Source organism: Periplaneta americana, chromosome 16 (assembly GCF_040183065.1).
Source record: "Periplaneta americana isolate PAMFEO1 chromosome 16, P.americana_PAMFEO1_priV1, whole genome shotgun sequence".
NCBI classification, from domain to species: domain Eukaryota; kingdom Metazoa; phylum Arthropoda; class Insecta; order Blattodea; family Blattidae; genus Periplaneta; species Periplaneta americana.
This window is the reverse complement of record NC_091132.1, coordinates 110,807,242-110,951,420: the sequence shown is the minus strand read 5'-3', so window position 1 is coordinate 110,951,420 and position 144,179 is coordinate 110,807,242. Positions and strand designations below refer to the sequence as shown.

At 35.9% G+C, this 144,179-nt stretch overlaps 1 protein-coding gene across 8 annotated transcripts; it reads left to right on the top strand.

Moving 5' to 3' along the window:
- Positions 1-32,975: 32,975 nt before the first annotated feature.
- On the top strand, positions 32,976-120,195 carry Mmp1 (Matrix metalloproteinase 1). 8 transcript variants are annotated; one of them, XM_069812751.1, is made up of 9 exons: positions 32,976-33,298; positions 81,416-81,545; positions 86,372-86,479; positions 93,959-94,264; positions 96,023-96,346; positions 100,293-100,571; positions 103,356-103,537; positions 105,671-105,749; positions 116,307-120,195. In XM_069812751.1, the coding sequence occupies exons 1-9, from the start codon at positions 33,176-33,178 to the stop codon at positions 116,432-116,434; spliced, it is 1,659 nt and encodes a 552-aa protein (XP_069668852.1). In that variant the 5' UTR covers positions 32,976-33,175; the 3' UTR covers positions 116,435-120,195. The 8 variants fall into 8 exon arrangements, with proteins under 8 accessions (XP_069668852.1, XP_069668854.1, XP_069668855.1 ...); XM_069812753.1 differs by having other exon boundaries at positions 116,114-120,195; XM_069812754.1 differs by having other exon boundaries at positions 116,005-120,195.
- The last annotated feature ends 23,984 nt before the right edge of the window (positions 120,196-144,179 follow it).

Genomic DNA, 144,179 nt, shown 5'->3' with positions numbered 1-144,179 from the left:
ACCATCGGAGGAGGTTACTTTGCAGTCGCTCAAAATGTACATAACTCTTCACCGCAATGCACATATTCAAGGATGATGTGAGCATCTCACATTAAATTTTAAGAGTTAATATATCTCACTGTAAAGTAATTGTGTATTTACATGTTTAGACATTTCCTACTTCAATGATCATTCATTATAATATTTCTTGAATGCAGGATACAGGTTTTATTGTAATCGCAGTATACTGCTCAGTGTTTACATTAGAGGCATAATCTATCCTTTGCACGCCCCCTTTCTCATACAGTCTATACCGCGTGCGCAGTAAACCTTGCGATTCTCGTGGCAATTCCACGAAGTCTAGATATTATCTATGATATTATTATATCATAACTAAGGGATATTAAATATAATGAATAATGTAATAACTGAATAGTGCAGTATATACTCTTTCCTTTTTCAAATTCAGTTTATTATCCGTATTTGTAAGAGTGTAAGAACTATGCTAAGGGCGGTGCTGCAAAGTAGTTGCGGAGCCCAGTCCGTACACAGTGTGTGTTATGCAGTGCAGCATCATCCGTGTAATCGGGGCTTTTACAATTTTGAGCATACCTGATCTAGAGGAACTACACTTTCCAATTACGAAACAGCTATCCAACTCGATTAAATACTCTCTGAAACTGCTTCACAAACACTATCTCTTTATATTACACTTAGTATAAACACATGAATATCATCCGTATAAAAAGGGTTGTTAAATGAATATTTCCCGATTCTTGTGCAAGACTTCCTTAAATAAATACAGAGTCATTTGTTTTATCTTTGTTACTCGTATGTTAGTCTGGCTGAGACGGCATTGACACAAAAAGCATTGTTGTTTTAAAACTCATATCTCGTTAAATATCAGTGCTATCAAAATTTTGCATGGAACAAAACTTGTCGGAAACATTTTAAAGCAACTTTTGTTATGTAACATTCTGCTAACAATCAATGATAAGCGAGATATTTCAATTTATCTACTCCAGGACCTTTATAATTCCCCTGTCATGCAGCCTAAAATCTAAATTAGAACTAATTTATCTTACCTACCAATTTTCATAGAAAACAGTTTAACAATTTTCCAGTGAAAAGGTAACAAACATACAGACAGACATACATACAAATAAAAATTTAAAAAATACGATTTTCGGTCTCTTGATAGCTAATTATACATGCTTATACAAATTAATTTACAAAAGCGAAAATTACCAGAAAAATTTAGATTACAGTTTTATTATTAGTATAGATAAAAACAAACTACCTGCAGCCAAAACAGATCAACGGGTCTATTCTGTTAAAAGAGCGAAGGTGATGGAGATGTTGACTATTATGATTATGATTATGATTATTATTATTATTATTATTATTATTATTATTATTATTATTATTATTATTATTTGCATTATCAAATTTATGGGAGGTAGCTGTGACTATATTGAATAAGCAGTCGCGAACAGCCGATGAGGGGTGGCCCTCCAGCTTGGAGATTGGGCGAAGAGCTAACAACCCATCACCGTAAAAAACAGCTTGTTACGAAACCTTCAAATAAGCCTCGGAATGGGACTGATTCTCTGGCACGACCACAGCAAAGGAATAAGGTTTTGATATTTGGTGGTTACATCAGCTGCTTGTCTGTGCGGATGATGTGAATATGTTAGGAGAAAATCCACAAATGAATAGTAAATCCCGAAAAGACAAAGTATATGATTATATCTCGTGACCAGAATATTGTACGAAATGGAAATATAAAAATTGGAAATTTATCTTTTGAAGAGATGGAAAAATTCAAATACCTGGGAGAAACAGTAACAAATATAAATGATACTCGGGAGGAAATTAAACACAGAATAAATATGGGAAATGCCTGTTATTATTCGGTTGAGAAGCTTTTATCATCCAGTCTGCTGTCAAAAAATCTGAAAGTTACAATTTATATAACAGTTACATTACCGGTTGTTCTTTATGGTTGTGAAACGTGGACTCTTACTTTGAGAGAGGAACACAGGTTAAGGGTGTTTGAGAATAAGGTGCTTGGGAAAATATTTGGGGCTAAGAGGGATGAAGTTACAGGAAAATGGAAAAAGTTACACAACGGAGAACTGCACACATTGTATTCTTCACCTGACATAATTAGGAACATTAAATCCAGACGTTTGAGATGGGCAGGGCATGTAGCACGTATGTGCGAATCCAGAAATGCATATAGAGTGTTAGTTGGGAGGCCGGAGGGAAAAAAGACCTTTAGGGAGGCCGAGACGTATATGGGAAGATAATATTAAAATGGATTTGACGGAGGTGGGATATGATGATAGAGAATGGATTAATCTTGCTCAGAATAGGGACCAATGGCAGGCTTATGTGAGGGCGGCAATGAACCTCCGGGTTCCTTAAAAGCCAGTAAATGCCAGTAAGTAAGTAAGTAATTAAGACCTACGCATTGCGTTTAATAAATATGATTATTTAGAATAAATTATCTATATTTTATAAGCTAGAAATATCATCTATGATTAGCAAAGTTATTTCTAAAATTATAGTTTCTGAATTTTAGATTAAATACATTTATTGTTACGCTTGTCGCCTTGAAAGTTCATTAAATTTGGTAGAGTGATTATCTTACGACGAACACGGATCCGAGTTGAATTCTCGGCAATGAAGTTGTATTTGTGGTGAACAGAGTCAGGGTTGTGAGATTCTTTTTTTGGGATTCTTCTATTTTTTCCTCGCCACTGCACCAAAACTTTCCAAAATTCACCTTTCATTATTTTTTACGTCTCGAAAAATAGATCATTACTTGTGTTTGCGTGGCGCCCAATCGATGGTCCGCCATAAGGGTGTGCCTCGTAGATTGTCTAAAGATTGCTAGCTGGAGTAGTGGTGCCCCTTGATTCTCGCTCGTCTGACGGGAACATGATATCTCTTGTAGATGTGCGAGGTAAGGCAGACCACCACCAACCGCCACTGGATGTGTGGTCTACGGATTTGTTGGCTGGGATGGTGTAGTGGGTTGTGAACCTGACGGCACAAGCGACACGTCATTAATTCCATCACGAGTTTTACCTTAATTAAGGCAAACTCGGCTAATTTCGCAGTACGTCTAATTTCGCAGTATTTCGTATATTAATTAGTTGTGGAGTTGTCCGTGTTCTTTTGAGCTTACAAAAAATACGGATAAATGCCAGAACCTGTCGGGGATGTTTCATGCAGAAAGATCCTATTAGGCCTACAACGCATTCTAGCGAAAGTTACACAAATATCTATTTTAGTAGGTGTGTGTTTGCTGAGATAGCGTGAGCAAATTTGCAGTGTTGTGTTTCTGGACATTATATCGTAGACATATTCAGAACTGTAAGTATCACACTATGATTAATGAATTCTCCAGATTCTTATGATTAATTTGAACCCTTACTTGTTGTTTTATCTAATATAGTTTCTTCGCAATATGCTTTTGCCGGTACTCAATTTCTTAACTAGTTTCCGCTAGTTGCCGGAAGAGCAATTCGAGTGGCACGCAGATTCGAACTTCCTTTAAGAAGCGCCATGGGCTAAGTATGCGCCAGGCAGAAAATCTGTCCTACCATAGAGCAGCAGCCTCAACTCGCTCGAATTTGAACGATTTTTATGATGTGCTAGGAAGTGTGTATGAGAAAGCAGAACTGAGTACCAAGCCTAATCTCATTTCGAATGTAGATGAAAAAGAGTTTTCATTGGTTACCAAACCTAACAAAATTGTGTCCCTGAAAGGAGCAAAGTCTGTCCACCTTCAAACAACGGCAGAGAAGGGAGGAACAACAATTGTAATGCTAGCGGAAGCGGATTCGGATTAGGCCTAAATAGTTCTCATAATGCTTTTTTCTGTCTTTGGCATAATATTTAATACAGATATGTTTTAGTTAAATTTATTAGTTTACAATTAAGATGCAAGTCTTTTCCCGTTATTAATGTTAATAATTGAAGCCCAGTTCTTCTATATTTATTGCCTAGTTTGTTAATGTGTGTTCAGTTCATGTATGTAAACATGTACTGATGTTTATATTAGGCCTACATTAAAACATGTTTTGAGCTAAAAGAGTATTCTTGAAAACTGCACAAGTGTCACTGCGAAATTACCCGAGCAGTACTGGAAAGTTACACGAGTTCCTGAAACACACACATATGATCTCATGTTTTAGATGGAGCTATTTCCCTGTTGAGATACACTTAAAATTTAAAAATTTTATACCAACCAATACAATTATGTCTAGTGATTGTTTGCCTTATTTGTATGTTGAAAAGAATAAAGAAAAGCAATTTTTATTCTTGCAGCATAGGTAATTACTAAAATTGTTATACACTGGTTTCCGAGACCATTACGAGCTTTCAGTGATGTGTTGATTTTACCTGCGTCTGTTTCTGGCATAATTGCAAGTAGTAGCAGTTATGAAGAAAATCACAGAAAATAAAATAATTGTAGTCTTTCAATGTCTAAGACGTTGAGATAATAATAAAATTATGCTCTTCAGCTACATTACAATTACATGTTTGCGTAACCAGAGACATCTGATAAAAAGCTTCAGATCTGATTTGTTTGGTAAACGTAACGATGTCGTCCAAGGCTGCATGACATATCCTACTTATTATACTTTTTTAGTACTACCAATTAAGACTCCTGAGGAAAGCTATTACTGGGTTGGATGGTGCAAATTAACACAAATTAAATCCACCTAACTAGTGTTGTGATTATATGTTTCGTACTAACGGAGCAAAATGTAAAACTGGTATTTGTTGGCATGGCAACAAAATTGGTTCTTGTAAACAGATACGGAACATGGAGAAATGCAAATTTTCCAGACATACATAGCCCTGTCGGCAACTAGGTCATAGGATCCTGCATCAATTAATTATCTATAATTTAAATAACTGATCAACTACATTTATTTTATCAGTATGTCATAAGAAGCAATACAATCAGTCTACTGACAATTATTCTATTATTTCATTGGTTATGAAAATTGCAGATGATTTTGGCAGATGATTCAGTTCCAAACGCAATTATAAGAACAATTTACGAATTATGTAACCACAATATTATCAAAATTACTATTGGATCATGACATACCGAATGGAGACCGATCAACTGTGGAATTCGTCAAGGATGCTCCCTCTCACCACTTTTATTCAATATATACATCAACTCCATCATCAGACATTGGCGACTAACAATTCATGGAAACATCCCGCTCTTCCGAAATTGTACTCTAGATACATTATTATATGCAGACGATCAGGTTCTTTTTGCTACAAATGAAGACGAGCTGCAATACTCAATACATCACCTGAATATAATAGCACAAAATTTCAATATGAAAATCTCCCCAAACAAAACAAAAATTATGGCGTTCCAAGGTAAACAGCCAGTTAGGAGTAAAATTTGCATTGGTACCCATACGTTATAACAGGTAAACTCATTTAAATATTTAGGTTATAATTTGACATATTTACCTGTTACTGATATATCTGAAAATATTCAACATTTTAATGGAGCCTTAAGAACCATCAACCGGGTTTTCACAACCACGAAAACCCAAAAACATACCAGGTTAAAAGCATATAAAGTTCTAGCAAGACCTGTCCTCATGTATGGTAGTGAGACCTGGACTGTCCGAAACTCAGATGCTCAACGCCTAACAACTGCGGAAATGAGATTTCTAAGGAGGACTGCCGGCTACAGCAGGCTTGACCACAAGAGGAATGAACAAATTACAAAAGAATTGAAAATTACACCTATTTATGAACATCTCAACCACTATAGACAAAAATGGCTTGACCATGTCAATAGAATGGACCGTTCCAGACTCCCAAGACAAATTATCCGGTATATACCACATGGAAGACGATCTTTGGGACGCCCCCTGAAAAGATGGACGGCGACCGTAACAGGCCACTAGGCCTAATACCTGCAAGGACGATGATGATGATGATGAAAAATGCAGGATTATTGAAGATAATATGAAGATATTCTTGGCAAAATATTCCTATCACAGAACGCAAAACATGTTGAAATACTGTTTTAATTAAGAATAAAGCAGCAGGTTACAACGTGTGCATAATGCGTGCGATCGTTATATTTACAATATTCGTAAGTATGATCATGTTTCCCCGTCTTTCCAAACTCTGTCTTGGCTAAGGTAAGCGATCGACGAGCCCTGCATTCTCTTGTTCTCTTATTTCAAATTCTGCGCACCGCTACCCCAACCTATTTGGCTTCTCGTTTTTTAAAATTTATCTGCATATCATCAGCTAAGTACAAAATCTCATCATAACAATTTACTCATTATACCCTACCACAAGACATATTTATATTCTTCATCTTATACAGTTTCAGTTGCTATAAATTGGAACTCGCTTCCGAGTGATGTAAGGGGTTTTTGGACAATAACTTCATTTAGGTCAAAATTACATAAATTCTTACTTAACAGATTAATTGATGATTAATATTTATTACATATAATGAAACTAACATCTGTCCATTCTTATTATTATCATTAATTTCTCTAAATAGATTTACAAAACCTCTAATGGCAATTACATTAATATTCTCATTATAGAAACATATTTTAGATTTATATATATATTCTCTCCCTGTAACATAGTTCTAGTAAGCTTATATTAAATTAATTTTCATCATTTTACTAGCTATCTCAAATCTCAAATTAATTATAATTGATTGAATTAAATTAGCTCATAAATTAAGTTACTACTTTACCTAAATTTAAAAAAATATGTAGTCTACTATTCGTTAAAACTAAAATGAAGAATATTGCTGGAGAACCTTTTAAGTGTAGTGTAAATATTCGTAATTTAAATATGTATTGTACTGATTAAGGCTGGTTGAGTGGAAGAGAAGGCCTTATGGCCTTAACTCTGCCAACGAAAATAAAACATTATTATTATTATTATTATTATTATTATTATTATTATTATTAAATAGAGGCATAATAGTAAAGTAAATAAATAGTAAATACATAACAAGTATGAAAATATAGTAGCTACATTTGCCCGATGTTTGACTCCACAACCTCTCTTGTCTTGGACAGTGTTGTCGCTCATTTCCCGACAGATAGCTAGTCAGTCGCGTAAAATGACTAATGGCATGTCGATTGTCGAAGTATGGTGATTAAGGGTTGTAGGGTGGGGTAGGATGCGGTCGTGACCCTTTTGCAATCGGTACAACCCCAACATTCGCAGATTGTTCCCACTTCGTCCTGTCTTTACTGGGCCCACAGAAGATTTATACCTCCAAATGTACTCAACTCGTCCTAAATACAGAAACTACCCTCTCTATATGTGCTCAACTCGTCCGATTCATACAAACTGTAGCGGTCAGAGTGCTGCATTGGAGTTAAATCGCTCGCTTGAACACGGTCGAGTGTCGCACCCTCGAGTGAGATACGATCGGTCGTGATACGCTCGTAATAAATAGAAGCACAGTACAAGGTCATCTCACCGACATGTATTATCTTGTATGGAAGGCGACAGATAAGATACACATATGTTTTGCTCACACGGTAAAAATAAGGCTTTATTTTCTGCGTTTATGACAAACATTTAATGGAACGTACCAAAACAGGAACATGAAGTTATAAATAAAATAGTATGAAAAACTTCGATATACAGTTATTATTGCTAATTAATAATTATTCAATATTTGATTTACCACATATATAATATGATAGGTCCATACATAGTGTTCCGCCTATATACTGCGACAATGTAGAAACGTTTTACAAAATATTATTGATAGAGGAGTAGATTAATAACAATATTAGTACAGAGATAACGTCACAGAAAATATAATGAAACGAATAATCATGCTGCACAACTGTTACAGACGCAAATTACTAATTATTATTATTATTATTATTATTATTATTATTTATTATTATTATTATTATTATTATTATTATTATTATTATTATTATTATTATTATTACTAGAAAACTTGATACAGTTCTTGCATTATCGTGATTGTATTCTCCGTTTATAATAATTACATTTACATCCAATAACATCTATCAGATGTGGCAAAAACAAAATCATTCCTGTGCGGGGGGGGGGGGGAAGCCATTTACCTACAACATTTACATTACATTTTAAAGCAAGTTTTGTAGTTGTACTATGGATAGGTTAGTTAAACACTGCAAAGTTTTGAAATGATAAACATCTATGATGTTACTACACAGTTCATCACTGTAACAAGAACGAATGCCTAACGCTCGGCTTATACCATTCGAGGATTTATCGCTCGTGACAATTTTACCCATCATGCATGTGCGCTACCTATCGGATTATGCTATGAACTACTTGGCGCTCGAGCGAAAACGTCCGATGCAGACCTCTGGTAGCGGTAGACGTCAGACCAGTATTAGGAGATGTAATTACTTACTTACAAAATAGCAATACAAACAAAATTCCTTCCCACTTCTTCCATACTTAGGACTGGCAGTGAACTTTAAACCCGCTAGTGTGGTTAAAAATTGTTATTGCTGTTTTGTCATGAGATATAAAAGCGAAAATTTCGAATTGTCAAAATTATTGAAATTATTAAAATGAAATAAGCCATTAATATTGAATATGCTATTAAAATGATGCAACATGTTTCAGTCAAAGTTTTTAAAATGATAAAAGATGTTTCAGTTGATGCAGGCAATCTGAAACAGAACATCTCTTGTCCATCTATTTTTGAACACAGTGTGTGATTCATCTAAATTACGGTACCTCATGCCTTTTCTTGTGTGGAATGTCCACATCAACCTGTGTTTAAAGGCTGTGTAATAGTCAGCATCTTCCTTTAAAGATTTAATTTATTCCAAAATACTTTGTTTTGTTTTGGAAACACTTCTGTTAAGGCAATGATGTCGCCCCTCAACGGCGTTGGTGGTTCTGTGATTTTGGCCGGAACAAATCCACATATCTTGAATGATATTGTTTTGTAGCCATTGCTCGACAAAGAAGTCGAACTATTCGATTTATTTTCCTTGAGGACATGTTTCCATTCTCCCCGTCGTCCATTGCAGCAGGCTGCAGTTGTGTTAGTGCGACACATTCGAATACGACATCGCACCTCAGAGTTCTCTATATGCTACACACAAATCTACATTTTGAATTCTTCTATATAAACTTTGATTGAGGTGAAAATTGCATCATTCATTCATTCATTCATTCATTCATTCATTCATTCATTCATTCATTCATTCATTCATTCATTCATTCATTCATTCACTCACCTACATTTACTTATTTATGTACTTATTTACTTACTTATTTTCTTATTTATTTACTTACTTATTTATTTATTTACTTATTTATTTACTTATTTTTTACTTATTTATTTATTTACTTATTTATTTATTTACTTACTTATTTACTTATTTATTTATTTACTTACTTATTTACTTATTTATTTATTAATTTATTCATTTATTTATTCATTCATTCATTCACTCATTTACTCATTTAACTATCTATTTACTTATTCATTCATTCATTCACTCATTTATTTACTTAATTATTTACTTATTTATTTATTTACGTCTTTATTTATTTCCCTATTTATTTATTTATTTATTTATTTATTTATTTATTTATTTATTTATTCATTTATTCACTCATTCAATCATTCATTCATTCACTCATTCATTCACTTATTCATTCACTCACTTACATTTACTTATTTATGTACTTATTTACTTACTTATTTTCTTATTTATTTACTTATTTATTTATTTACTTATTTATTTACTTATTTATTTACTTACTTATTTATTTACTTACTTATTTACTTATTTATTTACTTACTTATTTACTTATTTATTCATTCATTAATTAATTCATTCATTCATTCACTCATTTACTCACTTATTTATTTACTTATTTATTTACTTATTTATTTATTGACTCACTTATTTATTTATTTATTTATTTATTTATTTATTTATTTATTTATTTATTTATCCTGGTAGAGATAACCTACTCTACGCAGTAAGAAAATGCTTAATGAATTTGTTTTTGAACACTGTTAAATTCCGACAGTCTCTGATGTCACTGGGTAGGGTGTTCTACAAGCGCGATAGCGAGATTGTGTATGATGAAAACGATTATGTCTTATGTGTTGGTATGGCTAGTATGCTACGAGGTGGACTCTTGAGTCTATGCGCCGCTTGGGCTTGATTGTACGTTTTCGAGGTTTTTCTCAACTGTAAAGTGAATTACAGGTAATCTCATGGCGATTCCTCGGTCTCCTCTCGCAATCAACCAATTCCACCGACGACAGTAGAAACTCATTGTTGGTACAGAGTCGTTAAATTTATCATTGACTAGGAAACAACATGGGGAACTTTTAGGGTGATGTTTGTCGTGACATGAAAACGATAATAAGGGCCCTTGAACAAGTTAGAGACATTTCCATGTTTTCTATGAGCTGAGTGGGCGCCATGTAGAGATTCTTCTCTATGTAATAAAATATATAATACTACAATTAACAGCTGTGTAACACTAAAATACAAATGAATGACAAATAAAAAATTGTATGTGACCATAATGTTAAAAACTACTGACTACACACTATGAAAACGAACAAGAATTATCTAAAGGGCAGGCGAGAAACGACACTTGTAAGGACATGCAGCGTCGTACTGTGTTATCTACGGACATAAATTCATTACCAAACGTAATTCTTTCTGATACTTGATATCATTCCTCAAAGTTCGTAACAAACTGAACCCAACACCCTGTAAAAAATAAATGCATATTATAGTAACAAATAGATTTATCGTTTAACAATCATCATCATCATCATCCTTCACGAATTAGGCCTCTGTAGACCTGTTTCGGCCCCATCTAGCAGTCTTCTTAAAGGTCTTCCTGGTCGACGATGTCCTCTAGGTTTATACTGCATCATAATTTTTGGGATTCTTGAATTTTCCATTCTTCTTACATGATCTAGCCAATTGAATTTGTATCTGCTGATTTTTTCTTCTACTGACTCTATTTCTAATTGTTCTAAAATTTCTTCATTCCTTTTTCGGTCTAAAAGAGTATATCCTGCTGTCCTCCTCAAAAATTTCATTTCCGTTGCTTTGATTCTGTTCACGTCTTTTTTTCTTTAATGACCAAATCTATGAGGCTTGAAAGTAATGTAATGTAATTTTCGTTTAACAATGAAGATCATAAATAAAATCAAGCAAAATAACATTAAAATTTCTAGTACACGAATACAGTTACAATTTTTCCATAATTATATTCAATATAAAAAGAATCTTACAAGTAAATTCATACTCCCATACATCTGATAAAAACGTACACAACAAAATTACCTATTCGAGACCGGTACTCTACAGTACGTTTTAACGGTCCTAGGCATAAGTTGCAACAAAGAATCTATAGTCTATACTGTGCTCCAACCACGAGAAAGTCTCTGCCGGCTGAGACGAAAGGGAGTAATGCTGTGAATGAATGTTGATGTCATAAGATGTCATAAGGTCACACACGTAACTCTATCTCTATTGGCTCGCTGTCACAGCACAAACAATAACATTGATACACACATGTTTATACTACCCTAGTTACAAAATTAGATCACTGTTAATCTCCTGGTCTTTTAATCTCTCCATACAGGAAATAACAAATGCAGGAGACCGCATGGTTTTTAAACAGACGTTATAACGATAATATTATATATTTACTTCGCTCCAATAGATGTCGCAATAGTAAGCACATTCCTTTCACGGTTGATCTCCTGGTTGGAGAACAGTATCTATATATATATATATATATATATATATATATATATAATTTGAACTGGTAATGGAAATTACGGGAAAACGGCTGAACGAATTTTAATAAATAACTCCTCATTTTGAAGCTTGGAACCCAAGGTTTTTCAGAAAAATAGTAGTTTTCAGTGAAATGTTAATTTTACTAAATCATTTTCATATTTTCCAAAATCCATCTGTCGTCAGTTTTGAAAAATATGCCTTTTCAGAATAAAACAAAACACACACTACAATAAACAACATTACACGAAGGCCATGATCTGCAGGATTGCTGACATATTTAGAGTTCTGATGGCGTATAAAAATAATTTAAAGGTCTGATTCTCTGGTCTGTAGTTTTCCGAGTACAGCTGTGTATTGGATATTGAGAACTACAGAACTTAAGAATGTTTGATGAGATTATTACCATTAAAAATGAAATATTATAGTTAATGCAATACTATGTGAGCAGATCTATTTGCCACTAATTACCCACATTAATATTATATTGATGATATGAAAATGAAACCTTGTGAGGTTTTATATAAGTAGACGCTGAGAAAGAATATTTTAAATTAGATCTTTATTTCTATAATTTACTGAGTAAAAAAAACTTACGTAAGGTAACAATAATGTTATTAAAAATGGAATATTTTTATAGTTATTAGTAAACTGATTTGGGTTTTTTCATATATTTAATGGCAGTGTGATGTAGATATTTATATGTGTGTGATTCTCTAATTTTCCTAGGTAGTAATGAGTCATGCTTCCTATTTTAGCTGCGTCTTAAACTAAATTAAAATTAATTTCATATTTCTTTGGTTTAATCGAACATGAAATTTTCTTAATTCTCACCTACAATCCGCAATGATCTGAAATAGGTACTGCATTACTCCCACATGAAAAAGTCCGTGATCGTCCTAACATTGTTACTTGCATTTTTGCATTGAAACTCAAGAACTGAAGATGGATAGGTTCAGGAAAAGTATTTAGCATAAAAAAACATTCAGAGGGAGTATGTTTACTATTATGGAAGCAAATAACTTTCAAAATGTCTGCTATTCTTCATTGGAAATAAATTTGAAAAAAATTAATTTGAACTTCTACTGAACTTAGTTTGCAGCATTTGCTGCACAAGCCACTAGTAAGAATTATAATTCAATGAAGACGGAAAGAAAGTAGAAGATGCTGGTAAATCTTTACGCAAAATAAGTGCTATAGTTCTACCAAGACTGTCTATAGATTCGTGTCAGTTCAAAGGCAATAGTCCGTCAACTGTTCCTTACTATGGCAACTGCTTGATCGTGAAGTGTTGAAATCCGCCCCGCATTTAATCCATCCTTGCCACGCCGCCGCGCCGCGCCGCGCCGTGTCCTTCTATCTACCCGCACAACAAACTCTTACTTTATTTCTTATCCATTGAGTCATAGCTGAATCGAAGGTCTTTGCTTTCTGCAGTATTGAATGAAAAAGTTTCTCGCGCGGTTGCAGCTTTCAATATCAAACGGCAAAGAAGAAAGCGAGGAAACATTGCACTTCGAATCAGAACAATCAGCATGGCGTTCGGATGGAAAAGATGACAGATTGCAGGTCGTGGTTTATGCAACTGTAACGATAACTACTGCTAATTTCTTATTTAGATTTCCTTTCCAATTATAAAGGATTATAAGCGATTAGATAATAGTAATAATAACTGTAATTTCTTATAGAATATTCCGTTTTAAGTACACAGACTGCATTATAACTGTAGCATTGTAATTATTTGGATAATGCTCCTCTCTAAGTACAGACTTTCAAGAACCTAGAATATGTTAGTATTATATCATTATGTTATGAAGAAAATACAAAGTATATTATTATGATGAATAAAATGTTTCTCACAGCAGTATTTGTTTTGGACAAATCTCACATAATACGAGTATGTAGAAAACGAATCTCGGTTAAGCTGAACTTAGATTTTTGGTTGTATAAATATAAATCCTTCTTGTCTATGCGGATGACGTGAATATGTTAGGAGAAAATACACAAACGATAAGGGAAAACACGTAAATTTTACTTGAAGCAAGTAAAGCGATCTGTTTGTAAGTAAATCCCGAAAAGACAAAGTATAAGATTATATCTCGTGACCAGAATATTATACGAAATGGAAATATAAAAATTGGAGATTTATCCTTCGAAGAGGTGGGAAAATTCAAATATCTTGGAGCAACAGTAACAAATATAAATGACACTCGGGAGGAAATTAAACGAAGAATAAATGTGGGAAATGCCTGTTATTATTCGGTTGAGAAGTTTTTGTCATCTAATCTCCTGTCAAAAAATCAGAAAGTTAGAATTTATAAAACAGTTATATTACCGTTTGTTCTGTATGGTTGTGAAACTTGGACTCTCACTCTGAGAGAGGAACAGAGATTAAGGGTGTTTGAGAATAAGTTTCTTAGGAAAACACAGTAGCGTGCAAATTAATCCGACCACGACATATTTTTACATTTTCTGTCATTGTTGGCCTCACAGCTGCTCATACCGCTTTAATTGACATCTGTAGTACGTGTAATTCCATTGTTGAAGGTCTGTCATTATTTTTTATAATATGTGACATTTTGCCTATCGTTTGGTACTTATAAGCATTTCAGTTGTGTTGAAGACTTAATACTGCAATCCTGTGTACATTCTGTCGTCTTCACAAATGGATACAACTCCACTAAAACGGTCTAAAATTATAATATTAGCAGAGCATTCTTCTGTGACACAGAGGCAAATTGCTGCAGAATGTCACATCGGTTTGGCTACTGTTAATTCGATCATAAAACGATACAGGGAGACTGGATCCATCACATCCCAGAAAAAAGGAAACTGTGGCCGGAAAAGGAAGACTTCACCTGCAGATGATCGTTTAATTGTCAGGAAAAGTAAATTAAATCCTAGATTAACTGCTGTCGACTTAACCCGCGAGTTAATGGCTACCACTGGGGCGAATATTCACGTCACAACAGTGCGGCGTAGGCTTTTGGAAGCTGGACGAAGGGCTCGTAAGCCTATTAAGAAGCAACTGCTAACACCTGTTATGTGCAAAAAACGCTTAATGTGGGCAAAATTACATCAACACTGGACAGTGAATGACCGGGAGAATGTACTTTTTTCCGATGAGTCTCATTTCGAGGTCCACGGCCACCGTGTTTCTTACGTACGGAAAGGATCCGAAAAAGTAACAGCAGCTCATCTCCAACAAGCACCCAAATACCCCCCTAAAGTAATGTTTTGGGGTTGTTTTACACATGAAGGGCTGGAGCATTAATACCTATCAAGGGAATGATGAATTCTGACAAATATATTCGCTTATTGGAAACCAGAATCGTACCCCAGCTGCAAAAATCATTTCCGGATGGCAGAGGTGTGTTCCAGCAAGACCTGGCACCATGCCATATGTCTCGAAAACTACAGAATTCTTCAACAAGAAGAATATTCAGGTACTCCCCTGTCCAGGCAACTCACCCGACATCAACCCCATTGAGAACTTGTGGTCAATTTGCAAAAGAAGAATGCAAAAAATGGATTGTTCTACAAAGGAGAAGATGATTTCTGCCTTCATTGGTGTATGGTTTCGCGATGAAGAAATGAAGAATATTTGTGGGAAATTAGTGGAATCCATGGCAAATCGTCTCAGAGCTGTTATTAGGAACAAGGGAGGCCACATAGATTACTGAGGTATGTTTTAGATCCTTTTTTTTTATCCCGTTTGAGTGTTTTTGCATAAGTAATTACGTTGTTCGGATTAATTTGCACGCTACTGTATTTAGGCTAAGAGGGATGAAGTTATAGGAGAATAGAGAAAGTTACAGAACGCAGAATTACACGAATCGTATTCTTCACCTGACATAATTAGGAACATTAAATCCAGACGTTTGAGATGGGCAGGGTATGTAGCACGTATGGGCGAATCCAGAAATGCATTTAGAGTGTTAGTTGGGAGACCAGAGGGAAAAAAGACCTTTGGGGAGGCTAAGACGGGAGGATAATATTAAAATGGATTTGAGGGAGGTGGGATATGATGATAGAGAATGGATTGATCTTGCTCAGGATAGGGACGGATGGCGGGCTTATGTGAGGGCGGCAATGAAGCTTCGGGTTCCTTAAAAGCCATTTGTAAGTAAGTAAACATAAATCCAGGATCATCTCTTCTTGATCTAAGATCATATGCAACTAGCGATTTTTTCAGTTCAAAATGAATGAATGACCCACTTTTACTCCCATGAAGGACTAAGACCGTCTAAAAGAGAGATCTCGTTTGGATACTCACGTGGTGAGTCAATCCACAGGATATTGTCAACTTAGTTTAGCAGAATCTGAATAATTCTTTATAAAGATAAAGAAGAATAAATACTGTTCCTGGAAGAAAAGGAAGAGCGATTAATTTAAATTAATGTAGTAAAATATTTGTATTAATATTTCAGTTATGAAATTATACACACAATGCTGCAATGCAAAATTGTATTTGTTGGGTTTTAGGGCTTGGTTACGTTATTTCCAGATTTCACGTATCTTTGTATTTGCATAACAAAACTACAGATTTGTTCAATCTCTTTCAATTACATTCGTTAAATTATAATCTGCAGCAATTTGTTTGCAACCTTCCTTTTATTTGGTGACAATAGAATCTGTCTTTTATTTTCTTTAACTGATTTATGTTTGCGAACAATACAATTTCAGTCGGCATCTCTCTCTTTCTCTCTTTACTTTTAAAATTTGCTGTAAGCATTCGCTTCTTCTTCTTCTTCTTCTCCTCCTTCTTGTGTTAACCCATATCTATTTAATTTTTTGTTAAGCATGCTAACAGGGATACAAACAAATATCGAACAAGATAGTTCCTAACATTCCAATTACTCGCTATAAATACGATATCAACTCAAATTTCAGTTTGTTGTGACATATTTCTCAGCAGCACTAAAGCAAGTTCAAATAATCTAAGATCAATGTTTGTCCATATAAATACAGATAGAACTTGGTTCATTTCCTTATCTTACTTGCTAGTTCAAAAGTAAACTCCAACTAGCGATATTTATGGATCCGGGTCTTGGTGAGGTAATAATCAGGTACTTTGAATCTATGGATGGATGGATGGATGGATGGATGGATAGATGAGTGGGTGATTGGATAGAAAAGATGGAAAAACAGGAAAATACATCTGAAACACAAAAATACTGTATGTAATAGATGTTCCAAAAGGAACGCGTGAGAGCATTTAGACAAAAATGAAATCTTACTTGTTGACAAAAAATATGTAGCAAATGAATGAAGTTTTTCATAACTAAACTTTCACAGCTATGTTATTCGGAATTTAAAATTCTAGCACTCTTTCGCCATATCAACTTCACGTTCTACCATACATTGCGTACAGTAGTGTATTTTCGAAGAAAGCACGAGTACTTACTGTAGTTATGAAAACCGTCAATAAAAAATTCCCGCTACGGAAGTTCGTTAAATAGGCCTACTGTTGCATAGTGACTGCGCACGGTATTTCATATAAACAAAAAGAAGTATAACACGATACACGTTTCATAGTAAGCCAGTATTTATACCGTTACAGTGATGTGCGTCATCGCAAGCCTTTTTGTTGCGTGATATTCTCACTGTTAGCTTGTTGAAGTGTGGATTGCAAATAAAATGACTACTCGGATGTAGGTTCATCCCAAATGGCAACCAGTCTGTAGGTTCATCTCAAATGACAACCCGGATGTAGGTTCATCCCAAATGACAACCCGTCTGCAGGTTCGTCCCAAACGCAACCAGTCTGTAGGTTCATCTCAAATGACAACCCGGATGTAAGTTCATCCCAAATGGCAACCAGTCTGTAGGTTCATCCCAAACGACAACCCGGATGCAAGTTCATCCCAAATGACAGCCCGTCTGTAGGTTAATTCCAAATGACAACCCGTCTGTAGGTTCATTCCAAATGACAACCCGGATGTAGGTTCATCCCAAATGACAACCCGTCTGTAGGTTCATTCCAAATGACAACCTGTCTGTAGGTTCATTCCAAATGACAACCCGGATGTAGGTTCATCCCAAATGACAACCCGTCTGAAGGTTCATCCCAAATGGCAACCGATCTGTAGGTTCATCCCAAATGGCAACCAGTCTGTAGGTTCATCTCAAGTGACAACCCGCATGTAGCTTCATCCCAAATGGCAACCAGTCTGTAGGTTCATCCCAAATGACAACCCGGATGTAGGTTCATCTCAAATGACAACCAGTCTGTAGGTTCATCCCAAATGGCAACCAGTCTGTAGGTTCATTCCAAATGACAACCCGTCTGTAGGTTCATTCCAAATGACAACCCGGATGTAGGTTCATCCCAAATGACAACCCGGATGTAGGTTCATCCCAAATGACAACCCGTCTGTAGGTTCATCTCAAATGACAACCCATCTGTAAGTTCATCCCAAATCGCAACTAGTCTGTAGGTTCATCCCACACGACAACACGTCTGTAGGTTCATCCCAAATGACAACCCGTCTGTAGGTTCATTACAAATGACAACCTGTCTGTAGGTTCATTCTAAATGACAACCCGGATGTAGGTTCATCCCAAATAACCCGTCTGTAGGTTCATTCCAAATGACAACTCGGATGTAGGTTCATCCCAAATGACAACCCGGATGTAGGTTCATTCCAAATGACAACCCGTCTGTAAGTTCATTCCAAATGAGAACCCGGATGTAGGTTCATCGCAACGACAACTCGTCTGTAGGTTCATTCCAAATGATAACCCGGATGTAGGTTCATCCCAAATGACAACCCGGATGTAGGTTCATTCCAAATGACAACCCTCTGTAGGTTCATCCCAAATGACAACCCGTCTGTAGGTTCATTCCAAATGACAACTAGTCTGTAGGTTAATTCCAAATGACAGCCCGTCTGTAGGTTCATTCCAAATGACAAGCCGGATGAAGGCTCATTCCAAATGACAACCCGTCTGTTGGTTCATCGCAAATGACAACCCAGATGTAGGTTCATCCCAAATAACCCGCCTGTAGGTTCATTCCAAATCCGGATGTAGGTTCATCCTAAATGACAACCCGTCTGTAGATTCATCCCAAATAACAACCCGGGTGTAGGTTCATTCCAAATGACAACCCTCTGTAGGTTCATCCCAAATGACAACCGGTCTGTAGGTTCATCCCAAATGACAACCCGTCTATAGATCCATCCCAAATGACAACCCGTATGTAGGTCCATCCCAAATGACAACCCGTCTGTAGGTTCATCCCAAATGACAACCCGGCTGTAGGTTCATCTCAAATGCCAACCCGGCTATAGATTCATCTCAAATGACAACCCGTCTTTAGGTTCATCTCAAATGACAACCCGTCTGTAGATTCATTTCAAATGACAACCCGTCTGTAGGTTCATTTCAAATGACAACCCGTCTGTAGGTTCATCTCAAATGACAACCCGGATGTAGATTCATTCCAAATGACAACCCGGCTGTAGGTTCATCCCAAATGACAACCCGTCTGTAGGTTCATCTCCAATGACAACCCGGCTGTAGGTTCATCTCAAATGACAACCCGGCTGTAGGTTCATCTCAAATGACAACCCGTCTGTAGGTTCATCCCAAATGACAACCCGTCTGTAGGTTCATCTCAAATGACAACCCTCTGTAGGTTCATCCCAAATGACAACCCGTCTGTAGGTTCATTCCAAATGACAACCCGTCTGTAGGTTCATTCCAAATGACAACCCTTCTGTAGGTTCATCCCAAATGACAACCCGTCTGTAGGTTCATTCCAAATGACAACCCAGATGTAGGTTCATCCCAAATAACCCGTCTGTAGGTTCATTCCAAATCCGGATGTAAGTTCATCCTAAATGACAACCCGTCTGTAGTATCATCCCAAATAACAACCCGGATGTAGGTTCATTCCAAATGACAACCCTCTGTAGGTTCATCTCAAATGCCAACCCGGCTGTAGATTTATCTCAAATGACAACCCGTATTTAGGTTCATCTCAAATGACAACCCGTCTGTAGATTCATTTCAAATGACAACCCGTCTGTAGGTTCATTTCAAATGACAACCCGTCTGTAGGTTCATCTCAAATGACAACCCGGATGTAGATGCATCCCAAATGACAACCCGGCTGTAGGTTCATCCCAAATAACAACCCGTCTGTAGGTTCATCCCAAATGACAACCTGGCTGTAGGTTCATCCCAAATGATAACCCGGCTGTAGGTTCATCCCAAATGACAACCCGTCTGTAGATTCATCCCAAATGACAACCCGGCTGTAGGTTCATCTCAAATGACAACCCGTCTGTAGGTTCATCTCAAATGACATCCCGGCTGTAGGTTCATCTCAAATGACAACCCGTCTGTAGGTTCATCTCAAATGACAACCCGTCTGTAGGTTCATCCCAAATGACAACCCGTCTGTAGGTTCATCTCAAATGACAACCCTCTGTAGGTTCATCCCAAATGACAACCCGTCTGTAGGTTCATCTCAAATGACAACCCGTCTGTAGGTTCATCTCAAATGACAACCCTCTGTAGGTTCATCCCAAATGACAACCCGTCTGTAGGTTCATCTCAAATGACAACCCGGCTGTAGGTTCATCTCAAATGACAACCCGGATGAAGGTTCATCCCAAATGACAATCCGTCTGTAGGTTCATCCCAAATGACAACCCGTCTGTAGGTTCATCTCAAATGACAACCCGTCTGTAGGTTCATTCCAAATGACAACCCGTCTGTAGATTCAGCCCAAATGACAACCCGGATGAAGGTTCATCCCAAATGACAACCCTTCTGTAAGTTCATCTCAAATGACAACCCGTCTAATTAATTCTTAATCGAAAATCGTTACAAGTAACTGAAGTAAAAAAGAGGTTTTCAGCACTACTGATGCTATAATCTTTATTTTGGGTCTGTTTCTTGTCTCATATAAAATGAAAGCCATTAATTTAAGTTTCATGTGTACGTTTCTGAAAAATTTACTCTCATTTCCAATTAATAACAAAAAAAAAATGTTTTTCTTTTTCTTTTTAATAAACATGACTCGTTCATATTAATGATGTTTCCTATTCCTCAGACGTAAATTAAATTAGTGCTAAGGGCTTTTATATTATAATTACACAACAAATATGACACTCGAGAGGAAATTAAACTCATAATAAATGTGGGAAAATGCTGTCATTGTTCGGTTGAGAAGCTTTTATCATTCAATCTGCTCTCTAAAAAGCTGAAAGTTAGAATTTATAAAACAATTACATTACCAGTTGTTCTGTATGTTTGTGGAACTTGGACTCTCACTTTAGGAGAGGAACAGAGGTTAAGATTGTTCGAGAATAAGGCGCTTAGGAAAATATTTGGGGCTAAGAGGGATGAAGTTACAGGAGAATGGAGGAAGTTACACAACACAGAACTGCACGCATTGTATTCTTTACCTGACATAATTACGAACATTAAATTCAGACGTGAGATGGGCAGAGCATGTAGCACGTATGGGTATAGAGTGTTAGTTGGGAGGCCGGAGGGAAAAAGACCTTTGAGGAGGACGAGAAGTAGGTGGGAAGATAATATTAAAATGGATTTGAGGGAGGTGGGATATGATGATAGAGACTGGATGAATCTTTTTCAGGACAGGGACCGATGGCGGGTTTATGTGAGGGCGGCAATGAACCTCCCGGTTCCTTAAAAGCCGTAAGTAAGTAGCTACTTTACATATCCAGGTAGATTTACCTCCCTTTCAACTGTCTGCGTTGTCTTAAACGGCGGCTTATAGCGACCACTGAGTTTCGTAACTTATGAATGTTTAGTATTGTTTTTAATCATCCAAAAAATAAGACTAGAGTGTTATGTTTTATTTAACAACGCTCGCAACTGCCGAGGTTATATCAGCATCGCCGGTGTGCCGGAATTTTGTCCCGCAGGAGTTCTTTTACATGCCAGTAAATCTACTGACATGAGCCTGTCGCATTTAAGCACACTTAAATGCCATCGACCTGGCCCAGGATCGAACCCACAACCAACTATGCTAACCAGGCCGACTAGAATGGGTCAAAGCTCCAACCCTAAAGTACATGATGCCATTTGTAACCTATCCAGTAGCACAAAATACAACTTATTAATATTTAGTAGGTCTAGCATTAAACAGTAACTATATTGTTAATTTCAAACCATATAAAAAATTTTCTAAAGGAAGATACATTACATTCTCAATGTAAACGTGGACAAAAAGGTAATTATAATTGCAAGAAAAGCGTCAGAATCTATATAGGCTATATTAAATTTATTTAAAGGCTAAACCATTCAAAATGGTTACAAAAGTGTTTAGCTCCTCTGGACATTTGGGTTATTGTAGGCAACTAAGCCGACAACAAGACAAATTCTAAGATAGACTAAAAATCACACTTTCAGTCTAAAATCAACTCTACTTACGTTAGATTTAAATTTTAGCAACTTCTAGTATGGAAAGTGTCTCTGCGGCTATACAACAAAACAAGAATAATTAGTCAATAATATTATGTGTTAGAATTTACACTATTTCCCAGAGTGTAGGTAATATCGTAATATTTCAGGAACGTGCGGCAGACTTAATAGCCCATCCACTTAACGTTCTTACTATATGAGGTTAGGAGCTCACGTAAAGGTTGAAATGAGTCCCAAGAGCCCTTGCAAGGACGCGATAGCATAGCATCGTGTGTCTTTTAACTTGTACATCCTTATTTCTCAATCTTTTCATTCATTTATTGTCATTGTATTGTAAGTTACAGTAGATGCTTATATTTTACGTTGTAACGAACATTTACTTTTAACAATACTTTATGGAGGAGTCTTTAATCTTTTGTGAAAACCTGGAATAATATACGTACAAAATTATCATCACTACTATACCACCACCACCAATACCACTCTTAATTTTTATGCAGAATACAAGTGAAAATCGTTGAATTTATAAGAGATTTTTTGTCGAGGTGCAGGTGATCGTATAAGCAAGGCATAATAAAAGCCAAAACTAACCAAACCTAACCTGTCACAGATCCGTATATGCAAGGAGTATGAGTACAAAGGAACTACCTCTGCGCTAGTTTAGCCTACTCACATAGTACATTAATCAAACTTCAGATTGGAGTACCGTAAGAAACGAATAAATACAACTGAAATAGAGACAAATTGCATTTACAAGTTATCACACGTAACTTTATGCTTAATTATAATGTATAAATGCGAATATTGAAGTATTGATACAGTAAACATAACCTATAATTTCAACATATCATAATATCCGTGCGGTGCAAATGAAAATTATTGAATCGTGCATAAATGAATGTACAAGAATTTCGCAATATTTAATCCAAATAAAGTCACGTATTACACATACGAACAACGTAATTTTCACACCATAAATAATATTACACCTTAACTCGCAAGTAAATCATGTCTAAAGTGTCTCATAATCATTGTTTTAAATTTATTAATGCAATTACACTACATTTTAGAGAAATATATGTTACTCTTTATGCATTCCAACTAATTTATATGGTTGAAAAGCCACCCTCCGTGATCGGGTCAAGCGAGTCACATGGTTTGCCTATATTAAATCATGATGGCAGTGACACAGACTATTGTTCCTAGTACTCATAGCGCTCCAAGCGGCTAGCAACTATCGCGAGAAATGCAAAAAATCATCCCAAGCTTCGCAACTGTATGTACTAAACTGTGCTAATACAATGAAATTTCAAAGCGCTGTTCTTAATATACTTGAAGCGCTACATGCATAGGCCTATCTATCACTGAACTACTCGTATTGCGCTAGTCCCCGGCGAGCAGCAATCTAATCCAAGCCAGTTCGTTGTTAACCGTCCTGAGGTCCGCGGTGCATTCAGAGTTCATGCAAGCAACCCCAAATGTCCCTAGGCCAACTTATTCCGCAGTTAGCCAACTAGTGATCGGAAAAATGTTTTAAATCAATTAATGGTAATGGAGTGGAGAGCAATCAGAATTATGATGTTGCCTATCATAGGGAAAAGGGCGAGAACCCCGAGAAAAATCGTAACCGTAACTTAGTCTGAAAAATGTGTAGACAATGTTCCCCCCCCCCCAAAAAAAGAAGGTGGCGTTTCTTGCATAACCTGCGTAAGAACTCTCAAAATGCTTTTGCGACTGAACTTTGGCTCTACTTGTCTTCAACAGAGCAAGCTTCAAGACTGTACGAAATCTGCCAGATCGTAAACTGCTGTGTTATTCATTGCTTATTTTATCTCGCTATATTTCCTCGATTTTTCTTTTCACTTGAACTACATAACAAATTCAGAGAATACATGAAAGCACGGCTTGTCCAGCAAAGGTCATGCTCTGAAAGGAATGGGAGGCGCCCTCAAAGGGGCAAGATTCAACTTGGTAAACCCTTGTTCATCTTTGTACTCGTATAATGCAGCAAAACACGTCGCGATATCTTTATTTCAGTACATAAAAATATACCTAAATAAATAGCATGTTTTTTTATAATTATCTGAATGTTATAGCCTAATATAACATAATATAATATAATATAATATAATATAATATAATATAATATAATATAATATAATATAATATAATATAATATGATATAATATAATATAATATAATATAATATAATATAATATAATATAATATAATATAATGTAATGTAATACAACACAACACAACACAATATAATATAATATAATATAATATAATATAATATAATATAATATGACAATCTTGGTTGTATGACTGTAGCCTGTATATATTTTCGTTTGGTTTTATTTTGTTTATAGTTTGATTTTTTATTATTTTATTCGTATTTCTGGCGGTGTGGAAGAAGGCCTCATGGCCTTAACTACATCAGAATGAATGAACGAACGAACGAATGAATGAATAAGTAAACAAATAAACAAAAACAAATAAATATATATATTAAAAACAGTTGAACGTAAGGCACATGACGAAATGTTTTCTTTTCGATGCTTGATCTACAGGTGATTAAATTGAGTTAACCCTGGCGGGCATTTGGCTAAGAAGTTCATTAATTCATGTACATAACACTATGGAAATATTAATCTTTTAGGGATGAGGAAAGCTTAGAAAAGACAATTCGTTTTGGTTGTCTGTAGTTGGATTTCAGAGATTTCCGAAAAGTCTGACAACCAGTTTAATTAAAAATAGAAGCAGAACGGAAAACACAGGCAACGACGGGTGATTTCAGCTAGTAATATACTATAAGTTAATATAATATGGCATAATATAATATAATATAATATAATATAATATAATATAATATAATATTGCCGACAATGGCAGTAACAGACGCATTGGCATAATCGCCATTAGCGAATCCCTGTCTCAGAGTATGATCACCGACCCCACCATCAGGTTTGAAACATATAAAGGACAGCCTGAAGACGTACATGAGGAGAAACGAGCAATCTACGTTCCAACTATCCCGTATTATAAAGATAAATACCAACTTCACGATATCAGTGTTACGGGATTGATGTTTGGAGCAAGAGGAACGATACCTAACTTCTTTTCTCAATTCTGTAAGACCCTAGGGCTGCACAAATCTTTTCTGAATGAATTGATCCTCCTCATAGTTAGAGAATCAGTCAAACTCTTACGGAACCACCTAATGGACTGTAATTCAGTGTACTGAAAAAACTGACGCACCATTATCATTTTTCTTTTTACTTGTTTGTCATTTTTCATACTCTGTTATCTTTCATTGTCTATTTGTTCTATTTTTGTTTTGTAAGCTTTGTCTAATGGCAGCCTCTAATTTGGGGAAGCTCTAGTAAATAAATAAATAAATACATAAATAAATAAATAAATAAATAAATAAATACGTAAGTAAGTAAATAAATAAATAACTAAATAACTAACTAAATAAATAAATAAATAAATAAATAAATAAATAAATAAATAATATAAAATGTTGTTTAGTCAATTGATCGAACACAGGTCTCAACCTCACAAGTGATGCCAACATGGCACCTTTTATGAGGCAACTAGACCAGGATACAATGGGGTAGGATGGCTAGTTCCTTTTCCCCTCCATTACACACATTGCCGATCACCTACATACGACTAATCAGACTTAAGAATATACATATTATTCTTCCTTTGACAAATATCGTCAAGTGAGATGTATTGGTTGATAATAGACGTATGTATTAGCCAGAACCTCAATCAGATATATAAATATAATATAATATAATATAATATAATGTAATATAATCCCCATGGGGGAAGAAATTTTCTCATGATGCACTTGGGGAGCTACGATAGGTAGCGAAAATCCGGTTTCGCAAACCAGCTATAACGGCTGGGGGGATCATCGTGCTAACCACACGATACCTCCATTCGGTCTTGGCCCTTCATGGGCTGTAGCGCCATGGATTTACTTTAATATGTCATATAACTTATATTCATACTTCTATCTGCACGGAACGCGTAAGACGTAAATGTAAATTTCTAATTGCCTGGCTAATGATCGAGCTAAATTGGTTTTTCTGTGTAGAAGGCCACCGGCGTACATTCGATGTAATGAGCGTGACTCGTGAACCTACCTCGGGGGTGGGTTCGAATTCCGCTTGGGCCAAACAACTCATTATGTTTTTACGAGCTTTTTCCGAACTGTCAGATTAAAGTCAGGTAATTCCGTGAGGAATTCTCGGATTCATCTCGCCAAATACAATTTCGCTATCACCAATCCAATCGACGTTAAATAACCGCGTAGTTGATGCAACGTCGTTATATAATGTTTAGATCTATTATGTTTCATTTTTAAATAGGCCTACATAACTTATCAATAATTTCACGAATTCTGGTTAATGTAACCTGCAATCATAACATTTTCTACATTTCATATTATATGAATTTCGACTTTTCAAGCTTTCATGATGAAAATGTTGAGGAATAGGCTTTCTGCTATTCCACCTCGTTCTGGGTCTTAATATTCGCAGCGTTTCGACAGGGTCTATCATCAGGGCCTGTATGTAGCTCGGATTGTGACGTTATTATTATGTCCTTCATTACGCCAGTAATGCATAGTAATGAGACTGTTCAGAATTAATACAAGCAAATATAAATCAGTACCAGATGTAATTTCAGATGAGGTAACTCTTCTGTTAACGTAATTTTTTAATTACTGTAGCTGTTCGCTAAAGATAGTGTGATAATACATGTAATTCCATGTGTAACGTAACTTTAAAAAACTAGTCAGAGACGACAAAATAACAAGTGTGATTGTAATTTTTATTGAATTTTACTTTAACTATCGAGATGATTATTACAAATATAATCATTTCTTTAACGTCCTTTTTGAACGATAGGATCGAGTCAGGAACATAACACAATAAAGTGATCGTATTTCTTTAATTCCGCTTATAAATCAGTAGGCTATTCAGAGATAGTAGGACGATAAATGATAATAAGTATATGCCTATGCATTTCATCCCTTTTGAACTACTGAAGCTATTCACAGACGGTAAGATATTTGTTGCGATTTTAGTTCTTAATTTAACGTCAATGTTGAACTGCTGAACCTATTCAGAGACGGTAAGATATTTGTTGCGATTTTAGTTCTTAATTTAACGGCAATGTTGAACTGCTGAACCTATTCAGTGACAATATGATAACTGCAACTCTTTCCTCTTGTTGGAAACACGCTTTTAACACTTATCTAATCACTGATTAACTTTATAACTTTTTACTGTATTAACATTAACACGTTAATATTAACACAGTAATGAAGTTATACAGTTAATCAGTGTAATTCTTTATTTAGATTTCAGATTTCTTTTTAAGCTGGCGATATTATTCAGAGGTAATGAGATACTAACAGTAACTGAAATTCTTCTCATGATGTATCTTTTAAATTACTGAGATGTATTGTCACGAGGGTCTAAGTCTGTCGCATTGGTGTAAATTCGTCAGCTAAAGTTGGACCAACATGGAAGGTACGAGTATATTTGTCTTGGTTTGGCTTTTCGGAGACAGTAGGTACGCGGGACGAGTCCTTGCACTTAAGACTTGCTTTGGCTCATTGTGCGCCCTATACATAAGGGTGGAGTGAAGATGTATGATTTTTCACTTTTTTCTAGAAATCGAAAACACTTGGATGTGCAAAACTAGTTGCGTTTTATACCTAATATAACCTGAAAATTTTATGAAAATCTTATGTTATCTTGAGGTGCCGCAATGGAATTGAAATTTTAAAATATTACAAAAAAAATTACCTTCTTTTATTATTTTTTAATTTTTTTATTTTGTTGCATTTTAATAAACTTGGATATTTAGGCCTAAGGTGTTCATACTGGTACTGTCGTTCCCTAAAAGAAAAGTACATTTCAAATTGAATATTTTGGGTGCCACAAGACCAAAGAGTTTTCATTATTTTTCATTAGAATTGGTTTGTATGTTAGTACTAATGATCCATCGGAAAATCCGGTCGCCTTGGTCACCTATGCAGTGAAAGTATATGCACCAGTGTTGTTTGAAGTCAAAATGCAATCAGAATATTGGAATGGACCATGGCATTTTTGGAAAATGATTCTGTTCGCAGATACTACCGGAAAATCTAAAGATCGTTGTTGATGCTGTGTTGGAAAAAAATTCATATTTCGCACACCCCGAAAACATGTTGTTAGCTATGCTAACTGATACAAAGGAAGCTATTAGGGAACTAGCTTTTCTCGTATACTTAGGACCAGAGACAAACAACCCAGCAAGAATGTAATAAAATTTAAGGTACCCAAGCTGAACTTCAATGCTTGGGACTACTATGAAATGATAAGTTCTGAAAGCTACATCTGTACTAAACCAACCCTTAACTCGATCGATCTGCCGAGAAGATATCAAGAGCCATATCAATAATAATGAGCCACCGATATTTCCAAAGTTCTTATGTCATACACAAGCAGTAGAACGATGTGTTCGTTCAGTGACTGAGGTCGCTTCAGCAGTTTGTGAACCACAAAGGGACGGATACATCAGGCCCATACTGAAATCTAGTACTGCCATACCTTAATACACCAAAAAACCGAATGTCATATTTAATATAATCAGAGTTAATAGTTTTTTACAGTTTATTTGTTATTCACTTATGCTCACAAACTACAATCAAGCATTTTTGAGCTGTGATCTCTGGCGTGAGCATACTTTTTTTCATGTTCATAAATTAGTTTTAATTCAGATAAATAGCTTTTCTTTTCAAGAATGAGTTCATTTTGAAAATACTTAAAATTGTTTAACGACACGTTAAAAATGTTAAAAATGTTTAAAAAAGGTTATGTACCTTAGACAAACGGCCCGTTTCGACGCCGGTGTTGCGTCATCTTCAGTGTCCTACGAACTACTGATTAACATTTTAACACTTTTAACGTGTCGTTAAACAATTTTAAGTTTTTTTTTAAACAAAGTGCTAACATGAACCAGAATCAATGAGTTCATATTGTTTCAACTATAAGCAATTAATAGAAATTTGTAGCTACATTTCTGCAGTGCTCGGGAAAAGTGACACAAGCCAGTTTCCACAAACCTTTTTTGATTATTTTATTGGCAACTTACGGAACATCTGCTCACTTGGGAAAAGAGACATAAGTATCTCTCCTATTACAATAATTCATACAGAAAAAAATTAAATGGACATAAACCAGTGTAAGTTGTCAATAAATTATCAAAAAAGGTTTGTGGAAACTGACTTATGTCATTTTTCCCGAGCAATGCAGATTTTTGATTTCTTAACATTTCTATAAAAATTCAGATTCTCGTCTTCTTTTAGCACTTGGAAGTTGGGTTTCAGAGAAGACTTTTTTTTTTACTAGTTACGCTTCCACTAACATTATTACTGTAAAACCTAAGGTACATAAAATTTGAATGATAAAGAATGTAAAAAATTAAAAGATTAATAATGGAAGATATAATCTTTGGGGATTTTGTGGCATCTGAAGTTATGACTCCATCAAGAAATAAATTTAGCAGAGTAAATACTCTCATAATGCATAAACTTTTGCATGCCCAAGCTTTTTGATATAAATAAAACTTTTTTTCACTCCACCCTACTATACATGCGATCATTGTCAAAGTCCGACAGGTGGACTGGCTTGCATTCGTGAATCCTGTATTATCCCTGACAGAGCCTAGTACCATCTTCAGACAAGCACCTGATACAGGTACGTTTTCCTCGGTGCGACTATTGCGATGATCGTGCAACGATAATGTTGAGCACTATTTCTTTGTATTTCCTTTGGAGCTGTTTTCCTACGGGCGACTGCCGCTAGAGTCGTTAACGACGATCGTACGTCTTGAATAGTCGTTCAGGAAAAGGTTGAATATAATCGTCAGTCGCTAACTTTTATTGTGAGAAAGACGTGTATCATGGCTCCTTCGTTTTCTGACGCGGATGATGAAATTCTTCTCGAGGAAGTGGCGAATCATCCCTCACTGTGGCAGTTGTCACATGCGTCCTACAAGGATCAAAGGGTCAAGAACAATATATGGGCTGAGTTTGCCAATAAGTTGGAAAATTAAGTTACTAATTTATTTAAATTTTTGATACAGTCTCTCTTCATTACTGAGCTCAAGCAGACGGTGTTTTTTGGTTCTTTTCATCCCATATGTATGGAGAAGTATTTCGTCGTCTTCCATCTCCTCAATCAAAGGCATTTAAGTAATCTTTTACGTCTACTCATTAAACTCATTCTGTTAAACACAATCTTCCTCTAGAACAGCCGTGGCGAAAATGTGACTCACGACCACACTGTGGCTCGCAATGATAGTTATGCATTTCTCTTGCTTCCTACCTTCTCCAAACCCCACCCTCTCACTTACTGGAGTCAAACTCCGTTCCATTTGCATTTGCCTCTGACCTGCGAGTGACGTATCGTCGCAATGTCTCTCTCTCGAAACCATGTACCTCTACAAAAACGAAAGTTTCAAAGTAGGATGGGAGGACGCATTTTTTGCTACCAATATGATAAGAATATTAAATGTATGATTTGTTCACAAGTATTACGAGGAAAACGGTTGTGTAACGTAAAACGGCATTATACTACGTGTTACTGATGATACAAACGGTTAAGTGTTATTATTATTATGATTATTATTATATTATTATATTATTATTATTATTATTATTATTATTATTATTATCAGTTTCTGTCAGATGCGTTTCCAATTCACTGTGGGCTAAAGCAAGGAGATGCACTATCACCTTTACTTTTTAACTTTGCTCTAGAGTACGCCATTAGGAAAGTCCAGGATAACAGAGAGGGTTTGGAATTGAACGGGTTACATCAGTGCTTGTCTATGCGGATGACGTGAATATGTTAGGAGAAAATCCACAAACGATTAGGGAAAACACGGGAATTTTACTGGAAGCAAGTAAAGAGATAGGTTTGGAAGTAAATCCCGAAAAGACAAAGTATATGATTATGTCTCGTGACCACAATATTGTACGAAATGGAAATATAAAAATTGGAAATGTATCTTTTGAAGAGGTGGAGAAGTTCAAATATCTTGGAGCAACAGTAACAAATATAAATGATACTCGGGAGGAAATTAAACACAGAATAAATATGGGAAATGCCTGTTATTATTCGGTTGAGAAACTTTTATCATCCAGTCTGCTGTCGAAAATCTGAAAGTTAGAATTTATAAAACAGTTCTATTACCGGTTGGCTGTGAAACTTGGACTCTCACTTTGAGAGAGGAATATAGCTTAAGGGTGTTTGAGAATAAGGTGCTTAGGAAAATATTTGGGGCTAAGAGGGATGAAGTTACAGGAGAATGGAGAAAGTTACACAACACAGAACTGCACGCATTGTATTCTTCACCTGGCATAATTAGGAACATTAAATCCAGACGTTTGAGATGGACAGGGCATGTAGCACGTATGGGCGAATCCAGAAATGCATATAGAGTGTTAGTTGGGAGGCCGGAGAGAAAAAGACCTTTAGGGAGGCCGAGACGTAGATGGGAAGATAATATTAAAATTGATTTGAGGGAGGTGGGATATGATGATAGAGAATGGATTAATTTTGCTCAGGATAGGGACCAATGGCGGGGGGTTCCTTAAAAGCCAGTAAGTAAGTAAGTAAGTAAGTAAGTAAGTAAGTAAGTGAGTATTATTATCACCACTGTACGTCGATCCTTTTCAGCAGATGTACGAATAATATGGTTAGATCTTCAATTTAAACTCACAGATTTACAACGTGATGTTAAATGAAAGTTATATGTAAGACCTTGAAAAATGTTGAACTTTTCAAATCTTTGCCAAAAAAAATAAATAAATATCCGAATCTTCGTTCATTCGCTTGCTCTGTTGAAGCCATGTTCGCTATAACTTACGTTTGTGAAAAATTATTTTCAACAATGAAAACAGTAAAAACCAAATTTAGATCACGACTGACAGACGAATACCTTCGTGGTCAACTACGACTGGCAGTAAGTGACATAATTCCTTATTTTGAAACTCTGTCGCAGAGACATTCTGAAGACAGTTAATTTTAGGTTGTGATAATGTGTCCTATGCTTTCTTATTCATTTTCACATTTTCGCCACGGCTGGTCTAGATAGATGTGATTGCGAATGAAAACACGCGACTAGTGAAAAAATCAACAAATCGTAGACGCTCCGAGCAAAATGGTAACCAACGATTATCGTTCAACGTTTCATTGTTCAATAATAATCGTTGAACGATCATCGCAATAGTCGCACCGAGGAAAACGTACCTTTCACACAAGGGTGGGAGCCGCCCTACGCTGTCAGAGTCGAAAACCCGCACTATCCACTAGACTCCACCATAGCTCATTCTTAATCATTGCAGATTAAAGATGAAATGAGGGGAAGATGAAGTGAAGGAGGAAATAGGAGTGCCTCGAGGAAAGCCCTCTGCTTTGTTCACCACAAGTTCCAGCACGATCTGTTCGGAGATCGAACCCGGGCCGCTGAATGGAGAACCTGCGCACTAGCGCTTGAGGACGGACGCGGCATGCAAGGTGCTCGAAGGGAAGACTTCTGGATGCATTTCTCAAGAACCATTGCCCGCCTTGCTCACGGATTTCCCTCGCTCCTCTCCGCCCGCGCTACGCGTGGATTCCCCACTCTGCTGCATATCAGAGGAGAGTATAAAGCTGTGGCCACCGCTGCCAGCAACACTCAGTGAACAGTGGCCCCACGAGGACGCGGTGCGGCGGTAGCTCATTTCTATCCCTCGTGACTGGATAAGACAGGAGAGTTCCGTTGTGTTGAGGGGACATTCTCGTTGTCTTTCGTGGGACCGCTGAGTAGTGCACGCGCGGAGACTTTTGCTTCTTCATCTGTGTTTTGGAATTCTGGAGTGAGTCATGCGATTACTCCGATCTGACAACTCGATGCTCTTTCTCCTGATCAGGACGACGCTGCTCATCATCAGCGCATGCGTCGCGACGTCGTACGGCGCTCCTGTCCAATCTGATACACAGGCAATGGTAAGAAAAAGTATCTACACAAAAGTGTTAGAAGTACTGCAATTTCTCGTCACGAATGTTTAATCATCATCTTCTGTTGATCTTGAATTCGTAAATAATCAGATAAAACTAGCGTTGAGGTAGTTGGGGGTGATTTTGGAAGTGAAAATCGTTGAATTTATAAGGGATTTTTTTGTGGAGATGTAGTTGATCGTATATGCAAGGCATAACAAAAGTCTAAACTAACCAAACCTAACAGATTCGCATATGCAAGGTGTATAAGTGGAGTACGAAGGGAACTACCTCAGCGCTAGTTTAGCTTTCTCTTTTATCAAAGCAAAATTTAAATTACATTAATTCTTTATTTTATATTTTATTCGCATATTTTGCAACATAAACTGGTTAAAATTAAAACATGTCAAAATATATGAAGAGTCCACTGCAAGAATGATGGATGTCACTTTCTTGTCGAAAATGAACCAAGACTGTCAATGCATAGCTTAAGACATATAGAATATACATAGAGAGTTATATGGCATTAACACTGATAGTCATTGTCCAGTAATGATCGGAAAATCACAGTTAAGCTTTGTGCGCTAAGCATTACAAACTTTCAATTGCTTCTCCTGCAAAATGTATTCCAAATGACATCCATCATTGTTGCAGTGGACTCTTCATATACGAGCGCGTATTTGTTCTACAAAATTTAGTATGCTCTAAATGTATAAATGTAGAAAAAAAGTGCAAAATGGGAGTATTTTGTACACCAAAAGTTTGAAAAACACTGAAATAAACTTAAAAGAAAGACCCAACCGTAACTCAGCACCTTGGGTGATCTAATTGGAGACCGGAGTTCAATTCCCGCCACTTTGGGTTGCAGAATAGGTTTCCTCCGAGTGTTTCGACTCTGCAATTTTTTTCAATCGTACTATTTTATTCACATCATTGTCTCACCTATTGTCAATAATCTCTCTAGTTTAAAAGAATCGTCAAATAAAAATTACCAAGTAATACATAAATTAAATTTACAAATACAGAAATTGCAGTACAATTATATATGTTTAAATTTAATAAATTAATTATTTGAAAGTTATCCTACGAGCAGCTGATACGTGAAACAACTATTACGTGTATGGGTAACATAAGTTCCTAATTTTAATTTATATAACAAGACGTGTTAAAAATTTGTCGTATTTCAAATGTCAAGAATTAGTGGCATAATATGTTGTAGTAGCTTTGGGTTGCACTCTAACCCTTAGGATAAGTTACTCTTCACTTCTTGATAAAGTCTAAAATACAAAATACATGCAAGAGCACTTTAATAGTTACTTTACGAAGAAAATTAACAAATTTGAGTAAATATTTGGTTTTTTCCTCACTAACGCAAAAACTATACTACTCCCTGGACCGAGTCACTCAATATCTTTGAATAATCACTTTACGAAGGACTTCCGCGTGAGTCACAGAACTGGAGAAACGATTCAGAGGAAACGCGTGAGTCGTACGGTTTCATAAACAAAGACGTAAAGTGAGTAAACATTTAAGTGCACTAGGTTCGGCTCTTAAGAATTTGCTAACAGACCGATGAAATCATGATTTATAGATAATTCATAACCATAGTTTTAACTTGGTAGTACATATACAGTAATTATGAATTAAGTAACAAGAATATAGATGTATAATTTCAATTATTAAAATATATGTGCTCTTGAGAGAGTTTTGCAGACAATTACGATTTTTCTTGTTCAGATATAACACTTACATCCTTTACTTCAAATTACTGTACATCACTTTGTTTTTGTTTCATGTGGGTAGGTTTCCTCTGATCTTTTAATATTCTCGTAAAGTTGATGGCATAGCCAATTAATTGTTTGTTTAGTTTTTGCAGTTCTTTGAGGGCTTGCTTGTCACAGTAACGATGATAGTGAAAGCTACTTCAAATGGTTTACAAGCCAAGATCACAAATTAAAGACTACATTACAAGCTTGTGTCTTGTTTGTGTATATAGTAACAAGGAAACATGTGTTAATGTTTTGACAGCTTGGTCCGTACTTTGGCGCTGAAAGGACCTAAGTCGTTAACCTAAACCGAATTACAATTCTAAAATATAAACACCTTCCAAATTTTTACATAATGTTGTGTAAAATGGAAGTTTCGAACTCTCGTTTTAATTGCTTTGGACCTTACTCACGAAGTGTCTTATCAGAATTATTTTGCATACATTTACAAAGAAAAGGATCAAATATAAGCAACTTAAATGAAGTACGTAAGAAGATTCTGGGGTTATAAATTAACTGGATATTTTAAAACAATAAGAGTTTTAACTTGACAATTACACTTCTACTACGTCATACTATTTTTGACCAATAAAACGGTACGAAAGGACGTCTTTCAACCAATCATGGCTGCTTATCGCACAATTTTATCGCGTCCCTAGCATTTGTTTAATTTTATCGCGTCCCTAGCATTTGTTTATTTTTATCACTACCCTAGCATTTGTTTCTTTGTTTGCCAACATTTCAAACTGCACTGTTCTGGACGTCAAAAAACAGAAAATTACAAACCACTCCAGTCGATGCACAGCACTTTCAAATATAAATCGCATTGGCATTCAAGAACAAGAATTAATAAAGAAGAGCACCATTCGGAATTCCTGAATAAGTTGAGGGATACACCATGTACATCAACGAGTTCACTTCTTTTACGCACACGTCCAATATAACATCAACTGAACCACCAACCATTAAAACATTCAAATTTGAAAACTGTACTTTCAATAATTGTTTCTTTTAAAATTATTCATGTTTATTTGTTATTTCATCATCGTTAATTAAAACGTTTCTTGTTTATTTCATCATCCCTAATTAAAACTTTTATAACACTTGTTTATATATTATTTAGGTTATGTTTGTTATAGCTTCAGCTATATGATATTATGGATAGTCACGTATCAGAGATTGTTTAATATTAAGATTTATTGAAAATCATCTGTCATGTGACGTTGATTATTGGTATCCGGATGATTGAAGTGGAATTCAAATGTTTTAATAAAAATGAAACTGAATCAACAAAGCCTTCTTGACTAGTAACCGTCCACAGAGTTCAATGAAGATTCCATAGTTGGCACAACTGATAACAAGAAAACATAATCATAAAACACTACTGCCATCTAGCGTAATGTTGAGATGGTACAATAATACATTTGAAGACAGTTGTATTTTAGTAAGCCAATTAATATTTTATTGTATTGGAGTATTTTGTTACTTATAATATTTATATACTTTCTTCTAGTCGCGTAATAGTCAATTAAACCCCACTCGAGTTTTGATTTTCTCTAGATAAATCAAAACCTCTAGTGAGATTACTGTTGATAATCAAATTTTAAAAATCATGAAATCCATTGATTTTTATCGTGTATAAAAAATTGAGCCAAACTCCCTCAGAAAATATGTTTGTTATTGCAAGTGATACTTTAAAGGAAAGACAGATATATGTATAGTATGTAGAGAGAGAGGGGGGGGGGTAGGTTAAATGACAACGTGAAAAGACTTAATTTTAATTGCTTCGAATCAGAATAGATTACTATTGATTAATGATGCTAATAATAATAATAATAATAATAATAATAATAATAATAATAATAATTGCAACTTTCATAAATGAATAGTACAATGAAACGGGTTAAATGAGAATGAATATAGCCTATTGATGAAACACTGATTAAATTAAATTTGATTTACATTATATTTACATTGACGCACAAATGAAGGTCAGATTTTGAATCTCGTAAATAATTTTCCTTGTTATTAAAATTTTCACGTACACAACAGGAAATGCATTATTCGATAAAATTGAAACTACGCCTCTTGATGTTCAGAATGACCGAATTGGCCCCTAGGTCTCATACCATTTCACATCCATTGAGTGAGCCAACATTTTACGAACGGAAGGAAGATTGGTTACACCCAGTCACGTAGGCTACACAGTGAGTCTAAAAATTTAGTCATCTATCGTTTGTTAATACAACATATTTCCAGTCATACCAGAAAATGACTCATGTCTCTTGTGATATCATTGACTGTCTCCTGTGACTGTTTTTCTGCACCAGTGATAGTTAATGGTGTCTTCAGGAAAAGAAAAAGCGGAAATAGCTACTTCAAAACAAATCTACACAAACTTTTATTTTTCCAAAAATTTTGTTTTCGTCAAGGTTCGAGCCTCTGCCTTCGAGGTTGAAAAGCCTTTCTCTCAATGATGGGCTACTGTAGATTTGATCCCAAGCATTAATTTGTATAAAATCAACAACAAACAATAGCATTACTCGCTGATGCCCCGGACTCCCATTGTGTCTTGTCACGTTATCATGGATGGCGGTTTGAAATATCACGCCGAATGCCTACGTTTGTCGCCTGGTTGAGTGAATTGCGTAGTTATCAGGCCAGCGTTATCATATCAGCTTTTTATCTAACTGATTGGAACAATGCGGTTAAGTTTTCTGTGAAACATTCGCCGGATTTTGTGGCGCAAGATTACGTCTCTAGTCGAGAGCTCCACGCACTTCCGTCCAGTAATTGACGCTCACATTGAGCGTCATCATTACTGCAAATTACACAAACTCAAACGAGCGCGCGCTTCTTTCTTTGTACAATTTTGTTTATGATTTTCTTTGTTACTTCACACTTTCCATTAGCAACAACAATAATGATTTTAACAGAGTTGATTTATGACGCGATTGTTACAGTAAGATACGTATTATGAGAAATTTTACCACCACCACCACCAATCATCATCATCATCATCATCATCATCATCATCATCATCAGCTTTCAATATTTGGAACGTTGGATCCACACTTATGTGAGGTTCAACATTAAATAGTTACAATTAGTGAACTCTATAGTCATGGCCAACAAGATCCGAGATCATTATTTCAGACAACAAAGGGCAAACACTAGACGAAGTACATGATATAACCGGGCATGGATGACACAATCAGAGACAATCATCGCAAATCTCCTAAATATTACATACAGTAGTACCATAGATAATTAATGACCTTCTTATATCATCATCACCACCATCATCATCATGTCCACACCTGTGGAGTAACGATCAGCGCGTCTGGCCGCGAAACCAGGTGGCCCGGGTTCGAATCCCGGTTGGGGTAAGTTATCTGGTTGACAGAGGTCTGCATCGGACGTTTTCGTTCGAGCGCCAAGTAGTTCATAGAATAATCCGATAGGTAGTGCACATGGATGATGGGTAAAATTGTCACGAGCGATAAATCCTCGAACGGTATAAGTCGAGCGTTAGACATTCGATCTTGTTACAGTGATGAACTGCGTAGTAACATCGTAAATTGTTTATCATTTCAAAACTTTGCAGTGTTTTTAACTCACCTCTCCATAGTACAACTACAAAACTTGCTTTAAAATGTAATATAAATGTTTTTTTTTTTTCCCACACAGGAGTGATTTTGTTTTTGCCACATCTGATAGATGTTATTGGATGTAAATGTAATTATTATAAACGGAGAACACAATCACGATAATTCAAGAACTGTATCAAGTTTTCTAGTAGTAGTAGTAGTAGTAGTAGTAGTAGTAGTAGTAATAATAATAATAATAATAATAATAATAATAATAATAATAATAATCTCTAATAATTAGTAATTTGCGTCTGTAACAGTTGTGCAGCATGATTATTCGTTTTATTATATTTTCTGTGACGTTATCTCTGTGCTAATATTGTTATTAATCTACTGCTATATCAATAATATTTTGGAAAACGTTTCTACATTGACGCAGTATATAGGCGGAACACTATGTATGGACCTATCATATTATATATGTGGTAAATCAAATATTGAATAATTATTAATTAGCAATAATAACTGTATATCGAAGTTTTTCATACTATTTTATTTATAACTTCATGTTCCTGTTTTGGTACGTTCCATAAACGCAGAAAATAAAGCCTTATTTTTACCGTGTGAGCAAAACATATGTGTATCTTATCTGTCGCCTTCCATACAAGATACGACATGTCGGTGAGATGACCTTGTACTGTGCTTCTATTTATTACGAGCGTATCACGACCGATCGTATCTCACTCGAGGGTGCGACACTCGACCGAGTTCAAGCGAGCGATTTAACTCCAATGCAGCACTCTGCTGGTTGAGGTTTTTTCCGGGGTTTTCCCCTCAACCCAATATGAGCAAATGCTGGGTAAATTTCGGTGCTGGACCCCTGACTCATTTCACCGGCATTATCACCATTTCATTCAGACGCTAAATAACCTAGATGTTGATAAAGCGTCGTAAAATAACCCAATAAAATAAAGAAAGTCATCATCATTATCATCGTCATCTTCATCATCCAGCAAGTCTTATACGCGGAATTATTGTAGTATGTTCAATTCTACTTATGTAGGCCTGTATGTGGTATTCAGTTGTTTGTGTAACAAATTAAATATTACATTTAGTTCTTCTCTGATACGTTTTTCTTATAATTTAATTTTGTATAACCTGCTACATGTAATAATAATAATAATAATAATAATAATAATAATAATAATAATAATAATATTGGTTTAAGTTCCAAAGACATCCAGTGAGTGTGAAATCTGTTGACATTCAAAAAAAGATAGCAATGAATGTTCCCTTGACATGATGTAGGCTATATACACGCTGCCCCATCTCATAACATGCATTACAAAAGAAATATCGTGTATGATGATTTTGAAGGAGTAAATATAAATAAAAAATAGGGTTGAAATAATAACTACAAAAACATAATAAACCGAATTTAGTGTGAGGTAGTCAGCACAAGATCGGCCGATAGCTTAAAACTGCAGTTCTTACGAGAAAGAAGAATCTGAACTTCCCTAACAGAAATCGAACCCAGGTCCGTTGATTTATAGATATGAACGTTAAAGCTTGAGCTAATTTTACATTATAAAATGATTAAACATTCGGCTCATATTATGTTCACCTGGATTTGAAGCTTGTTTCCGGAATGGCAAACCAATGCGCTTTAGCCATTTGGCCAAAAGTGCAGGCCTATGTTTATAACACGAATACTTGCGGATTAAAATTATTTTTCCGTCTGAAGTCAAATATCAGCCGGAAGTTTTCCGATGAAAACAGACTTAAACAGCATCGTACTTAATGAAATATTAATTATATCAATTACGAAATTAGTGTTTATTTTATGTCATTAAATCAATTGGTCAGAACGGACATTTTATTATGTAAATTCTTGGACAAAAGTTCGGAAGTTCAGAACATGAACTCTGATATTTCAGTGATTCGACACGGTGCGCTTGCTCGGAAAGAGTTCTTTGAAAACAATTAGTTCCGCACTGTGATGCATTATATAACTTTGACTTTACACATATTTAAAATACAATACAGTCAGAAGCTTAACAAACTTGTTTTTTTCCACATTAATTTCAAATCATAAATTAACGACTATACCAATATGACCGACTGCAGTGTACGCAACTGTTAAGGCGTGTGAGTTTGAATCCCAATTACGGCATGGATGTTTGTGTAAATTTGAAAGCACATAGTCTGTGTTGTTTTCGGTGGATACCTAGTATTTTTTATTCGCCTAGTGCTATTTAATAGGCCGAAAAGAAACTCCAAATATGTGCTTAGAATAAACTGCGACAGGGGTTAGAAATCCATCTACACCAGTACCCGCGCGGATGACATTTGTAATCCATATCTTTTAAAAAAAATAATAAATTCTTTCACACGTATGGATATAGTTTTACAGCATATTACATAATAGTAACATTACTTTACTGATTATATTAAACTATTTCTGATATAACAGTGTAACTCTATTTGAAATTTAATATTTAAATCAGTGATGTCGTCCACACCTGTGAAGTAACGGTAGCACGTCTGGCCGCGAAACCAGGTGGCCCCGGGTTCGATTCCCGGTCGGGGCAAGTTACCTGGTTGAGGTTTTTTCCGGGGTTTTCCCTCAACTTTCGGTGGTGGACCCCGGACTCATTTCACCGACATTATCACCTTCATCTCGTTCAGACGCTAAATAACCTAAGCTGTTGATAAAGCGTCGTAAAATAACCTAGTAAAATAAAAATCAGTGATGTCAATATAATATTATCAGTGGTATTATGATGCAAAGAATGTAATTAAAAATTCTACTGTTATTATTATACGGACTTGAATGTTAGTTATTATAAATTAAACTCTAGAGTTATTATCTTCTACTCCTAAAATTTAAGTCACTCTTGGATTCAAGTACATGTCTGTTTCATATGAGAAGAAGTCATTGTTCTGTATTATCAAGTATATCCACGTAATCATTTATATTTCAGGATAAAATAACCACTGCAACTATAGAAAATACGTGTAAAAGTGACTTATGTACGGTTTTTAGGAAGAAATCAAATTGCAAATAAGGAAATGGGAAAAATGCTCGTGTTCTCCTCTCTTAGAAACACTAGCCTTAGTGTCATTCACTCTCAAACATATATATTGCTTACTTACTTACTTACTTACTTACTTACTGGATTTTAAGGAACCCGGAGGTTCATTGCCGCCCTCACATAAGCCCGCCATTGGTCCCTATCCTGAGCAAGATTAATCCAGTCTCTATCATCATATCCCACCTCCCTCAAATCCTCCCATCTACGTCTCGGTCTCCCCAAAGATTTTATTCCGTCCGGCCTCCCAACTAACACTCTATATGCCTTTCTGAATTCGCCCATACATGCTACATGCCCTGCCCATCTCAAACGTCTGGATTTAATATTCCTAATCTAACCTAACATAACATATATATATATATATTGCTACAAAGAAAAAAGGGACAATTACATAGAAGCACTCCAGCTATCAAGGCTAAACTGTAACATGAAAGTACTGAAAATTTCACGCTGTCAGCATTGAAAGCGGACATACGATGGGACGATAAACAGCACTGGATTACAAATGTATGCCGCGCGACTACTGGAGAGTCAAACTGTAGAGGAAGTGTTGTCGAATTTCCTCGTCCTTGCCATTCTTTATCTTCGTACATCAATAACCTGTACGGCTTAAAATGTGTAAAGAACAAATGCCATTATTCTCATATTAAAAAGATTCTCTTTCTGAGGAAAACCGCACCGTTTAACTATGAATTGTTTTGTATCTGTACTAAATATACTGTTCCATAAATTTTTATTGTTGAATTCAAAGTTTTACAATGTGAATTCTTGTTTCATTTTTATGATAACTATTTCTAATTTTAACTCAATTCTGAATCCTCTAAAATGATCATTACACCACTACTCTGTAGGTTCTTAATTCCAAGGTAAATTTTAATACAAGTACAATTTGAAGGTCTATGGTGAAATAACATAAATTGTTTCGAAACTCTATCGGCCATTAAAGAATTTTCTGTCTCTGTAGGCATCAAGGTTGAGGGTTTGATGACGGAACAGAATATCGCGCAAGCCTTTATTTCCAGCATTCTGAGTCTCGAACTGTGATCAGAGATTGTATCATGCTACATCACGTCACCAACGCCGTTCGGCGAAATAGCTCGATCATTTTCCTTTCCTCATTATTCTGATGACGTCTTAACCACAAAATTCATGGGTGCGACGGAATTATATGCTATTATAACTTAAGCGAATAAAATTGCAGTGTTTCGATGTCTGCAAAATTGAAGATAAATATATACGACAGTGCACACTTAAAACAAAAACATATATGCGGAAACAAAAATTGAAATAAAAAAATCCGTACAGGCAGGTGTAAAGAGCAAGGTCAAGGTTTCTTCTGGATTATTTACATACTGTTTTTCTTTTCATTTTCAATAAATTTCTACCAGCTAGATGATCGACGCACAATTCTATGAACAAATTATCCGAGTTACTTCAGTATTCACCAATGTACTATGTCATGAGACAGTATTTTAAAAGAAGCGTTAACTATGTAATTGTCCTATTTTGCTAATAAAAATTCCGTGAAAAATCCGTACTGATCATTTAAGTTTTCGTTTAGAGTTCTAAATTACACATGGAATTTAATGGAACGGGAAAAGTTACGTCGTTAGCTATTATTCATTTCACAATACCATTTACACGTAATTCATAATTGCTTACATCGCGACAGAATGATTTCTTGGAACAGGGCCGAACTATCACCATTTGATGGACACGAGTATGACCACTAACAGTCACTACATCCTTTGTCATTCGGTGATTCATCATCAAAATTACGATGAGCGGCTATTTGCGAAATTCAGAAACTGACTGGCATTTCAGAAAACCGAGAGAACTTCAATTTCCCAGCCATTTTTTTCATCTTCTTGTTTGAAATTGTTTTTCTTTTCCACAATATCTTCCGTATTTTATTTGTTTATTCTTATTTGTATTAATTTTTACATTCTTACACGAATCCAGGCGTTGACACCATTTTAACTGTCTTGCATTCCCTTGGTAGGCCTATTAATATCACAGAAATGTGGATTTAAAATAACCATTGCTCTAACATTAAATACCTTACTCTATGCCGATGATCAAGTCATAATTTCCAATTCAGAGGATAATTTACAAAGAGGATTATATACGTTAAATAAAGTATTGAAAGATTTTGGGATGGAAACTTCAGCACAAAAATTAAAAGTAATGGCATTTTTAGGACAAGACCCAGTCAGAAGTAAGATAATACACAATAACCATTGCCTCGAACAAGTACAAAATTTGAATTATTGGTTTGTCAAATATCTTATCAAAATGAAAAAGATGTGAACAAGAAAATTACCGAATTTACACAAATTCTAGGAATAATAAACAATAAATTAAATGCTAAATTAGTACAAAAATCTACAAGAATAGAAATATATAATACACTAGCATTACCCTCCCTTTTATACGGAAGCGAGATTTGGACATTAAAAAAAAAAAAAAAAAAAAAAACATGAACAGAATCAAAGCAACGTAAATGAAATTTTTCAGGACGACAGCAGGATATACTCTTTTAGACCGAAAAAGGAATGAAGAAATTTTAGAACAATTAGAAGTAGAGTCAGTAGATGAAAAAAAATCATCAGATACAAATTAAATTGGCTAGATCATGTAAGAAGAATGGAAAATTCAAGAATCTAAAAAATTATGATGCAGTATAAACCTAGAGGACATCGTCGACCAGGAACACCTTTTAGAAGACTGCTAGATGGTGCCGAAACAGGTCTACAGAGGCCTAATTCGCGAAGGATAATGATGATGATGAATGTAAATTTGTGCGGTAGCGTTACATTGGTTTATGAAGATATAGTGAGATAGTGGCAGAGAGTGGAATGAAAATAACATTAAAACTATTACAAGTCGTGGCGGCACATGGAATACCGGGATGTTCAACTCCCGCATTTGCAGGAAATCGGCATTAGTAGCATTTCTGTTATTGAGGCTGATTGGCCATAGTGAAGATTGTAACACTGGAAAAGAAATCCATGATCCCATCCGAAATCGAATCCGCGATCTTCCAGCGATCAACACCTTAACTGCGCGTCCCGAAAATAATATAGAAACAACATTTAAAAATATGTATAGAGAAGAATTACATCATACAGAGAGGATGCCTGATAACAGAATCTGTGTGTTTCATATCTACTGACTAGCGGAACTCCAGAAATCCATCCGAAAACGCGGAAAGACCACTTTTAACAAAGAAAATGAAATCGTATCTGTAGTTTTTTGTTTATAAATATTTATTCGTCATTATAAACCGAGAATTAGGTCTGTTTTAGTCTTACTCAATCGTGTATTAAAACGGCATTCTTTTTCGTCTATAAAAATTGCTTTGTAATCTATTGTTATCCTCGGAAGTTCGTTTCTACTCGTCCTGAAAATGTCCAATAAATTATTTTAGGCATTTTTTCGACTTAATAAAATGACTGGTTCTTTCTTCAACGTTTCAAAAATGTCCCAACATCTCGTCTGATCTAAGATTGCGTAGGCCTGCCTACTCGCCGCTTTTTTATTTAATTTCTACTTCTTAAGGCTCATTCACAATGAAAATTAAACATAACGTAAGCGTTAACTTAACGTTACAGTAAAATCAAGAAGTCATACCATCACTCACGATGGGAACATAAACATAACAGCAAACATACTTGGTAACCATGGAAACATAACAACGACGCCATTTCCTCATATTCTGTCGTATACTTCAGCGCTCAACGATTGTGTTCTGTTTGCAAATCACGTAAGCATAAGCATGAAAGTTTGGAGTTTGCAAACTTCCATGTTAACGTCTTACGGTAATGTTTATGCCAATGCTAATGTGAATGATTGTGAATGATCCCATTTGATAGCCTGGGCGCAAACTTCTGTGTTTATGTTACGGTTATGTTTAATTTTCATTGTGAATGGGCCTTTACAGTGTGTTCTTGTCTTTCCTCTGGAAGTCTAGGCTACAGTGTTGTATGATGATGATGATGATGATGATGATGATGATGATGATGAAAGAGAAATCGACAATATTTTCATAGACTAGTTTTGCTGAGAACAGCCCAAGCCGAGGCTTATAGGCTTCCAGTTTAGACGCCGTTTTTTCTTTCCTCGCAAAGTGACGCGTCACTTAACAGTGGGCGATTAATCATGCCACCCTCTGTAATCTGTTTCATGTCGGATGCGTCTTTGTGGGAGTCATATTCTTCCCAGATACTTTTAGGTACGACCAGATGCCAAGCAGAATTCTGTGCAGCACACACCGACGGTGACAGAGTTTGCAAAAATTTCAGCAACCTTCCGTTCAGTGACTTCCAGAATTTGACACAACTACCAGTGCAATAGTGGAAAGGTTTTGTTATCTCACGTCTAGATACGGACTTAAAGACGACAGTGATTTGTATCTCCTCGCAACTTCCAAAATGGCTACAGTACATATTTTGTCTTCCATAAAAAGGGTGCCCAGGTTCGTGACCCGAGTTAGTTCATAGCTGCGAAGAAGGCAGGTCTTCATTAATAAGCTCCAAAACGGTTAGCGGGTCCTTACAAGTCACCGAGGCTGTTCTGAGACTGTGAGATGTATGTAAACCTATTCGTTTATCATGACATGGTAAGATAGGGTATTATGATGTGGTATGATTTGACATTTTATTATAGGAAGCGGCATAATAATGTAGTGACTTGATTTCATAGCATATATCGTCGGTTTACAAGCGAAACACATCAATTAAAAAATATTACTTCTGACAAAAAAAGCGTATATAAAGTACGGGCTATTCCATCTCAAATCGACCGAAATAGAGAGAAAATTGACCTTGCAATTTTTAAATACAATGAAACTTTTTCTGTCCGTTGACAACTGTGATACAATGCTTTGTGCAAAGTTTGAGGCATCAGAACTTCATAGTTTTGAATTTAAAATATTTAAATTTATCGTATTTTCATAAAATTTGCAACTTTAAACTGTTGTGGCTCCGAAACCCTTTCACCCAGTGATCAAAATCATGGTTTATTTTGATGCTGAGAAATTAAAGTTTATATTGACATGTAAACAGTTTTTCTTACTTTTTATGGAAATGGAGAAATTTAGATTTTTCCTCATTAACACGCCTTTGCCCACGAAAAAATATTTTTAAAATATATGGTTAGATTCCGTATTGAAAGTGCAAATAAACACATGTTTTTACTGGTGCACCGTTGATAAGAAAGTATTTAAAATATCAAATAAAGAAAATAAATAGTAGGCGCGTGAACTAACCAGCTTACTGTGAGACGGGAGCTAGCCTACGCAAGCAAGGTCAGGAGACATAAACACGTGATGTTTCGTTTAGTAGCGCATAGCTGGACTAGCTTTATCACAAGTTTTCATAAACACAGAAGTAAAATGACGCCCAACGCTCGCTTATCTTCAGCTCTCGGTCAGTGCTTGCGGTACTGCGCCGTTCAAGTCTAGGCGTGTGAAAATAATCTATTTAATACCCTCGAAACTTATTGCCGAGCCACTAAGCAAACAATGCCGAATCCCTCTTAATAATGCAAGGTTTTTTTCTCAATATTTTTTTACATTTTTACACATGGGCAAAAAGCCTAAAAGTAAGTAAAATCAGATTACCTTTCTCTCTGTGTACAATAAAAATAAGTATTACTAATTCTTAACATAACCTACCAAATGTCAGCTTCAAAATGAGCTCTCGTTCAATGTTCTGCAGTAAACGGTTCCAGAGTTCTGGGCGCTGAAAGAGGCTTGTTTTTATAAAATACGCTAAATTTGTCGCTAAATAATACGAAAACCGTTTGACTTTCGATAGTATATTTTTGAAAATGCACTCTCCTCAGTACCTTGTATAAATAGGGAAAAAATTAGAATATCAAAAAAATGCGAGTTTTTTTACTGGTCGATTTCATATGGAATAGCCAGTATGTGTATAAACTTAGGACTAAATACACATAATATTTTGAGGATTCAGTTTTGTCAGGAGCTTTCAAAACGTCTTTTTCTCAGAGGCAATACTTTTGATTTAATGTGTTTGACGATGTGATATGGTACCGGTATGCCTATTATTATATATTATAATTAATGCGACCCGCGCCGTGGCGTCGTGGTCTGGGCATCCTACTTAGGACTCGCGTTACGAGATACGCTGGTTCGAGTCCTCGTGGGGGAAGAAATTTCGGCCGGTGTATGGGACCGGTGCCCACCCAGCATCGTGATGCACTTGGGAAGCTGCGATAGGTAGCGAAATCCAGTTGCGAAAGCCAGCTATAACGGCTGGGAGGATTATCATGCTAACCACACGATACCTCCATCCTGTTTGGATGATCGTCCACCTCTGCTTCGGCATGTGGGTGTGAGGCCAGCAGCCGGGTGGTCGGTCTGGACCCTTCACGGACTGTAACGCCACGGATTATTATATTATTATAATAATTATATAGTGTGATATAATATAACACACATCATATATGATATGATAAGATATGTGTTATAGCTTAAGATACATGGTATATAATATATAAAGGGACGCTGTAGCGTCGCGGCGTAATGCTACAAAGCCGTAAGGTTGCGGGCTCGATTCTTGGTGCGGTCATGGATTTTCTTCATTGATCTAATGATTTCTAATCCTTCCAGCCGCACCACGACCCTGGGGTTTACGCAGTCTTTAACAGAAATGGGTACCAGGGACGTACAGGCGGCGGGCACGTAGGACTGACATCCCTACCGCCTTAACCTCCCGTCATCCTCTGGGACAATTTAGCCTCTGCTAGGTTTGACTTTGCATACAATAATAAACCATACGGAAGAAGCAGAGGCAATCGGACCAATAAAATTAGTTACAAGTTTTAAGTCTCGTAATCACGAAACTCAGCCCTGATTACACAAGATCACTAGGCAAACGGATAGTATAACCCAGCGTTTCTCAAACTTTTTTGAAGTGGGGACCACTTTTTAAAGTCGGAACATTTCCACGGACCACCTTACTCTTGTTCTCTTCGAAAGCAAATTTATCATTTTTGTAGCATATATTTTAATACCAGTATACCTATGGCATAAGAAAGATTTCAAACAAATAACTGCTAACAGGCAAGCGACGAATCAACAATGCACAGAATTTATTATAAGTTACTTATGATTGGCTACAAAAAATATAATTAGAAAAGTATTGTAATTTGAATTTCTGGATCTGATTCGCTCGGATTTTAAAATAGGCAGAGTCTAAAATTTCTTATATCGTCATCTGGAAAAACAGAAATAAAAAGAATTAATGCAGAAACATGCCCCATTTTCAACAAGTAAATATGCAATTTGGCACGTTCTATTATTGGTCCATTTTCAACAAGTAAATATGCAATTTGGCACGTTCTATTATTGGTCCATTTTCAACAAGTAAATATGCAATTTGGCACGTTCTATTATTGGTCCATTTTCAACAAGTAAATATGCAATTTGGCACGTTCTATTATTGGTCCATTTTCAAGAAGTAAATATGCAATATGGCACTTTCTATTATTGGTGTACGACGTACAGTACGTGACCATTTCAATGTGCAGACTGGGTGTCAGCAAAACTATTAAGAAAGTCATAAATACATGAAAATATTCGGTACTTTGGTCCTCTGTTATGAATTCGGGTGGTCCCTGGGTGGGTTACAGACGCGGAATGTGCAGGGAAAATATGGCGACAAACATCACGTTCATAGTGCTTTAAATCCCTCTTTTGTTGCTGAGAGTAGATTGGGAATTCGGTAGAAGAGTAGGGTAATAAATTTCATAAAACTGGAAAAAAAAGTGAAAGGCGATTGCCATGTGTCATTTCCAAACTGAGATTTTCAGCTATAGTGTGATACGCAATTCGTTTGAATTGTATTTTTTCTTCTGTCTTTTTTGAAGGACCACAAGGGCAGACATCGAGGACCACAGGTGGTCCGCGGACCATAGTTTAAGAAACGCTGGTAACCTGTCATTTCCAAGTTTATTATTATTCTTAAACAAATTTTTCTTTGACTATCTCTGCTACGAATCATATCTTGAATCACTGTTTCATGAAACAGTTCGTCATAGCAATAGGATACAAGTCACTTTCATCGAGGCCAACAGGTAGGGTTAAGCCATAGCTGGGAAATGAGTAACGGATATAAATGTTCAAGATGTGATAAAAAACAGGCATGTTAGTCAACAACAGGTTTCTTGCGAAGCTTCATCGGTCCATCTATTATTCCACCGATATCTTCGCGTCTGAAGGATGACGCTGTATTGTTTTCCCGGTATTGGCAGAGCATCAGGTTTATTCATGTTGTTTATTTGCCTCGATTGATAAATTATTTGTTTATAGAAAAGCATTTCATGTCCACTTTACATTACAGAAACTATTTAGAGACAAGATGATGAAGCGGAGGCAATGAAGTAATAAGTGGAATGAAAATGGCTATAGATACGGAAGTGTTCGGATTGAACTTCTCCACATTCGCAAATCTCATAGGATCAGGCAGCTGTCGAGTCCTAGTGCTGTCTGATGAGACATCGTCAGCTGAATAACTGAACTGTGGTTGGTCCTAAGACGTATAGCATCACAATATTAATTTTTAGTATTTACTCGAAAGGTAGACATTTCTGTCGTCTGTCATAATCTTATACCGTATTCATACTATACATAAACTGGTGTAGAGACTTATTTTTTCTTCAGAGCTCAATATAAAATAAGGTTTAATTAATTTAAAATATTAACACTAATAATAATAATAATAATAATAATAATAATAATAATAATAATAATAATAATTTAACAAGCCCATTGTTGGATCTGAGGTTCACGGGTTCAAACCCGGACGAGAGGCGAAATTTGAAGGGCGATAAAATCTTTAAAATGGCTTTCCTCTAGAGGAAAATGAAACTGTCTCTCCCATTTATTAGATTTACGGCAAGTGAAAGGATCGTGTCCCTCATAGAGAACTGCAGTTAAAATTTGTGGCTATTTCTCGTTCGCGTTCTATGTTGAGCTAAACAACCTCTGCAGTTGAAACGTTAAAATTATCGTTAGGCCTATATAAACCATTACTAGGCCTACTATACTGTCTGGGTGAAGTTACCTCTTTTATCATACTAAATAATAGATGTCATTAACTGATTACTTCGTAGTAATTTTAAAATAAAAGTTTGAGGTTTTCAACAATTTGGATGAAATCATTCTGTATCCTGCACTACAAATGCAATTCTTATTAAGTTTTTATGTAACATACTCTTATTTTCGACCTAGACCTACAACCTATTAAGGTGTAAGATTACAGATTATTCCTACACAGATCAGATGAAAGATGTTTTATGATGTAAAGCTATCTTAAGGTAACGATAACAAAATAATTCTGTCATTTGGTCAGATGTATTTTTAGAATTTTCCTCTTAAATGAACACATCTTTAACTGCTTGTAAACATCTCAAGGTTAAAGTAACTTCTTCAAGGTACGGACGACCAACTCTGCGGCTAAATTTTTTTCGTAACTTCAACATTGCCATGATTACTGGAAAGAGAATACCACTGAAAATTTTCCTAATTATTTGAATATGAAGTAGGTACTTCGATGTTCACACTCATCTTGATATGTAAATGTAGGGATAGTGCTTCTAAAACAAATTATTTCAGTGAGTGAAATAATGCGTGTCAAACGTTTTACTTTTTGCACTAGGCAGAAGATAGTACAATGGAAAAGTACCTCCTGGTTGAGTGTTAGAGAAGGCCGTATGGCCTTAACTCTGCCAGGTTAAATAAATTATTATTATTATTATTATTATTATTATTATTATTATTATTATTATTATCATTACGCCATTTCTTTCCATATCACTGTCTCTGTAGTCAAAACATTTAAATAAATTACAATTCCAGTCCAAGTATCATCATATTGTCCTCTGCAATTGAAAGATAACGTTAAGAAAAGAATTAAAGTTTCAAGAAACGAATAGGCTGACATTCTTATTGTCAGATATGAGAAAAGCGTGAGCGATCGTAACGACAGGTCCTTGAGGTAAAGACAGGAAGAATCGTAGCTGATCGAATGGTCAATCAAAGTGCTGCTGGCGAATATAACGAAGAACGACGGAGTCGAGGTCACATGGAACAGGTGACGGCGCGTTGTCTAGAATGTCAAATGCTTTCTCCATCTTGGTGAAGAATCCGTAACCTCGACGATAGCAGCAATCGGAAGTCGTGCGGAAGCGCGTTGCGAGCGGCCCTGGGATTCCACTGTCCCATGGAAATTAAATAATGTTGTTATTTCATTACGGGCAGTTGGGCATGCACTGAAAACGCTCGTAATAGACTTGCAAACCCATTACTTCCATCAGCATACAATTCACTCACAATAGGATACAGAATTGTACAATACAACTCACTTCAGGTTTTTGTTACGTTTTCATAATCTGAAGTTAACATCTGTATTACCTACTCTTTAAATATTTATATATTAAATTGTTAAAATTAAATGAAAAACAATGCGTATAGTTTCTTATTTTTTAAAGGTTGTTCCTTAACCCTTAACTTGGTAAAGCATCATTTCTCACACTAGTTTATTAAACCTTGTCGGACCGTAAAGAAAACAACTATCGCAATGTCCATATTTTTATATGTTGTACAATATTATACTACTGTGAAATTTTAATTTTCCTACCAATTTTTTTCTATTGTTCTATTAAAATTATAGCATATAGCCTATTAACCTGTTGTATCCTATAGGCTACATTGTGAATTTAAGGGTTAAGTCGGAAAAACAACCATTCTTGATGCTTTTAAATACATTTTTGGGTTAAGTCGGAAAAACAACCATTCTTGATGCTTTTAAATACATTTTTGGGTTTCGTGAATAATAATGCTGAATTTTCAAGAGCCTTATCGTGTTAAAAGAAGCCTCCGATTTATGTTCTTAATTTACATTTTTAACTTCTGTTCAGATAATATTTCGCAAAGATTTTTTTAATTAAAGTTTTGACGTTTTAAGAAAGTTTTTTCTTGAGGTTGATAATTATTTTCATGTCTAAAGGAACATTGTATTGAAGCTTTGTAATTAAACATTTTCAGATTCACTGAAAACATTTTAGTCTATAGAAACTTTTATATGTTTAAGATTTCCAGAACGTGTTTTCTTCGGAATTGCGAATTATACTTTTCATGTTTTAGGAAGCTTTGTTATTGAGTTTTAAAATTATATCAAGAAACACTTTAATCGAGGAATTTAAAAAATGGTCTCGGAGTTAGTTAGCATTAGGACATTATATTCCAATCTGAAATCATGGTGTCTATGTTTCATGTACTATGACTGTCGACGTGAAAAGTGACATAAAGATATTTCAAATGTTTGTATTTGTTTCCACGAGACCGCCGGATGTAGAAGGATATGGCCAGCTTTTAGAACTCAATTTAAGGGAGAAAGTGCAGCAGAAATCAACAAAGGATTGAGGGCGGAACAGTTCGATAACTGTAACATTGATGATGACAAATTAGAGGACCAGTGTTGCAACACAGGACGGGAGGTTTGCGAATTCCTTGTGCTGTTGTCCCTATGTTATATCTTCCTTTCAACACGAAAATGAGGATTTGTTACCGAAACTGACGAGGTAATGTTGACGTAATGCTTCATTAAGGTATTCCATTTAATGCAAGTATATTTCTTCTTCGTATTTATACTGTTAATCTCGTCCGTGATCGAGGTTTCTCGTGGAAGAATAGCTAATTCTTCGCACGGCTCCCAACCTGAAGTACTTGCATAATGCGTTCCGTCCTGGAAAACCGAACAGATCATTGGTTCAGTGTTTGAGGTGTTGTTTTTGTTTGTTTATGATGGAAGCATAATACAACGAAAATGGTAGAGCAAATCGCAGTACTCTCAGTAAATCTGTTATTAAATCTTTTTCACTACAATAAATCTCATTAAATTCTTTGGACCCTGAACTGAACTAATGAACTGATATAACCAAACCATTTTAAACTCCACATCTCTGATTGAGGTTCTGGCTGATATGTACATCTATTATCAGGCAGCACGTCCCACTTGACGACATGTGTCAGAGGAAGAACAATAATTGTTTGTATGCATCTGAAGTCTGATTACTGTTCTCCAACCAGGAGATAACCGTGAAAGGAATGTGCTTACTATTGCCTCATCTACTGGAACGAAGTAGATAAATAATATTACCGTTATAACGCCAGTTTAAAAACCATGGGCTCTCCTGCATATGTTATTTCCTGTATGAAGAGATTAAAAGACCAGGAGATTAACTGTGATCTAATTTTGTAACTAGGGTAGTATCAATATGTCTGTATCAATGTTATGGTTTGTGCTGTGAGAGCTAGCCAATAGAGATAAGAGTACTCACGTGTGTGGCCTTATGACATCAACATTCATTCGCAGCATTACCCCCCTTCGTCTCATCCGGCGGAGACTTTCTCGTGGTTGGAACACAGTAGTGTAATATGTATTTTGTCAGCAATGTATGCAATAGAGGGGGCAAAGCAACTGGCCATCCTACCTCATTATCTAGTTGCCTCATGAGTTATGCCTTATGGTGTCACTTCTGAGGTTCAGACCTGTCATCGGACAGTTCATTGAACAACAACTATATCCAAAGAAACAACAGCAAACTATGTAGTAGAGTACGAGTGTGCATTCCGTCACGGTGATAAATATTTAACTTCTGTTGGTTGAATTTTAGAGTCATAAATCCATTTCCTCTAGTTATGTAATCACGAGACTTGATATGAAAATACCATAGACAAGGTGACTGTAATAAAATAATGAAAAAAAAATTGTAACAAATCCGAGAATAATGGCATGTATATAGTATGCCATGATTAAAATTTCAAAACTGCCTTCTATGTACTATTAGCACATTAATAACAGAACTACATGGTTTATGCTGAGCCTTCGGTGTATCAGAAAATTTGGGTACCTCCCCGGACCCTCAAGTAGTCAAATGATTGCTTCCTTCTACCATCCATGCAGACTAATATTATTTCCAGTATAGGCTACAAGAAGGAGAAACACAATAAAATTGTGAAGTTTGTTGTTTAGTCAACAGTCCGAAGTCAGGTCTGAACCTCACAAGTAATACCAACAAGGCATCACTTATGAGAGAACTAGGCCAGGAGATAATGGGGTAGGGTGGCCAGTTCCCTTCCCCCTTATGAAGTAATGGTGCTTTTATGAAGTCCCCGTCCCACAAAAAAGACATTGTTCAATTAAAATTAAGTACATGTTGAATTTTACTTCAATATTTTATGTTTTAAACGTACACACTCTTGATATTATAAGCTATTTTATGTCTGATTATATTTCCGTACATGAAAGGACTTATAGAAGGGAGCAATTGCGATTGTGCTGAAACATACATACATACATACATACTAGCTTTTAAGGAACCCGGAGGTTCATTGCCGCCCTCACATAAGCCCGCCATCGGTCCCTATCCTGGGCAAGATTAATCCAGTCTCTATCATCATATCCCACCTCCCTCAAATCCATTTTAATATTATCTTTCAATCTACGTCTCGGCCTCCGCAAAGGTCTTTTTCCCCTCCGGCCTCCCAGCTAACACTCTATATGCATTTCTGGATTCGCCCATACATGCTACATGCCCTGTCCATCTCAAACGTCTGGTTTTAATGTTCCTAATTATGTCAGGTGAAGAATACAATACGTGGAGTTCTGTGTTGTGTAACTTTGTCCATTCTCCTGTAACTTCATCCCTCTTAGCCCCAAATATTTTCCCAAGCACCTTATTCTCAAAAACCCTTAACCTATGTTCCTCTCTCAAAGTGGGAGTCCAAGTTTCACAACCATAAAGAACAACCTGTAATATAGCTGTTTTATAAATTCTAACTTTCAGATTTTTTGACAGCAGACTGGATGATAAAACTTCTCAACCGAATAATAACAGGCATTTCCCATATTTATTCTGTGTTTAATTTCCTCCCGAGTATCATTTATATTTGTTACTGTTGCTCCCAGGTATTTGAATTTTTCCACCTCTTCAAAACATAAATTTCCAATTTTTATATTTCCATTTCGTACAATATTCTCGTCATGAGACATAATCATATACTTTGGCTTCTCGGGATTTACTTCCAAACCCATCTCTTTACTTGCTTCCAGTAAAATGTCCGTGTTTTCCCTAATCATTTGTGGATTTTCTCCTAACATATTCACGTCATCCGCATAGACAAGCACTGATGTAACCCGTTCAATTCCAAACCCTCTCTGTTATCCTGGACTTTCCTAATGGCATACTCTAGAGCAAAGTTAAAAAGTAAAGGTGATAGTGCACCTCCTTACTTTAGCTTATTTTAAGGTTTCGTAACAAGCTGTTTTTTGCAGTGATGGGTTGTTAGTTCTTCGCCCAACCCCCAAGCTGGAGGACCACCCCTCATCGGCTGTCCGCGACTGCTTATTCAATATATTCACAGCTACCGTCTCCTCGACGCGCCATGCCGTGGTGATACATACATAATATATCTAAAACAGAAGTGCAAATAACTAACTGCTTCACTCAACGGAAGGTCATTGTCAGTGTTTTAAGTGGGACTATAGCAGGTGATCCACACACCGATTCGCCCGCGCAGCATCTCTTAGGTGTGAGTCTAGTTCGTATGAATGAACAAGTCGATGAGTTGTCTACGTGATTCATTCCAGAAAGCAATACAGTCATCGCAGGAGACACTCATTTGTGAATCATCCGGTAGTAGTAGTTTTTGTTGTCTTTTTTTATCTGCATGCGTTCTTATACAACAAATGAAACAAGTGAGAAGGCTCACAAATGTGGAATAACCAGTCACACTTAAATTGTTGAAGACAGGGGAAGGGAGAGAGGGGAAGGGAGACAGTAGATGGTATGGCATAGTTGCGCCCCGCGGTCAATTGGGAGGCCTAGGCATGGCATAGTTGCGCCCCGATGAGCATAGTACACACGAAAGTGATTGTCATAAAATAGATTACTAAAAAATAATATAGTGGTAGCTGTACTGAAATCACGTAGCATATGATCAATTTTACTGTTTAAAATAACACTTTTTATCGATCACACATAATAAATGAACTGCATTTTTTGTTTGTACACCGATATCTTAATCTTAGAATCATTGTGAATTATTAACCCTTTACCCTTTTCACTAAACTTAACATTCATTTTAAATTAACCTCACTACACGCCACAGACGGTGTGAAAATCACTAATAGAAGGTCAAGATTGCTAAGGCCCCAAAGTCCAACGACTCACTCATTTCAATATTTATGTCTGCTAATAAAGTACTGCCAACTTCATGGTGTTCATTTTAACGGTAGGCTATTGATAATCACTGCATAAACAGTAGAAAAGCAGTTAATGAAGTACTGCCAACTTCATGGTGTTCAGTTTAACGGTAGGCTATCGATAATCACTGCATAAACAGTAGAAAAACAGTTAATAAAGTACTGCCAACTTTATGGTGTTCATTTTAACGGTAGGGTATCGATAATCACTGCATGAACAGTAGAAAAATAGTTAATAAAGTACTGCCAACTTCATGGTGTTCATTTTAACGGTATCGATAATGAATATTAAATCGGGTAAGAAATCAATAAGATTGTTTGATTATGAGTCTCGAGTTTCCGTAATGTCTTTTTCTCTACGTATTTCATCGGGGCGCAACTATGCCATGCCCCTTTCCTCTACCTGATGGGATCGGGGCGCAACTATGCCCACAAAACAGGGACGCTTTTTTATCTGCTGCATCTTACCTGACCGTGGGGCGCAACCATGCCTGCCCCAGTAGATAACACCATAAATGGAGGAGAGAAAGATCGACAGGTCCGACCAAATTTGACCAAAAAATCCAAATACATTTAACAAATAAAACTATGGTTTGATAATTTCAAGATATTGGTTTATTTTATGATCTTTTATTTTTATATCTGTTATGATTAATGAGTTACTCGGTTACTTTTTTAAAACAGTTGTACACACAGCATGACTTCGTGTTGATTTGTATTTGTAGTAAGATCCTGTAATTTGCAAGTGCCTCTTTGAAATGTACTGTATTTGCCCCTTTATAGTCGCCTTCTAATACTCATTCAATTCGTTCTCTTAGGCCTATGTTCCGGGAATATGCCTTCTCGTGTTTTAACCGAATCCTCTAAGCTTCCTTGTAACATATAGTAAGCGGCACTGAGTCATATTCTCAATGCAAACCAGTTTATTAGGTAAGAGTTAGTACCACAAGTATGAGAAATAGAAGTGTACACATCAAGAACACGTCAGAAAGCGCCACGGTCAAACTGAAATGAGTGTGCCAGAGGTCATCCACACGTTCACGAGGCAGAAAAGGAAGTGATATTTCAGGAACGAGGGGAGAAAAAAAACTGGTTTCGTGGTTCACTTGAATTCCGGCCTAGTCATTCACAAAAGATTCCTACACATTCCCCTCACTATGAAGGGAGGCGTGGCCCTCATGGTCCTGTTCTCTCTGCCTTCCTACGGATTCCGTCCTCATTTATTCTGCTAATGCAGATAATCCAGCCAGTAGAGCGTTGCGTGTTGCAAAGATAAATTGCAATGACGTCTGGTTATGACTTATTTCTTCACACTCTCATGATTTAATCTCTCGTCAACGCTGTTTTGCATATTTTTCTATTTGCTTTAATTTCTTTCGTCTCATCTTTTGTAAACAGCAAGAGTTTCCTGGGGCCGAGCTGCCTTGGTCGATAAAATAATACACATAAGAAGAGTCGAGTTCAAACCTAGGTGGAAGGGGATTTTTTTTATTTCATCACCACCTTCAGAAATATTCCCAACTCCACTCAGTCTTCTAAAAAAATTACCTCCCAACGCTTGGCGCTGCAATATTGTGCGTGACATGTCATTAGGTCCATTGGCGATCATCGGATCCGTGCGTTAATCACTGTGGCAGTACGACTGCGTCCAGCTATATAGTATAATTTAATGGATGATAATGAATTGATGGATAAATTGTGTAATGGTGGCAGAGTAACGGGAGTACCCCGAAAAAAAACCTACTTCACACAGTCTTTGTCCAAAAATTTCACTTGAACTCAACGATATTTGAATTTGGGTATAGATAGTGCAAGCTAATTTAATATTATTTTAAGGATGTAAAGTTAAACTATAGAAAATATTCACAGACCACGGAATTGTAATTGCAATTATAATTCTTTATTCAATGTCTCTGCTCAACCATATGTGTTATTCAGGAACAATAACTGACAAGCATAATTGCAATTATGCATTTATTAACGCCCCTCTTCAACTACAAGGAATATCGAGAGACAGTGTCATTAACAATGGGAAAACAGAAAAAAGCAGAAGTGCTCAGAGACAGTCGCTTCTCCATCATAAATTTCGCAAGATCTATGGTGAATGGAACGTTTGTCCCGTTGGTAAAAAAAAAAACCGGACTATGTATCTTACGAGATTTGAAGCTAATGGGAAAACTGCAGTAGGCATACAGTCTGTTTGGCTAGAGAGGAAGTCTTTAATAGTATAGACTGCTAAATAAAGAAATGTCTTACATAGAAACACCCAAATATGTTGGCATTGTTGACGTCGTGGGGTAGTTCTCTTTCTTCACCACTGAACTACTGCATTTTATGCGATCTAACAAAGGAATGCTACGAATTTTAATACACAATATAAAAATGTTTGAAATGATTAGCATCAGCAAGACCCAAATATGTTGGCATTGTTGACGTGGTGGGGTAGCTCTCTTTCTTCACCACTGAACTACTGCATTTTATGCGATCTAACAAAGAAATGCTACGAATTTTAATACACAATATAAAAATGTTTGAAATGATTAGCATCAGCAAGACCCAAATATGTTGGCATTGTTGACGTGGTGGGGTAGCTCTCTTTCTTCACCACTGAACTACTGCATTTTATGCGAGCTAACAAAGGAATGCTACGAATTTTAATACATAGTATAAAAATGTTTGAAATGATTAGCATCAGCAAAAACAACATTTCATTGTATAGTTGAAGTTGTGTATTTCAACAAAAGGCGATGTCCATATGCCATAATGTCGCTAGTTTAACAGAAGACGACGAAGTCCGTCGCTAAAGAACGAACATAATCTAATCTGTGAGATAAAAGCGTGATCCTACCATGTATTATAGAGCTCTGTGATTACACAGGTCAGACACGGAAGAGTGCCGGGTCAAGCTTCTGTTACTTAATAATGAATAATAATGAGTAATATGCCACACGAACCCACTTAGACCCGCGATGTGTCACTACCGTGACTCATCCCACTCCGCGACTTCATCTGTTGCAGTTTTTCAGTACGGAACAACGAAGAGATCAAGACACGTCACCTAGCAACTGCGAGATCTGACTTTTGCGACCATTGTTCAATTTAGGACTGAAGCTTTCGTTCTGATTGTAAAGGTTGAAAATAATGTAGGGTAAACATCACAGCCCAATAAGATTTGTGACTTTCACACTGGTTTTATTTGAAAGAAAGGTTTAGGGTTTTGGACCTTGCGTTTTGGAATTGATCATTTCCAACGTTTCTGAATCACTCCCAGGTATCATTATCGGGATCAGCTGTCTACTGTCTGTTATACCTGGCTAATTACGAAAACTGAGCTTCTTTTATAATTTTGTTTTGTACAGAAAAAAAGTTTTGAGTTTCACACCTGGGGTTTGAGCTTAATATATCGACTCAATTGTTTAGATAGTCACTTACTTACTGGCTTTTAAGGAACCCGGAGGTTCATTGCCGCCCTCACATAAGCCCGCCATTGGTCCCTATCCTGAGCAAGATTAATCCAGTCTCTACCATCATATCCCACCTCTCTCAAATCCATTTTAATATTATCCTCCCATCTACGTCTCGGCCTCCCCAAAGGTCTTTTTCCCTCCGGCCTCCCAACTAACACTTTATATGCATTTCTGGATTCGCCCATACGTGCTAAATACCCTGCCCATCTCAAACGTTTGGATTTAATGTTCCTAATTATGTCAGGTGAAGAATACAATGCGTGCAGTTCTGTGTTGTGTAACTTCCTCCATTCTCCTGTAACTTCATCCCTCTTAGCTCCAAATATTTTCCTAAGAACCTTATTTTCAAACACCCTTAATCTCTGTTCCTCTCTCAAAGTGTGAGTCCAAGTTTCACAACCATACAGAACAACCGGTAATATAACTGTTTTTTTAAATTCTAACTTTCAGATTTTTTGACAGCAGACTAGATGACAAAAGCTTCTCAACAGAATAATAACAGGCATTTCCCATATTTATTCTGTGTTTAATTTCCTCCCGAGTGTCATTTATATTTGTTACTGTTGCTCCAAGATATTTGAATTTTTTCATTTCTTCGAAGGATAAATCTCCAATTTTTATAGTTCCATTTTTGTCCGGCACGACCACAGTAAAGGAATAAGGTTATAAGATTTGGTACATGGAACGTAACTAGTCTTTATAGAAAAGGAGGGGTAACATTAATAGCAAAAGAACTAGCTAGATATAGAATAGACTTCGTGGGAGTACAAGAGGTTAGGTTAGATGAGAATGGTTTAGATAGTCACTAGGCACCATAATTACATACTTACAATTTTAGAAGAGACAATTATGAAGAAAATAAGAAATTTAACAATAAGCCTAATGCATGTATATTACTTCAATGACTGAGAACTTTGCCCTGTTTTGTCATCAAATTTGTGGATATTCCTAACCATTTCTTTAATTTTCAAGTAAAATTATATTTTTTAATGCATTCTTCTGTGATAAACTGACAAAAATTCTTTGTAATAGTTGTCAAAGAAAAAAACTGTGCATACAGACCGATTATTATCTTTAACAGCCCGTTTTATATTAATCCTATTTTATGAAGATATCCATTAAATGGAGTCATTGCAAGTTAGCACTTCCGAATCAGAATGCAGACTTTTAATAAGGAATGACTGTGCAGCATATAGGAATTCGGAAGTTTAAAAACCTGAATGTCGTCACTGCAATGTTAACTAGTTCCGCGACACGTGCTCGTCGGAGCAGATAAAGGACCGATGACCTTCCACTGCTTGACCGACAAGGCTTCTTTCATTTTTCTTATGAAGGGTGGGGTTGGGATGCACTCAGACTGTGAAGATTACATTCATGTCGTACTTCTGACTCATGTAACGGCATATACTTGAGCATCCGCTACATGCTCCTAAAATATACGCAGGCCATATCGTATGTAAACTTCTAGCATTATTTACGTTACATAAATCTGATCTGTTTCACCCGCTAACGGCATTGAATGTCTGAAGACTAAAGGCTCATTCACAATGAAAATTAAACATAACGTAAGCGTTAACTTAAAATTGTAAACATTACGGTAAAATCAAGAACATTCAAGATGGGAACATAAACTTAACCGCAAAGATAGAGTCTACTTGGTAACCATGGAAACATAACAACGACGCCATTTCCTCATATTCTGTCGTATACATCAGCGCTCCACGATTGTGTACTGTTTGCAAATCACGTAAGCATAAGCATGAAAGTTTGGAGTTTGCAAACCTTCATGTTAACGTCTAACGGCAATGTTTATGTGAATCATTGTGAATGATCCCATTTGGTAGCCTGGGCACAAACTTCTGTGTTTATGTTACGGTTATGTTTAATTTTCATTGTGAATTACTAAGGCGTTATGAATGAATGACGCTGGATCGTCTGTTCATAGCCAAATATATTTTCTTATAAAATCTCGGCCGTGTATGGGACAGATGCCCATCCAGCATCGTGATGAATTTGAAGAGCTTTAGTACAGATGTTGTCTTATATCTCTGCCGGTGAATGATCGTTGAATTTCAAGTAGCTTATCTTGGCCGTGGGCGTCAGAGTACTAAAAAGCAAAACAAAATACGTTATCTTCATTCCAATGTTCTGGTCACTGATTGCTTGAGTGTAAGGTGAGAGTTCAAACATACTTTTTCTTACAGACTAGTATAACCTGTTGCTATCTCTCTTCCCGCTCACCGCGAACTGTGATGTTGCACAGAGGCAGATATATATAATGCAATATATGTAGCTAAATTCGGTTTCGTAATCCAGTTATAGCGGCTATGGGGATCGTCGTCCCGACCACATGTTACTCCTATACTAGTTGGATTGTCGTTCACCTCTGCTGAGGCATGTGGAGGTGAGACCAGCAATCAGCTGGCCCTCTGTGTTGTCGCGCCACGGAAGAGTTCAGAGAAACTGCTGTATAAGGACAGACACAAAATTCCAAAGGAGAGAAATGTTGAAAATGTGTATAAGCTATCATTGAAAATCTCTAAATGTATCATTTGTACCATCACAATATTGTTTGTGCATTCGTATTATCTGAAAAAAAAATAAAAAATAAAACTAGACAGTGAAATCTTAATAACGCGAGAAATGTTGTTTGTCCTGTCGAGCGCGAACCTGCTTGATTTGACAGTACGATAATGAACGCTTTTACGCAATGTCTCCCATATCAGTGTCTTGCATCCACAATCAGAATTGATAAGTTAACGATATGAACAGATCTGTGACCCGTACTGGTATCAGCACGAACATTTAGCACCAATACACTATTTACTATATGATTAAGAGCGAGCCAAGTCATGCGTTGCCAAGGCCACTATGAATCATCACGTTAAAAGAATTGGGTGCTATCTTCATGTATTCTATAGTGTAGGACGTTAAAAACAGCTGGTAGATATATGTAACTGCTAACCTTCTTTACATTCTGTCATAGAAGTCCAACCGTTTGTGGTTTCCATATTTTGAAACAGAAAACAATGCGAACTTAAATACCACCATCATGATCATGATCATGATCATCATCATCATCATCATCATCATCAACAGCAGCAGCAGCAGCAGCAGCACATTAATAGGTCTGGACTGTTCACCTGCTTATTTACGGCGTAGCAACATTTGTTTCCACTATTAATGTTTATGGCTGAATGAAACCTTTATTAACTCCACAACTCTGGAAATTAAATTAGAACTCATCCTCGATGACAGGATGATAGGCGACGATAATAAACGGAATTTTAACGTGGACGAGATATATCTGGTAAGTTTTTTTCTGGAACTTCACCATTCAGGGATAAGGATTCTTTATGTTCCGCACATCCATTACACAGGTCTTGCAACTTTGCTTCGTTTAAAGAAGCCACGATGAGAATTTTTATCGCCCTTAAAATGCATCGCCTTTGACCGGGTTTGAATCCTGGATTAATGGCAAGCATGGGAAGCACTCGACTACCGGCGATGACAGATCAGAAGTTTATATCTTGTAACTGATCTTTTCAAACACATGTTATGTGTAAGCAATCAGATCTGTCTGTGCGGGTCTAAGACAAATACACAGGTTTTGCTGTATAGCCTACTGCGCCTTAAGGCTCATTCACAATGAAAATTAAACATAACGTAAGCGTTAACTTAAGAATGTAAACGTTACGGTAAAATCAAGAACATTCACGATGGGAACATAAACTAAACCGCAAAGATGGTAACCATGGAAACATAACAACGACGCCATTTCATCATATTCTGTCGTATACATCAGCGCTCCACGATTGTGTACTGTTTGCAGCAAATCACGTAAGCATAAGCATGAAAGTTTGGAGTTTGCAAACTTTCATGTTAACGTCTTACGATAATGTTTATGTCAGTGTTTATGTGAAACATAGTGATTGATCCCATTTGATAACCTGGCCACAAACTTCTGTGTTTATGTTACGGTTATGTTTAATTTTCATTGTGAATTGGCCTTTACTGTAGCAGTGTAATATGTTGAGCTTGGCTTGATAGACAGCTCCACATTAAAAAGTCAGTGCAGTTAAATCTGGTAATCTTGAAGGGCACGGAATTATTATTTCAATTAAAATACATCCACGGATCCCGTAAGAAGTGCAGTTGAACTTGGATATACTGTCGCTGAAAGGATTATAGCAATTATATCGCAATAAGCGAGTGTTGCTATAAGAATAAAAATAAAATAAAAATGTACAATACTGGTAAATAAAATTCTATGGCGAATCCTCGGCATCATCTCGCCAATTACCATCTCGCTATCACCAATCCCATCAACGCTAAATACCCTAGTAGTTGATACAACGTCGTTAAATAACTCGCAATTGATACAATATCGTTAACCAATGTAAGAATAATAACAATAAAAACATGGAGAGGGTTGAAAACATCTGATGGTCAGCACATATAATGAAACATTTTCTTTGGTAGACCTTTCATCGCTGCTTGACAAATCACACCAGAAGGGAGCGAAAAGATTTGTATGGCGTGATTTATAGAGATACATAAATCGAAATAATCTGTTGTTATCCACTATATATCATACTTACAAATCAATAATAATGTCAACCTTTATATAATACTTGTGAAACATGGACACCGGCTAGGAAAGGTGGAAAGAGTATTTGAGAGGAAAGTATTCATGGAAGTATATTTATACAACTTTTGATTTAAATTAAAATTTAAAAAATAAGATGTAGCCTACATTTAAAAGCTCCTGATATCATTTACAAATACAGAATTGAGCTCCTGAAAAATACGAAAATTACACAAATTATTTAAGAACTGTCAACGAACAAAGACCAAACAACACAAACAAATAAATACAACCACACAGGCGTATGCAAACTCACATGCAATAGTTGTGACAGTTTCTACATTGGACAGGCAAGCAGATCATTCCAAACTCGATACAAAGAACACATTAAAGCAATAACCAGAGGACACAATACATATACATATGCCGAACACATAACTAATGCTAACCACACATACAATAACATAAATACAGACATGGAAATCCTACACAAACAACCCAAAAACCAAAAACTCAACACACTAGAACAATATGAAATATACAGACACACTAAAACACACCCTGATCAAATTCTCAACACACAGATCAATTTCAGAACACACACACTATTTGACACCACATTTCAACACTTTTCAACAATGGAACGCACCCACACAACAGGCAGCGAAGTTCGAGATGACGCCGAGATGTAGTAGGCTCTGAGGATGGTGTTAAGTAGCACCGAAACAGCTGTAAGCCGCACATGCTTACACAATTAACACGAGTAAGATCCCCATTTAATCAATTATTTTTATTATTGTATTCCTTAAGGACATTCACATCAATGGAGTGGAATGGAACAAAACTATTTTTTCAACAGAAATTGTGGCCTGTTAAGTTTAGTAGTAGTAGTAGTAGTAGTAGTAGTAGTAGTAGATAACCTGTATGATTTGCACGTCATCTTCGTGTTATCAGCAATTTTAGCTCCGCGGGGGAGTGGGATCGTTGCCCTGTCGGTCCCTGCCCTCTGATCCATCCTAGTTACTTTTGAGATAAGCCCACACGGCGTTCCGAGACGTGACAGATCCTCCTTAAGTGCATCAAAACAACGTATGTACGTGCCGCAATAAAATGGGGCCGAAATAGCACAAATTACGTAAAGAATTACAACCTGAGTCATGGAGCGCGCCAAAAGCAACAGATGTAGCTACACCATAGGACAAGAACCGCAGCCAAGCCGTTGCACTCGGTTTTTGTCTTCTTTACTCTGCTGGCATTTGCATCAAGGAATCACATGTACAGCAACGCCTGTCTCGTGCTTTCAGAGAGAGAAAGCAACTGTCGCTTTTATTTCGAATAATTTTTCTGTAAAAATTCGTTTTGTTAATGAGTGTAAAATAACACGTTTCGAAGATAGACCCTTGGATACGTTTCTTTTATTCTTGTACAGGGACATCATTTTATTTTTACTAACTTTTTAATATTAACTTGCCTATATCTCTGGATCAACGCCGTTTGCTACCCCCTTCCACGACTGGAGTCCGATGATACTGGAGTAATATACAAACTAAACACTTTACTAGGTATAGGAGGGAAGAAAAGTAGTTCATCCATTTACGTAAACTAGGAAATATTGCGATTTTGAGTTTGATCATTTTCATTATTATTTTTTTGTTGTTGTTTAATGAAAATACAGTACAGTATTAACAATGAGTGTTTTTACTCACGAACTGAGCTGTCCATGCGGACGTATTCATTATGCAGTGTATATTATACTGTCCACAGCACATTAGCGTACAATATAGAGAATGAAAAATTGAAAAATAATCATAATATGGATATTTAAACACATTTTTTTAAATGGTGGCCGTTCATTTCGATACAAGCTTCAGTTCTAATGTGCATATCATCGCACTACAGACTATTGTACTTAATCCCAATTAGGTACCAGTTTCGTTCTTCGTACTAGTAACTCATACTGAAATAATTCTATACCTACTCTATAAACGAGTACCTTACGTACTATAAATTCAATCTTCACTTCTGCCCGATCCGAAAAGATAAAATTACTCAGACATACTATCTACTGTCCGTTCAAGTGGTTATGTCGTAGGGTCGTAGAAAGGGAGGAAATCACGTGACAGTTAATTACTTAACGAGGCCCTCTTATTTAAGTTATTTTAAACAGTTGTATAATATTACGTAGACGTCCAATTCCTAACAGAAATTAATGTTCTCAGAAAAGAGTTAAGACAGCCCAGCCACTAGCTGGCGAATAAAATCTGGTGGGGGAAACCGGGATACGACGTAGGCAAATGGACGACTGTACCTGTGCGAAAATGATTCAATATTGAAAGCTCTTTCGTCACTGGAAAACGCGAACATATTTTTGGAACGTACTGTTTACTATGATCGTAAGGCTACTATGGCTGTATATGCGGTCTTGGATCTGTGTGGAGGACGGTTGAACTTCATTAGTAGAAGGGGTGGGGGTGAAATACATTCAAAAACTCAGGTACAATAAAAATTGAAGTAAAAATAAAATGATGTCCCTGTATAATCATCACCGATATTCAGTCTGAAAAAAAAAATGATTCAAAAGAGATGCACTCTTGTGCTACTTGCGTTATTGTAAATAGAAATATAAAACGATCGTAAGGTTGCTTCACTCTTTACTATTACTGCTGCTTGGAAACAGAATGAATCAAAGTTGAATCCAATGTTGCCAACTCAGAAATCCATTTACCGCTAAACTGTAGTTGAAAAACTCCAGATTTTTCTTAACACATTACTTCGAAATATGAAATACAAACTGTACAGTTTTACGAACTGGAGAATTTTATAAAAATGTAGACTAAATTATGGAAAGTGTGTATCACTTTGTAGGCTCTATGTTCTTTGCAAAATCGTATGGACAATTAAATTTGAATATTTTGCATTCAATGTCATCTTACACCATTTACACCGAGCTTTCCAACTATCACTGGCAACTTATTCCATCCAATCTTTCAACACATTATGTTTTTTACGCGGCATATTTCTTCAAAATTGAATGAAGTAGATCAAGAATATACTGGACACTTCGGAAACAATCACGTTCACAATCACACCAGTCGGTTAGAAATCACACTGAGCTGGAGACGTGCTGTAAGTTATAAATTAAAATAATAGTTCAGTTCATTCTCTACTCTTTATCATTAAATATATCAATTCATTTACAAAAACAATGCATACATGATTAGACTAAGAGTTTAACGAATGTGGCATACCTTATTTGTACAACAACAATGAATGAGGCAGGAAATGGACGTGGTTGTACCAAATCGAGTTAACATAAAACGTTGATATTTTTTTTATACTCGCACAATGAAAAATTGTGATAATACCATATTAAACTCTGGTTTATGATTAACTCATATTATTGTCCGCAAATACATTTAAAAAAAGAATTACAGAATATCTTTACACAAAAAAAAAAAACCTTAAAGATATCGTCTCCCTCTGTCAGAATCATAAAAAAATGCCAAATAAATAGCTAGCCGCTGACGGTAAAATTCTGTAGCTGATCATAGTCCTGAAAACACCAGATTTAGCTACAAAACCGCTGACTTGGCAACACTGGTTGAATCAACATGATTGTGTCATTTCCATTGTAACAGTCTGAGAAACACAACGATAAGGAAGTTTAATAACTATTTTTCTTCGTATGTATTATTTCTATTAATTTAAATAATCTGAAAAACAACGATTCGAAGGTTGAGCCAGCATTTTCTTTGTGTATTGTTTTGAATAATCTAAAAATACAAGGACATTACTTATTGATGTAATATGTTTTCTGCCTACAATATTTATTAATGTAATCAGTCCGAAAGACGCGTCGTTTCGAATGCAAGCTGCTGCCTCTGGTTGGCTTGTATGACAGAAAAATATTTTATGAAAATTAGTCATTTATTCACTTCAGTAGTTTGCTTTTGTCTCGCGTCCTTGAAGTAAGGCCCGTAACACACTTGAAGAATTTTCGCTAGCGAGAAATGTGTTGCGAGAAAGAGGCGAAGAGCCTTCCTCCACACACTTGGCGAGTTCTCGCTATCACAGATCACACCTCGCTATGATCATCTATGCACTGCCTTCATGCAGAAAGCATTTTTCTGATTGTAGTAATCACTCGTTGGGGGAAATATTATAAGTTATGTATTTACGTATATTGTCGTACTTAAATATATAACCTGTAAGTATATTGTCGTACTTTACAAGTTACGTACGAACGCTATGTTGAATCTGAGTATTCAGATGATGAGGAAATGGAGTTGCATGAACATATTTTGTTAATGAAAAGAAAAAGTAGGCCTAAAATTAAAGCCAGAAATATCTGAAAATCACATTGTATCTTACGAAAATAAGGGCAAGTTTTGGACACTGGTTTCGATTTGAATGAAGATACATTTAGGCGTTAATTCAGGTGGAATGGACCTCAGTTTTTTGCCATTCATGATATGATAGAGGATACTTTGATATGTTCTGATTAAAATTATGTAAACTGTTAAGACATATAGATACATTATTTCAAATGTTTAATTAATACTATTAAATCTCATCAAAATAAAATATAGCCCTATTTATTTTCAGATAATCTGATATTTGTCTCCAGATTTCTTCTTTAAGTTTCGTGTTTTTATAGTTTTCATCCCGTGTATCATATAAATAGGCCTACGGGTGACATCGTACAAGTTCGGTAAGTTTCTTACTGCAATTATCAGCCATCTTTCCTCATTTTCAAATAAAGACAATACAATTCATTACCACCTGTGATATCTTTTTCTACATTCAATCGTCATAAAGAGTATAAATGTCAAACATCTTTGATAAATGTGTCAAGAAAATTCGCTGAGCTACCGATTCCAGCGAGAAACTCGCGCGAGGTTTTTTCCTCGAACGAGAATCTCTTCCAGTGTGTGGACGTCCATTTGAATCCATGTTATCAATTTTTTAATTTTCTCGCAACACATTCCTCGCTAGCGAAAACTCTGTAAGTGTGTTACGGGCCTAAGTCACCCAAGCTCTGTGTAGCTGGATGCGATCTTCTCGTTGCTCCGAGGCTTGCGAAGTCTTCTACCCGACACATGGCTATTTGTGATTTTTTTTTTATATTCGTGCCCTTAGACTTCAGATTCATGTCTTTCTTAGACTTTTCTTTACAATATACAGTACGATATGAAGAAGTGTGCTAATGATAAGTGGTTCTTGATTGAATAGATTATTTAGACAAGATATGACAATGTGGCGACAATGGAAAAACCGAAGCATGCTGGTAAAATCTATTACTTACTTACATACATACATACTTACTGGCTTTTAAGGAACCCGGAGGTTCATTGCCGCCCTCACATAAGCCCGCCATTGGTCCCTATCCCGAGCAAGATTAATCCATTCTCTATCATCATATCCCACCTCCCTCAAATCCATTTTAATATTCTCTTCCCATCTACGTCTCGGCCTCCCTAAAGGTCTTTTTCCCTCCGGCCTCCCAACTAACACTCTATATGCATTTCTGGATTCGCCCATACGTGCTACACGCCCTGCCCATCTCAAACGTCTGGATTTAATGTTTCTAATTACGTCAGGTGAAGAATACAATGCGTGCAGTTCTGCGTTTTGTAACTTTCTCCATTCTCCTGTAACTTCATCCCTCTTAGCCCCAAATATTTTCCCAAGCACCTTATTCTCAAACACCTTTAACTTATATTCCTCTCTCAAAGTGAGAGTCCAAGTTTCACAACCATAAAGAACAACCGGTAATATAACTGTTTTATAAATTATTACTTTCAGTTTTTTGACAGCAGACTAGATGATAAAAGCTTCTCAACCGAATAATAGCAGGCATTTCCCATATTTATTCTGTGTTTAATTTCCTCCCGAGTATCATTTATATTTATTACTCTTGCTCCAAGATATTTGAACTTCTCCACCTCTTCAGAAGATAAATTTCCAATTTTTATATTTCCATTTCGTACAATATTCTCGTCACGAGACATAATCATATACTCTGTCTTTTCGGGATTTACTTCCAAACCTCTCTCTTTACTTGCTTCCAGTAAAATCGTTTGTGGATTTTGTCCTAACATATTCACGTCATCCGCATAGACAAGCAGCTGATGTAACCCGTTCAATTCCAAAGTCTATTACATAGTTGAATTTTCCCCCACAAATCTCACGGTATCCGTCCTGACTGCATTAATGTCTAAACCAATTTGTCGCCTCCACCGGTATTTAAGTACAAAATTTGTGGTTTAAAGGCAGGAAATGAGAAATCCTCGAGAAAATCTGTATGGGTGTGCATGTCGCATGTGCCCAATGATTAAACCAGCTTTCTAGGGATTTGAGAGTACACAACACCTGAAGGCACGGCAGATGTCTGGGCGGGAAGGGTCAAGTGGTAGCAATTTGTCGCAATTGCCGGGTCATGAACCCCTGATGCGAACAATGGCGAGTTCCTGAGCTGGGCACGCACCCTCTGCATTCAAGGCCGAGCATCAGATGTCCCTGCGGTGCGTGACTCACATGACGTCACCGTCTTCCAAAACGGAATTTAAACTGTTGGCTACATTATATAAGACAGAAGTAACGAATACTTCATCGGTAAAATCGGTTGTCTGCTTTTTACTTGTGAAGTACCCATTAAATTCCACTTGAAGACTTTATTTGTATTTCCATAATCAGCAGGATCATCATGCTGTCTATTTAAAGTCGTGATGAAATCTTTCAGTGCCGTTCCCTTTCAGCACACAAGGCTAATCAAATCACATCTAATTTTTACACAAAATGGGCTTTCAACTTACATAAAATTGGTATTATTCAATCACTTCTTTCTTGTCTTATTCTACTAAACCTCACCTTCATCTGATCGTACACTAAAGGCTCATTCACAATGAAAATTAAACATAACGTAAGCGTTAACTTAAGATTATAAACGTTACGGTAAAATCAAGAAGTCATACCATCATTCACGATGGGAACATAAACATAACAGCAAACATACTTGGTAACCATGGAAACATAACAACGATGCCATTTCCTCATATTCTGTCGTATACTTCAGCGCTCCACGATTGTGTTCTGTTTGCAAATCACGTAAGCATAAGCATGAAAGTATGGAGTTTGCAAACTTTCATGTTAACGTCTTACGGTAATGTTTATGTGAATGCTTATGTGAATCATTGTGAATGATCCCATTTGGTAGCCTGGGCGCAAACTTCTGTGTTTATGATACGGTTATGTTTAATTTGCATTGTGAATGGGCCTTTAGATATCACGAAAATGCAGAGTCCCTGGTTATGGGATCGGCGTAACGCAAATTACAAAACAACCAACACACATTCCCGTGGATGAAATATAAACTTCTTCTATTGACCAAGCCGGGAATTCAACTTCGGAACGCTTGGTTTCAAAGCGTACGCTCTGTCCACATAGCCACAGTAACGAACATTATTTAGTTGTGTGCAAATAAACCTTGTGTGAAGATCAAGACGACAAAATATAAAAAATTATGAGTAATTCACTTGATACAATTTTCCGTGATTATTTCGTTTATATGACGTCATTCCATTTTCGACCAATGAAGTGTAATGAAATTTTGAATTCCAACTAATCACAGTCACACTTTGCGATAATTTTTGCAGCTAGATTTATCGCTATCAATTTATCGCATGATCGTTCTTTTGTTTAGTCGTTGTCGCCAACTGTTCCCCGTAAATTGATGATCATGAATACAGTAAGATGCAACTACACGGTTAAACTTTTCTTTGAACTTTAAAGCAATGAATGCAAGATTGATATTTAATATTAATTAATATATTTACGCAGTGAAGACGACGTTCAAAACGGCGCACCATGTAGACACAAAATCTTCATGCATCTTAATTGAACGTACCTTTTAAACTTTATTCTTTCAATATTCTTCCCAGATTGCACGCATACGCGATTGGAATATTGAACTGTGTAGATGCAGTTTTAGTTCCGTTACATACTACAGCGAGAATGCGTTTGTCGTGCTATAAAAATGCTTTCCTGTAGCATGAGTAATTCGAAATAAGGCACAGCTGACATTGGTCCTGCTCCCACAGGTAACTTAACCTATAATTGTAGCCTATACAATTTGTACTTTATGAATGAAATTAAACAGATGTTCAAATGTATGTAACATCATTGCATATCAAACCCAAACATCTACATCTTCATCTTCTAATTTCATGTCTATTGTAGGCTATCTGAAAAAAATACATTCCTTCATTCAGATTTGATACCTGCGTTTTCAACAATTCTTCATTTAATTAATGCATTAATCAGTTTACTGTAATTATATTGTAAAATTGTAAATTAAACTGTGATTTCAGCAGATAATGAAAATATATTTATGTTATAATAATAAGAGAAAAGTGCAGTACATGTAATTAACATTGTTAAACTTGTATTTCGCTTTTCGCAATTGGCATTACTGAATAATAACATCAAATTTCTTTATTGCAGTAATTGATATTCATCTATTTCAACTTCACAATGCGTGAATAGATTAAGTATTCGTAAATATACAATTATTAACATTTTGTGATCGAATTTTAGGGATCTATTATTTACATTTTTATTTTATTCACGAAATAGTCCTAACAAATGTCATTCGGCAAATCTCAGACCTCTCGTGACATTACTACAGATAACTCATAACTGATTTTTATTGCTGTTCTGTAAGAAATGAAGATAATGTTTACAAACAATTTTTATTCTATGTTTCTTAAATTTTCAGCAGATCTTAATTATTATATCAATAATACTGATTTTATTCTGAAAATTCCCACTAAAATTGCTTTGTGAATAGGACAACAATGTTATTCAACAGTATGCTACTGAGATAGCGAAATAGCTATTTACTTCCGTTCACATATTAAGAGACAGGTTTAGGTTTCTTTGCTGTTTGCCTTCGTAACATCCTTACCTCCATCACTAAAGGTCCATTCACAATGAAAATTAAACATAACCGTAACATAAATACAAAAGTTTGCGCCCAGGCTACCAAATGGGATCATTCACAATAATTCACATAAGCATTGACATAAACGTTACCGTAAGACGTTAACATGAAAGTTTGCAAACTCCAAACTTTCATGCTTACGCTTACGTGATTTGCGAACAGAAAACAATCGTGGAGCGCTGATGTATACGACAGAATGTGAGGAAATGGCGTCGTTGTTATGTTTCCATGGTTACCAAGTATGTTTGCTGTTATGTTTATGTTCCCATCGTGAATGATGGCATGACTTCTTGATTTTACCGTAACGTTTACATTCTTAAGTTAACGTTTACGTTATGTTTAATTTTCATTGTGAATAAGCCTTTATGCAACTGACTGATAAGTAGAGTATGTTCAAGCCAAAAATGTTTATAAAATTATGGATTAAACAGTTTGCGATCAATGCCCCTCTTTTAATATCCTGTCAAGATTTTGACAGCACTGCTGTCGTTCGTGAGGCATTCCAGAAAGACAATTTTTACCAGATTACGAAAGAGTTTCTCAGAATGCTCCAATTGATGTCGTAGAACAATGGACAGAAAGTCGGGTGAAGCAGGATCGCTGCCTCCGAGCACAGGGACTGTCCGAGAAATGCTAATGGTTCCCATTACTGTTGACCTCTATCGGTCCCGGATCAGTTAAACAAGAGAAGCACTCCTCTGTCGGCGAGACCCAGATTAGGTCAGCGGTCTCCACAGTGCAAAGCAGGACGATTTTTTATTTTCCTTGTTCTTGGAAGTCGGCATCAGTTTTATAGGCGAATCGTACACATTCATGCCACACTATCTTTCCAGTTAATCATATTATTCTGCGAGCTGCAGTTCGGATCCCGTGTAAGACATGTTTATACCTCCGCCATCAATATTAAGCATTGATTTTCTTAAAGTTTAAAACCCTTAGCCGTCTTACTAGCTCAGTTGGCAGAGCGTTGACTAACGATGACTGCGAACCCGGGTTCGAATCCCTGTGATAAGAGAGTCGTATTTGTGGTGGCCAAAGCCAAGGTTCCTGAGGATTTGCCTCGGAGTTCTCCATGTCATTCTTCATTTCTATATTATTTGTCATCATTACAATAGAATTAACCAAAACGGTGTCATCGAGATGTAGTACTGTGTCTAGCGTACAGATGGCATCAGTCTGAGGAGGCGTAGTACGCTTTCGGAGGGATGAAAGGGCACTCTAATGGGACTTCATCGGAATCATAGATCTATATGATTGAATCGACAGATTGTACTACATACTTGAGTCACGACATCTTCAATGAAAGCGGTCGTTCGGATTTAACGATCATTCCTAAGTAAAGAAGTGGTAAGGTACAATAATACAATTCGAGGCTGGAATATACAGTATAGGCTACATTAAATGTACTTCGCAGGTTTAGAAACCACAATACAGAAACAAAGAGTAAGGAATATGGGACTACATACATGTACATACGTTCATAAATACATACATATACATATAAATAGATACATACATACACACATAAATACATACATATATATACACATATAAATACATACATACACATACGTTCATAAATACATACATACACATATAAATACATACATACATACGTTCATTCTTAAATACATACATACACACATAAATAAATACATACATACACACATAAATACGTACATACATCTACATACGTTCATAAATACATACACACAAATACATACATACACACATAAATACATACATACATACATACATGTTCATACGTTCATAAATACATACATACACACATAAATACATACATACATGTACATACGCTCATAAATACATACATACATACATACTTACACACACATATGAAATACAGGATGGTTTTCAACACTATTGTAAATTTTGCAAAGTACTGTAAAAGATGGGTTATGCACAGACATATTAATGACTTTACACTTGAAACATATAGGCCTAATTGGAGAGAATCTAAGATATCTAAATCTCAACGAATTACGGTAAAGGACTTCAGAACTTTACTATGTGCTCGGACAAAGATAAGTGGTGGTCGCATATTATTAGACTTTCCCTTTTCGGAGGTATGCTGCAGACGTTGACATAAAAAGTGGCTACGGTCTTGCCGTGGAAAACTGAGCTAATTTCTGTGTCAGTCCTTTTACACAACCCACAGCTAATTTCAGAGCGCATTCCACTAAAATTGTAGTGTTATTCAGTGCAACCCACACTTCGATTTAAGCTGCGTTCTAAAAAGTTATCAGCAACTGTATCGTACTCTGCCAACAACAGGTTCGTTCACAATGCAGTTACCAGCAGTTCTGCAAAATAAATCTCTCTAAATTTGGAGGTTATAATAAAATAGTAGACTATATTTAAACATACGAAACAAATACACAATGCAGATAATGTATCTGGTTGGTTTTTAGCAATAGATATGGTCGAAGAAGATGTTCTTGAATTTTGCTATCCTGGTAATATATTTCTGATATATGGTCCTTTGTAAGATGATTACATTACACTCCCCCTCATACCAAATAATAGGAAACTGAATTTTTACGTTGGCTAGAAATGAGAGACGAATTTTAGCTGAGCCTTTTTAATTCAGGATGAGTTCATTTTGCATGCCGTAAATCAGCCGTGCCGAAAACGTGACTCGCGAGCACATTGTGGCTCGCAATGATAGCTGTGCGTTTCTCTTACTTCCTGCCTTCCCCAACCCCCACCCTCTCACTCAATTGAATCAAACTCCGTTCCATTTGCTTATTAGTCTCTGACCTGCTAGTGGGGTATGTCTCTCTCGAAACCATGTACCTCTACAAAAAAAGGAAGTTCCAAGTAGGAAGGGAGGACGCATTTTTTGCTGCAAATATGATGAGAATATTAAATGTATGATTTGTTCACAAGTATTACGGGAAAACGGTTGTATAACATAAAACGGCATTATACTACATGTCACTGATGAAACATTAAAAGGTTAAGTGTTATTATTATCCTTTTTCAGCAGATGTACGAATAATGCGGTTAGATCTTCAATTTAAACTCACAGATTTACAACGTGGTGTTAAATGAAAGCTAGATGTAAGGACTTGACAAATGTTGAACTTTTCAAATCTTTACCAAAAAATAAATATCCGTAGCTTCGTACTTTCGCTTGCTCTGTTGAAGCCATGTTCAGTACAACTTACGTTTGTGAAAAATTATTTTCAACAATGAAAATAGTAAAAACCAAATTTAGGTCACGACTGACAGACAAATACCTTCGTGATCAACTACGACTGGCAGTAAGTGACATAATTCCTTATTTTGAAACTCTGCAGCAGAGACGTTCTGAAGACAGTTAATTTTAGGTTGTGATAATGTGTCCTATGTTTTCTTGTTCATTTCTTTCTTCGTTACACGTTAAGTTACTAAACATTAGTTTGTAGCCTTGTACTGTATAAAATTATATTTAAGTGCTTGACATAAGGAAAATGAAAATCCGTTAATAAGTCAGACAGTTGCTTCACTCTCCCTTCGGGTGTCCGCCTCCCTCTATAGGTGCTATGCACGTTGCAGGCTACACAGTAGCTCGGCGTACGATTACATTTTCGCCACGGCTGCCGCAAATATACATTAGCCTCTGGTTTTGCATTACCTATCTCAACCTTGTTTGGACTCTCAAACAAAAGGCTCTAGTAACCAATGGTAACCCAACAATCACCAGGAATAAAACGACTGAATATTAAAACCGACAATAATATGAAGTAGATTGAAACGAAATGAGTTAACAAAGATAATTATCGCACTCATTGAAATGTTTGCAAAAGAGATGTGCATGAGTAATACGTCAGTACAACAGGAAGTATAACTGGTGCTTCAGCAAGCCATGTGACAAGGTGTTGTGGGTGTTGCTTTATGAAGATAGCAAGGATCCTCCTTGTAACCACTGTGCAAAGATTGACTGTTCGTGATATCATGTGACACTGATTAACTAATTTCACAAAAGCTTTGTGAACACAACCGGATTTCTGTGAAGCACGTTAAATGCACTTTAAATCCTAGCTAATATAGCAAAACCTCGGATGATTGTTTTGTAAAACAATAGTGAAATGAATTTGAGATTAGGCAGGCCTATTAAGCTTCGACTATTTTGTTGAACTGATTTCTGACCTATGTTGCAATTATTATCATTATTATTATTATTATTATTATTATTATTATTATTAATCATCATCATCATCCTCATCATCATCATCATCATCATCATCATCATCATCATCATCAAATAATGGAATATTTGAGGAGGTGCGGAAACGTAGTTTAAAAGAAGATTGTAAAGGCCGTGTATGTTACAGAAACATTTAAATATTTATTATAATATCCCACATATCAAAAGAGTAGGTATTATTTCCATGAACATAATTATTACAAAAACGCATATTTTATTCTTAAAGTTCGTGGAACATACTGCAGCTTTTGACTTCAAATGTACAATCCGTGAAATAAAAAATGTCCCGACCTCTTGAAGCTTCTTGCAGAGCACGATTCACACCACAACGAGTTAACAACGGTTTTCAACCCAGTATTATTTGAGTAGTATTACAGGAAGGTATTTCACAATATTATTAAGAATATATCAATTTTCATGACAGCTTTTCAAACGTCTTTCGGGTTAAGACAACAATAGAATTGCAATGAATGTCAATAACTGCCAACGCGATCTCGTGTGTACCGCTGCTTTGGAGCACTGAGCATGCGCAATGCATTGGATCTGGAACTTGGAAATTTCAAGGCGGGCCATTTTTTTTTCTGGAACTGTATGCCTACTTCTTTACAACAAAATAAAGCTTAAAACAAACATTCATTGCTCACGATTTTAAGACATATAAACGGCAGAAAAATATACTTTTACCTGTAGTAGTAATGCACTCGTACCATTTTAGCTATAGGGTGTAGTTAGAGCCATAATGCAGCACTATAGGCATGAAAATTGCGAAGCTTATCTGCAGCCAATTTCTTCATTAATAATCCCATAAAGTGTAAACTAAGCTGACCGTTTTTCACCAGTGAGATACAAAATAATATGCTCATAAATAAAATATTAGCATAGTCAGCTAAAAAAAATTAAAGCAAAACCAGGAGTTCGATATCGAAATGTTGGTGTCAAGGTGGCTGTGGAGACAGTTTTCTCCGGATAATCCAGTTTTCTCATTCCATTATAGAAATATTATCGTCTTATCATGCGTATACCATCTATAAAGTACATATGCAGTTGTAAAGACATTTTAAATGAATTATCATTACTATTTCAACATTGCTGGTTTCCTGATCAGCGTGACGTCAAGTCTTAATTACGAGTATTAAGGAAACGCAGGATATCGCAATAAATATCAGTTCCTCGTCAAGATTCAACCCAAGAATTAGAAGTAAAAGTAAATCCTGAAAATATACACGTACACACAGTAAAGCAAATAATATTTGCAAGGGCTGTTACGACACAGTTTAATTATGTAGGCCAACATAATTTGTCCTATTTTGTACAAATTACAAATTCTCAGCACATCAGAACAGGTACAGTTGATTTCTTAGTGATAGACAGCTGTTTAAAACGAGTTTCAAAATTGTTTAAATAAGATAAAATAGCGCTATGTTTCACAGCGGACTTATCATGTGTGTAACTAGGCGTTTGTCGCCGTTATCTTCAATGTAAACAAGGTTGCGTCACGAACAGATGACTACGTGCCATTAACAAATATGAACACTCCCTAGCGACGGATTCCTCTGCTTTCTGCCCACTTCAATGGCGCACGATCTTTGAGAAATTTGTGAAATAATATTCCGGAGTATGCTGCAGTTTTTCTCTAGGAACCGATGTTAGTGATATTAATTACCCTACGCTGACTTCATTGGATGCCTGGCATTGCGACGACCCCCATGGCAAGTGACTTCTTTACATAACGTTCATTTTCAAATGTAGAGGTTATTTAAAGACAGTGAGATGGTAATGTGATGATAAAGGATCATTGACATTGAAGCTTTTCAGTGATAATATTTTTATTTCAACGTAAGAAGTTTAAAAACACGAGTAGTGAAGAAACTCAGAGTCTTATAAGTCAATAGTAACGCTCGCAATACTAATATAATGAAGAAAATCAAGTGAAGCTTTATAAATGAATGGAAACTCGTATAGTAGCATTACTGAAGGAACTCCAAGGCCTGGTTTTTTTTCAACCTTTGTTAAATTATGACAGTGTGTTATTCCATTTTAACTGTAAACTTAACAGTTGAAGCATTTCACCTGCTGTTAGAACTAGCAGGCTGTTAAAACTTATGTTAATTTAATTGCCCAATTTCATGCAGTTAAATCATTTAACTCTCTGTTATCATAGAAGTATCCAATATGGCTGGTGCGTTAGATGCTGAACTTGTATATCTGGATTATTTAGAAAATGATATCCATGAATACATAAATAGAGGGGATGATTTCTGTGGTTTCACAGAACAGAAATTCATACAAAGGTATAGCCTATTTTCTGCCAAGCCTCACTTTTCGCTTTCAACTTAGATCCGTTTGTTTGTTTCACTGCCTGCTGGATCACATCCTATGACTGCTTACACTGCCTGCCCAATCAACGATTATGCGCGAGTAGCCGCTAGGTGGCAGGTAATGACTTTGCATATACTGATAATGTTAATAGCGGTGGGCACTGCCTGCCACCTAGCGGCAAAATAACTTTAATTGAGCAGGCCGTTTTCGCAGCTATATGATGCGATCCAGCAGGCAGTGGTTTGTTTATTCTCATTAATTGGTTTATACTGCGAAATAATTTCCAGCAGAAGGTTTCTTTCGAACGAAGAGAAATTAGTCCCACGATTTCTTTTTGTTCCAGTGTTTTCCATTTCATAACAGCAATATCAATACGCCGCTCCACGCTATTGTGATACAGACGAGGAAAGAAGAAGATATCAAACCTGAGAGAATACATAGAAAGACTTCTGTCCTCTCTGAATCAAACAATGGAAGCAAGCGAGAATCGCAATTATTGTCAGAGTTCAGAAAACAGAAGTGAGCCTATACTTGGTTATAGGTTATGGTTAAACTCTAGAATCTCTGGTCCTAACAGAGAGTTAACAAACAGAATATTAAAATGTGAAATGTAAAGTTGAAGAAACGCAATATTTTTAACAGCAATTCATACTTTTAACTTACAATTAATTAACGCTATGTTAGGTGCATTTTAACTAAGTTTCCAGTGATGTATTTTGACCTTCATTGTCTTTGATTACACGTGCATTGTTTTTTTACTCACATGGATATTTGTATTTGTCTCGTTACAGATCTACCTGTCACAGTTCGGGTATATGAACCCCACGTTCCGCAATCCCAGCTCGGGGACTCTCATCGCAGCAGAAACTATGAAGAAAGCAATCGAGGACTTCCAAGCATTCGCGGGCCTCAATATCACAGGTAATGAGATAAAGGAGTCTTGCACACCTGACGATCACCATCTTACAATTGCCATGTTGCACGGATAACGGCCACCAAATGATGGTATCCAATCATCATGGAAGTCTCATATTTCATTAGAATTTTCAAGTTTTATAGTTCGTTTTGATGCATCCATGCATAAATATAATCTACATTAATCAACAAACGGGTGGCATGATAAATAAAATACATGAGTAGGGACCGGGTTTTTATGTAATATCAAATTGTGAAATATGTACATATTTATGTAAGAAAAATAAGCTGAATATGTACCAAACTATATAAAATCATGAAAATATTTAATATCAATATCTGGCAGGTATAGGATAGGTAAGACTCTCCAGTTGTGATTTCATAGAGCACCCGACTTTTATACCGCACACTTGACACATTACTATTTTTCCATCTGTAGTGAAAGCTTCGTCCATCGCAATCCATGATTTTATTTTTGTCGTTAGGATTGAAGATACAGGGGCCTTTTTAGTTAGTTAAAAGCAGTAGATAAACTCACTTGCACTAGAACTAGAGAACTGGGTGAAGTGAATGACACAACAGTACTGCAAGCACTGTTTCGCTTTACTGGATTAGGATAAAATAAGAGGAGATGTGGGACACATGCATTTCAGCTGCTCTCTGTAAGAAACAAAGTACCTACTAAAACCTAAAACTATAGGCATTTAATAGGATAACTGTTGTTTGCCTGGAACTAAGGACGTTGTGTTTCGTGCCGAAATATATCTTTTCTTGGGTACGTAAAAAGGCTTTTTAAATCTGTGTATTTCAAATTGTAAACTTCCCTAACGGAAGTTTTTTTCCCCCTTTTACAGAAGTAAAAATGAATAAACCCCCTAAATATGTAGATTTATGTAATATCAAGCCATAATATGTAATGTGGGGTAAATATGTAAAAATACGTAGTATCAAATTTTAATATATTAATGGTAATTACAAGATTCGCAAAGATTTGTTATTTTTATATACGGTTAGGTTGAAAGGAATATAATATGTAATTTCATAAAAAACCGGTCCCTAGACATGATAAATAAAATACATGAGTAGAGTGAATAAATAAATTTTGCTATAGTGAATAAAAATGTAAATTCAAACAAACAATAACGAAACAAGAATACATAATATATAAATAAGTAATAATGAAGAGGAAGAAAAGTAATACAAATGGCGAACATACGAAAGGAGAAAAATAAACGCCTGCCATCCAGACCTCCTGTCGGACTAGGACAATCATTGTAGGCCTATATATAGTGCGCACAATGGACTCGTCCCGGGTCCAGCCAAGCCGGCATGATTTATGAAACTGACTATGCACACACGCGATAAGCCTTCTCTGACTACATCATGGCAACACAGAATATTTGTATTATGTTGTTAACAGACGAACATCTATGTCCTAAGCGAAATTCGACCTACAACCATAATATTTACACAGCGTTAGAATTTGCCTTAGATTTTGGTACGTCAAGACTAGCAATAAATAAATAATAAGAATATTAAAATAAAAATATATACAAATTCAAATAATTAAATGAAGGAGCAAGTAGTCTTCAAAGTAAATTATAAAACAAGCATTGTGCCTGTGTTTGGTATCCGTTGTCCAACAGCGAATGGCAATGACTGCCGATTGGCAAGGTAAGAAGCACAAATAGTTGTGGGAGTGTCTCATCGCTTTGCACGTGACATGGATGTTAGAAGAAGACTCGGTGCAGAGTTACCAACACCGCAAATTAAGCAGACATGCTGAAGATTCTTTTTATTGGTAACTCTAGGCTTAACGGGGCTACATAATGTAGGCTATGCCTTGTAACTGATGTAGAGTGGAACAGGATTAATGTCGGAAATATGTAAAATGTGAAATTTATATTTTGCAGAACAATGAGGACTGTGAGAAAATTCAGAAAAATGCAATTGGCAAAGTAGAATAATATTACGTGATTTCGAGGAAAAAATTACGAATAGAAATATTCAGTTTATAGCACAGTAATATATTAACACAAGCTTGACTTGTATGTTGGTAACATAAAATAAAAAAAATGACATTCACAAATGAGAATTTTTAGAATATTAATTAAAGTACTGTAGTCTTAAAAGTTAAATATATTTATAAATCACAAGAAAAAAATAATAATAATGATAATAATAATAATAATAATAATAATAATAATTATTATTATTATTATTATTTATTTATACTGGCAGAGTTAAGGCCATAGGGCCTTTTCTTACACTCTACCAGGTCACAAAGTATACAAGCAGTGAAATTTAACAAAAAGTTAAAGAACAGAATACTAACATATTACAAAATAATAATAATAATAATAATAATAATAATAATAATAATAATAATAATAATAATAATAATAGCATAATAAAATCGACACTAAACAACATGAAAATTATACAATACTAGAAAAAAGAAAGTAAAATAAATTGGAATATATTAAAGGCAACTCATTTAGTACAAATGGTTAATATGGAAAAAGTAAGGTAGAATGTAACAAAATGGAATGTAATAAATTAATAATAAAAAAGAAAAGAAATACGAATATTAAATAAAATTCACAATAAAAAGCCTATGCTAATAAATTCATCGGCTGATTAAGAGAACAAAAAGGGGAACGGAAGGAAAGAAATATATAGCCAACATTTTTACAAAACTATCGCAGAGAAAAAGGCTTATAACTGAAAGGAATCTGAATTGAAAAAGTGCAATTTTAATTTATTTTTGAAACTAGACAATGTCCGACAGTCTCTGACATGTTGTGGTAGAGAGTTCCAGAGATGAGAGATGAGAATCTCTTAAAAATAAACAAAATTGATAAATGCAGTAGGCCTATATGCATATAGAAGCTGTCGAATTTTCTCTAAATTAAACAAAATTAAACATTTTCTTTTCGGTTGATGTAACACTATGAAATCTCATTACGAGCTGTCTTGATAAATGCTAAGATTTTAATTAATAAATATTTATTATTCGTTCTGTTATTTTCAAGTAATTTTGAAGGTCCTGTGCATACAATTTTGATGAAACATAAAGTAATTGTGTGATGCAATTAAAAAACCTGCGTATTTCAGAACAAGAAGTAAAAAGAAGTCATTGCTTGTGTTCCGAAATATATTCTCACTAAAAAAAAAAAAAAATGGAACTGAAAAATACCTTGAACTCTTTTCATTTAAGATGGATCTCTTGCAACATTCTGCACCATCATTAAACGTGCAGTGATGTTAAGAGTAATGTAACAGGAATCAAAGAAGCAGTGATTGTATGAATGTTTACTGAATGTGCCCTTAGTTGGTGTAGTCATTTGTTTTAGCGGAGAATTGTATTTTTTACATTATGTAAGTATTGGAGACTAACATAATTACAACGGATATCGAGAAAAAGAAAGTGTAAGCAGCAGTAATTTTACCTCATATGAGAAATATAATTATTTTTAGTAGATCTAGCAATTATATGAATATAATTGAACTCAAACCTAGTGATGGAACTTTCATTAGGGAAAAGGAACAAGCATGGGTCTCTTTAACAAAATATTTTCAATTGTCATTTGGATGTGAAAACGGAAACTATGAAACAAATCAATGTTATAAAAATATTAAAAGAAATGCTAAGACGGGTCATGCACAAGATACAGTGGAACATTTGAAAACTGACGGTGGTACTTTCACTCTCAAAGTTGATATTTGTACGAAGATTCTTTCAATTATCCAGGATCAAACAGAACCAATAGAAAATGAAAATAATTTTGATGCTGAATAAGCGTAAACATTATTTTCATGTCTTATATATCTAACATATCTTCACACGTCATTGGTCATAATTACATGTGAACTGTTAAATCAGTGAAATAAAGAAATATCGTTTTGAAAATCTGCAATTATATCTGAGTATTAATACGAAATAATAATCACAGAAATGCTTACGTTAATAAACACATATCTTCTCTTTACTGTGGATGCAGTGCTAATATTAATATCAATCATTTTAGTATTTATGAACATATCTATTCTGAATAACAAAAAATGCTGAAGTAGTGATTGCAGCTAATTGTTTTCACTGCAAATATATCTCGATATAATAATGCGGCGTGTAACATATGTTCCCTGGCAGCCATGATTCACGCTGTAACAGGACGTTAAGGATTTAACTGCGGGAGTATGCTATGTTAATTTAACAGTGGGTTTAACATGATGTTAGCAGTAACAACAGTTGATGAAACATCTCTTCCGTTAAGTTTACTGTTAAACTGCCTTAACGACATGTTAAATATTTAACAAGGGTTGGTGAAACTGGGCCATATTGGTTAAATATTGTATTTCACAATGTTTTTACTCGAATTGAACTCTTCCTAAAGGTACTGAACTCATAAACTTGTACTGTTATAGAGAATCAACTTTCCATTCGTAAACGAAGTCCGAAAGAATATTTCAGAATTCAAACCTGAATACCCCTGAATTTGTAATGATATAAATTCCATCAAAAGCATAAAATACTCGTATTTATTGGACAATAGTCTATATAATAATTTAAAGGAAGAATAATGTTACAGCTTAAGAAAGAGTAATAAATTTATTAATTTTGTTGGAAAATAATCCGTAACTTGTATTTGATAATAAATCGTTACTGAATACTTGTTAGGCCTGTGAATTCGATTTGAAACACATAAACATAGTATATCCAAGACATCGAAGTATGGATAGATTATGATGATGATGATGATGATGATGATTATTATTATTATTATTATTATTATTATTATTTACACGCTATTATAATTACTATGTTTCAGGTGTAATGGACCGGGAGACCTCAGAGACCATGAGTCTCCCGCGGTGCGGAGTAAAAGACAAGGTGGGATTCGGCAGTGACTCCCGTAGCAAGAGATACGCACTGCAAGGTATGTGTCCTCCTGCTTATTGCCAAACCAAAATCCGAATGACCCGTAAAATAACATATTAGTATTAGTCCCTCATACTCAGAACAAAAGCATTCTGTTTACTTCATAAATGAACCATTTTAGTGAAGTGGAAACAAACAGGATCTCAAAAATCCGACCTCAGGTTTTTCGTGATTTACTTTTGCGTTCATAGTTTTCTGCCCAAGGGTAGGTATTTCATTGCAAACCCAGCATTCTCTAATCTTTCCTATTTTCTGCCTTCCTCTTAGGCTCCGCATATGATCTATAGGCTATATCTCAATGTCGTCTATCATCTGATATCTTCTTCTGCCCCGAACTCTTTTCCCGTTACTCATTCCTTGCAGTAGGCAATTTCTTCTTAGCCAGTAATCCAGCCAATTCCTTTTTCTCTTCCTGATTAATTTCACCATCATTCTTTCTTCACCTACTGTTTCCAACACAGCTTCATTTCTTATTCTTGTGTGTCCATTTTACATCCTCCATTCTCCTCCATATCCACATTTCAAATGCTTCTAGTCGCTTCTCTTCACTTCGTCGCAATACCCATGTTTTTGCCTCATGCAATGCCACACTCCACACAAAGCACTTCACTAGTATCTTCCTTAGCTCTTTTTCGAGAGGTCCACAGAGGTTAAAAGCTTCCCTTGCCATTATCATCATACTTTTGACTTCCTGGCAGCAGCTCATGTTACTGCTTATAGTACACCCCAAGTATTTGAAGCTGTCTACTTGCTCTACTATCTCATTTCGAATTCGCACTTTTACCTTCTTTATTTTTCTTCCGATAACCATGGTCTTCGTCTTGTTTACATTTATCTTCGTTCATTCAGTATCATCTCCTTTTCTGCCATATGATCAGCAAATCTTATGTAATTTATTCTTTTTCCTCCTACTATCATCCTTTCCATGTTCTGAAAACAGTTTTTCACTAACTAAATCCTCCAAGTAGATGGTGAATAGAGTAGGTGATAAAGGGCATCCTCTCCCTAATGATTTTCTTAAATATTACAATAAGAAATGTCGTAGAATTGGGCACACGTATCTGTCTTGCTTCACAAATCACAATTAGATCTTTCAAATTTTAAGTTCACTTTTTATGGCGTCGGTGACAAGAAGTGAGAGTTTGAGAAGACCCAGAATTCGAAACTCCATGCTTATGCTTACGTGATTTGCAAACAGAACACAATCGTGGAGCGCTGAAGTATACGACAGAATATGAGGAAATGGCGTCGTTGTTATGTTTCCATGGTTACCAAGTATGTTTATGTTCCCATCGTGAATGATGGTATGACTTCTTGATTTTACCGTAACGTTTATATTATTAAGTTAACGCTTACGTTATGTTTAATTTTCATTGTGAATGAGCCTTAACACACGGTCGGAACGGTTCCGAGCCCCTCGCTGTTGGTCCGGTAACAATCAGCCGATGACTTCCGCTCGCTCCTGACCAAATTCCGGAAGCGACCTTCTTTCCTGGCGGCTTGATTAGCAATGGACCACAGTTCCTGCAGATCGACTCCTATTTGTTTATCCGTATGTATCTAGCTAGCCAATCACGTTCGAAACCGCGGAAAAAAGAAGAATCCTTTCGCATCATGGCCAACTATAGTGACGATGATGACGATAATTGTGGGATGAATTTATTGGCAATGACGTGAGTGCTGATGACCTCGAAAACCTTGGCAGACCTCTACGAACAATAGAGGAGGTTTGCTGTGCACAGGATGTGCAAAAAGTTGGACTACAATCAGCCACAAATTTCACAAATTGCAATGTCACGTCCAGCATTTAAATGGACGAGTTGTGTAACCTCCAATGTTAAGCTTGTAGTTTAGCGATACACTGAAAGATAGAAACCTATCGCCAGTCACGATCTTTTTTCGAATATTATTTATTTATTTCAAATTACAGTAGTTAAGGGGAGAGGATGGTATTTTTTTGGTGAAAAAGAGTAAATTTTCAAAAAAAAAAAAATTCTTTAAAATAGCCTTTGATATGTGTGGAATGCATAGCATAACATTTTGTGGGCATTTGTGTCCTTATCGGATGTTGAGACGTCATTTTTAAACTTCCTGTGTTATGGATTTTTAAATCACTTGCCCACTTTTATTGTTGTTTCCGGTAAATTAAATTTTCAATTTTTTTAAATGCCCTTTGATATGTGTGGAATGCATAGCATAATATTTTGTGGGTATTTGTGCCCTTATCGCATGTTGAGACGTCATTTTTAAACTTCCTGCGTAATGGATTTTTAAATCACTCGCCCACTTTTATTGTAGTTTCCGGTAAATTAAATTTTCAATTTTTTTTAAATACCCTTTGATATGTGTGGAATGCATAGCATAATATTTTGTGGGTATTTGTGCCCTTATCGGATGTTGATACGTCATTTTTAAACTTCCAGCGTTATGGATTTTTAAATCACTCGCCCACTTTTATTGTTGTTTCCGGTAAATTAAATTTTCAAATTTGTTTTCTTTAAAATACCCTTTGATATGTGTGGAATGCATTGCATAACATTTTGTGGGTATTTGTGCCCTTATCGGATGTTGAGACGTCATTTTTAAACTTCCTGCGCTATGGATTTTTAAATCACACGCCCCTTTTATCGGTTTCCAGTAACTTCATTTTTTTTTTGCTACATTGCCAGACAAAATGGATATAATTTCTGAACTATTAAAGATACATGCATGAAATTTAGAACACACATTCTTTAGACTATTAGGAAACTTTTCTCTGTAACAGAATTTTGTTAATTTATTTCATTTAAAAAATACGTCCGTTTGTTTGCAAGAAAGGAAATCAGAAAATTGTTATTAAATTTTAATTCTTTATTTTACAAACGTAGGGACTAATATCACAATTCTGTTACAGACAGTTTGTAGAACATGGTTTTGCAAATACATTGCAAAAAACTGTTTGAATCTATCTTTAAAAACTGTTTAGATATATCGGTTTTAGTACAGTCCTGCATTGGGTATATTTTTTTCAAATTTGGGCCTCCAAATATTTTTATTTTTCAAAATATTTTTATTTGCTTGAGTTGCCACAGCTATGAGCTCTCTACATACAAAAGATTAATATTTTACACCAAATAGGAAAAAAGTTTTAAAAAATACCATCCTCTCCCCTTTTTGTTACGACAGAGCACTGTCATGCTTCCTTGCAGTCCTTCAAGTACAGCTCCCAAATGAATTAAATTTTATTTCTTTAACCGACCAACACGTGTGACGCTGTAAATTTTTATATAATTTACTGTATTGTACGTCTATGATTTCACTGCTGCGTGTTGATTCAAGCTGCAAGGTCAGTGTATGTTTATATAACACTCGAACTTAAAAATTGCTTTCATCTGTTTCCGGATTCGCAACAGTTACCATGAAATTTTATTGCTAGAAATGTCTGAATTGCCCGGAAGAGCATTATAGGAGCGTACGCTCCAAGACGCGTTCATAAAGCAATATGCACCTTGAAAGTCTAGGAAGTACTAAGCTGTGATGATTCTAGTGATTATTTCATTGTTGTTTTCGATATAGTTCTGATCGTGATATAAAGACAATAAAGCCACGGTTTCCTTTTTCATGGCCATCTGCCATCTTCCAGACTTTAAAATGAGACAGGCTTTGTTCGTTCATTATTAGTGAAGTCTGTTGACAGGAGACGTGAAAATATGAATCATTTATCCTTCGTTCTGTCTTTATTCCACGATCAAACCTGCGACAACAATACTTTTCTCTGTACAACTGACATACTGTATAGCAGACTTATCTTGGTTAGTTATTATCTCTTTCAGTTTGTCCTTGTAACAGAGAATGGTATTTAATAGGCCTAAAATATTTTCATTTAAGGTGTGTAATCAACGCATGTGCTTGATTCATAAAATAGTGCCTGTTCGAAGTAGAAAAGTAAAAATGTTATTTAAGAAAGATTTTCGAATCACCATGCAATTTTTCAACTTACCATCTTATTTTAAAAACTACGGACCAGTTTAATTTAACTTTTTATGCTCGACCATGCCGAAATGTAGAAATATACACCTGGTAGCAGTCCTTTAATGCACCACATTAAAGTACACCTATTCATTATAATTCAGTTGTTCAGCCAATGAGAATAATGCACCTCATTAAAGTACACCTATTCATTATAATTCAGTTGTTCAGCCAATGAGAAATCACAATTGTACCATTATAAAACCGCAAGTATCGATTATTTTCGGATATGCAATCGAAAGACAATTAGCGAAAAGTCACGGAGGCTGGAAATCCAATACTGTCGCAGAAGGTTATGCTCTGTTACTATAATAATTAGCGTTAATTGTAAATAATATTCCAATAAATTCAATTTGTCATCTCGTTTTTCAATTCTAAATCAATTTCCAGGTTATATCAAGCCTAATGTTCATGTTATTCTCTAGATTATGTCAAGTCAATGACATTCGTGCCTCGGAAAAAATCAATACTTTCGCGTCTGCGCACATCTCACAATTCAGGTCAGTTCGCACATAACCATAACATGACCTAATTTTGAATAATTTCAAGTTAGAAATATGGTCGAGCATAAAAAATTCGTATGAAACTTGCCTATAATGGTAATTAAGACTCTCGTATGAAAATTATGAAACTCGCTTGCGCTCGTTTCATAAACAAACATCCTCGCGTCTTAATTACTACCATTATAGGCTCGTTGCATAATGTACTGTTAATGCTTCTTAAGTAATTGATTAAATGGCGATCTTACTCGTGTTAATTGTGTAAGCATGTGCGGATTACAGCTGCTTCGGTGCTTCTTCACACCATCCTCAGAGCCTACTAGATCTCGTCGTCATCTCGAACTTCGTATACAAACTTACATGCAATAGTTGCGGCAGTTTCTACATTGGACAGACAGGCAGATCATTCCAAACTCGATACGAAGAACACATTAAAGCAATAACCAGAGGACACAATACATCTACATATGCCGAACACATAACTAATGCCAACCACACATACAATAACATAAATACAGACATGGAAATCCTACACATACAACCCAAAAACCAAATACATCAAATATTCATATGTATGAGGTCTCGCCCACCTCATTGAATATTACACGACTAATATGAATTAGTCTATTGTATTATTACTATTAAATACGAGAAGTGCAGTTAGTAAGGCCGTAAAATAGCATGACGAGAGGGGTTCAGCCGGCGCCGTGGATCGTGTCCCGGCATGGCTCACTTGGCAAGAGCGCTCAGCGCGCAGAGCTGAGAGGTCCTGGGTTCGATTCCCGATGCCGGTACGAATTTTTCTCGTATTTAATAGTAACAAAAACCAAAAACTCAACAACACACTAGAACAATATGAAATATACAGACACATTAAAACACACCCTGATCAAATTCTCAACACACACTATTTGACACCACATTTCAACAATCGAACGCACCCACACAACAGGCAGCGAAGTTCGAGATGACGCCGAGATCTAGTAGGCGCTGAGGATGGTGTGAAGAAGCACCGAAACAGCTGTAAGCCTCACATGCTTACACAATTAACACGAGTAAATGCTCATTCACAATGAAAATTAAACATAACGTAAGCGTTAACTTAAGAATATAAACGTTACAGTAAAAAAAAGAAGTCATACCATCATTCACGATGGGAACATAAACATAACCGCAAACATACTTGGTAACCATGGAAACATAACGACGCCATTTCCTCATATTCTGTCCTATACTTCAGCGCTCCACGATTGTGTTCTGTTTGCAAATCACGTAAGCATAAGCATGAAGGTTTGGAGTTTGCAAACTTTCATGTTAACGTCTTACGGTAATGTTTATGTCAATGCTAATGTGAATCATTGTGAATGATCCCATTTGGTACCCTGGGCGCAAACTTCTCTGTTTATGTTACGGTTATGTTTAATTTTCATTGTGAATGGGCCTTAAGATTTCCATTTAATCAATTATTTATGTTAAAGTGTTAAAGGTAGTGTACGAGAGATTCAACATGGCTTCTTAAGTGTTACGAAAATTGTTTTGAAGTGAAATGCACAAAAGGGATTTCAAGCGAGCTTCAACAGAGAATGTTAAATAATAAATTCACTGACTTGGATCTGAATCTCGACAGAAAAGTCTCAAACGGGCTGCGTATGTGATAAGCTAGTCTTCCGTCGCGCTCACTACATGACCATTAAATTGCAGATCTCTAGTATTGACAAGAGTGAGAACGAAATGTATGTATGTATTTACACTGCAAGTGGGCAAGCACCCGGTGGCAGTAGTATACACAATATAAACAATACATAATAAAATTACAATACACAATACAATTACACAATACACAATACAATAAGAATATACAATACAATTTAACACAATAATTATAATTAATAATACAACATAAAATAACCTAATTTTACAATACAACCTACATATGTATAGGCCTTACATAAGTTTCAATAGTCTTTCACTTTACTCTCATCTCACTCACTGTAGTGGCACTATGACGCATTTCACTGACACTTTAGGACCCGTTTCACTGACACTATATAACAGATTTCACTGACACTAAAGAACATATTTCATTGACGCTATAAATTATCACTGATCGGAACTGTTCACTGCACTGTAAAACCATAACTTCACTGACTCACCACGCTTCACTGATACAACAGTTCAAATAAGTCAAATAATTACACCCTTATGCATACTTATAAACAGAACTACATTTAAGCTAAACATTTCTAGTCTAAGGCCCTCTTACACGCTATTTTTAAATAATTTACAATTCAAATCAAGGGAGTAACTCGTCAGGCTAAATAAATATATGTCACCTTAAAAAAAATTAAATGTTAAATGTCACCTTAATTTTAATTTGCACTTTATACACAACTTTTTAAGTTATTCTTGAATCTCCTGAAGGAAGGACAGCCCTCAAAGACCGCTGCAGGTAGGTCATTCCAATCATTTATAGTTCTATTTAAAAATGAGAATTTACCTACATCCGTTTTCTGTTTCCTACATTTGATTTTAAAGTCATGATCATTCCTACCATAGTACGTTGGCTTTTCTAACCGAGCCGTTATGTCTACCCATGCTTTCTGACCTAGATGTGCTCTATACAATGATCTTATTCTAGTTTTCCTACGTCTGTTTTCCAAAGTTTCCCATTTAAGTTCTTTTATAGTATCGTTTCCATCTTCTCTTTTACCTTTAACAAGTTTCGCTGCCCTATACTGGATTCCTTTTTAACGAATTTACCTGATATAATCTATAGGGATCCCAACATGTAGTTCCGTATTCCATTAACGGTCGCACTAACGTTAGATATGCTATTTCCCTAAACTAAACTACACTAAACTAAAGATAGCAGTACTGTCCCTCGATGTTGATGTCAGTGAGGATGTTTTGTTGATTCTCACAGTGGATGACAGTCAATAAGAGCAATGTCATTGAATTGTGTGTTACAGGCAGTCGTTGGCGAGTAAAGGAACTGACGTATAAAATTTCGAAGTATCCAAAAAACTTAGACCATAGCAAAGTGGACAGCGAACTCGCAAAGGCTTTTCAAGTCTGGGCGGATGAGACCGACCTCAACTTTACCAGGAAGACAAAAGGACAAGTGCACATTGAAATCAGATTTGAAAAGGGAGAGCATGGTGACGGCGATCCGTTCGATGGTCCCGGGGGCACCCTCGCCCACGCCTATTTCCCCGTGTACGGTGGCGACGCTCATTTCGACGACGCTGAGAATTGGTCCATTGGCACCTACAGAGGTAAGTCTAGTCTACACTACATGCATTTACCTTCAACAGTCACGTGACAATCATTATTTCCTGATGCAGGATGTTAACAAAAAATGTGCCACAGCCTTTCGGAGGTAGGCTACGTACAGTAGCTTAGGCAAGTTACTGTACATTTTTCTCAATTTACCCCAGGTAGCATCCGTAATTTAAAATAAAGGTCAACATTTAGATTTGTTAATTATTATTATTGGGATTTTCAGTATTAGGTTTTTTATATTATCTGATTTAAGATTTTTTGAAAATCAAGTAATTTAAATAATAATAATAATAATAATAATAATAATAAAATAATAATAACAATAACAATAATAATAATAATAATAATAATAATAATAATAATAATAATAATGGTTTATTTAACCTGGCAGAGTTAAGGTTATACGGCCTTCTCTAACACTAAACCAGGAGTAAAACTGCGTTACAAAAAACACTACAAATTTACAAAGTACACTACAATTTTACACACAAGACTGAATAAGATAATAATAATAAAATGTAAACAACAAGTAAGTGGAAATAAGGCATAATATATAACATACAGAAAGAAAGGAAAAAGCATAATAAAATGTGAACAGCAGGTCAAAATAAATGAGACATACAAAGTATAAAAAAATAATACAATTATTGATAATAATAATAATAATAATAATAATAATAATAATGATAAAAAATAAGAATAGTAATAATACTAATAGTAGTAATAAAATAGTGCAGTATAAAGCATACAATGAATACAATATTTTTAGGTACATACAGTAAGGAAAATTATGATTATATATAGCTCAACTTATCACATTATAGATATACCATTATCGGAAAATATCAAAACAAAAAGATAATAGTACATTATGCAACGAGCCTATAATGGTAGTAATTAAGACGCAAGTATGCTTGTTTATGAAACGAGCGCAAGCCAGTTTCATAATTTTCATACGAGCGTCTTAATTATCATTATAGGCAAGTTTCATACGACTTTTTATGCTCGACCATATTTCTAACTTGAAATTATTCAAAATTAGGTCATGTTATGGTTATGTGCGAACTGACCTGAATTGTGAGATGTGCGCAGACGCGAAAGTATTGATTTTTTCCGAGGCACGAATGTCATTGACTTGACATAATCTAGAGAATAACATGAACATTAGGCTTGATATAACCTGGAAATTGATTTAGAATTGAAAAACGAGATGACAAATTGAATTTATTTGAATATTATTTACAATTAACGCTAATTATTATAGTAACAGAACATAACCTTCTGCGACAGTATTGGATTTCCAGCCTCCGTGACTTTTCGCTAATTGTCTTTCGATTGCATATCCGAGAATAATCGATACTTGCGGTTTTATAACGGTACAAAGGTGACTTGTCATTGGCTGAATACCTGAACTTTAATGAATAAGTGTACTTTAATGAGGTGCATTAAAGGGCTACTACCAGGTGTATAATTACTACATTTCGGCGTGGTCGAGCATAAAATAAGTTAAATATCACTAGAACATAAAAAATATGAATACGTATGCAATGCAAATCTTGTCATAATAGTAAGTTAGTTTGGCAACTCGTCATAAGATAATTTTCTAACTTGGATTTGAAAGATTTCAATGTTCGGCAGCCCTTGACTTCAGGCAGCAGAGAGTTCCAGTGACGAGAGGTAGCAACAATAACACATAACTCGTATAAGAATCTGGCTATAAATAAAATACCAATATCATTTCTCGTTCGCAGGTACGAATCTGTTCCAAGTGGCGGCACACGAGTTCGGACACTCTCTGGGACTGTCGCACTCAGATGTGAAGACGGCGCTCATGGCCCCCTTCTATCGGGGCTACGAACCTCACTTCCAGCTGGATGTTGACGACATCCAGGGCATCCAGGCTCTATACGGGAAGAAGACGCGCAGCGCAGCGCCCACGCCTGGCAAGAGCAAACCCCCCACCACCACGGAGGCTCCCGACGCGGGTCCGGACCCCGACTACCCCGAACTGTGCAACGACGCTTCTGTCGACGCGCTCTTCAACTCTGCGGAAGGCGTCACTTACGCCTTTAAAGGTTCGTGAATGATTTGCATAGCTTTCCGTGTTCGTTCGGCGAGAGAATTAGTAAGTACAGAACACTTGTTTTCGGGATTTGAAACGATTAACGAATGTGTTCTCGCCGTTAGCGGAAGCTGTGCTGCCACACAGTGGTGGGATTTTTAAATTTATTCCGAGTCTCGATGTTCTCATAGTTACATTTCAAGTACCGGTACGTGTAATAGGAAGGTTTGAGTATTGTTTAACAATAAAAGTGGCAATAATTTAGCAACTTACGAACTACTCGCTGGTGCAGAAAGCAACATATGGTCTGACGATGTTAAGTTTTTCTACAATGTGTATTTCTTCAAAATATGCAGGGATAATTTGCCTGTATCCGTTCAGATTACGATCTCGAGAAATGAATGTCTCAGAAACTGAACTACAGAGGAATTCTAACCTTCATTACTAATAACTAGACAGTGGATGCGGGATAACATCGTTGAATGTAGGTGCACATTTACTATATGTTACATTTTTTTCATTCAGACCGTTGGCTGAACAGGTTTTAAACGTAAACAGACTACGTCAACATGCTACTGTATCTCCGTACAGTCAGAAGGAAGAGAAAAATAACGTATTGTAGTACATACCTTGCAAGGTACAGTCCTCGTCATCATTGATGCAATTACCAGCGTTGCAGTAAGTTGTCGAAGCTGAATCGTCTTCGCCTATCGCTTAAACAGTTTTTGTATCGAGAGAATTTCTGAAGAAAACCTCTAAAATGGGGATCACTCAATTTCTTTAGAGGAATATTTGTACTGAGCATCATGTTGCACGTGTCGTTAGACCCGCATAACTAAATGATGTTGTAGATGATGATGATGATGATGATGATGATGATGATGATGATGATGATGGTTCCTTAGATTTCATTTCAACGCATTTCCTGTGCGATGTACTGTTGCAATGTTTCTCTATGGCCTGAGTTGTTCTGGTTTTTATTTCAATTTTACATAATTACACACGATATTGTCTTCGTTAATACATGAAATATCACTCTCGTACTTCTTAATTGAATTTCGTATCTCTGAGCGAATTTAACGTTTTGACTGCGACATTATGAATGGATCAGCACTACACTATTCAAATGCTCGTACTAAATACTTGAGCAGGATAACACAACTGCACACATTGCGTTGCAATGTGGACCGGGGTTCCTTCGTTCTGTACGCTGCTGTACTCGCCAGGTACATAAAAGACGAAAGACGCGGCACGTGCTATATACTCCGATACGAAACAACTTCAATTTTCCTTAAGTCATCCCGCATACACTGTCTGTTAACTACCATAAATAGTATTGGATAAGCGATAAGAATCCTCAGCATGGCTTTCTTGAAAAATAAAGTAAAACCGTGAGTTTCGAAGCGTAGATTTATGGCAAGAACTTGTCCCTTAATAAATAGGGATGAAGGCAATTCCCGGTGCCCAATCCTTTATCATGCTGGCATGTTTCTGCTAATCTGTGACACTTCATTGGTCCCTGATGCTCCAATAAGGAACACAGATGTCGAAATCTAGCATTGTTGTGAAAGTTCTGAAGATTTCTATGAGGTAGTTAAAACTTTCGGGAGGCGTGGAACTGGATTGTAGTGTCGTGAATCAGTAGGTGTAAGAAAGTGATGGGCGTCCTCTTAGAATATGTCTGAATTCATTCCGTTGACAGCGCGGTCTAACAAGGTAACGAGTCCGTTTCAGCAGTACTATTTCCCAGAATCCTTTCGACAGACATTTCTTGTGACATAGGAGTAATGAGTGCAATCGATATGTCCGCTTTAAACGCGAGTTTGAGTTCCGACGCCGAATATGCATAAGGTTAGGTGACTGAGTGTTTTTCTTTGAGGATAAATATGCTTACTATGCTTAATTATTAAATTTATTGGCTCAGTCTTCCCCTCATTCGAAATGTACCCTGATCTGTTCTATTCCTTGAGGTTAATGACGGATGAAGTGGCTTTGGAGCGTGAATAAGACTTGTACTAAAATTAAACAAAAGAAAAAATTGAATAACGAAAGGAAATAATATACTGGGTGTTCAGTTCATAGTGTGTCATGGCTCGCTGTATGCCGTCACGTGGTTAGTCGATGAGCCTGGAGAATTCAATCTTCCTACATTTCCGCAGATGTGTATTACTTATCTGCTAGAGAAGTTGCCTAGCAAGTACGGCGTTCATTCAGAAGAGTACTTACCGATACGTATGGTAACGCCGGTAGTGGCAGGAATGTGAACTGTTTCGAAACATGTACTGAGGTGAGTTTTTTCCTTACTGTTGGGATATGGGGAGAGGGTTGAGACGATTACTTATGTATTTGTTGACATTAACTTCGACGGTCAACATGGACACGGAGCATTTGATTTGTAATGTGGAGTGTTGCCGTACGCAACCGATGATAACAAATACCCTGCGTACGACTTGGCCTCGCAAAACACAGTTCGAAAGAGGTTATGGTGGCACACAGTCCGTACAGACCGCCATCTGTTGCTACGACGTTCAAGTTATACCGTACACGTTCTCAAGTTCAGATTGAACGCCTTGAATAATAGGCAACTTCTCTGACATAAAAGCTGAAACTCGCTTCAAATCGCTGACTCATCAACAGTGACGTCATAACATACTTTGGAATGAACACCCAGTAATTACTAGGATTTGCTTCTTGGATTTCATAACTCTCTCGAAGACGTGTAAAACAGCGAATAGTGTTTTTAAAGACAACCAATATTTTATTCAAATGATTTCTGATCGAATCCCGGCTGTTTCATCAGTATTCTTATTGGACGGTAAAGTTACTTGAAATTAAAAAAAAAAAAATCAATTACCGACTGTGTTTCAACAAAGGAAGCTGCTTAAATCCTGGAAGACTGTATGCAATTTTTGGAAAATTGGTAAGACAAATTTTCTCTATATTATTAATAATAATAATAATAATAATAATGGATTTATTTAAGCTGGCAGAGTTAAGGCCATAAGGCCTTCTCTTATACTCAACCAGGATTAAAACTTGCTTACATAGTTGAACATAAAACTGGATCGGAATTATGTAATTACATACTGATACAATTTAGGTACATAATGAGATCAAAAGAGGTAGTTACATAAAAATTTACCTCATAAAATAAAAATAAACATAGTGGAATACATATTAATTTTGTTAGAATCAAATACGAATCTAAAAACAAAAGCCGATAATTCAATTAAAAAAATATACACAGTAAAAATAAAAATAAACACATTAGTATACATATTAGTATTAGATTACAATTAAGTAGGATTTACATAATTAAACCAGAAACCGACAATTGAATAAAGTGTACACAAAAATAGATTAATAATAAAAAAACAACACAGTGGGATACATATTGGCGTTAAGTGATAAATAAACACGATTTACATGATTACACAATAAAAATAAGAAACAAAAAAAAAAATAAATAAAAAATAAAAATAAATACAGTGGAACACATTCCATTAAATATTTACAACGCGTTAGGTCTGGCAACTCATCATAAGATATTTTTCTAATTTATATTTAAAGGAAATTAAAGTTCGGCAGCCCTTGACTTCAGGCGGCAGAAAATTCCAGTGACGAGAAGTAGCAACAGTGAAAGATGAAGAATAAAGAGATGATGTGTGGAGTATTTCTAGCGTGGTATCATATTGTGACCGAGTATTTAAGTTATGATAGCGAGAAAGACTGTAGAATCGGACAGATAAGTAAGAGGGAGGGAGTAGATGAGGAAGTAGAGTATATTGGCACTGTAAAGTTCCTATATTTATGAAAGAATAGTTGTGAGAAATACTGAAAACGCTAAAACCCTTATTTCTGTCAAATCTTGGTTCTCGTAGTACAACTGCACAATTTCATTTTTGACTTCTGTGTAACTTTGACGCTTCGGATATTAACTGTCGTAATTATTCCATCAGGCGACCACTACTGGAAACTGACCGAGGACGGCATCGCGTCGGGTTACCCACGACTCATCTCCAAGAGCTGGCCAGGCCTGCCCGGCAACATCGATGCCGCGTTCACATATCGAAACGGGAAGACCTACTTCTTCAAGGGGGCTCAGTACTGGAGGTACGTCGGGAAGAAGATGGACGGCGACTATCCGAAACAAATATCTGACGGATTTACTGGAATTCCAGACAATATCGACGCAGCTCTCGTCTGGAGTGGCAACGGAAAGATCTATTTCTTCAAGGGTAAGTATATTCTGGCTAATATATAATGTACTTTTATGTAGATTTCTCTATCTAGAAGTCAAGATCAAAATAATTATAAAATCATTTACGTTTTCGAAGATAATATGAAATGTAACAAAAATACAATGTAACAATCAGGTCAGTTCTGGAATCAGAGAGTGGTTTTCGAAATTGGCTACAACTCGTGGAAAAAGTCTGTATAATGTGTTAAAATGTAAGTGGTCACATATGAAGAAGCGCCTACAATATGCCAGACAGGTATGTATGCGAGTATCTTAATTTGTTCACACCTCTGCACTGATGTAAGTGTGAATACAAGAAACGTATTTACAATTAAACGAAATATTTGTCTTTAAATTTAACTTCAAGTGAAAGAATACTAAATTCTCTATACCTACTTAAAAAGTAATAAATGGACTGAATAAAGAAGTTAAATGTGTCGTTAACATATTCCTCTCGAGAAAATACATTTGTAATAATCCTTTAAATTGACTGAATTCGTTTTAATAGACAGTAATGGCAAAAAAAAAAAAAAAAAAACCGGACCGACCCTTGTACCTGATTTCAGAGCCTTGTTCACTCCAGAGCACGATAGACTGGTAACTAAGACTTTCGTGGTTCGAATCCTGCCTGGGAAGGAAACTTTTTTTTTTGTTCCTTATTAAAATTTATTCCCAATACTTTTCGATTGTAGCGATATTTTACTACTTAATTAACTTATTATTCCCAGAACATGAATTTTACCAGCAATCGAAAAGTAATGGGAATAAATTTGAATAAGGAAAAAAAAAAGTTTCCTTCCCAGGCAGGATTCAAACCACGAAAGTCTTAGTTACCAATCTATCGTGCTCTGGAATCAACAAGGCTCTGAAATCAGCTACAAGGGTCGGTCCGGTTTTTTTTTGCCACTACTGTACATTGATGATTATTGTGTAGTATGGCTTCATAAATAAACCTCACATGAACAATATTCCAATCCTTCTGTTTAGATTTATACAGGGTAACACTACGAGAGAAAAAGTGAATAGATCAGGAAGGAACTCGCAATGGGGAACTTCAACACCAAGTTTGAAAACCAGAAAAAAAAAGATTGAATGAATAGCTACATTAGTCTCTTATCAGACTACCGCATTCCAAAGATAAAGTTGAATTATACTTCCTGTGGAAGAAAAATCATACAATTATAATAATGATGTGATGATGGTGGTAGAGGTTGAATCTGAAAAAGAAATAGACGCAGTCATTTTTCCCGTTAAATGATATAAGATATTTAGTAATTTCTCTCAGACTCAATTTTTACATGTGACAGTAAAATGTAATTAGTAATTACTAATATTTAATGTGCATCAAGTTTCGGTGAAAATTATTTCACGCACAATGAAGTTATTTGAGGATTCAGATAATTTTGTAAGGTTGTTTTCTTTACGGGAACCGGTATGGTGTCTCGGAATTTTACGAGAAATTACAGTCTGATAAAGGAATGGTTAGTCTAAGTTGGTACACGGTCACTTTTGAAATACAGGAAAAGTTTTACGTGGTGAATATCATTCGGATGCCACACCTCGCAAAACCTTCGTTTATCTAAGGAAACTAAAGCAGAAATGATCGTCATCTGTACGATGTTCTTTGACTCATATCACACACTGGTGACATCAGAGTAACCACAACATCCCTTGGGATAACCTATGATGACAAGCCTAACTGGCCGGTACTTTCCGAGATTCAACTGACATGTCATGAAAAGCACCGGAGTTCGATTCCCTAAAGATCCCGTGAGATAGGCCTATGTACCTGATGATGAAAACAAGTTATTAACACTTCTTTGATGTATGGTAGGCCTACTTCGCTTTCCATCGTCATCCTTGTTCCACTGTTGTACTGTATTGTATTGTATTGTATTGTATTGTATTATATTTTATTTATTAACATTCCATAGTATTCATACATTGTTTTACAACTAGAATATGGAACAAGTCAAAAAACTTAATACTATTATAAAATCTTAATTTATAGTCACAGTCTAGATGAAATATATACAGATGAGATTTACTACTAGTACAACACAAAGTTTTAGTATCAATTTCATGAAGTGTTATTGAATGTCATGAATTCACCAACAGAATAGAAAGCGTGAGAAATTACGTACTTCTTTAATTTGGGCCTAAATAATCTTATGTTTTGAGTTTCATTTTTTATATCGATAGGGAGGCTATTAAAAAATTTTACTGCCATATAACGCACTCCTTTTTCATAGCACGATAGTCTTGCCGATGGAGTATGAAAGAAAATTTTTTGACAAGTATTTATGCTATGAACTGTTGAATTTGTTACAAAATTTTCACGATTACATACGAGGAAGATTATTAATGAAAAGATATACTGACAAGCCATGGGCATTATTTGTAGTTTTTTAAAAATAGTCCTACACGATTCGCTAGATTTGGCACCTACTATTATTCTAATTACTCTTTTTGTAATAGAAATATATTGTTACTATCTGTGGAATTTCCCCAGAATATTATTCCAAAACTCATTACCGAGTGGAAGTATGCAAAGTATATTGTTTTAAGGCATTGATATTTACTATCTTTTCCATAGATCTAATAGCAAAACAAGCTGAATTTCAAGCCTTTATCTTCAAACAAACTTCTCACCATCACTAAATAGCCTGTAATTGAAAAGGAATATTAAATAAGGAAATGAAATTTCTCGACGTTCCCTCAGGTTTTAACAACATTCTCTCAGTTCAGGCGTTAATCTAATCTGCTGTCTTCGTGATTACAGGAACCAAATTCTGGAGATTCGACCCATCGCAGAAACCACCCGTTAAGAGTACGTATCCCAAACCAGTGTCCAACTGGGAAGGAGTCCCCGACAATCTGGACGCGGCTCTTCAGTACACCAATGGATACACCTACTTCTTTAAACGTGGCCAATATTACCGATTCAACGACAGGAGTTTCTCGGTAAGTCATCTCCAACAAGGCAGAATTTAACATCTCCTTTTAATAGATACGAGATAAGAATTGTTTCTGATGCTGTGAAAATCGATGTTCAAGATCGATATCTATTTTATAATGCCACATCTTTACTATTTATATATCTATTTTCCATGGTCTAGAGGAAAATCTTTAATTTGGGACTTCACTTGCGTTGACACTCTAGCTCCATCTCACTTGCCGAATACCTCCAGACGCGCAGCATCTGCTGCTGAATTAGCTGTGAAAAAATAGTCAATAAGTATCCTCATCTTTTAGACAATTATATCTTTGTCCCCTTTGCTGTGGAGATCTTCGGTCCTGGGAGTCATGACGCTAAAGTTTTGGTATCTCAAATCGACCAAATTTTGATCTCCATTACTGGTGATCGTCGTTGCACTACTTATTTGCGTCAGCGTTTAAGTATTGCAATTCAACGCGGAAATGCAATGAGCGTTTTGGATACTCTTCCCGAGTCCAGCCCTTTGGATGAATACTTTCTCTTGTAAAATTTATTTAGTATAGATAGACATTTTTAGAAATAATTAATTTTTTATATAATTCACTTTTCCAATATAAGAATTTAGCTATTCTTCAATAACAGTTGAATGATGAATTATTATCCGAACTTTGAATATCATATTTTTCAACATAAAAATCATGGGAAATATATTATACTCTGTAGTTTTTGAAGCAAAGCAGGAGGTTTCACGGATTTTGCTGTGATGGTAACGTTTTATTACTATGGCTTTTAATAACTGGTTTTTTTTTCTATTTCTTCTTCTATGTACAGTATACTTTTTTCCTAGTTCAACAAAGAGAGGGTTGGGAAAAGGGGTGAGTTTATAAACTGCAGAGAGGGTTGCATCATATAGGAATGGGATGGGTGTGGGAGAAAGGAGAGAATAACAGGAGGAATGTATGGCGTAATGTGAAGATGCGATTAATTGATATCCAGAGGCAAGAGATTGAGCTCCAATGTTCAAAAAAGTCCTCACTACATTTACAATCAGATCTCATGCTTAACTGGGGGAGGTGTGACTACATAAACTCTTGTAACAAAGACAGCAGAGCAGGTTTAGCGTGGCTAAGATTGGGGGCATGGAAGGGTAATAAAATTGTCAACGAAGAAGGGGAGCGTCTTTGTCCGCTTTGCAAAGAAAAGGATTCCTATAAGCATATTTTATTACTGTGTGTCGAATTGGAACATGTACGGAGACAATATCTACACCCTCGATGCTAAGTCAGAATAGGAGTTCGCTTGCATGTCTTGATCTCATGAGGAATAGAGAATGGGAACAAAAGACTGGATTGTTCCTCTTGAAGGCGAGAAAGTTTAGAACTTCAGCTGTTGAAGTTTGTGACGCGAACTGAGGAAGGGATAATAGTAGGCCTATCCACCCAACTGTACACTTTTATGTCTTTTAGGTTAGGATATATTATATAATGTGTTTTATTGTGCCATTTCCATTTTTAATATGTGTGTTCTTTTAGAGAGTAGTTGGATGTAATCATAGATGGGGGGACCTACAAAGGAGGACTTGTTTTGGGTACAAAGCACGTACGGTCAGAAGACCCGTGAATTGGACTTTAGAGAAAATTATGATAATATAAAATCTGTATGTATAATATCATTCAATAAATCCATCCATCTATCTATATTTCTTCCACTTCTTTTCTCCTGTAGGCTATCCATCGTTCTTCCACGTGTATTTCTTCTTATACTTATTTTTCTATTTTCTTGAGAGAATTTTGAACCCATCACAGATATTCCGAAACAGTAGGACTTCCTAGTCATGTCACGTGTCACTGCAAGGGGAGTCTGTACTGCCTATCCCAGCAATGTAAATTTCATCTAATTTAGGTGCACTTTTCTCAGGACTTACATAAGATACACATTTGAAATTTTTAGGGGTTATTCTTCAAGTATTATTGTATGTAACAGGCTAAAATTACGGTCTTTATCTTTTATTACTCTGCTTTACATTGATGGGATGGCAGTACAGACTCCCCTTAAGATAACACAGGACAAGAGACATGTGAGAGACAGATGTATCTCCGACTCATAACAGGCAATCGCATGACGTGTGAAATTCTAATTGAGGTATTCATTGGTTGCAGGTGGACTCTGCAGACCCTGCCTTCCCGCGAGCAGCTGGTCCATGGTGGTTCGGATGCAAAGCGGAATCTAGTGGCAGTGGTAATAAAGGGTGGTTCCTGGCCGGGTCCTTGTACCCGGGGCTGTCAGGGGCTGAGGTTGGGGATACGGCGCGAAGACCCTCCAGGGGGGATGACGCAGATCCCCATAACACTGACGTGGACGATATCATATTAGATGCAGGTGAGGAGAGACAACATCTCCGAGACGTGGCCAGGGCCTTGCTCCCGGCGGCCACGTCGGCTTTCTACTGGTTACGCCAATTAATGAAGGGCCTAACTGACCTCAGCGTCCAGCCTAACAGTAACACGGAGTGGATAAATGTACCTTAACACGTTCAAGTCCGCCGGTGGGCTTAGGTCGCGTAATGTCGCGGGGACTCTCAAGTCCTGAATCGCATTCGGCTCGGCTCGGCTGCAGTTTTCAACAAATTGGAGGCGTTTCCTTGAGGTTCGATGATTTTAATGAAAGAAAGCGTAAGTTAGAATCCAGAAAATTTCAAGGGAACTAAGTTTTAGGGCAAGGGACTGATTTTGACCTTCAGTTCAACGCACTGATCGAATAAGTATCAGAACTCAAAACATATACGATTTTAAAAATAATCAAGAGTTTTCTATTTACGAGTGATAGTTACCATCTGAGAGATGTAAAATTTGCTTACTCTGACAGTGCATGTCGCTCCTAAACTTAACTCCGCTGGCTTGCTTGAAGAAGTTAAGGGTATATGTACGTGAACGACCACAAATATTATCAGAAAATACAGGCTCTAAATTTCTAAAATTGTATAAGAAAATGAACTCCCAATCCGACAAAAGTTACATGGTACTACAAGACTTAATAGAACTTAAATATGTGATAAAAGTATAAAAAGGTTTACTGATAATATTTTTCAAACCAGTTTTATCAGAGTATGAAAAAAAATCTGCAGTTACATCATTTGGTAAGCATAACATTGTTATGGTCTCTCTGACATCTTTAATATTTTTCCTGCATGTAATAAACACTTATTTCTGAAAAGTAGACTACTCTCAGACATCTAGAGTTGTTTATTTTAATACAGTTGATTTTTTATTTATCCTATATAAAATATATTAAAATTTACATAATGTTTTGTGACCTAATTTTTTTTTATATTTACAAAGAAATGGGCATTATTGTAGTCTATCTTTTGCATAAATTCATGTTAAATCAGTGTACAACATTTCAGAATTCTGTCTCTAATGGTTGTTGAGTTATGAAATAATATGTGTGAAAATTTTCAAATTTTGGAAAATTTAATTTAAAGTAAAAAGTGGATTCTTAAAAATAATATTAGTAACCTTTTTATACTTTTATCAAATATTTAAGTTCTAATAAGTCTTGTTGTGGTACCTTGTAATTTTTGTCCAATTGTGAGTTCATTTCCTTATAAAATTTTAGAAATCTATAGCCTGCATTTTCAGATAATAATTGTGGTCGTTCACGTACATATATCCTTAACTTTACTGACTAAATTGAAAAGTTCTGACCCTTAACCTCGATTAGAGGAACGATCTTTCTCCAAGTTCACAGTCCTTTTGTCACAAGCATGATCGGATCGGAGAAAAGAAAACACGAAAAAAAAAGGACGATGTGAATTGTGCCGATTTCTGTTCTTAAATTTGTATAGAGATAAAAATGAGAGTGGATATTTTAAAAAGGGTTCCCGCAGGTAAAGGGGAGAGGCAAAACACTTCCACAATGAATATTTATCCTGAACAAAATTAACTTCAATATAATTGCAATACCGTACATTCTTTTTTACTAGTAGCATTGTGACAGTCGCTCCATACTAATACAATCACTGACATTTTATCACATTAACGTATCCCCATCCTCGCCTTTGCAGCCCTTATATTTTTTTAACAAAGATAAAAATTTGTTTCTTCAAGTTTGCAAGAAACTGAAAATGATAATAAGCGCATGCATGTAGCTATAATTTAGTTGTAGAAGTAAGATAGATATTTATTTCTTGCAATGGCTGTTGCTAGGGTAACCAGATAAGTTCACTAAATAATACAAAGTACTTGCCTCATTCAAATCAAATAAGTTACATTCACTCCTTCCGAAGAAAGATAAATCACCAAGGAATCTAATAAGTGCCCTCTACATTTTTGTTACACGTACACTAGCACAGAATAAATATAAGTAAATTATTTAGTATATAACCACCCCACACAACACAAACAAGCTGCATTCCGAACAATGGTACACAGACTACTCAACATACCAATGAACCAACAGGATTACAACGAAGAGCTAAACACAATCAAATACATAGAACAAGAAAACGGATACAACCCTAACCTAATAGACAACATAATACGTAAGACAAAACAAAACCACAAAAAACATAAAAATACAACACAAACACAAGAACACAAAAAATATATCACACTAACATACGAAAACAAAATCACACACAAAATTGCAACCTCATTCAAGAAATTAAATTACAACATCGCATACAGAACAAATAACACTCTACAAAAACATCTCCACAAACAAACAAATATAACCACACAGGCGTATACAAACTCAAATGTAACACCTGCAACAACTTCTACATAGGACAGACAGATAGATCGTTTCAAACACGTTACAAAGAACACATCACAGCCATAACAAAATTACAAAACACCTCCACATATGCAGAACACATCACAAATGCTAACCACACCCACAGAGACATCAACACAGACATGGAAATATTATCCATCCAACCAAAAAGCCAGAAACTAAACACACTAGAACAATATGAAATATACAGACACACGAAAACACACCCCAACGAAATTCTCAACACACAACTCAACTTCAAAACACACACACTCTTTGACTCTACATTACACCACACGAACACACCCTCACAGGAAACAGAAGAATTGGCGCCAAGGCCAACAACAACCAGTTCTGAGGATGACCCATAAATAGGTCGAAATATGTAAACGAGGTACGTTGAAATTTAACACAGGAAAGTCTTACCATACATATTCCGAAGTGATACAGTGTTAAAAGTTGTGTAATCAAGATGTATATAATTTGTATTATTCTGTGCCACTGCTCGATTATTTTCTTTTACAGTGATAATTATTGAAATTATCTGGTTACCTTATGTCAAATATTTTAATAACTAACTTGTCTTACATTAAATTTCTTAACTGAAGAATGTCTACCCTCACGCCTTGTATTGCAAGTGGTGGATGTTTCAGGGGGATCGCATGCAAATCTCAGTAGTATTGTAATAGTTGCCTGCATGATGAAATGTGATATGATATGGGATTATTTGAATGCCTGCGTCAGGGTTGGACTATGTACAACACAACACGGAATTGTGAATGAGCCTAACTAATGTCGGCATTTCCACATAAGTTATTCTTACTTGTTTATTTTGCTTTAAACAAGATAAGTATTTCCATTCATAGTGTATCGTTTTGTCATGAAAATTTCTCTATGAGAAGAAATTATATTTTCGATTCTCTGTTTGCCTATTTTTCCTCTATGGCTTATCAGTTCATAATCTCATCATCTACTTTCCGTTATTCTGTTGTCTTCCAACTACAGTTTTGTTCTGATAAATTAAATTTTCCTCTATATTTCTGAATATTTTCCATTCAAGATTCTCTGTTTGCCTATTTTTCCTCAATGGCTTATCAGTTCATAATCTCATCATCTACTTTCCGTTATTCTGTTCTCTTCCAACTTTAGTTTTGTTTTGATAAATTAAATTTTCCTTTATATTTCTGAATATTTTCCATCCAAGATTCTCTGTTTGCCTATTTTTCCTCTATGGCTTATCAGTTCATAATCTCATCATTTACTTTCCGTTATTCTGTTCTCTTCCAACTTTAGTTTTCTTCTGATAAATTAAATTTTCCTCTATATTTCTGAATATTTTCCATCCAACATTCCAAATTTCAATGTTCACCATCACTTTCTTCTCTCTGTAACCAACATCGTCATGCTTGGTTGAAAATATGCGTGGATGTAATCTCATTTCATTACATGTTTGTTCAAAACTAATTGACTGTATCTTCATTACTGCTTCGTTTATATTCTGTATTGTCCTCATAGATTGCAATTTTCCGTTTAAGAAATGTTAACACCGTACATATCGAGATTCAGAATTTATATTTTTTATTTCCTTGAGTTATTTTCCACGTTTTAAGTGCCAAATAGTTTTGTTTTCCGTCTTCTCTCAATTCTGGATTTTCCTTAGTTCAACATTAACATCTTCTCAATGTTTCTTTTATTGGAATACAAAATCTACTTATTTATTCGATCCTCAAATATTAACTTTATACCATCTTCAGTCTAACTGGACCTTTTCCATTAGGAGAATTACCTCAGACCAATTTAACTTGTCAGTCATGTCACAATATAATTCATTTCATCCCATTGCTTGTATGTTGCAAAGTTCCCTTATATACTTTTTCACACAATGCCATTCAATCGTTCTCAAGATCATTTCTATTATCTATAGTGTTCGCATCGAGCCATTAGTGTTAGGCCTCAATAAAACATTAATTTCACATTAGAAGGAAATATATGTAGACTTATCTAAAACACGTTTCCAAATGTCTCAAATATATTTTCTTCTGCTTTGTTTCCTCCTCTTCTTCAAGTGCTAGTTTACAGAAAACTACTCTCTCGAGCCCTTCTTTCAGTGGCCCACACTTCGACACTCCGTTGGTCGACACATGCTTATAATTTTGTACATTCTTTCCAGTGTTCTTAATATCTTCTCATTATAACTACCGATCGTCTCTGTGTAAATATTTCCTACCATTTTATCTCTAACAGTTACCGTAACTTATTTATTTTCTAAAAATTTTCACTTATGCAACTTCAGTATTATTTATTTTATTGTTTTAATTTTATTTAGTTGAACTTTTAATATGCAGGGAAACCTCTCTTGATATTACATTATTAAGTGTTAGTATTTCTATTTGTGTGTTACCCAGAATTACGTACTGTTATGTCATAAGTAGTTGTACTTAAAAAAAAGGAAAGCAATCATTTTAACAAATGCAACCCTGACGCATGCGCAGATGCAGCATTGCGTCTGTTTACATGATATGTTTTTGTCTTTCTTGAGAATGTCACTCGCCAACTGGCCCCAGAGTCTGTCTGTAGGCACATCTGCTGCTACTGCTACTAGATTAGTCCTGCCACAAGTGCACTAACTCTGTGTGTCTCACCTTTGTGTACAACAATCACGTGCCTTCTTTCTGAGCTGGTGTAAACGAGTCTTAGGTTCAAAGTCTAGTTCGTAATCCAAAAGACAAACTATTTGTTGAATTTATAGCAACTTCAATGACGATATGATTTTATACAGAATTTTGGTGAATATAATCATTTAAATTAATTATTAATAAATAGCTTTTCATTGTAATGACATAACTAACAGTAGTGCTTCATGGAAAATAATTATTTTGATAACATAAACTTTACGAAATATACTAATTTAGCTTACTTACATTGCATTAGATAGACTTATAATGGACAGCTGATACGGTATAAATTCATTATAAGATACGTAACTATTAATTCTTTATTTTGTGCTTATTTTCAACTACAAACGTTATCCAGAGAAATTACTTTTATCTTACATTGACGATAGTAAATAATATGGTGGAACGATAATGATGAAGGAAGTCGAAGTACTCATACTAGCTCCGTCCACCCCAAGGCTCTACCCAGGATCGAACCCCGGTTTGGCCGTGGATTACCTGTTCTTCGCCTTGCTGACAAAAAGAATGGTCTGCTGTCGCTAAAGAAACTAGAAAAACACATTTATTTCATAGCAACGGGAAGGTAATATTCAGAACGACTCAGGCCCATTATCTTGTATAATATTGGAGCTTCCTTCCAGGGTAAAGAATTATGCTATCACCCATTTCCTTGTCCTGTGGTCATAGATCAGGGAGATCTGCCTTCCTGCTATGCAAGAGCCTTCAGTAAAGTTTCATCTTTACTGTTATATTATTGTCATTTTTTTTTAAATTTTAATTACAAAGTGTTACAGGATAGACTACTTATTTTGTGTAGGAGTATCGCTTCTTACAAAAATTGTGAAAATCCTTTGCTGAGCTTCAGCTAAGAATACTCGAACTTTGCTAAGTATTGGCAAGATGTATTTTAAGTTAGTTTTTACCCATAAGCATTAAGTCTTTTGGTTTAAATTTTGAACATAAGAACTTATACTTCTCAATAGCACCAGCTCTTTAGGAGAAACAGAATATCTTGTATAAGGTCAGAATATATTACGTACCGTATGTTCACGAAGAAAGAATGCAGTTTGAGATAAGCAGAGGACTTTGAAACATTCAATCTTATCATTAAATGAAGTTTAACACATTCCAATGTAGTTTCATGAACGGAGCCACAGATAATACATATTGTGGTACTGATGATGTATGCAGATCTTGCTTTAATTTTTATGCTCGGTTTTAATACAACATAACTTCACTTATTCCTTTCCTCTTATGTCAGTATAAAAGATAAAGCAATGCATATTTAACAAGGTCTAGAATAGTGATTCGACGGACTGAACTGTTGAAAATATATAAGAACAGCACGTATCTCCACACAGCAGATAATGAGGAGGGGGAAGAGAGTAGGATAGGAAGGGACTTAACTGTAGTCTATTTGTCAGAATCGTTGCAACTTGATAGTAAATAGGAACAGCCAATTTCAAATCTTTCAAAACTGAGCACTAAACTGAATCAAATAGCTGTAAAAGTTTTAAGAAATAAAGTTGTATTTGTAAAGTGTCCAGTCAATTGGGCTAGTCTGCTACATTATTCCCAATGATTGGGGGGGGGGGTGGATCCATTACAACTGTTCAGTAAATTGGACAAGCCACTTGTAATTGCGTCAAGAATTGAATTTCTTCTCCTCCCTTGGTAAAAGAAATGAAGATCTAACCTACAAAATGTGTTTTTTAATATAATTTAAAACTACAGAAAATTGTCAAACAAAATATCTGCGTACTGATAAGAGAATATTGATATAATTAATACGTAATATGAATTTTGACTTTATGAAGATATTCTGTACAAGTAAAAGAAGACAATTCAGTACCTTGATATGCAACTGTAACGTGTTTCTCTCTTCACAAACCTTCGCCACATACAGTAGGATAGATACACTTTTATTTGTAAGCGTGTGCATAATTTAAATCTCCCGTAGTGAACAGATTTTGATATGTGAATTGAGCCATTCGGTTTACCTCCTAGAACAGGTTGCTGATCGCTTATATTGTAATTTCTTGATACCATTTTATGCAAGATTGTCTAGCAACAGACAAATATGTGGTATGATGATAAGTAGAGCAACGGTGGAATTGAAAAAGCAAAAGGAAAACCGAAGTATTTGGAAGAATCATATCATGGATAAATACATAATAAAATGCGTAACTTATTGAGTTTCCCGTCTCACACGCTAGAGACGCTAATGTAGAAATTGATCTTGCTGCCATCTCTTATCTCGAGGAGAACTTATTACGTCTAGCAGCACAACAAGTGGTCAATCGAATAACTAATTACTCCATGCATCCAGCAATGCACCTGGTAGCGAGAGAGTTAAACTATATGCAAAAATATTCCCTCCCTCCCTCTTCCCCCCCCATTAGCAAACCAACCCAAACACATAAATTTTATTCCTCGCGTCTTCCACTGAAAATTCTTATTGGAGGTTAACAGGAGGATGAAAGAGACGGTCTATTTTACACTGCCTTCTAATACACAAATTAGAATACAACCAAACAAGGAGAAAAGGAAACAAAAGGTTAGATAGTTGGGATTATATTCTTTGGGTAACATAATAGACAACATCATAAGGAAGACAAAACAAAAACTCAACAAACACAAAAACACACAAAATACAACACAAACACAATAAATACATCACACTAACATACGAAAACAAAAACACACACTAGAAAAATGTTATGTTTTATTTAACGACGCTCGCAACTGCAGAGGTTATATCAGCGTCGCCGGATGTGCCGGAATTTTGTCCCGCAGGAGTTCTTTTACATGCCAGTAAATCTACTGACATGAGCCTGTCGCATTTTAGCACACTTAAATGCCATCGACCTGGCCCGGGATCGAACCCGCAACCTTGGGCATAGAAGGCCAGCGCTATACCAACTTGCCAACCAGGTCGACACACACACAAGATCGCATCCTCATTCAGAAAACAGAAATACAACATAGCATACAGAAAAGAAAACACACTACAAAGACATCTCAACACACAAACAACACAAACAAATAAATACAACCACACAGGCGTATACAAACTCACATGGAATAGTTGCGACAGTTTCTACATTGGACAGACAGGCAGATCATTCCAAACTCGATACAAAGAACACATTAAAGCAATAACCAGAGGACACAATACATCTACATATGCCGAACACATAACTAATGCTAACCACACATATAATAACATAAATACAACATGGAAATCCTACACATACAACCCAAAAACCAAAAACTCAACACACTAGAACAATATGAAATATACAGACACACTAAAACACACCCCAATCAAATTCTCAACACACAGATCAATTTCAGAACACACACACTATTTGACACAACTCTTCATCATACGAACGCACCCACACAACAGGCAACGAAGTTCGAGATGACACCGAGATCTAGTAGGCTCTGAGGATGGTGTCGAATAGCACCGAAACAGCTGTAAGCCGCACATGCTTACATAATTAGCACGAGTAAGATCGCCATTTAATCAATTATTTACTACTTAGATAGTTGAATTTATTATATTACTATTACTTTACAATATATTCAACAACACTATATTTTTGCAACGTCCATAAACATCACTGTTTAAACATACACTGCTTATACACAGTATCACTTATGTCCACTTCTTTGCAAGTTTCTAGCTGCCATCTTGTCTTCTCAACCACCGCCACTAACGGATAAGTAGAGAACTCTGGGTAACCTACCCATCACGTAGTTCTAATGGTCACCACCTTATTTGGTCCCCCAGCCGTAAGATGGTGCTGATCGCAGTTTCGCATCCTATTATATATTTATCCATGGCCATACCATCTCCGATTTGTCCACTACAAATACTGCTCGGTGCCAAACTGATCTTTTGATGAGAAGCCGCTAGTTGAAAGAGTTTCAATTGTGTGGATCTCTGCCTTCATTCACCACAGTGCCGCTTGAACTTTGTGGAATAATTCAAGTGTAGCTCAGTTGGCAGAGAGCTGGCTTACGATGGCTGCGGACCCAGGTTCGAATCTTGGCAATGGCAGAGTAGTATTTGTGTTGAACAAAGCCGAGGTTCCCGAGGATTTTTCTCGGGTTTCTCTCCATCATTCTACCATCACTTTACATTTATTTTCAATATTCATTATCATCACTTCAATAGTATTTACCTGAAACTGCGGAGGTGGAAGGACACCACAGTGGGACTATATCGGAGTCTTAAGACGTACAGATAGCTTCACACGGCTGAATCACTAGTCACTATATCTAAAGCGAAACCGTTCAGACTTCGAAAAGGAGCGGTAAGGCACAATAAGCCCACTATAATGTATTATATGCTAGTTTTTTTACCTCTTTTTCGTATATAAAAAAGGTAGGCAGCTCGAAAAAATGAACTTCTGGCAATTTTTTTAGGAAAAATACAGTATATGAAATTAATCTCGTCTCTTAAACGAGCGGTTGATAATAGCAAGAATAGGCCTACAAACTCCAAGTCAGAACTTTTTTGAATGGTATGAAATAATTTATAAAACTGTATTTTCAATTATATAATGTGAACAAACCTTCCGCTGTGACACTGAAGGTTGCATTTCTGGCCAAAAATCCAGTAGATTTGCGTTCAATTCCCAGTATGAAAGTGAGAGTCCTAGAAATTAAACCACAGATGCTGAATTTGTAATTAGGAACGATATTACTTGTGCCATTTTAATAATAATAATCGCAATGGTTTTACTCCGCACTTTGATGTGATTTGCGCTGTTGTACCGCAGCTTCTATTGGCTCCCGCTCACATATCGAAGACTGTACTTGTTTATACCACTGTAAGGAATGGCTCTTTGCATGTTGAGTGTAGCTACGCATGCTAGACATCTTGCTGTTCCTGTAGCTAATACACACCCGTCTTTGGTAAGGTCTATCTCGGACCTTACTGAAGTTTTTTACAGGTTTATTTAGCAAGTAAATAAAAACGAGGAATTCAAAAAATTAAAAAAAACTAACAGCCGAATTTCGCATATCACCAGGTAAACGCACACGCCATCGTACACATCAAGGTTAATGATAGAAAATTCTAGTGAAGGTTATGTTTAAAGAGACAGACATTTTTACATCAAACGCCATTTTGGGTTACAGAACGGAAAGATTCCCAAATGGACGGGACGGAGATTTAGTTAAAATACATACAAACAAACAAAGTAAGTTGAGACTACAAATGAAGTGCACAGTAAGTGGCCATAGAGAGTGCAAGGCAGGCAGAATGGGGTAAGTTGACGAGTGTGTAACGGGGAACAGACCCTTACCTAATTGTGACCGATTAATCGAACAGCGGACGCGAGGAACCAACCGCGAGACGAGAATGGAAGAAGCTACAACGGAAGCAACACGACGTCCAGAAGCGGCATTCTGGTGATCGGGGTGGCCAGTCTCCTGATCACGTGGAGCAGATCGTCCTGAACTCCGACCGTCGTCTTACCTCTAATTTATTACGTCACAACAAGAGCGGAGTCCACGACAAGACATAGCTCAGGTATACAGGTTGCGCGCTGACCGGTAGGTGGGATAAGATGATGCACGAAATGGTTCTCAACCCGAAGCCCGCGCACATGTAGCAATAATGTTCAATGTTAAGAAATGTATTTATTTTTATTGATAGAGATAAATGTGAGTCATGCGCAGTAATGTTCCATATAACAGGACATTAAAATTTGTCAGTCAGTAATTTAAATTCATCAGATTTAGACCTCCTTAACTTTCTGTTAAAGAATCTCTGTCACTTAAGGCTTATTCACAATGAAAATTAAACATAACGTAAGCGTTAACTTAACGTTACAGTAAAATCAAGAAGTCATACCATCATTCACGATGGGAACATAAACATAACAGCAAACATACTTGGTAACCATGGAAACATAACAAAGACGCCATTTCCTCATATTCTGTCGTATACATCAGCGCTACACGATTGTGTTCTGTTTGCAAATCACGTAAGCATAAGCATGAAAGTTTGGAGTTTGCAAACTTTCATGTTAACGTCTTACGGTAATGTTAATGTCAGTGTTTATGTGAATCATTGTGAATGATCCCATTTGGTAACGTGGGCGCAAACTTCTGTGTTTATGCTACGGTTATGTTTAATTTTCATTGTGAATGGGCCTTTAACATCTTCATGGAAATGTAAGAGATAGTGTCAGATGTAAATGTTTAGCGCGTAAAGTATTCTCATTTTATGAATTTGTAATTGACTTCAACTTCCTTTAAATTTATTTTTTAACTTATCATAGATACAGATGTGCAATGAGGGACATAGTTGTTGAGCGACTCGAGTATCTTCTAAGACAGGACTACCACTGCTCCGAGCCGACGATGATGAGATATTCTGTTTAAGTGTTACAGTTTATATTGAGAATTAATTAAAATTTTAGCCTCTTATGAAACGCGCTATAGATTTTGAAATATTTTCGCCCGCTCAACAATTATTACGTCTCTCATTGTACAGATTATATGAGAGTTAAGTTCTTCAGAGTTACCGCATAATCTATAAATTTGTTTATGTAGAGATGTGGCGTACCAATTGGGTTGAGAAACGTGATTATTGATTTCGAGGTGATCAGATTTACTCTCGAAAATAATAATGCTTTACTTTGAAGCCTTGGACTCAGCTGTTTACCAATGAATAAACCAAAGAAAGGAATATTCAATATACTAAGTCCTTAAAATATTGGCACAACATCAATTTGCAGATTTCTGGTATCCAGGAGTCTGCAATGCTTAATTGTGAATGGATATCTCGAATTATTTTGTTACATATACATATAAGAGTTTAATTAGAATTTACAATATATTGCGTCATCTTTCCCCTACGGTTCGGCAGTGAATGTTGCAGCTAGATACGAACCAGAGAATTTAAAATCTTATACTGTGATAAAAATGAAGAACAATATTTGAAATCTGGTTTTATTCACGCAATTTAATTGTACTTAATCTAGCATACAACGTTCAAAAAAGAGAACCTGGACAGATATACCTTCTGTTTATTGAAATGGACTTTTCTTGCTCTGTCTTTCCCCTTTTGTGCTGTAAAGTGATCAACCGGAAGCAATATATGAAGATAGAAGACTCAAGCCCGTCTTAGATCTGCGAAACTCGTGCCTTAGCAGCTAATGAGCAACACATATGAAGCGGTTATAGGTGGGAGAGAGGATTTAAGCCTTCCTAGTCAGGGAATCTATCTGGCACACTTACAGAAAACAGCCATTCCTCTTGCAGAAGCATTAGGTCCTGAGTTTCCATTTGGAATCTATAAAAAGCTGTATATGAAATGAGCAACCTGATACTTTCAAATGATTAGAAATTATAATGGTAATAATGATGATGATATTATTATTATTATTATTATTATTATTATTATTATTATTATTATTATTATTATTATTATTATTATTACGCGGACTCCTCTCAATCGCGGACATTTTAAAATTCCCCTGCAAAATAACATTGGCCCTTATGATAAAATTCTTCCAAATAGCGGACATTATCAATAACGGACGCGGACACTGAAATGTATCTCCCAACAACAATTAAAACTTCCAAATAACGGACAGCCTGAAAGAAAAAAAGAAGAAAAAAATACGGTTGTAAATTAAACGGAATTCTAACGGAATTCTTTGCAACATTCATTATTGTGCCTTTGAACGTTCTTGTACTTTATTGAAGGTAAACAGCACAGTTGTTAGTTGTGATATTGTACGTGAGCAGTCCGTACTTTCTTAGTTTGTCAAGTTGAGTGTTCGGAAGTACAGTCATATTAAAAATGTCACAAAAACGTAAACGTTCGTCACTAAAAGAGAAAGTGGATATTGTAAAGCATAGTGAGAAGGAGAAATTAAGTGTTCGTGAGCTGGCCACAAAGTTTAATGTGGGAAAAACTCAGGTTAGTGAAATTTTGAAAAACAATTATGTTATTTTAAAATCATACACTGAGAATGCAATTCTAGATTTCTTTGTGTGAGGTGAAGTGGTACAGTGACTGATGTTTATTTCATTTAGAAAACATTTACTGGTACGATTTCTCTCTGGATGAATACTGTAAACAATCTCACAATCTCACTGTCTACTGTACTGTACTGTAAAATATAGTGTTGAATATGTATGAGAAATTTTGATATACTGTATACATACTAACGATTTTCTAAATAGCGGACACTTCTCAATAACGGACATTCAATTTTTCCCCGGCGGTTTCCGTTATTGGGGAGTTTCACTGTACTACGATTATTACCAGTATGACACTTCGATCTTGAAATAGAAGGTTGAGTCAAATGTATTAATTTTATGGGCTAAATTTTGTTGCTACGTAATCACTACCTAAGATTAATCAAAGAGACAGAAAATCATACACATTATAAATGAGAATTTAAAGGCAGAAACATATTTTGAAATTGGGAAATAAAGCATTCTTCGAAAGAAGGGGGAAGCCGGTAAAAGAACCTTCTCTCCAAATTATCTCAAGGTAAAATTCATCGGTCGTTTTTCACCTGTGAAGTTTACTGCTTGATGAACAAATGTCCCTGCAATACGAAGGCGGAATAAGAAGAAAGTACGCTGCTTTGTTCTCAGGACTAGATATTGAAAGGATCTTGTACTGAAGAACTGTATTCCATATTAGAAGCTAACAAATTTTTTTTTGCTTTATTTATTAGTCCAACGTATAAACTTAATCACGAATGTATTGAAGTCGACATTGAGAATCGATGTAAAATTATATCAAAAACAGAATCAAATAAGAAATTATTCACATTTGGTGCGTGATTTCACCTGCAACGCAAGTCGCAGCAGATTGTATTCTGCTCTATAAATTCTTGCACTGATATGGATGGCTGTTATCTATGGGTGTGGGATGGTACAGTCAGGTTAGCTCCCAACATCGCGTTGCAACGGATCATCCGTGTGGTTTTTATTGTGTTAAGAGACAAGACAATCCTTGTGCCTTATCGTGTACGTTCTGAAGCTATGTTATGTGGAAGTGGGTGAATGAGGGACCAAATGTATGTGTGCGTGTGTTTGTTACCACATTGTATGGAATCACAGGGACTTTGTACAGATTGTATTTTCATCATCACATTTGTTATATGACGCAATGACCATAAGTCAGTTACTATTAAATTGTAATATATGAAAAGAAAATTATTAAAGTATTACATTTAAATAAAAAAAAATTGTCTTAATCACTTTCAACAGTGTCTCCCAACTGCAATCCCAGTGACTATTTCTCGATGTCAAACGTGGAAGATTTGAGTTCAAATTTATAAGTACTTGTCGAAATTAATGATAAAAAATCAGTTTTTGTTTACCAAATGAAAAAGTTAAAAAATTGTAACTGATCTCTCTTATTCAACGCCTCCTATTAAAGTAGTTCGTTGTTATGTTGATATTTTGGCTCAGCTTTTAGAGGGCCAGACTCGGAGCGGATCCTTGCACTTACTCTTGATTTGGCCCATTGTGAGACCTATACATACATACATACATACATACATACATACATACATACATACATACATACATACATACATACAATACATACAATACAATACATACATACACATACAATACAATACATACATATATACATACATACATGAAGAGTTCGCGGGAAAAATGATGAATGTCACATTTCTGTTAAGGATTAGATAATGATCTAATTGAGTCTATAACTGCAAGATGTAGTGCTGTTTCTATAGAAAATAAAGGGAAGGATTACTGTATTCGTGGTGATAGTTCTCCTTTTTACCTTTTTTCATAAGAACAACATTAAATTTCCCAGTGATCCATTGAATTAGATAATGACATCAACCTTAAGAAAACTGTGACATTCATCGTTTTTCCTGCGACTCTTCACATTTTTTTTAGTAGGTTATTTTTACGACGCTTTATCAACATCTTTGGTTATTTAGCGTCTGAATGAGATGAAGGTGATAATGCCGGTGAAATGAGTCCGGGGTCCAGCACCGAAAGTTACCCAGCATTTGCTCATATTGGGTTGAGGGAAAACCCCGGAAAAAACCTCAACCAGGTAACTTGTCCCGACCGGGAATCGAACCCGGGCCACCTGGTTTCGCGGCCAGACGCACTGACCGTTACTCCACAGGTGTGGACGAACTCTTCACATATATACAGAAGAGTTACAATACAATACAATACAATACAATACATACATACATACATACATACATACATACATACATACATACATACATACACACAATACATACATACAATACATATATACATACAATACAATACAATACAATACATACATGCATACATACACACATACAATACAATACAATACATACACATATACATACATACACACATACATACATACATACATAGATACAAACAATACAATACATATATACATACACACAATACATGCATACATACATAGGCTACATACACATACAATACATACATACATACATACAATATATTCATACAATACAATAAATAAATACAATGCAATACATACATACAATACAATACAATACATACATTACAATACATTACAATACATACATGCATACAATACATATATACACACATACAGTACAATACATACACATATACATACACACATACAATATAATACAATGCAATACATACATACATACATACATACATACATACATACATACATACATACATACATACATACATACATGCATACATACATACATACATACATACATACATACATACATACATACATACATACATACATACATACATACATACATACATACAGTGTATTCATTCACACAGGGCTTTCATTTCAAAACCCAGTCTCAATAACTAATTGTTTAAATTGAATTCAGATTAAACAAAAAACACGTCAATTTAGATATTGAGGGGGAAGTCTGAAACCAGGCTTAATTGAATTTTAGATTTTACCCGTCACTCCAGCCACCCCTACTTTGAAATTTCAAATGGCACCAATATATTTTTATACTTAAATATTATGAAAGAGCATAACCCAAGAATATAATCGGATTAGTAAGGAAGCACACCAAAACGTTCGTGAGGAGTTCCAAAATAGACGGTATTACTGTTTAACCAACATTGAAGCACATTTTGAACACTTAATTCAGTGCAAAATAAACTGTTTCTTGTCAGGTTGCCAGGCAAAGGATGTGAAATGAACTAGGTGTATAAACAATTGAATGCTATTTCATATTTAAGTAGAAAAAAATAGGGATGCCATTTGAAATTTCAAAGTGGGGGTGGGGGATGAAATCTAAAATGCAGTTACGCCGGGTTTCAGACTTCCGCCTCAATAAATATCTAAATTGACGTTTTTTGTTTAAATTGAATTCAATAAAATTTAAATAATTAGTTATTTAGACTAGGAAGTTTTAAAATGAAAGCTCTATAGGCCTATAATGTAATAGATTTTATTGAAATCCAAGTAATACAAATATACACAAATGCACAACACAACAATAATAAAAAAATGAAAGAAAATGCAAAGTTCCAAATCATACTAAACTAGGCTATATTCGGAATATAGCCTATTACAATATACTTACATATTACAATAATTGTTATATTAAAAAATTCTAACTGGGTCACACCCGAAAAAGCAAGATGCTTGAGGTTGGGCGTGACAAATATTGAACTATACCAAAAAATTAATCACAAATAACTGCGTTTAAATTGTTATCTATATTTACTAATTATACTTACTTACTTACTTACTTACTTACTTACTTACTTACTGGCTTTTAAGGAACCCGGAGGATCATTGCCGCCCTCACATAAGCCCGCCATTGGTCCCTATCCTGAGCAAGATTAATCCAGTCTCTATCATCATATCCCACCTCCCTCAAATCCATTTTAATATCTTCCCATCTACGTCTCGGCCTCCCTATAGGTCTTTTTTCCCTCCGGCTTTCCAACTAACACTCTATATGCATTTCTGGATTCGTACATACGTGCTACATGCCCTGCCCATCTCAAACGTCTGGTTTAATGTTCCTAATTATGTCAGGTGAAGAATACAATGCGTGCAGTTCTGCGTTGTGTAACTTTCTCCATTCTCCTATAACTTCATCCCTCTTAGCCCCAAATATTTTTCTAAGCACCTTATTCTCAAACACCCTTAACCTATGTTCCTCTCTCAAAGTGAGATTCCAAGTTTCACAACAATAAAGAACAACCGGTAATATAACTGTTTTATAAATTCTAACTTTTAGATTTTTTGACAGCAGACTGGATGATAAAAACTTCTCAACCGAATAATAACACGTATTTCCCATATTTATTTTGTGTTTAATTTCCTCCCGAGTATAATTTATATTTGTTACTGTTGCTCCCAGGTATTTGAATTTTTCCACCTCTTCAAAGGATAAATTTCCAATTTTTATATTTCCATTTCGTACAATATTCTGGTCACAAGACATAATCATATACTTTGTCTTTTCAGGATTTACTTCCAAACCTATTTCTTTACTTGCTTCCAGTAAAATTCCCGTGTTTTCCCTAATCGTTTGTGGATTTTCTCCTAACATATTCACGTCATCCGCATAGACAAGCAGCTGATGTAACCCGTTCAATTCCAAACCCTCTCTGTTATCGTGGACTTTCCTAATGACATACTCTAGAGCGAAGTTAAAAAGTAAAGGTGATAGTGCATCTCCTTGCTTTAGCCCATAGTGAATTGGAAACGCATCTGACAGAAACTGGCCTATACGGACTCTGCTGTACGTTTCACTGAGACACATTTTAATTAATCGAACTATTTCCTTTCTGTCTCCTTTCTTAAATTGTATTTATTTTTCTTTTCTTACTTCTTTCTTCTTATGTACAAGTAGTAATAACAAGGAGTATTTTTTAAGTTGGATTCTCATATTCAAATGTTAAAGTAATTGTGGTGAATTTCTTTCTTTATAAAGGAGGCAGAACGTTAATCTTCACGTGTAGTGGATAGAGTTTGGTTCGCTGTAAGTCGATTCTTGCAAGTTCACCGTCACCCCTCTACGAGAGTCTAGTGTCTACCCAAATACCCCTGACGAAATATGACCTGCACATCGACCTTTCCTATGACATTTCCAAGATCCTGAAGCAGCGGGTGTGACCTGTTTAATTTCAGAGGACTTACTGGCCGGCCAATCACAACCCGTTTGAGTATTGACTCTGGCAACAGAAGCTGATTGAAGTAAATGAATTACATTATGTAAATCGCTCATTATGAAATCTAGGCAATTTTTTCGACCACTCCTTTTGTAGTGAAATGTATTTAAAGTGACAATACGTTTCCCGGTGTGTCATTTGGTTCATCATGCCGAAGGTTCGGGTTCAAAGCCCGGCACTGTACATTGAATACTGTGGTAAGGGGAAGCGTACCCAACACCCTTTCATCCCTTCCATTTGAATGCTGAGCTTGGTGCGTTCTGGTGATGTGTTCGGAAGGTAAGTTTTGCCAGTGTATGGTGTAAATAGTAAAAATAGCGTATTCTAGTATATATAGTGTAAATAATATGATTTGTAAATATTATATAATTGTTAAAGTGGTCTATGTTTTGTTCTGCCCAACTTGACCAAAGAGGAGTCGCATGAGTAGACAAAAGTACTTCGCTTGCTACATGCACGTCATTCCCTACAGCAGCCGTGGCGAAAATGCGACTCACGAGCCCATTGTGGCTCGCAATGATAGTTGTGCATTTCCTTTGGTTCCTACATTCTCCAACCCCCACCCTCTCACTCACTGGAGTCAAACTCCGTTCCATTTGTATTTGTCTCTGACCTGCGAGTGGCGTATCGTCGCAATGTATCTCTACAAAAACGAAATTTTCAAGTAGGATGGTAGGACGCATTTTTTTGCTGTCAATATGGTGAGAATATTAAATGTATGATTTGTTCACAAGTATTACGAGGAAACGGTTGTATAACATAAAACGGCATTATACTACATGTTACTGATGAAACATTAAAAGGTTAAGTGTTGTTATTATGATTATCATCATCATCATCCTCTCTGTACGTCGATTTTTTCAGCAGATGTACGAATAATGCGGTTAGCTCTTCAATTTAAACTCACAGATTTACAATGTGATGTTAAATGAAAGCTAGATGTAAGGACTTGACAAATGTTGAACTTTTCAAATCTTTGCCAAAAAATAAATATCCGAACCTTCGTTCTTTCGCTTCTTCTTTTGAAGCCACGTTCACTACAACTTACGTTTGTGAAAAATTATTTTCAACAATGAAAATAGTAAAAACTAAATTTAGATTACGACTGACCGACAAATACCTTTGTGATCAACTACGACTGGCAGTAAGTGACATAATTCCTGATTTTTAAACTCTGTCGCAGAGACATTCTGAAGACAATTAATTTTAGGTTGTGATAATGTGTCCTATGTTTTCTTGTTCATTTCTTTCTTCGCGTACTAAACATTAGTTTGTAGCCTTGTACTGTATAAAATTGTGTTTAAGTGCTTGACGTAAGGAAAATGAAAATCCGTTAATAAGTCAGACAGTTGCTTCACTTCCCCTTCGGGTGTCCGCCTCCCTCCATAGGTGCTATTCACGTTGCAGGTTACACAGTGGCTCGGCGCACGATCGCACTTCCGCCACGGCTGCCCTACAGTAAAAACTCCAGTAATACTTAGCCTTGTAGCCTTCTGGAACAAAGTACGATCCCTAGTCACAATCCTTGAAAGGGAAGAACCCAGTCGCTGAAAAAGGACTCTACGCAAATTTAATCAGGAACTTCTCCCACGCTTTGAATGCTACGAATACCTATTTCTATTACTGGAACTGCGACTCATTCGTGGAAATCATGGATGGAAACAGCCATTGTTCTGGGAGAGCATACTGGAAGTGTAATTTTTATGTTTCATGCGTTGCAGACCTATAAGTCTCCTTAGTAACTGTAGAAAACACTATTTGTTTAGAAAGTCAGCGATTCTTCGTTATTGTACCATACATTTAGTAGTACAATATCACTGTTAACTGACCATCACTAGTAGTACAATACTAACAGTATCTGTAACAAGAGTGGAGTGGGTAAGTTCACAGTGACATCTCAAATTTCTTTAAGGGAGGGAGATCTATTCACGAGCTGTGTAAGAACGGAACCGGATCCAATCTGAACTCACTTAAAGGCCATTCACAATGAAAATTAAGCATAACCGTAACATAAACACAGAAGTATGCGCCCAGGCTACCAAATGGAATCATTCACAATGATTCACACAAACATTGACATAAACATTACCGTAAGACGTTAACATGAAAGTTTGCAAACTCCATACATGAAGCTTATGCTTATGTGATTTGCAAACAGAACACAATCGCGGTGCGCTGAAGTATACGACAGAATATGAGGAAATGGCGTCGTTGTTATGTTTCCATGGTTATCAAGTATGTTTGCTGTTATGTTTACGTTCTCATCGTGAATAATGGTATGACTTCTTGATTTTACCGTAACGTTTACATTCTTAAGTTAACGATTACGTTAAGTTTAATTTTCATTGTGAATGAACCTTTATACAGAGCTGAAGGAAAAAGATCTAGTACACAAGTAGATCATGTAAATCTAGAATAACCCTTTACAAAAATGTACAGTCGAGCATGCTTAAGGACTAGTCGTTTGTGCTGAAAAGAAGATTACGATGGATGGAAAGAAGAAAGAAAACAAAAAGATTTCGCTGCTATAAAATTATATAAGCAATAAAAAAAGTTATCTTCAAATTTATTGGACAGTGCGCGAATACTGTAAAGTCTAAAGTCTAAACAAATGTGTCAATTACCTTTCAACAGAGATTCTTGGATTTCGTAACAAAGTTTGGATATTTCTCATGCTTGCTGCCATCTGTACGTACAGATAGGAGGATCTTTCATTGATCGACGTGCAGTCGGGACAATGGGCGCCTTCTCACGGCGTTTCTCCGAACTCAACAACACACATTAGGCCAGCTACGATGTACAGCAGGCGATCGTCAAGACGATAAAGAATTCTGTACTTTAGAGGCAACGTGTAAGTCCAAATTGTCCTATTGAATTCCTCAGCTGAAGGCATACTCTGTCAAGTCCTGGGATGACTGATTTTCTTATTTAATGCATTTTTTCTTCAGAATAACATGATCATATATTAAGGGTATACTACGATAATTCCCGCATAACTTTGTTCACTTCTATACGATCTTTTAATTTTCGAAGTGTACTGTGCTTCCACTATGTCAAAAAGAAAATAACTTTGTAACTTTACCAGCTATGAAAGAAAAACGCCACCTACTGAAATATGTCTGTTGCCTGTATCCTAAAGTTGATGAAATGGACTTACCTCACAATACCTATGAGGTACAGAATTTTGTGCGAGTAGGCGTGTGTCAAGGTCGCTGGATTTTTTTAAATTTACGACTTCGAATTATGAGTAACTCGGGGGTAGGCCTAATGGATTCCATCCTCACCACAACTACCACCAACGCCACCAACAAGCGGTACAGATTCCGTTTTTATCATTGCTGGTAATAACAAAGGAAACCACAACGTTTCGAAAATAAAGTCAATCTTCGTATTTGGTGATAAAGAAGCGAGTTGAGGAGGAGTTCCTATTCATTGCGATCGTTACAAACAGCTAACTCTGCTTTAGGAAGTTACCCTTTCTTACCTCCTTTTTTATTATCTCAAGACGAAGACAGAGCAAGTCTCAGAAAAGTTGTGATTTTTTCCCCTCAACACCAGCTATGGAAATGTCCAAGTTACACCTTTTCTAAACAATTCACTATTTAGATCAATCTTTTATTAACTACCTCCTCTGTAACATTTTCCACATTTGATGTAGTTTATTATTTGTTTCTTCATCCACATCCCCGTAAAATCTGCTAAACGTGTTCCTTACTTCCATGTCATTACATGTTACATAGGGAACAAAATCTACGCAGCGTTTTATTTACCACCGGGTGCACCAATACAAGCAACGTAAGTCTGTGTGGGCGGTAATGTCAGTATTTTTAATTTAGGCAGATCTTAAACAAGGTCAATAGCATTCTTTAACTTACAAAGCATATTGTGATGATTCAGACTGTCAATGTTATAATACAATATAATATTGTTTGTTTATTCAGTCATATGACAAATCAAATATTACTAAAACTAATGACACTTATTCATACATGTAGTCATTATGTTCTATACAATGTAGAACGTTTTCGCCCTTCGGGCATCATCAGGCTCTGTGTATAATATCTCATTATTAGGCTCTGTAGTAAAATACAATGGTAATTTGATGAAATGAACTGTTTAAAAATTAACTATGATATGTATAAAATAATGTACAGACTTATACGCGTAAAATTAAAACTGTGATTGCATTGCAATAATACATAAAATTGTGGAAACTATGAACATGTTAGTAATGTTCCTCGTTTTAAACTCCATAATACTGATGTGTGTAGATCTTGTTTCAAAGGTTCGACTTGGACGGTGAATTGCATCTGAAATATATTATGGAATAGAAGAGAGAAAACTTCAAACGTGAAAATGTGGTCAAATTGAGTTATCAAATGTACTCACGTTTTAAACATGTATATTGCACAAGCTGTTGTGATTTATCATTGCGATGTGAAGTAGTATTTTATCTGTAATGAAAACTTTAATATCAAAATATGTAAGTTTTGAAGCGTGGAAGTATACCAATTATGTGAACATACTTACGAAGACATGAGACGACCTTGTTGCACTGGATTCACCGACTATTAGTATTATTGCAATGCAATCACAGTTTTAATTTTACGCATATAAGTCTGTACATTATTTTATACATATAATAGTTAATTTTTAAACAGTTCATTTCATCAAATTAGCATTGTATTTTACTACAGAGACTAATAATGAGATATTATACACAGAGCCTGATGATGCCTGAAGGGCGAAAACGTTCGTAATCTACATTGTATAAAACATAATGACTACATGTACGAGTATGAATAAGTGTCATTAATTTTAGTAATATTTGATTTGTCATATGACTGAATAAACAAACAATATTATATTGCATTATATTGTATTAATAGCATTCTTCCTTGTGATCCACAAATGAGAACTGGGGGATAATATTTCTTCCTAATCCTACAAACAATAATAACGTAATTTATCCTATCTTCTCACCTTCCCCGACAGGTCTGCCATCTTACCGAGAAGTATCGCAACTGACTGAATGTGCTCCCCTTTATCGAGAGGAAAGAATATTAGAGAAAACTGCTGGATAGCGGAGACGCCTAATAATATCATAACTGATGGATCTAAAACAGCCGTGGCGAAAATATCATAGTGCGCCGAGCCACTGTGTAACCTGCAACGTGCATGGCACCTATGGAGGGAGGCGGACACCCGAAGGGGAAGTGAAGCAACTGTCTGACTTATTAACGGATTTCCATTTTTCTTAGTCAAGCACTTAAATATAATTTTATACAGTATAAGGTTACAAACTAATGTTTTGTACGTGTAACGAAGAAAGAAATGAACAAAAAAAATAGGACACATTATCACAACCTACTGTCTTCAGAATCTCTCTGCGACAGAGTTTCAAAATCAGGAATTATGTCACTTACTGCCAGTCGTAGTTGATCACGAAGGTATTTGTCTGTCAGTCGTGATCTAAATTTGGTTTTTACTATTTTCATTGTTGAAAATAATTTTTCACAAACGTAAGTTGTAGCGAACATGGTTTCAAGAGAGCAAGCGAAAAAACGAAGCTTCGGATATTTATTTTTTGGCAAAGATTTGAAAAGTTCAATATTTGTCAAGTTCTTACATCTAGCTTTCATTTAACATCACATTGTAAATCTGCGAGGTTAAATTGAAGATCTAACGGCATTATTCGTACATCTGCTGAAAAAGGATCGACGTATAGAGATGATAATAATAACAACAACAACAACAATAATTTTAATGTTTCATGAGTAACATGCAGTATAATGCTGTTTTATGTTATACAACCGTTTTCCTCGTAATACTTGTGAACAAATCATACATTTAATATTCTCGCCATATTGGCAACAAAAAAATACGTCCTCCCATCCTACTTGAAACTTTTGTTTTTGTAGAGGTACATGGTTTCGAGAGAGGCATTGGACGATACACCACTCGCAGGTCAGAGACAAATAAGCAAATCGAACGAAGTTTGATTCCAGTGAGTGAGAGGGTGGGGTTGAGGAAGGCAGGAAGTAAGAGAAATGCACAGCTATCATTGCGAGCGACAATGTGCTCGTGAGTCACATTTTCGTCACGGCTGGTCTAAAATAATAATGTTAAGAAAAACCAACAGAACATTTTCAGTATTTTAGGTGCGGAATAAGTTGTGAAAATATAAGGATATCAGTGTAATATAAAAATCACATTTGTGAATCATCAAAGCAATTAGGAAGAAGGTAAAAGAAATATAATTAAAGTTACATAAAACACTGGTGTTACCCAACTTGGGAATAATGGGAATTTAAAGAAAGAAGTGGGATATAGGCTGCGGAGATGATGTTCCCTAGATGTGTTAAAGGATGTAGGCTGCTTTAATCGACAAAATAATAAATGTAGATGTACGAAAAGAACTGGAAATGAAAGTATTGAGAACAAGATACTTCATAATAAAAAAAATTAGACAGAACATCTTTTAAGAATGGACGACACCAGATTACCAAAAGTGCTTCTGTATAATCCCGGAGGAAGATGAGAGATGGAAAGATCTTGGAAAATGTGGACCATTGCTGAAACATCGCCAGAACAGGTTGACACAGCCTAATCTATGTAGTTGGTGATTATGGTGATTGTGATTAAATTCATTATCATACGCTTCACTTATTACTTGCAAACTACATAGGCTTGAAATAAAAATAAAGAAGTTGAAGTTAATATTTAAATAAATTTGGCGACTTAAAATGTGAAATTTTTCAGCATATGCACAGCACTAGAAGAAGTTGTAAGGTAAAAATTACTAAGAATAATGTGTGGGCTAAGTACAGAATGAATTCTGTTGGAAGCGATGACCTCGGCAAAGCGATAAGTTAGTTCCTTTTCAGGAGGGCCTGTAAATTTTCGAAATTTCTAAATTTAATTCAATTTATTTTAATTACTCGCTATTTCCTCTATTTTGAAATTGACATGAATCTACGTGCTATAAAGAAGGAAAGGCATCAATGTATCTACTTGTAAAAGTGACGTAACACCAGGGGCCTATTTCATAAAAGTCTCGAAGCGACAAGTTAGTAGTGTAAGCGATACAAGCAACAAGCTTTCGTAATTTCTGTTTTATAAAAATTCACCATACAATGCATGATTAGAGCTACCTTACAACTCCCGTGACGTCATTCGACGAGTAAGCAAAAGTTATCAATAGTTCACAGAGCGCTAGTTAACACAGCTGCAAAAAGCAAGATAATGTCATATTACTGTAAATGAAAATAAAGACATTCTTTTTGAAGCCTTTGCCATGACCATAATGACACAACTTAAAGCCAGCCGAGAAGTCCAAGAACTACTGCAAGTACAGAAATAGTTCCAAGGAATAAAGACTGGCAGTGCTGTATAGATTCTTTGAAGTCGAACCTAGGAAGAAGGGCAATGAAAAGTAGGCCCATTCACAATGAAAATTAAACATAACCGTAACATAAACACAGAAGTTTGCGCCCAGGCTACCAAATGGGATCATTCACAATGATTCACATAAGCATTGACATAAACATTACCGTAAGACGTTAACATGAAAGTTTTCAAACTCCAAACTTTCATACTTATGCAAATCTAGTCTTTCAGGTGAAGCTCCCTGTAAAGCAGATTTGAATTATTTCAAGGGAGCTTCACCTGAAAGACTAGATTTGCATAATATATACGTTACTGTGTACGTTAACAGAAAACCACAATTCCAAGTCACACAGAGATTGTGTGCACTTGCTGTGGGTCTCTGGCGTTTCGTCAGCCCACGCGAGTTGTGTGGATATAAAGGAAAAAGTTGAGACGGTGTCGGGTGGAGTTCCCGGGTAGCTCAGTGGTAGAGCGCTGGTACGTTCAACCAGAGGTCCCGGGATCGATACCCGGCCCCGGAACAATTTTTCCCTTGAAATTATTTTCATGCTTATGCTTACGTGATTTGCGAACAGAACACAATCGTGGAGCGCTGAAGTATACGACAGAATATGAGGAAATGGCGTCGTTGTTGTGTTTCCATGGTTACCAAGTATGTTTGCTGTTATGTTTATGTTCCCATCGTGAATGATCTTGATTTTACCTTAACGTTTATATTCTTAAGTTAACGCTTACGTTATGTTTAATTTTCATTGTGAATGAGCCTTGAAGCAACGTAACCTTACAACAGATGTGTTAACAGGAAACTGTGGCAGCGATGAATGAACATTGTGGGTAAATGTTCACAGTTAATTCAAAGGGGTGAAGATGCCTAATTCTGTCGAAAACATTATTAATGATGAAAATAATGTTGGCGTTCAAGATACAGAAGCTTCTTCAATATCTCGCTCAAACAGTAAACGTGTGTCTACGCCTACAACACAAAGTGGAATCATCACAACCGAGAGAAACAAAGAAAGAAAGAGAGAGAGAGAGAGACTATGTTTCAACCTACGTATAGGCCTACATGTCGAAAATAATTTTATACTAACACTATGGCTACCGGTAAAAATTCGTTTATGAAATTTAAGCTTTGATTGTAGTCACATTGACAGATTTGTTGTAAATTTATTATTACTTACTTACTGGCTTTTAAGGAACCAGGAGGTTCATTGCCGCCCTCACATAAGCCCGCCATTGGTCCCTATCCTGAGCAAGATTAATCCATTCTCTATCATCATATCCCACCTCTCTCAAATCCATTTTAATATTATCTTCCGATCTACGTCTCTGCATCCCCAAAGGTCTTTTTCCCTCCGGCCTCCCAACTAACACTCTATATGCATTTCTGGATTCGCCCATACGTGCTACATGCTCTGCCCATCTCAAACGCCTGGATTTTATGTTCCTAATAATGTCACGTGAAGAATAATATGCGTGCAGTTCTGTGTTGTGTAACTTTCTCCATTCTCCTGTAACTTCATCCCTCTTAGCCCCAAATATTTCCCTAAGAACCTTATTCTCAAACACCCTTAATCTCTGTTCCTCTCTCAAAGTAAGAGTCCAAGTTTCACAACCATACAGAACAACCGGTAATATAACTGTTTTATAAATTCTAACTTTCAGATTTTTTGACAGCAGACTAGATGACAAGAACTTCTCAACCGAATAATAACAGGCATTTCCCATATTTATTCTGAGTTTAATTTCCTCCCGAGTGTCATTTATATTTGTTACTGTTGCTCCAAGATATTTAAATTTATTATTGGAATTATTATTATTATTATTATTGTTATTATTATTATTATTATTATTATTATTATTATTATTATTATTATTATTATTAAATTATCTGGATATTTAAGCCCATTTTAGTACAACGTCACAGTAGATTATAAGAATAATTTTGGAAAGACCTGCTGTAGCGTCTAACCTATGGCTCAGATGCCATAATGACCAAGATACTTATGCAGATAGTAACGACTAGAGAAATTACATTTACTTGGAAAACAGCAGGATACACACTTTGTGATAGAAAACGAAGTGAAGAAATTTTGAAAGAACTAGGAGTTACACCCATGATTGATTTCCTACAGAACCAACTGGAGGAGCCATGTGGAACGGATGCCGAGAAGCATGGCCAAAATCTAAACGATGGAAAAGATGACAAGAAACCATAGAGACCGCAAATCACTAGTTGCAAGGTCTGAGCGAATGACGATTTTTTAGTTGGTTATCTAACGACGCTGTCTCAACTACTAGGTTATGGTGATATCGAAATGATATTTGGCGAGATGAGGCCGAGGATTCGCCATAGACTACCTGACATTAGCCTTACGGTTGGGGAAAATCTTGACAAAATGCAACCGAGTAATCAGCCCAAGCGGGAATCGAACTCGAGCGATTATTATTATTATGATTATTATTATTATTATTATTATTATTATTATATAAACAAATTTCAGAAAATAAAAGAAGATAGCTTGGAAAAACACCCCAAGTCACAACTTTTATAAAAGGAGATAAATCGTTAGTTCATTAAATTCTTATAAGTATGGCATTCAAAGTTTATTCATAACCTATACACACTTCAACGTCGCCCTTGAATAACATCGCACTCCTCTCGCTTTCTGAATCACTAGACCACATTCCGAAAACGTAAAGTAAAATTGTATCTACTTTGACAACCATCTTCGGACCAGCAGGCCTATATTTTCACTATTATTATCATTACTTCTTACAATTAATAGTACATTATGCAACGAGCCTATAATGGTAGTAATTAAGACGCGAGCATGTTTATGAAACGAGCGTAAGCGAGTTTCATAATTTTCATACGAGCGACAGTAAAGATGCCATGTGACAGATACTGAACTCATGAGTCATTTTAAGGGTGTTAGAATCATTATAAAAGGTTAAACACCAATATTACAATATAGTAATGTGATTGCGGTTCATATTACAAGATAACTTCGATACAGAATCAACTCAATTTAAATATCAGAACTGTAAGGTGACGTAGTTGCCTCATGAGTGACTCTATATTGGTGTCAGTTATGAGATTCCAACCTGTCTTCGGACTGTTGACTAAAAATACTTTACATCAGCGGTGACCAAAGCGGGTGTCGTGATTACATCGTGTAATCACAAACATTCAAACGGGTACGAGGAGTTTCCTGTACATTGCTGTGTGTTTCATTCACGTACTGAAGGCAAGCAGTGGCGGTATCATGTCGCTCTACAAACTCTGACTCTACAAGCAGTAAGAGGTGGTTTCGTAAAGAATGAAAAGGGGAACTTTTTTGTTGTTCTGTCAGGCAAAATGTAATTATATTTACAGTACTTTGCTCAACGGTTCTATTAGGAGTATATGGAAACATTAATTGCCACGCTGAATAATGTATTATTATTATTATTATTATTATTATTATTATTATTATTATTATTACTACTACTACTGATCACTAAGTATGTGTTTCTATAATTCATCTGTATGTGCATGAATATTGATATTTTTAGATATTTTCCCTAGAATAAAATTATTAGGTTTCATCTCAATTTTAATCTACTTAATCTTTAAATGAGGGTAACTATTTATTAGTTATTCATTTAATAATAATAACTTATTGTAGAAAAACTGATTCAATATTATGTCCCAACGAACTGTTAAACGCCAAGAATTGACATGTCTTAAATCATAGCCAGAAAGAGAAAGATGAGATAAATAAATGTAAGGCAGTCAGCTACCTAATGGGGTTTCAAATATCTCGTGCTCTAAAGCCTTTTAATAGAACAGAATATCTCAAAAGAGTAATGATTAAAATAGCGTAAATAACTTATTCATAAGAAGTTTTTAATTTTGAAAAACTATGAATTTCTCGCCCAAGTATCGAGAGAAGAATTTAGAAAATTCCTGATTATATTCAAGAGGAAGGTTAAAAAAAAAGAAGCAAGAAAACTCGTATATTATTCAATGGCTCTTGATGACAGCAGTGACATTACTGATATAGCAAAGCTTGAGATTTTTATCCGCGGGATTGACCAAGATGTTAATACAGGAACCACCACTGGTTGTAGTTTTCATGCCAAGTACCTTTCCTCCGTCTCCTTACTTCATAGGCTGTCTGTCGCATGTAATCACTGCAGTTCGAGTTTTGATCACCGCTGCTTTACATACTCGATATCGTCATGGAAGTATCCGTGTGTCGTGCGTGTGTGTGCGTGCGTGTGTGATGGGGCAGTGTGGCTTATGTTTCCACTAAAGAAATAACCGAAAATGATTTCCATTTCTCTTTTTTTTTTTAGTCCAATCAGTCTAGAAAGAACTGACTCCAATAAAAAGCTCTAAAACGTTAATGTTGCTATGTCTATGACATGGTGAAAATACTGTACTCAGAAACCTAGTACAATGTTGATCACCATGAAAGTCTCAATTGTAATTGAACACTAATCATTTCCTTTCTTAGATCTTCCTTCAAAATATAAGGCTAAATCCTAGCCGTCATTCCCCATCCTACGATATATAGATACGCCGCTGCTTAGTGAACTGATATTATGTTAAATTATAATCACTTGGTCTTAAATGGGAACTTCAAAATAAAATAATCTCATGTGGAAATCAAGAAAGAAGAATAGACGACGAAGGCATTCTTAATTTATGTCTGATTGGCATGCAGTTCGCTTTTGACAACAAAGACTATTATATTGACTATTACACTTTTACTACGTCACACTACTTTTGACCAATAAAACGGTACGAAAGGACGTCTTTCAAACCAATTATGGCTGCTTATCGCACAATTTTATCGCGTCCCTAGCATTTGTTTAATTTTATCGCTTCCCTAGCATTTGTTTATTTTCATCACTACCCTAGCATTTGTTTCTTTGTTTGCCAACATTTCAAACTGCACTGGTCTGGACGTCAAAAAAAAAAAAAAAAAAAAAAAAAAAAAAAAAAAAAAAAAAAAAAAAAACAGAAAATTACAGACCACTCCAGTCGATGCACAGCAGTCTCAAATATGACTCGCATTGGCATTCAGGAACAAGAATTAATAAAGATCACTGGTCATAGCTATGCATCTTCCATGAAACCCTATTTACAAATAAACGAAGAACACCATTCGGAAATCCTGAATAAGTTGAGGGATACACTATGTACATCAACGAGTTCACTTCTTTTACGCACACGTCCAATATAACATCAACTGAATCACCAACCACTAAAACATTCAAATTTGAAAATTGTACTTTCAATAATTGTTCCTTTTAAAATTATTCATGTTCATTTTTATTTCATCATCGTTAATTAAAACGTTTCTTGTTTATTTTATCATCCCTGATTAAAACTTTTCTAACACTTGTTTATATTATTTAGGTAATGTTATAGCTTCTGCTATATGATATTATGGATAGTCACGTATCAGAGATTGTTTAATACTAAGATTTATTGAAAATCATCTGTCAAGTGACGTTGATTACTGGGATCCGGACGATTGAAGTGGAATGGAAATGTTTTAATAAAAATGAAATTGAATCAACAAAGCCTTCTTGACTAGTAACCGTCCACAGAGTTCGATGAAGATTCTATAGTTGGCGCAACTGATAACAAGAAAAGAGCTAATCATAACATACTACTGCCATCTAGCGTAATGTTGAGATGGTACAATAATACACTTGAAGACAGTTGTATTTTCGTAAGTCAATTAATATTTTATTGTATTGGAGTACTTTGTTACTTCTAATCTTTATATACTTTCTTCTAATCGTGTAATAGTCAATTAAATCCCACTCGAGTTTTGATTTCCTCTAAAAATTATGGATTGAAGTACGTTCGTAACTTGTTTAAGCAAGGAATACGGAGTCCCTTGACACGTCATTAAATCTCAAACTGCGGGTGGGGATTTTTCTACGCGACGTTTTCTCAGAGCGGCAGGTACACGTAAACAATTCGAAGCAGCTTTACAAGGACTTGTTTAGCATTTCTTGGATGAATGACGAAATGGACAACAGTGGAGAAAAGTAAATGCATAAATGGCCTAAGAAAAAAAACATAAGTTTTTATTCACTGTAAACAAAACAGTTAAAGTGTACTATAATACTGATGAAGTAGAAGGCATTGGGCTACAGTAGAGGCAATTCATTATCTCGTGAAACCAACCTGCGCGTAAGGGGAAGAAGAAGCTCCCTTCCCTCGCTACGCTTTGACACGCTGCTATAGCTTGCTAACTTACTCACAGCATAAAATTCTCACTGTAAAGGCCCATTCACAATGAAAATTAAACATAACCGTAACATAAACACAGAAGTTTGCGCCCAGGCTACCAAATGGGATCATTCACAATGATTCACATAAACACTGACATTAACATTGCCGTAAGGCGTTAACATGAAAGTTTGCAAACTCCAAACTTTCATGCTTATGCTTACGTGATTTGCAAACAGAACACAATCGTGGAGCGCTGAAGTATACGACAGAATATGAGGAAATGGCGTCGTTGTTGTGTTTCCATGGTTACCAAGTATGTTTGCTGTTATGTTTATATTCCCATCGTGATGTTATGACTTCTTGATTTTACCGTAACGTTTACATTCTTAAGTTAACGCTTAAGCTAGGGCGCACTGATGCATTTGGTTTCACGAGGTAACGAATGGCCTGTACAATGCATCATGGACGGAGTGGAACAACGTAGGTTTCTCTATGCAGAAAAATTTTGGACAAAACACAATAAGCTTGTATGTTTGTGAACGTCTGAGATAGGAGCAGGAAAGAGAAAAGGAGGAGAAGAAGAGCAAATATAGCCTAAGGAGGAAGGTGAGAAATGCAAAAAGAGACAATAGCAACGGGGAAAAAGAAGTAACATAAAAAGAAATGAGAAAAAGAAAATTACAATTATAAAGAAGTATAGGATAGGGAGAAGAGAAGGATATAGAATAATTAAATTAAACTAGGAAAAAAAAAATGGAGGAGAGTAAATAACATGAGAAAGAAGAGAGAAAGAAAAAGGAGCACAGGAGAAAGATAAGAAGAAAATAAAAAACACGAGGAATAAAATAAAGCAGACGAAGAAAAATAAAGCCGACGAAGTAAAAGGCCGAAGAAGGGAAAAAGAAAAAAGAAAAAAGATAGCAAAGAAGAAGAAAAAAGGAGTAAAAGTGAAATAAGTGTGAGTACGAAGCTAGAGGGTCCGGGTTCATTGTATAGTATTGTATTTATTAACATTCCATGGTATTCATACATTGCTTACAGCTAGAATATGGAACAAGTAAAAAAAACTTAATACTATTATAAAGTCTTAATTTATAGTCACAGTCTAGATGAAATATATACAGACGAGATTTACAATATAGACTACTAGTACAACACAAAGTTTTAGTATCAATTTCATGAAGCGTTATTTTATTTATTTTTTATTTTATTGGGTTATTTTACGACGCTGTATCAACATCTAGGTTATTTAGCGTCTGAATGAAATGAAGGTGATAATGCCCAGCATTTGCTCGTATTGGGTTGAGGGAAAACACCGGAAAAACCTCAACCAGTAACTTGCCCCTACCGGGATTCGAACCCGGGCCACCTGGTTTCGCGGCCAGACGCGCTGACCGTTACTCCACAGGTGTGGACATGAAGCGTTATTGAATGTCATGAATTCACCTACAGAATAGAAGGCGTGAGAAATAGGTACTTCATATCCTAGTAGGGACAAATTGCCTGATTGGGATTTCTCCGAAGTTTTCCTCAACAATTTTGAAGGAAATGCTGGGCAATTTTCGACAAGGGTGCTATTCATAGACATTTCGCAGCACGCGCTACGAGCGTACTAAGCTAGCCCCGGCTATCCACTGGTTACTTGTACAGAATTCAAATCATATCCTATCGCTAACACTGGTTTATGAATACGAAAAACGCTGATCGTCCACCGGAAACCCGCGCTAAAATGTCTATGAATACGGCCCTATAGGTCTATCCTCGGGTTCATTTTGTCATCATTAATTCCAGATTCATTTAACATCATTCAGTTGTTTCAGGTCAACGGATTTGGCAGAAGGATGTAGTATCGTTGACTTTCATACAGATGGTATCATTCTGAGAAGGTTGCAGAACTGTGAGGAAGTCGGAGGGATGTTAAACGCGGACTTCGAAATGAGCGTTGTGTAAGCAGAATCGATAGATGGCACCAAATATTAAATTACGATACTTATGAGGAATGAAGTCCTACGGATTACAACAATCGCCCATACGATAGAGTGTCTAACACATCAAGTCTCCTCCTCCTTCGTGAACGAAAAAATACAAATGCAAGTAATAGAAGGCTGAAGAGGGAAAATGTACTGGATTGGTAAACGAGAAAAACGAGCTGGGTGAGTGAAGAAAGAAACTTCTGAGAAGTAGAGGAAGAACAAACCAGAAGAAATAAGAAAGGCAAAAGGAAAGAAAAACGAATGAACATGGAATAAAAAGAAAAATAAATTAATTAGAAGGAAGGAAACAATGAAAAAGAAGAAAAGTGGAGTAAAAAGAGCGTACGCTATAACATCAAATTGGGTAGGATTCTGAATTTGAGGCGTACAAGACCTGTCGTGTGAAACTGTGCCCTGACTATGACCAGGGATATGGAGCGGAACGTTCAGGTTTTGTCTAAGCTGAACTTCCGTATCGGTAGATTAGTGTACGGTAATATTAACCTAACTGAAATAAACTCTCTTTCTGATCGCCCATCCTTTCCCCTCTCGCGCAACTTACCTCCCAGGTCTTGCTTTCTGATTTGCAGTATGTGAACTTTTCGTGAATATTTGCTTGTTTAACGTATCGGCTCTATTTATTAGTTTAAAATTTCAGAGGAAAGTTTTACATTGTTCCTGACACTTTTATACCGGGACATCATTTTATTTTTACTTCAATTTATATTGTACCTGAGTTTTTGAATGTACTTCACTCCCACTCCTTCTAATAATGAAGTTCAACCGTCCTCCACACAGAACCAAGACCGCATATACAGTCATAGTAGCCTTACGGTCATAGTAAACAGTACGTTCCAAAAATATGTTCACGTTTTCCAGTGACGAAAGAGCTTTCAATATTGAATCATTTTCGCACAGGTACTGTCGTCCATTTGCCTACGTCACATTCCGGTTTTCCCCACCTGCTTCTATTCGCCTCTCTGTAAAGGCTAGTGGCTGGACTGTCTTAGCTCTTTTCTGAGAACATTAATTTCTGTTAGAAATTGGACGTCTGCGTAATATTATACCCATACAACTGTTTAAAATAACTTAAATAAAAGGGCCTCGTTAAGTAATTAACTGTCACGTGATTTCCCCCCTTTCTACGATCCTGCGACATAACCACTTGGACGGACAGTAGATAGCATGTCTGAGTAATTTTATCTTTTCGGATCGAGCAAAAGTGAAGATTGAATTTACAGTACGTAAGGTACTCTTTTATAGAGTAGGTACAGAATTATTTCAACATGAGTTACTAGTACGAAGTACGAAACTGGAAATTGGAATTACGTACAATAGTCTATAGTGCGATAATATGCATATTAGAACTTAAGCCTGTATCGAAATGAACGGCCACCATTTTGAAAAATGTGTTTAAATATCCATATTATGATTATTTTTCAATTTAACTTCATTCTCTATATTGTACGGTAATATGCTGTAGATAGTATAATATACACTTCATAATGAATACGTCGTTCGTGAGTTCGTGAGCAAAAACATTCATTGTTAATACTGTACTGTATTTTGATTAAACAAAAACCTAATGAAAATTATCAAACTCAAAAGCGTGATATTTCCTAGTTTACGTAACTTACTTTTCTTCCCTCCTATACCTAGTAAAGTGATTTGTTTGTATTTTACGCCAGTATCATCGAACTCCGGTCGTGGAAGGGGGTAGCAACCGTTGATCCAAAGGTATAGCCAGGTTAATATTAGAAATGTTAGTAAAAATAAAATGATGTCCCTGTATATGATAAGCAAATACCTACCGAATTCTGCTAGCTATCGTTTGGTAGAATTCATAATCCCCAGTGACAGATGATGTGCTAAGAGTCGATTGTAAATATTCCCAAAGACCATCTTTTAGAGATTTTTCGTGCAGAAAATATACTGAGTGGACTTGTCACATTTGTTCCCTTCACACTAAGGATTATTATTGCCCTTAAAAATCCAAATCCTTCACCCTCAACATTGTTTCGACCCTCGATCTTTGAATCAGCGAGCTCGACTACCGATGTGACTTGGCAGGTTAAGGTATTGAGAAAGGAAGTCATTCTGCTGTAATTCATGACGTCCAATGGCTAATTTAACTGGATTGCAGTATTTCCCTAAATCCTTTCACCTCGTTCGTTCAAATGACCACATCATAACCTAACCTCTGTTGAAGTCCCAAAGGTCACCAGCGTAGCTCTTACCTGCTCATCCGGAATTACGCTCGGGCATGGGTTCGATTTCCGCTTTGGCTGATACCTGGTTGAGCTTTTTCCGAGGTTTTCCCTAACCGTAAAATAAATATCAGGTAATCTATAGAGAATCCTCGGCCTCAAATTGTCTAATACCCCGCTATCACCAATCTCATCGACACTACAGTACCTAGTAGTTGATACAGCGTTGTTAAATAGCCAATTAAAAAAGTCCCAAATAATACAATCATTTTCAACTTTATTAAGATGGAAAAGTTAAGATTATCACACTAAGAATTGTTTCCAGTAACACTGGATAGATCATTTTCTTAATTAATAACAGTGTATATATCTCGAATAAATGATTTGTTAGCATCGCCACAGATACACCTGATTGTACTTGTCACTACCTCTATCACTAGAGTGTTCTTGAAATTTATATTTTCCCCGCCATTCAAAAAAAATATTTTGATATGATACGTCTTGCACCAAAGGGGAGATCTATAACTTAAACTAGATTAATATATTTCAGTATTATTTGTATTTATCCTGGTAATAATGAACAGTTTGACTCGTAGACATTTTGTTTTTTCAGCATTAACTTCCCATGATTGTATGAGAAGATTCGAAGAGAACGGCAGTTACGTAGACCTTCGGCTCCCCCCTACTACCAATAATGCATAACACAATGTCAATACGGCGGTTGCTGTCGTCTGCGATACATCGAACTTTTCTGTTGATTTTCGAGTTCGTCAGTTTTTTCCTGGCTATTGTATGCTTATTTAAGTTGTGTTAACTCTCGCTAAGTGGTTTATATTTTATTTTATCCGTCCTAGTATTTATTTTATTATTGTTAATATTTTTGTTTTATTATTATTGTTACTATTATTATTATTATTATTATTATTATTATTATTATTGAATTAATTTTTAGTACTATCTTTGCATCATCTCCGTCACGGTTATTCTATTATTATTATTATTATTATTATTATTATTATTATTATTCTTGTTACTATTATTTCTATCATCAACATTATTATTTGATCTCTGTAAAATTTATGTAGACTCTACTGGACTGTACCAGAGCACGAGCATATGCTCATTTCTGGTATCTATTCAAATGTATCATTTCAAATGCTAATTGTGAATAAATTTGAAATTTAAAATTTGAAACATAATCCCTCCTCGATGATTAAAATGTTGTTTTATCTTACATTAAAGTTGATCCTTTTACAACAAATTAAATATACAGCAGCTTTTATGTCACAAGAACTTGATTTTCAGATTTTTATTGAAATATCATAAACATTTTCAATATTCTTTATATCTAAAAAAAAAAAAAGTGATTTGTGACATGCTGTCTGCCTAAATACATCTGTGTCTCTGCGCGTCATATATGCAGTCTGATCTGGTTCGATCTTCGGCCAGGTCGTGGTGGAAAGAATACTTTACAGAGGCTTTTTCGGGATACTACACACTTCCCCTCTTTCAATCCATCAACACTCTGCGTCTCCCTCTCATCTGCAATAGTTGAAAATAGACTGTGCGGAAGTCTTGAGAGTAATATGGGTCTCCGATACTGACATTGGACTTAAAGGGCTTTGGGCTCAGGTACTCGTCTGGGGATGCGACTTGTTGAAGCAGAACTGCCCAACTGTCAGTATCGGATTCACGAACACCACTTAGGCCACCAGTCGGACTGGAACAATCACCGCACAATGAACCAATTAGAGCGTAAGTTCATGGACCCATCCCGTGCAGCTAGTTAGCTATAGCTGATGGTCCGCCTCTCTGCGTAAACCATTTTTATTGCCTCAGTATATGAAATGTAAAAACAAAGTGTAGCGAAGCCATAAACAAGATTTCAGTATTCGGATACGAAATAAAACATGGTTTTGGCATGCGTCCCACCAACTGTGTATAACAAGTTCCCCCAAATAATTGGACGCATCTTCTTCATATTTAGTGTCTAGGAGGAAATTCAAGCGATAATGATCCATCCATCCATCCATCCATCCATCCATCCATCCATCCATCCATCCATCCATCCATCCATCCATCCATCCATCCATCCATCCATCCATCCATCCATCCATCCATCCATCCATCCATCCATCCATCCATCTATCTATCTATCTATCTATCTATCTATCTATCTATCTATCTATCTATCTATC

Bases quoted from the DNA above. Each gene is read 5' to 3' on its own strand.
- Mmp1 (XM_069812747.1), top strand. From the start codon at position 33,176: ATGCGATTACTCCGATCTGACAACTCGATGCTCTTTCTCCTGATCAGG. The intron at 94,265-96,022 runs GTAAGTCTAGTC...TCTCGTTCGCAG, and splicing joins GTCCATTGGCACCTACAGAG to GTACGAATCTGTTCCAAGTG. The intron at 100,572-103,355 runs GTAAGTATATTC...TCGTGATTACAG, and splicing joins AAAGATCTATTTCTTCAAGG to GAACCAAATTCTGGAGATTC.